This window comes from Melanostigma gelatinosum (genome assembly GCF_949748355.1).
Source record: "Melanostigma gelatinosum genome assembly, chromosome: 5".
Classification (NCBI taxonomy): domain Eukaryota; kingdom Metazoa; phylum Chordata; class Actinopteri; order Perciformes; family Zoarcidae; genus Melanostigma; species Melanostigma gelatinosum.
This window is the reverse complement of record NC_136638.1, coordinates 9,335,311-9,478,814: the sequence shown is the minus strand read 5'-3', so window position 1 is coordinate 9,478,814 and position 143,504 is coordinate 9,335,311. Positions and strand designations below refer to the sequence as shown.

At 44.0% G+C, this 143,504-nt stretch overlaps 10 protein-coding genes across 12 annotated transcripts in view; 6 read left to right on the top strand and 4 right to left on the bottom strand.

Moving 5' to 3' along the window:
* Positions 1–11,303, top strand: part of psd2 (pleckstrin and Sec7 domain containing 2) — a 35,307-nt gene extending 24,004 nt beyond the window's left edge. The window contains exons 5-15 of the mRNA XM_079268267.1: positions 88–168; positions 1,746–1,891; positions 2,255–2,313; positions 3,642–3,731; positions 3,851–3,894; positions 4,056–4,246; positions 4,366–4,436; positions 4,916–5,073; positions 5,488–5,632; positions 7,147–7,290; positions 8,296–11,303. Of these exons, the coding sequence (XP_079124393.1) occupies positions 88–168; positions 1,746–1,891; positions 2,255–2,313; positions 3,642–3,731; positions 3,851–3,894; positions 4,056–4,246; positions 4,366–4,436; positions 4,916–5,073; positions 5,488–5,632; positions 7,147–7,290; positions 8,296–8,514 (1,348 nt within the window). The 3' untranslated portion in view covers positions 8,515–11,303. The remainder of the gene's footprint in view (positions 1–87; positions 169–1,745; positions 1,892–2,254; positions 2,314–3,641; positions 3,732–3,850; positions 3,895–4,055; positions 4,247–4,365; positions 4,437–4,915; positions 5,074–5,487; positions 5,633–7,146; positions 7,291–8,295) is intronic.
* Positions 11,304–16,781: 5,478 nt separating this feature from the next.
* On the bottom strand, positions 16,782–22,495 carry purab (purine-rich element binding protein Ab). The gene has a single exon (XM_079269334.1). It carries the CDS (start codon positions 22,442–22,444, stop codon positions 21,599–21,601), a length of 846 nt encoding a protein of 281 aa, XP_079125460.1. The 5' UTR covers positions 22,445–22,495; the 3' UTR covers positions 16,782–21,598.
* Positions 22,496–27,268: 4,773 nt separating this feature from the next.
* Positions 27,269–70,254, top strand: nrg2b (neuregulin 2b; the record flags this gene model as incomplete). Its single annotated transcript, XM_079269287.1, has 13 exons — positions 27,269–27,677; positions 49,304–49,466; positions 49,951–50,069; positions 50,957–51,083; positions 58,721–58,779; positions 61,268–61,291; positions 61,646–61,669; positions 64,503–64,605; positions 65,698–65,821; positions 66,652–66,779; positions 67,560–67,775; positions 68,849–69,029; positions 69,775–70,254. The coding sequence occupies 13 exons, from the start codon at positions 27,269–27,271 to the stop codon at positions 70,252–70,254; spliced, it is 2,157 nt and encodes a 718-aa protein (XP_079125413.1).
* Positions 70,255–75,661: 5,407 nt separating this feature from the next.
* LOC306777588 (N-acetyllactosaminide beta-1,3-N-acetylglucosaminyltransferase 2) lies at positions 75,662–77,083 on the top strand (the record flags this gene model as incomplete). Its single annotated transcript, XM_079268751.1, has 1 exon — positions 75,662–77,083. One exon carries the CDS (start codon positions 75,662–75,664, stop codon positions 77,081–77,083), a length of 1,422 nt encoding a protein of 473 aa, XP_079124877.1.
* Positions 77,084–78,568: 1,485 nt separating this feature from the next.
* On the bottom strand, positions 78,569–81,212 carry eif1ad (eukaryotic translation initiation factor 1A domain containing). 2 transcript variants are annotated; one of them, XM_079268305.1, is made up of 5 exons: positions 81,078–81,212; positions 80,581–80,736; positions 80,362–80,470; positions 79,565–79,673; positions 78,569–79,474 (listed from the first exon to the last, which is right to left on the bottom strand). In XM_079268305.1, exons 2-5 carry the CDS (start codon positions 80,668–80,670, stop codon positions 79,258–79,260), a joined length of 525 nt encoding a protein of 174 aa, XP_079124431.1. In that variant the 5' UTR covers positions 80,671–80,736; positions 81,078–81,212; the 3' UTR covers positions 78,569–79,257. The 2 variants fall into 2 exon arrangements, with proteins under 2 accessions (XP_079124431.1, XP_079124432.1); XM_079268306.1 differs by having other exon boundaries at positions 80,581–80,699; positions 81,078–81,202.
* A 696-nt stretch (positions 81,213–81,908) lies between these two features.
* ctsf (cathepsin F) lies at positions 81,909–86,883 on the bottom strand. The gene is made up of 14 exons (XM_079268289.1): positions 86,508–86,883; positions 85,996–86,106; positions 85,421–85,502; positions 85,150–85,211; positions 84,907–84,979; positions 84,416–84,529; positions 84,071–84,219; positions 83,864–83,960; positions 83,633–83,713; positions 83,360–83,479; positions 83,034–83,098; positions 82,775–82,865; positions 82,644–82,702; positions 81,909–82,394 (listed from the first exon to the last, which is right to left on the bottom strand). The coding sequence occupies exons 1-14, from the start codon at positions 86,745–86,747 to the stop codon at positions 82,320–82,322; spliced, it is 1,419 nt and encodes a 472-aa protein (XP_079124415.1). The 5' UTR covers positions 86,748–86,883; the 3' UTR covers positions 81,909–82,319.
* Positions 86,884–88,283: 1,400 nt separating this feature from the next.
* Positions 88,284–97,161, top strand: aup1 (AUP1 lipid droplet regulating VLDL assembly factor). Its single transcript, XM_079268365.1, has 12 exons — positions 88,284–88,565; positions 89,879–90,016; positions 90,575–90,725; positions 91,375–91,562; positions 92,297–92,369; positions 92,951–93,024; positions 94,441–94,507; positions 94,729–94,831; positions 94,939–95,076; positions 95,184–95,323; positions 95,571–95,659; positions 96,649–97,161. Exons 1-12 carry the CDS (start codon positions 88,525–88,527, stop codon positions 96,692–96,694), a joined length of 1,248 nt encoding a protein of 415 aa, XP_079124491.1. The 5' UTR covers positions 88,284–88,524; the 3' UTR covers positions 96,695–97,161.
* Positions 97,162–99,729: 2,568 nt separating this feature from the next.
* On the top strand, positions 99,730–103,581 carry fnta (farnesyltransferase, CAAX box, subunit alpha). Of its 2 annotated transcripts, none has more exons than XM_079269056.1 (9): positions 99,730–99,873; positions 100,397–100,476; positions 100,622–100,736; positions 101,015–101,119; positions 101,368–101,494; positions 101,713–101,861; positions 102,037–102,099; positions 102,276–102,468; positions 102,698–103,581. In XM_079269056.1, the coding sequence occupies exons 1-9, from the start codon at positions 99,746–99,748 to the stop codon at positions 102,833–102,835; spliced, it is 1,098 nt and encodes a 365-aa protein (XP_079125182.1). In that variant the 5' UTR covers positions 99,730–99,745; the 3' UTR covers positions 102,836–103,581. The 2 variants fall into 2 exon arrangements, with proteins under 2 accessions (XP_079125182.1, XP_079125181.1); XM_079269055.1 differs by having other exon boundaries at positions 100,391–100,476.
* A 7,879-nt stretch (positions 103,582–111,460) lies between these two features.
* tmem271 (transmembrane protein 271) lies at positions 111,461–112,249 on the top strand (the record flags this gene model as incomplete). The annotated part of the gene is made up of 1 exon (XM_079268694.1): positions 111,461–112,249. One exon carries the CDS (start codon positions 111,461–111,463, stop codon positions 112,247–112,249), a length of 789 nt encoding a protein of 262 aa, XP_079124820.1.
* A 13,273-nt stretch (positions 112,250–125,522) lies between these two features.
* pigg (phosphatidylinositol glycan anchor biosynthesis class G (EMM blood group)) overlaps positions 125,523–143,504 on the bottom strand; it is a 47,483-nt gene continuing 29,501 nt past the window's right edge. Inside the window, exons 9-13 of the mRNA XM_079269333.1 lie at positions 142,269–142,672; positions 140,572–140,763; positions 133,101–133,410; positions 129,718–129,881; positions 125,523–126,487 (exon numbers count right to left, since the gene is read on the bottom strand). Coding sequence (XP_079125459.1) covers positions 126,265–126,487; positions 129,718–129,881; positions 133,101–133,410; positions 140,572–140,763; positions 142,269–142,672 — 1,293 coding nt within the window. The 3' untranslated portion in view covers positions 125,523–126,264. The remainder of the gene's footprint in view (positions 126,488–129,717; positions 129,882–133,100; positions 133,411–140,571; positions 140,764–142,268; positions 142,673–143,504) is intronic.

Genomic DNA, 143,504 nt, shown 5'->3' with positions numbered 1-143,504 from the left:
TTATATAACATTACTAGAGGAGCATTCTCCACATTCATGTTGATGTGTCGGTGCTTCTCTTTCTATCTCCCCCCCCCCCCCCCGCAGTAACGAGTTCAGCCAGCTGGTGGCGTCGGAGTACCTGAGCTTCTTCGATTTCTCCGGCCTGACGCTGGATCGAGCCCTGAGGTAACGCACCGTCAGCACTCGGGGGAGTGATGAGTGTGCGATGTAGACGTCCATACACACACGCGCGCCAGCCTGAGTGTGTGTTCTCTGCTGTCCCTCGTCAAAAGGCATTAGCTTTGTGCTTATCAAGCTGTCGTGTTCAGTGCAGTTGGCCGGTGTGGCTGACAGCGCTGGAGCTCATCACTGCTTTGCAGCTGACATGTTGCTGTCTCAAACTGCTGCCTTCAGTCAAGAGGGCTCGTGTGTGCACTTCAGACTGGCCCGGATTAGCAAACTGTAAAAAAAACACAGTAAAAGTCCTGCATTCACGCACAAGACGGGGTCTGAAAGAAAATGATGATCAGCTGTAAGATAACGTCAACTGGTGTTCAAATAACTTCAGAACAGAGCAATAACCTTCTACTACTGTGCATATATCACCAAGTACAATCTTAGTTTTCATAAAGTGTGTGTGAGTAAAATCGCTGCAGTGAACACGACTTTATTGATTGGTTTATGGTTTATTCCATAGGCACAGATTCAGCACACTGTACACAGGAAAACAGTAAACAGCTCTCTGATGTATCAGAGCTCACTGGAGCAGTGATGTCACTCACCTTCTCCATCACCTCAGCTGCAGATCTTCACCACCTTAGCAAAGTGTGGAAGTAAAGCCGGTGACAGCTCTCCTACAATCACTCCACATCCTCATCATCAGTCCTGATCATAATGCCATGATCAGTCAATGGTGTTCACCTATCAAAGCAAACCAGCTGCTCACATTTACAGCTTGAGTTGGGATTTATTTCATTATTATTCTGTTATTATTGTTAAACACTTAGTGAGGATCCTATGCACGGTTTTATAAATGAGATCCCAGGTCTTCACACTAAAGTCAGCTCGTGATAAATATAAATGGTTGAATGAAGGTTAATGTGGTTTTCTCCATTCATTTTGACTGCATAGAAATACTTTCAATCAATATTCTGTCGTACATTTTTAATGAGCAGAACAAAAACAGCTTACATTTGAGAAGCTGGAACCAGCGTTTTTGCTGAAAATAATGACTGATTATCAAAAAGCTAGCTGATTACTTTTCTGTCGATGGACCAGTTGATTAATATAGACCGTATATCTTTCAACTCTACGGTAATGTTTCACCTCAAAAGAGTCAAAGTGGGACTGCACCTGACATGGAACCTGTAGATTCTGTCAGTAAAAAAATCTACTCCATTTATTTACAGTTCAAAAGTACAGCTAGTCCTCAGCACAAGACCACACACACACACACACACACACACACACACACACACACACACACACACACACACACACACACACACACACACACACACACACACACAGACGTAAAGATGAAACAATCCATCTTTGTGACAAAATACTCCAGAGTGCATCACTACTAGTCTTAAAAAGCAGGTTTGACTCTTCCAGTTCTTCTCAAAGTCAAATGTTTGATAAGGTTTCCAGCGCAGCTGTCAGCTGCCTTCCTCCCCAAAGTCTAAGCGCTGCCGCAAGTGACGAAATCCTGCATTCATCTCACCTCCTGTTGACCTCGTGGTGTCGTTTGTGTGCGACAGGACCTTCTTGAAGGCCTTTCCGCTCATGGGAGAGACCCAGGAGAGAGAGAGGGTCCTCGTGCATTTCTCCAGACGCTTCTGCCACTGCAACCCACGGACGCTTACCCCCGAGGCTCAGAGCCACGAGGAGGACGAGGAGGACGACGGTATGAGCAGCGATACCAAGAGTAAAAGTCACAGCAGCTGTACACAATATCGCACCACAAGTAATACATAGACGCTGTTACGTCTCTCCGTATTGATCCCAGTTAAACAGACACTCGTTACTGCAGCATATTGACACTGCAGCATTGGCGTTAGCATTAAAGATAATGCTGAATCAACAGAGGCACAGCACTACTGGAATTATGTTCGCGTGCAGGGTATTTATGCAGCTCTGCTGACGTGTGTGTGATTTGTGTCTGCATGAACTATAAAGGAGTATATGGCGCTGCATTCACGGGCACTTGTGTGTTTGTAGAGTGAGTGGCATTTATCTGACCTGGACCTTGTGTGTCATCCTGTTGCAGATGGAGCCCACACATTAACCTGCGCCCTCATGCTGCTCAACACCGATCTACACGGACATGTAAGTACCGCGCTTCTCTACCGTACTGCAGGATGGCCTTTCCTCTGATCTTTCTTAAAAGTATGAAGACAGTCCTCTGTCAGCGTTGGCATGTCTCCCTTCACATCATCCTTTCTGTTTCCTGTTCGTTCCGCTCCCTCCTCCTCTCTCGTCCTCTTTCCGCTCTGCGGCGGCCTACATTCTGACCCGTTTCTGTCTCTCCTCTCCTCGAATAGCCTCATCTGTTCAGGTCTAAACTGGAGCACCGTGGTCGGGGCAGCGTAACACGATCAGTGTCATGGGTCCTGTGCCTCGCTTTTCCTTCGACCCCTCCTGCTCGACTGGAGTCCCTGCTAATAGTGCTTTCTGTGAATATCACTCCTCTTAAAGTGAACTAACTAGATTCTGTCCTTCTATCCCCTGCTAACCAAATCTGGCCCCCTGGTCTCTGTCCACCCCTGCAGGTGGTAAGTATATTCATAGTACTAACACCGGGCTCCTTTACATCTGCCTGTGCCTCCGCTAACAATAGAATTTAATACAGATGTCACATTAGGCTCATAATAAAGAATGCACACACGGCGGTATAATCATTTTGAATCAGAGCCGTTCAGTGACACAAATAAAAAATTGACATTTATTCTACATGTGATGAATGCATTATTGGTTTAAGCAATGAGAAATACCATTGATCTGCAGCGTTACAAATCACCTCTAAATTACAGCAGATTGCATTTTACAAAGGCTTTACATTTTATAATATAAGAGTTGAACTTAGCATTTGCACCTTTGCATTAGAATACAAGTTCACTTTCAAACTGAGGCGTTCATCCGGTTGGTTTGTGGCTCTGAAGTACACCATGTTACCTAGCTGCTGGATATTATGAATAAATGGAGCATAAAACATCTGGTGACGCATGTTACATCGATCGTCGCAGAGCGTTTCATCCTGGGTATTTTGAACATTTCCTAGAAAAGGGAGCCGGGTTGTCTTGTCTGTTACGTGGCGTCCTCAGAGGAAAGCCACAGACAATATCAGACGTTATCCAGGCAGAAAGGAGCAGTAATATACAAACACCTCCCTATGTTTCATCTTCTAATGATGCATCATAATTAGAGCTTAAGACATGAGGAAATGTATGGTAAACTGATGCTCCGATAGAGGTGGAACCTTCTCGTCACTAGTAGAACCGGCAGCATAACACTGCCACCCAGTGGAGAGTTGCACAACTGCATTCAGGTTTCAGCACATAAAACGTTCAAATTTGCCTCCACAAAAATGATAATGACATTGTAAACTGCTATGTTTCTGTCCGTCTGTGTCTGTCTGTTTGTTCGCCTCTCCTCAGAACATCGGGAAGAAGATGTCTTGCCAACAGTTCATCAGTAATCTAGATGGCCTCAACAGCGGCAAAGACTTCCCTAAAGACTTATTAAAGGTACGGATCGCCCCGTACGAAAGTACAGCCTCCACATAATCTTTCAGCTCGATCTTTGTTTTGTCTGAGCCTTCAGCGCGTCTTCACAGTTTCTCTCCTTTGTTGCTCGGTCCACGCAGGTCTTGTATAACTCGATCAGGAATGAGAAGCTGGAGTGGGCCGTGTGAGTACGCATGTTGTGTTCATCAAAGGGAAAAGTATTTGGGGCGTGCGGGTTGTGTAGAAGCAAGCACACTTTAATATGTGCTACTCAGGTTTGTCTGAATGGGCATTTGTGTGTGTGTGTGTGTGTGTGTATGTGTGTGTGTGTGTGTGTGTGTGCAGTGAGGAGGAGGAGCTGAGGAAGAGTCTGTCAGAGCTGGTGGAGGAGCAGTGCGAGGGCGGGAATAAGCGCGTTGCCAGGGTAACGGACGGCCATAACCCCTTCATCGCCATCCCCATCCTCCTCAACGCCGTCACCTACAAACACGGAGTGCTGACCCGCAAGAGTCACGCTGACATGGACGGCAAACGCAGTGAGTGATTGTACACACACACACACACACACACACACACACAATGAAACCCTAATAAGTTACCGTAAAACAACATGACAGAAACATTTTTTTTATTTCTTCCCTTTCCCCTCTTGCAGCCCCGAGGGGTCGGCGAGGGTGGAAGAAGTTCTATGCGGTGCTGAAGGGGATGATCTTGTATCTCCAGAAGGTACCGCATCTCGTCCTCTGCCCCGTTACCATAGAAACACACATCCACCTTTGCGGTGGCGGATGCTGCTTGCTGCTCGGCTCTCTCTGTGCGTGTGCGTGTGTGAGTGTGTGAGTGTGTGTGTGTGTGTGTGTGTGTGTGTGTGTGTGTGTGCGTGTGCGTGTAATGGAGAGGGAGTGAGATAGATGGAGCAGTGAGAGGAAATGAGGCATGGCTGCTCTACTGTGTGTTTGTCTCCCCCTGCTGGTAGGAAGGCTGTGCTAACCACATATGAGCTTGTTCAACCTAAATGATGGTTGGCAAATGTAGAAGAGTTGCTAGCTTTAGGCTTATTATGTAATTGAATGAAGACTATTCGTATAAGTATAAGCTACTGTTTTATTCTCTGCTGTGAGAGACAGAATGACTGAAACATAACAACATTTACGGGCTCCAAAACACAAGACCTGCAATAATATTTTCTCCCGTTACTTACTCAGGATGAGTACAAGCCTGACGCCGACATCTCAGAGGTGGACCTGAAGAACGCGGTGCGGATCCACCACGCTTTAGCCACTCGTGCCACCGACTACAGCAAGAGAGCCAACGTGCTGAAGCTGAAAACCTCAGACTGGAGAGTCTTTCTACTGCACGCCTCGTAAGTCACATTTCAGATGCTGTCTTTACACCGCAAATAACAAAACAGGAATATTCCATTTCATGCATGTATGTTTTGAGAGGTTTTCACATGTTTTCAATTCATGGTATCGTCCGAAGATCGTAAAACATTTTGAGTTGGACCAACTTATAACAATGTCCCGTACAGGATGAGCTGGTGCAGGAAAGGGATGGCTGGATGAATGGTGGTGACGATGAACTGTTTGTAGCCGTCTGTTTGTATTTGTCTCATTTTCTGTCATTTTCCGCAGCCAGTTGAGTTTTTCTTGCAGGAGAATCTGTGTTGATGCGGTGAGCTCAGAAACATCAGTCAAGCAATTTTTACTCGATGCACTCGCCTGCTCTCTCGCCCTTCAGCAACCCCTCACTCCCCTCTCTCTCTCTCTCATTCCAGTAGTGAAGAGGAGATGATGTCGTGGATGTTCCGGATAAACCTGGTGGCGGCGCTGTTCTCCGCTCCGGCCTTTCCTGCTGCCATCGGCTCCATGAAGAAATTCTGTCGTCCCATCTTGCCGTCTTCATCCACCAGACTGAAACAGGTACACACTCACTACACATCAGAGCAGCTGTCACGCTCTACAGCACATGTGTCAAACTCAAGGCCCGCGGGCCGAATCCGGCCCGCCACGTTATTTTATGTGGCCCGCGAATCCGCCAGCAAAAAAAAAAATGTAATAAAAAAAAGATTTCTTTTTTCTTTTTTTTTGGAAAAATAATTAAAAGTTAGACTTGATAATAAAAGTATCCCCATGGTCGAAATTATGAGATAGAAAGTTGAAATGATGAGATAGTTGTCTGTGTACCGACATTAAAACTATCACAACAGGTGGACAGGAGAGGCAACAGCCCGAAAAGAGGTTTTCCAACAATTGAAAAAGATCGACAAATAATCCCAAAATGTCCACGAAGAGAAAAATTGATGCAGAGGGAAGAAAATGTAATGAAAGATGTGAAAGCCAATACATGTTTGTGCTTCAAGGAGAACAGCGGGTCTGTCTTCTGTGTTATGAGGCGTGTCGGTGATGAAGGATACAATTTGCGTCGGCATTTTGACACCAAACACGGAGCTAAATTTAGCCTCCAAGAAAAACATCAAATTGTCCAAGAATTAAAAGGCAGACTGCAATGACAGCAGAATATATTCACACAGCTACAGCCCAGTGCATGCTGAAGGTATGTGAGCAGAGCTCCGACCAGATACTGACTTTTACAAATGTCAGTTTGTGAAGAAACACCATCGCAGACCGAGTTCATGAACTAGCAGCAATCTAACAACACAGCTAGCTAAGAGACGAGCAGGTACTCGTCTTCTTCATTAGCTGTTGATGAAAGCACAGACAACACGGATACATCATCTATCCATGTTCATCAGACCTGACTCTCAGTGAGCAGCTCTTGGATGTAGCTGCCATGCACAGGACGACGACAGGGAGGAACATTAGTGATGCAGAGAGGTGACACAAACAGCTTTGAACAAAGTTAATGTAATAACTTGTTTGATATTTGTCTTTGTTATTTTCTTTAATAGTTTGATCTTTGATAGAGTCATGTGGGTTTCTTAACCCTCAATTAAAATGATTTATGTTATAATAACAGAAATGTGTTTAAATATATGTTTACATTTATATAACTGCATGTACAATATTTTTACACTTGAATAAACAACAATCAAATGCAGAGAGAGTTATTTAACAATATGTTAGGAGAAGTTACAGTTATACAGTCTTACAGTTACAACCGGCCCTTTGAGGGCGAGCGTGATGCTGATGTGGCCCAGAGTGGAAATGAGTTTGACACCCCTGCTCTACAGGCTTATATCTTTCCACCAGATACATAATATATTATTGTCAAACACTAGGATAAATACCTGGTAGTGATTGATATTTTGCATGGTACATAATATACAGGTTGTCAAGCCTTCACGCACAATCATTCTGCATTAAAAGTCTCCACACAGGGTTGGGCATTTTTACATATTCTATTTGTGTCTGCTCGCATCTGATTGGCTGTGTTGGGGGTCTTCTGGTTGTTGTCCGGGCTGTGATTGGTGCAGGAGGAGCAGCTGCTGAGTCACGAGAACAAGCTGAAGCAGATGAGCCTGGAGCTGGAGGAGCACCGGAAAAACTCGCCCTCAGTCGACCCCAAGAGCCGCGAGTGGGAGGAGTACCGGCTCAAAGAGCATTACCTCACGTACGAGGTACGGGCTTCGGCTCATTTGTCTGCTGTTTTATGGGTTTTTATGGGCTTATTTTTCAAGTTGCAGCTAAAGAGACCAAACAGCACGACAGATGGCCAGTGTGGCTTCTTCTTTTTATATCCATTCTGATATTTAACATACATCATGATTATAATTTAGTTTTGTTATTTATTAGCAAGGAAGACATTTTGCTCGCACAACTCTTCATCAATGTTTGTGGAAAGAGATGGAGCTTCTCTCTGTCATTCCTCATGTTAAAGGGGTAGTTTGGGTATTTTGAAGTGGGGTTGTATGAGGTAACTCCATAGTCAGTGTAATATAAGAGGAGTTTAGAGTACTAACATGGGAGCAAAGCAAAGTACTGCTGTGGACGGGGACAGACTCAAAACTGTCTTTAGACACCTAAATCGATCCACATCACGTGTAAGTTATAGTTAGAGTATGTTCCAACAGAGAGCTGAACTGAAAGGGGAATTTATCGATCCTGTTTTTCTCTGGTGGCTTTGAAGAGAGCGCGGATAAGTTTCCCTTTCATTTCGGTTCCCCTTCGAAAAGGGCTCTCTGACGGCAAGATAAGGTGGTGACAATATTCTAAATGTAACGTACACTTTAAAAGACGTCGATTGCTTTAAGGTGCATCTTTCTTTGAGGTGTCTAACGTACGTTTTGCTGCTGCCCCCCCCCCCACTCCGGTCCACAGCAGTACATTGCTTTGCTCCTGTGATGGTACTCCTGTCTGTATCTCCAATCTCCATCTACTACCTCATACAACCCCACTTACAAAACCCCCAAACTGCCCCTTTAATGCCCCAATCAAGCTCAATATTACACTCAAATACAGACTATATCTTCATGCTAGCGTGAATAAAGCCAGTTGTGAGGTGAGTTTTAGGGCAATTGGTCTCATGTTTCATCCTCTTTTAATCTCACTTTCTCTCTCCTCCTCCTCCTCCTCCTCCTCCTCCTCCTCCTCCTCCTCTTCCTCCTCCTCCTCTCTCTGAGCAGAAGACTCGTTATGAGACGTACATCAGCCTCCTGCAGGCCAAAATCTGCACGGAAACGGACGACCTCGAGAAGATCGAGGCCAGCGTGATGGGGGGCCTGATCATGGAGGGGGGCCTGGCCGGCCGCGAGTGCCTCCTCCGCAAGACACAGTCCTCCCCGTCCATCAGTCAGGCTCACGGCGGGCTGAACGGGAGGGCCGCCCCGGGACAGAGGAGCTGAGGGGAGGAAGGGAGGACCAGTAGTGGGCTTTTCTGTTAGTATTTTGTGTTTTTGGACTCCTCCTGTTGTACGTACAGTAAGAAACAGGAGAAATGTCACTCTCCTTCCCAGAATGTATCCGCCCTGGTGATAGGTTTCTGTCCTTGAGCAATAGATGAAGAGGACCAAGAGCCCGTGCTTGATACCCAACAAGTGACCCTGCCAAACCTCAGTCCTTTGAACTTTGATTATTGCACATTCAAAATGATCATAACTGTGATCACTATTTATAACGTCATTCAGTATTATTTTAAAATGAAACTCAGAGCGATGCAGTTGTCTTTAGATGAGATGTGTTTTTAGTTATGAGCAGAGCGTCGAGTGATTTGTAATGTATTTGTTAAAGGCCAGACGGAGAACAAAGAAGGAGAGACGGACCGGTTTGGCTTTGTCCTCTCTGTCCTCGTCCTGCAGAAGGAGAAGGTACTACTGTAGCATTTTGGCCTTTTTTTTCCTCTTCTTTTTCCACCCATGTTTACGCACCCAGCCGCTCCACAGGCGTGTGTACGGACCTACGTTGTGGTGTGTGAAGATACGACATATCTGTCCCAGAGTTACAACAGAACTTCTCAGAAGGATCAAGTCCCTGCCATGTATAGCATATTTATTTATTTATTCAAGTCTCCAAACCTTTATTCACCCCGGGACGGGTTTACACTGAGCGTGCTCGCTCCTTTTTCTTTTTCAGCGATTTTCCGTCTCGACGTTCGTGCAGTTGCGTACATTTGTAAGCGTGAAGGAGCTGCCGAGTGGAACGAGCGGGGTTTTAACTGCGCACTAAGCTGCTCCACCAGAGGAGCTGGAGGTTGAGTGCCTTACTCAAGGGCACCTTGACTCTTGCTGTTGAGGGATTTAGAGAGCGTGAGTCGGTCAGAGAGAGATCACAAGTCTGTGTCTGTGATTTGTTTTTTTTAATCTGCCGCTACCCCAAATACTGACATGCATTCAGTCATGCCGTTCGTCTTTCTAACAAGTGAAAACGGGACTGAGGAGGATGATGGTGTGTGACTGAATGGAAGCACTGTGCCACGTTCATCCCACAACACCGCTCCTCTCGCCTCACGACAGAGCCGATGAGTAACGAGATATGGTTGGGTGTGAGGTTTCTGAAGAACCGGGTGAAGGGCAGAGCAGGAAAGTGTGGGTGGGAGGCGTACCGTACGAGTGGGTCAGCCACTGTCCCGTGTGTGTGTGTGTGTGTGTGTGTGTGTGTGTGTGTGCGTGTGTGTGTGTGTGTGTGTGCGTGTGTGTGTGTGTCTGTGTGTGTGTGTGTGTGTGTGTGTGTGTGCATCGGCATGCTGTTTTTAAGTGGCTCCAGTTTGAGCTGTCGAAGCTGTGGTTGAACAGGAAGAAGTGAATATAGCAGGGTCATGTTTTTCTATGAAGAATGTATTGAGCATGTTTGGTGAGAATCAATCCGATGGCCTTCAGCTGCATAAGACTGCCATCTCAATCAGACCGATCCGTGTCCTGGTGTATAACATGTTAACATGGACCGATCGTAGCTTGCTTGGCCTCGTATTGGGCATTTACTGCTGGTGAACTCCCTCCACTGCCATCCTTCAGTTGAAGATGTTTTTGGGGGAAAGTAGGCCTACGTTAGACAGAGCCTGGCTGATTGGAGAGTGTAGCAGCGGGACTGCTCCAGCTTAACGTGCTTAAGTCCAGAAACCCGTCAGCCTACTGGAATGGAGAGGGGAGCAGCAGCGAAAACAACTCCCAACAGCAGAGTAGCCATCAAAACATCCTCCACGTAGAGCAGGGCTCTCAAACTCATTTTCACTCCGGGCCACATCAGCATCATGGTCGCCCACAAAGGGCCGGTTGTAAATGTAACTACTCGTAACATATTGTTAAATAACTGTCTGCATTCACAGTTTAAAGTAGTCTTCAATGTACTCACAATACATTTCCATGTTAAATGTACAGTAACCAGTCAAAGAGCTGCTTCTAACTGTTTAAGTATCTCATAATTTTGACTTTCTGTTTCATAATTTTGACTGTCAATCTCATCTTTTTGACTTTCAATCTCATAAATTTGACTTTCTATCTCAGAATTATGACTTTCTATTATAGTTATGACTTTCTATCTAATAACTCCGACTTTCTATCTCATAATTTCGACTATGGGGATATTTTTATTATTATTAGTCTAACTTTAAAAAAAAATATATATATATATATATATATATAAAATGACGTGGCGGGCCGAATTCGGCCCGCGGGCCGGGAGTTTGAGACCCCTGATGTAGAGGGAGGAGGAGGAAGAGGAGAGAAAAAAACATGTTTTCTAAGAAGGGGAAGAGGCTGGTTTGGTTTTCTAAGTAAGACCGACTCGGCCAGCCAAGAACAGGCCAAACAGACGTCCAGCCACGTTTTTCCAAACAGAGGAACACACACGGAAGGAGGACTTGCGTAACGTTGCGAGGAAGTGGGGATGGGGTGGCGGTACCGCTGTTTGTGAACACCTTAATTGATCCCAACCTGCCCAAACACACACACACACACCTTTTCTCTTTCTTCGTAATTTGCTTAAATGACACAACTGTAGATCAGTGAGCTTAGCGGCCCCTCACTCAGCCTCGGTGTGGCACAGAAGCATGTCATATATATATATATATATATATATATATATATATATGACATGCTTAGGGACTCCAGAAACGAATACAAACATCAAACACCAACTTATATCTCTGAGAAAATTAGTTAAAGCTGCCTTCTTTCTCAAGTCACAAGGCATGGCGAAACCTGACGTACTACTTATATATATATATATAATATAATATATATATATATTAAAAAAAATATATATATATATATAATATATAATATATATATATATATATATATATATTATATATAATATATATATATTATATATATATATATTTTATATATATATATAATATATATATAATATATATATATATATATATATATATATATAATATATATATATATATATATATATATATAATATATATATATATATATATATAATATATAATATATATTATATATATATGTATATATATAATATATATGTATGTATATAATATATATATATATATATATATATTATATATATATATATATATATATATCTTTGGCTCTGGGCGCTGCGCCTCTGTTGCTCCGTATATCGTATTAATAGTGAACAACAGGATCTGAGATCCTTTTGGGGACTTGGCTGGAAACCTGAAGTCACAGCTGGAATCCTGGATCCTTGTACAGACCAAAATGCTGAAGTGGAGCTGACTTTTCAGAGAGGAACTACCGTTTTATAACGCCGTATTGTTAGGACGAATAACTGCTTTCTTACAGGGAGACTTCCCCTTATAGTCACTTTGGCTGTTGTGCTAACCATTGTTTCCCAATGTTCTAGGGTAGCCCTGTGCTGTACTATAGGATCGTGGCAAAAAAAAGTATTGTTGATTGTTATGTTTTATTTAAAAAAAATTACAACTTCGGCACCTTGATGTCAGCATTGGATCTGTCTTTTTGTCTGTTTTGTTTGTATATCGGAACTGTTTTTTGACAGGATGCTTATACTATGTAAAGGACATATTTACTGAATATTTAGTCTGTGCTTCATAAAGTAAGCTTTTATACAGAAGCTTGTGCTTGTGATTTATTAATATTGTCTACTCTGATAAAACAAAGAAGCTCCACAGCAGGTTAGCAAACTTGAGTGCCACTGACATCCATGATGTGGACGTTTATTATATTATAATATATTATGAAATATATAATAATGCAAACATATTTTGTTCAGCACTGTACAAAATTTCGAACATGTGAAAGCATTCTTTTGTGGGGAGTTCTCCCTGATATCTTTATCCTGCAGTTAAGAGCTACATTTGAAAGGTAGCACACTATTTAAGTAGAGTATGAAACAGCTGGCCACGAGACCAAAGCCACATGTGTTCACTTACATTAAAGCCACACACAATAAACTAAGTATGCCAGAGCATCTGGCATCCTTCATCCTTATAACAAGTAATTCACCTTCACAGTGCCTCCTGGCATTCATAATGTATCATACCATAAAACACAGACGATACATTAAGTCCACCAAAAAAAGCATTGGACAGTCTGCACCGTGACGCCTTTTAAAAGGATGGTGTAGCATAACACCAAACACCCTGTTAGCGGTATGAATTCATGTACATCATTCATACCTTTTGCAAAACAAGGCGTGGAGTAGCTTCCAGTAAAACATGGTGTAAACGCATCGCTGTATCATCTCCCCATTTTCTTTTAATGCATCAAATGTAAAACTTAAAAGGCAGCGCCCTCTCCCCCTCAGGTGTCTTGCAGTGTTTCTCCTGCATCAGCAGACATGTTGGAGAGGCTCAGCTACAGCAGCTGAGAGACGCTGATTACAGTTATACACTCATGCCATGATACTGACTGCTGATACTTCCCATCAGTGTCAAATACACATGGCTATTTGTGAGCTGCTTTGACCTGGAAGTGACAAATCTATAATTACATTTTAGCTACAAAAAAATGAATGATGTAATCTTTTCATAGTTATATTGAACGGACTGCTCTCAGCCGGCTCTTGTTTGGATTGGTTGAACAAGATAAACATTTTATTTGTAGCAGTCACTATGGTAACTTAGATAAGTACTTACTTTATTAAATGGATGTCCTGTTCAACTGTAAGCGCAGTGCTACTGTATGTCTCAGGCATTAATAGCACTCCGCTCTAGAGAAGAGAATCGCTATAATTTGTCCGCATAATAAAACATATTCTTCTTTGTCAATGATATGATTGTTACAAGCTTTTTGAGTGCACTGTCCGCCCTGATATTATTCACTCTGGACTTCTTTTCATTGGGATTTACGGTAGAAGAGATTCAATAATGAGCATTTTTTGGAACTAGCAGGGGTTCACATTCTACCCAAAATATGCTGTCATTTGTCTCGAGGACATGAAAAACTGCGAAGAAGTGGCCCAGTGAACGTAACATAACATGATACCTCACCATACTAAGAATAAGATAACAGCAATATTAATATGATATAGTTACTATATTATATTATATTAAATTATATTACATTATATTATATTATATTGAATTATATTGTATTGTATTGTATTATATTACATTATATTATATTATATTAAATTATATTACATTGTATTATATTATATTGAATTACATTGTATTGTATTGTATTATATTACATTACATTACATTACATTACATTATATTATATTATATTATATTATATTATATTATATTATATTATGTAGCTGTGAACCTGTCCAAACCAAGACTAGCACAATACCATGTTGGCATATTAATACTTTGTTTTCTGGTAATTATTTTCGGGGAAAAACAGACCAGGTATAATGTTTGATGATATAAGAAGATATATTATATTTATTTCCAGCAGATTCTCATAGTACACATAGTACACCTGTTACTTTAACAGATGTTAATGCTGCTAGGCTAGCTAGTTAGTTTCTGAGCCCCAAAAGTGTCTCGTGAGCTCACTTTAATCTGCAAAAGTTTGAGCAGACTGTGTGACTGAACAACAGAGAGAAGAAACTCCACACAAAAGTAAAATGTGTACTTTATCCTATTACATTGAAACAATTGGTTTAAGTGTTTAACTTTGTCCAAAAAAAAGACAGCCACTTTGAACCTTACACCCTGCCGTAGTAGGTGACGTAACAGTCAGGAACAGGGTTAGCCTCGAGACGTTGTTCTATTTTTTATTCTCCCGGAAAACATTTCGATTTTTCATCGTAGGAAAAAGCACACGTGTTACCATAGGGTGCTACTGGTAACGTGGCTCTCTTCTATTTAATGTTAATTGTCCCAAAGGGCCATTGTGACTAAATTAGTGGAAGCTAGTTTAATAGCGTAAGCTAGTTAAATGAAATGTAGTGCTAATTGATTAACGTTAATTAGTAACACCTGTGGTTCTCCTGCTGTAACATGGCTGTTTTTGTCTGCCAAGAAAAGATGCATTATGTGGTTAATGCGAGCTTTCTATTAAAGTGCTATTTTATTCAAAGCGTGTCTGATCCACAAAAAGTCTTTATCTAAATACATTTTTATTATTTTGGGTCTTTTCTTTCAATTACAGTAACTCTCTCTGAGACCTCTGGTACCAATACATTGTAAGCTAGTTTACCAGCTAGCTAGCTAACCAACATTAACCAACTTTGATTGCTTCGTATATTTTTTGCTGCTGTAGCGAACAAATTTCCCCTTGTGGGATGAACAAAGTATCTATCTATCTATCTACTGTGTGTTTAAAGGCGAGTGCAGTATGTTTGCTCCTTGAGCCCTTCAAAGCTTATAACAGAGCACAAACACTGAGCCAGTAGAAACGACCAGAATGTACTCGAGTCTTAATATTCCGTCATCCAGCTACCCTTCGGCTGTAATTGCATCAGTTTGATGCGGCACAGACAACTGCAAAAAGACCACACAGCTCAAAAAGGAAGGACTGTACTTCTCAAATGAAATAGATTCCTTCCACCACTATGCTAATACCTGTTATGTGTCAGACAAGTCACTGCTTGAAACTTTTTTATTTATTAAGCAGTGTCGACTTCATAACATGAATAATCTAATTATGTTGTGGTTACTATATCACAATCTTAGCCCCATTTGTTCTTACTGCGTCCACTGTTCTTCACATTGCACTCAGCTACGAAGTGAGCTCTTCACCCTAACCCTGACTGTAGCTGCTGGCCCTGCTACACGGGCCTCGGGTTTGCAGAGTTATCCCCTAAAAATCCACTAAACACAGTGCTTAAAGTTGCCAGTGTGAAGCGGGGCTTATTCAGTAAACTATGGATTTTTTACGTCACGTTTTTGTTGTCGAATCTATTAAAGAGCAGTCACGCCTCATTCTAGAAGAGAAACATTAGTCTGGGAGAAGTGCAGTGTGGATCACATCGTCCTGGGCTTAGCTTAAACCTGGGTTGAATGGGGCTAAGTCATGCCAGGGTCCACTCGCAGCAGCCCAGGATATGCTGTGTGAAAAGCCTCATTTAGTTTGGTTCACAAGTGACTGGAGAGCTGAGTTTAATGCGAGGTGCAATCTGTTTTACTGCTTTTGGTGCAACGACCCTCAGACCGAAAAAACTCCTCAGCTGGCAGATAAAAGATTCATCAGCAGAGACTTCATGTGGAGTGAAAGATAAATGTAATACACGGTGCACAATGGAGTGAAACGTGAAGTGCCTTTGGCGATGAAACCCCATCGTGATGTAGTGTATTCAAGTAGAGATGCCGTGGTCACGTCAGTACTTCCCCATATACTGCATGTATCAAAACAGTGTTAATTAGCATACAGATATGAATAACTATTTCAACATTTAATGGATATTTCCATATGTTTCTTTTCATTTTCTGTAGTGTTGAGACAGTTGTGCAGAGACAGGGACGTGTGGAATGACTTTATTGCGCGATTAGTCATTTTTCAGACAACAAGGCTCCCCAACATTAAAACAAACAGCAATGTACAAAACAGCACACCCGTTTTCTTCTTTTTTTTTGCCATCAACGGAAATTTAATAAGGTAGTGATAGTACATAACAGAAAGTAATGAAGTGTAAGGACGCGAGTTATGATGTTGAGATGTATAGGATGAGCTTGATGTCAAAGCCAAAGTAAGCACCATCGTCATGTCGTCAGGAAAGGCCATATTTCAGTAAGAAATATTCTAGACGGGGTGAGGAGAGGATAAACATGATACAAGAGGGTTGTTATCACAGTTTTCAGACACTTTTACCAACTAAAAAAAGAACAATATCGGTGTAGCACTACTTTATCATGCAATTTACTTTAGTAAACCTTCTGACACACAGACAAAATATACTTCGATAAGTAGAACTCAATACATCTCTGTCCAGCAATAGTCACAAAGCCTGTAATTTATACTCTTTGAATGTGAGATCCCTATCAAAAATAATATGCAGATTTTTTATTTTTCTTAATATATCTAAAGTGCAAGTATTTATCCATTTTTATTCAATGCTTTCTGTAAGTATAAAATACAAAGGAAAAAAACAGCAATATGTTTTTCCTGTTTACATGTTATATTTTTCTGAAAGGAGGAGCATCATATATAACAAACCATATATATATATATGTATATATATATATATATATATATATATATATATATATATATATATATATATATATATATATATATATATATATATATATATATATATACACACACGCCACAGATAAAATATTTTTGAAAGATACAACATATTATCTCATATGGGGATGGTAAAGGGATTTAGACCAAACGGTGACATGGGATATGTTCATTGTGCATTGACCCCACCCTTTAAAATCCAGGATCCATTTCCCAACATCTTCATAAAACCTTTTGAAAGCCTGTCTTTGTAACTTCAGTAACAACAGTAGCCTGTAACCGTCTGCAGACAGGATGGACCCCGCTACTCGGTGCAGTGAGCAAAAAAAAAAAGAAGACGCGCTGAATGAGCTCCTCTGTCAGCCGCTTTGTGATGAGTCATATCGGTGCCAGAGGCTGCGATTGGCTGCGTGATCAGCCGGGATCTCTTGAGCGGCCAATGAAAGACTACAACACTGAGGCCGGAAACAGAGCGGATTTGGTTGGTGTTGGAAGTTCGGTCTGTTTTCGGCCAGTAGTTGTGGACGTTTGCTGTACTTGTGGCTGTTTTGAATGTGTTCAAACACATGAAGAATGTCTTAAAGACGGGAGGAACAAGCGGCTGGAGCCATCATAGCAACCTGACTTTGAGGACATGCAACAAGTAGTTACGGCTGCACTTTTGAGTTACGTCCGCTGTTACATTTCTCTTCATTTCCATCAGTTGAAATGTGTAAAGAATGGTCTGGTCATTGTTTGAGCAACAAACAAAATAAAGAAGCTCTTTTGAATAAAATTGAACAAAACACTGCAGTAATAACACACAAAAGGCCGCATTACATCATGATTCAGGATTGCTACGATGGCTGCCGCTGTGTGATAAATCAGAACGCCATTCTTGTGGCTGCTAACAGCTTCGGTGCACCGTCACCAATGTTCACTGAACTTTGCCAGAGCCACTGAGGACAGCACACAGCTTGACCGCTGACCCTCGACGCGCAAAGCAAAACAAAAGAAAAATCTGCCGACCATTTTGCATTTGAGTCCCACGAATGGATGAATGTGTGAACGACACCGGGTGAGCGCTCGTAAACGCAGGAATCTGATTCGATCGCACTGTCTTCAGCAAAATCACAAGAGCGTCGTTGCTCTGTAATTTCGATAGAACGGAAAAAGCACAACTGACCCAGTAGCACCTGGCGATGACGCTCTGTAACACAACAACAACACGCCGTTTCATCTTTCAGGAAATGTGTGCGTTTCACAGAGTGAGGCACTCACAAAGTGAACTCCGTGAGCAGGTTCAGGCTCTCCTTATGTTCGGCCATTACGGAGAAAGAGAAAGAAAGTGTCGTATTTCTAATCGTCCGCTGAAGCACGAGCCTCCTGGAGGCCTGGATTCAATAACGCTAAAGCTGGAACACGTTGGGGAACAAGTGCTGTATCACAGCAGAGAGTCCAGACTCAAGACGAACTCAGGTTGACCTCAGATGTGCGTTGCCTGGACACAGTCACAGGTGGCTCGTATGTGTTTAATATAAATGGGCTTTTTATAATTCAAAGGGCAGTGTGAGGAAATGTAGTCGTCTCTGTAAGAGGGCACAGAGGCTCCCTGTTCTTCTCCAAAAACAGAGAGAAAAGGCCTAACTGGATGTGTCCGACAGCCGGGTCAGCAGTTCGTGGTGAGGCCGCTGCTGGTAAGCCCCGACAGTGCAGTGCCAGGCTTCATCAGGCCTTTCACCAACACTCGGAGACAAACCTGGGCCACGACGTCCTGTGTGGAACAGATGGGATTTTCTGGAACATTTTTCTTGGCTCTATTTGCCGCAGGCATGCACAATCGAACGCAGAGCAACTTTTAAGCAGCTGGGATTCAATAGGACTTCTGATAAGGGGGGATTCTGCTTCAGCTGTCACACAGGCCCAGGCTGTAACCACGTTAGCGTGCGTTTACCCAACTGAGGCCTCTGAAGCTGCAATCCACACAGCCTGTTTCCCCTTCATGCCACCCTGTCGTCACATCGAAGGCCACCCTGCTTTGAATAAAGCTGATAGGTGAACCAACCACTGAGAGCATATTGACAATCGTAAACTAGCACTTCAGTGTTACCTCATTACCGCAAGCACAATGAGCCAGGGCCTCCTCTTTGACACATTGAATCATGAGCTGGAAAAAGAGGAGCAGACCTGAGATCAGAGTCTGCCCACGTAAGAGGGAAGGATCGAGATCCTCATTGTAGAAACAACAACAGAACTCCGTGCTTCGGGCCCGCTTCAGGCCGATCACTATCGCCTATGCTCAAGTGAAACCGCAGACGAGCTAAAGTCAAATCGTAGTTCCAGTCGCACTCAGGCTGCAAACACACCGTTTCCTGGCTCCTCGTGACAGGAGGCCTTGTGCAGTTCTAGACACCATTCTAAATACTTCAGAGGCCTCCCAAACACCCAGATAGCGACAAGAGGCCTCAACGGGGAGACTATGACGGTGTGTGTGTGTGTGTGTCAGCCAGCCGTGGACCCAAGCCCCAAGATACTACTCAACTCCAGTGTGGGCCACTGCAGAGAGGCTGACATGGAGACAGTTAGAGGCTGTCTGTCTGTCTGTCTGTCTGTCTGTGTGTGTGTGTTGGAGAGGACCGAGGAGGGAAAGGGTTTTTCTCTGGGGGGACTCCGTAGGGGGACGTTAAACACCCTCACTAGTCTACGTGCACTAATAGGCGGTTTACAGAACAATGACAGGAAAAAGATCTCACTACGAGTCTGACGTTTTTATCACTTTGACCAAAGTGCATGAGAAGAAAGACTTCACATTTCGGAAACATAATGCAGATTCATCAACCTCATCGTCATGCTTTCAAATATCTACCCATCACATAGCCTATACATTTTTTTTCGTCTATTAATAGTCTATACACGTGATGCAATGCCGCGAACTGGCACGCACACAATATTGCACACTAACATGAGACGTCCTGCGCTAGTCGGTGGCTTCCTCTCTGCCCGGGAGGGAGAAACCCGACACGTCTTGGACAACATAACGTAGAGCAAAGAACTTCGAAGGAGAAAAAGAAGAAGAGCGTCAGAATAGAAATAATGCAAAAGTGACAGATTCTGAGTGGCGAGGGCCCCCAAGGAGCGATGGAGGGGCTGTAGCACCATAAAGAGATTGATACTGCCTCGGCCCCGCACTGATGGGCCTCCACATCCACTAAACTGCACTCAGACTTGACGGCACGGCCGGCTGGCCTGCCTGTCTGTTAAACAGCATTCATCTCTGCTCTGACAAATAGCCTCATCCAAGCTACTCCTCATTTTCTTCTTTTTTTGTTGTCGTCGTTGTTGCTGTTTTTGAATTTGTTTTTTAACATGGTGCATATGGTGTGCAAAACATCTCCCAATGAATCCCCATGCTGACACCAGGTGGTACGTCCTGGGTCACGCTCCTGTTCTAGGGAGAAACATCTCTACTCTACTGAGAGGCGACCAGGGCAGGGGTGCTGCTAGAGATTCTGGGCACAATACAATTAACCCCCCCCCCCCTAGTTTTTAAAGTGTACGTACAGCAGCACCTCATCTTTCTGAAGGGCCTGCTCTAGCTTGGAGCTCTGTTTCTGAGCACTATAATTGTTGGCCCCCAAGCTCCCGGCAGCCTTTCAGCTTTGGTGTTGCCACCCAATGCTCCATGCACCGCAGGAGGCGCGCGAGTTAACGCAGCCCCGGTGGGTGAATAATTCGGCCTACATAACAGCACTCGTCAATGAAAACGTACAACGGTCGAGGTCACAGACCATCCACGTGAGAAAACGTAAACGAGTGGAGTGTATATAAGGCACGGGTCGTAATGACGTCAGAGAGGATGCGGACGCGTCTCATTTTTTACTTTTTTTTTGTTTCCGCGCCTTTGCGCTCCCACAGGTGGACCTATATCCTTTTTGCATCCCCCACCCTCCCCCAGAGGGAAAAACAACAAAGTAACAAAGAAAAAACTTAACCCACAGAAAACGTGGGAATCTTAATTGATGAGGATTTTCTTTTTCTTTCTTTTTTTTTACAGCTGATTCACAAAATCATAATTAGTACATCTAAGTCAGCACTTTTTTTTCAATTCAGTTTATATGGACATGGTGCAAGAGGGTTGATATTCTAGTAGCTCAGAGATAGAGGTTTATCTCATTTGTTTGAGGCGTGCAAAACAGGCTTTTTTTATTTTGGATTCTTTCCATAACGGCATGATAGAAATGCTTTCATTAGCCTGCAGCCTTTAGGTCAGATTAAAGACGAGAGCCTATCTTTGCCAAACTTCTTTTCAAAACACGGGCCTACACACATACTGACAGGTGCGTACAGGCCTGTAGTGCCGCGTTCTGCAATTCATACACTTTTAGAGCGCTTTCATATTTATTCTACGTACCTTTATAATAAACTATACATCTGGTCTCAGATTTTGGTTTCATAAAGTCCATAATATATTCTCTTTGTGCTGATGTCAAATATTCGTCATTTTTATATAATAGACCTCTGGTTTCACTTGTGATTAAATCTTAGTATATTACCAGTTTGAAAACATTTAAACATGATTTTTCTTTTTTCTCGAAATAGCTTTGATGTGTGCAAAATCGGTGGTTTGATAGAGATATAAACACTCTGCTCATTGTCATTTAAATCAAGTAGGTAGGAAACAGTTCATATCTTACAGTTCGATCCTTGATAGCAGCGGCGTACTGTTACATGGGTGGTAAGTGGGGTGACATCCAGTAAAATGAGCGAGGAGGCAGCAGAGCTGCTGCCATGTCTGTGGAGGTTGTGTGGGGTGATTCCCTTGGAAATTCTCGTTCTATTTTACAGTTAAAAGTCTCGTTTTCTTTCAGAGTTCAGTTTAGTCTTTGTTGTTTCTCGTCTGCTCTCGTTAAGATCCGCGTCAGTCGTCGTCGCCGTCATCTCCTCCGTGCGGGCCCTCGGGTAGCAGTTCGGAGGCCCGTTTCTCTCTACTCCTCTCCTGGATCTTCCTCATCTCCTCCGCGTATTTACAGAAGGTGTTGCCGAATTTGGACCACACTTTGCACGGAACCGTGATGGAGTTCCGGTACGTGGGCTTCACCTCGCTGACCCGCATGAAGACCCCGTACTTGTTGGAGCCCACGTCGAAGAAGAAGCGCTTGTTGTCGACCGTGAGCGAGGTGCCCTCCGGGAGCTCCGCCGGCTCCTCGTCCACGCCGTAGTCGTCGATGAGTTTGGCCAGAGCGTCGCGGAACTCGATGAGACCCTGCGCCGGCAGAGCGATGGTCTGGCCTTGAGCGCTTCCCAATCCGGGCCCCCGATTAACGGTCTGACGGATCCTTAGGAACCGCCCCCTCTGGTTCTCTTTCAGATCCATGTAATATTTCCGATTCTCCCGCACCAGGAATTCGCTCTTGAGCGCCCGCCGGGGCTCATCTTGCACTATGTCCGGGTTGGTCGGGCCTAGCTGGGCGTAATGTTCGATAAAGTCCCCGAGATAATCGCGGAACTCCACGGCAACCGACATAGAGAGAGTGAGGCGGCTCTTATTTCCCCCAGCCCCGACCTCGGCTATCTTTAGGAAGCGGCCTTTAACATTCTGCTTCACGTCAAGGTAGAAGCGCTTGTTTTGGATGTCGACGCGCTTCGAGGCGAGCTCCTCGGTGTCGTGCTGCAGCCGGGACATGGCGCCCATCGCACCCGGAGGCAGCGAGCCGGGGCCTGCGGCCGGCCCTCCGTGGTCACTGCCACTGTCTCTGTCCGCCATGATGCTGCCTCCCTGCTTTACCTTCCACCGTCTCCCTCTGCCTGCTGCAACCTCGACTGCCCGTCAAACCGCTCCGCCGCTCTATCGCGAGACGAGAGAAGAGAAGAGGGTGAAAAAAATGAAAGCAACTGTAGTCGGTGTTACTGTAGTACTGCGAGCGGGCTGCGTTCAAGACACTCGCGCTGTTTCACAGGATTTTCACTTCAGCCAGTCAGTGTAGCCTCATATTGCAACTGAAAGTGAACCCCCACCCACGTGAGCCTAAAACACTGCAGTACTAACATCAACATAGATAGATAGAAAGACATATAGATGGATGGATGGATGGATGGATGGATGGATGGATGGATGGATGGATGGATGGATGGATGGATGGATGGATGGATGGATGGATGGATGGATGGATGGATGGATGGATGGATGGATGGATGGATGGATGGATGGATGGATGGATGGATGGATGGATGGATGGATGGATGGATGGATGGATGGATGGATGGATGGATGGATGGATGGATGGATGGATGGATGGATGGATGGATGGATGGATGGATGGATGGATGGATGGATGGATGGATGGATGGATAGATAGATAGATAGATAGATAGATAGATAGATAGATAGATAGATAGATAGATAGATAGATAGATAGATAGATAGATAGATAGATAGATAGATAGATAGATAGATAGATAGATAGATAGATAGATAGATAGATAGATATAAATGAAAGTATGTAAAGGTCACACCTGTCTGCATCCTGTCTAAAGTTAAAAAAGGACATGAACAAGAGTCATACCTGATGATTATTGCTGTGGGTGTTTCAGCACCACGGACAGCGAACCCGAACAGTATCTGTGGTCGGGGACAGAGAGAGGGAGAGAGAGGGAGAGAGAGGGAGAGCAAGGTGAAAGACAAATTTCTGAATGAACAGATGATAGCTGTGTGGGAGTGTGAAGGAGGGGGCTGATACACTGTGAAGCATCATGAATCATTACCCTGTGATTGGACTTGCTTGCCTGCCACTGTTTCTCAATGGCCTTGAAAGGGTTCGTGTGGAAAGTAGCAAAAAAGTTTGATACAAAACTAATATTTTGGACAATCAACATGTCTGAAATATTTTTTAAAACTGCTTGAATTCACAAATATGAAATGAACAAACAACATAGAAAACCATCTGGACAGGTTTTTGATTTTGGAATGAAACTGTCATTCATTTAAAGTGTATTATACAGTTTATTATTCCTGCGATACAGCTATGTACCCATATTTCAGTTAAGATTGTTATGTTTCAGCACTTGTTGATGTTTTTGTAGGCGTTTATTCAAGTTTGACTGAACCTCGCTGTTAAAGGTCATATAAGGTACAACATTAGTAAACACCAAACATTAGGTGTATGAGGTCTTCAGCCTTCATGGGGGCGCTAGAGGTGAAATTCTTGGACCGGCGCAAGACGGACGAAAGCGAAAGCATTTGCCAAGAATGTTTTCATTAATTAAGAACGAGGGGCGGAGCAGACCTCAAGTTAGACGAATGATGTGGGTGACTTGATGGATGTTGATAGGATAACAGCTTAATAGGATAAAGGCTGTGGAATATTGTTAATATCAACAGACACAATCTGGAAAGGGAACACAACACCATGTGCTTTAAATTGTTTGCATATTTTCTGTGGATCAGCCTTTTCTTTAGGAGATGTTTGAAATGGAAAGAAGTTGATATATATTTCAATCAGGAGAGACAAATCAGATGAAGAAAAGATAATTGTTTATTATTGACAGACGATTCGTGATGATAAAGTCTCCAGTCTTTGGCGCTTGGACTCTACAGGGAGATTTGTAATGGAGGGGCGTCTGCCCTGAGCAGCAGCAAGATATATATATGTATATATATATATATATACATATATATGTGTGTGTGTGTTTGTGTGTGTATTTATTCACACTGTAGGCCAAATGATAATGACAATAATGATGATAACAAAAGCCACAGAAATCTGAATTATTTTAAAAGCATTACGTACTGCTATAATTAAATGTCCGAACATCCATTTTATGCCAAACATACGTTTGATCTGACTGATGAACTGATGATGTGTTAACCTGGAATGTAATTGGCCTTATAATCTTTAGCATATGTCCAGTCATTTCCACAAGTCGCTTGTGTTTGTTTTCAGAACCATGGACAGCGGATGGTGGGCTTTAAAAACAGTTGGTATTTGAGTTTGCTCATGAGTATCTCTTGTGATTTAGAAAATGAGGGAAAGAGGACTACAAAGAGGAAATCTGGGACAAGTGTGCCAAGACATATTCTACATAATAACTGTTACAATAAAGGACGTGGTGTCACTGTGACAAGTATTTGTTAGCATCAGAGACAGAGAGCATTAGCCTGACAGTGAAGCAGTTTGGACAGCAATTGTGTCATGAGAGGCCAACCCAAGCTTCTGCGTTACCAAAAACAGCCCCTCTGATCAGTCCCACGCGGCTCAGTACGAGTGTCGGGGAATCGTGGAGGCAATTGGTGGCAGTCCTCCCCGGGTTAGTCAGTGGAAACGTTTGTTACTCCCCTTCGCTTTGTCAATGATTTGCTTTCAAGGCTAATTTAGAAATTCTTAAATTGTGTGTGTGTGTGTGTGAGGTCTCTGAATGGGGTCTCTAATGAATGCATGGCTGGTTGAATGACTGAAGGGGAGATCGGTGAATGAATGGGTGGGCAGTGGGCGGTGAGGGTAAGAGGTGGGGGTGGGGGTGGGTCAGTACGGGACGGATCACAGACTCTGAAGGGCTCCCTCTTGAAATAATGTTCTGATCCCTGGACTGGAGAAGCAATCCCAGTAATGTGGAACCATCAACATTTGACAAAAAAGAAAAAACTCTTAGGTACAGTGAACACGGTGACAAACCTTCAGTGCAACAATCTGGCTGTGGCCTTCAGTCTGTATGAGGTAATGTGTGATTGGCCTGTTGGGACTGAGCACTAAGCCTGTCAAGCCTTTCAGCACCATGGACAGAGACCGGTCCATAATGGCACCCTGCTGATGGTGAAACGGTCGGATGGGGCCCATCCGACCATGTAGGTGCATACTGTGATGAAATGGCCTCTCGTACATTTTCTTTATCATCCCAGCCATCTATAGTAAGAAAAACCTGTCCACATGTCTCCTATATATGACATTATATTTCATCCATTTCTCAGCACGGAAGGCTTTCTGACCTCTAGCGAAGGGCGCACATGCATCGGACAGGGAGGGAAAGACGAATCTTATGAATGGTTCGATTGATGGATACAGAGATGGAGGCAGGGGAGTGATTTGCTGTGGAGGGAGGGGGATCCTTGTGGTCATCATAAAAAAGCCTGAGCATATTGTGTAAAGCTCTCTTTTCATTGGTGGAGATGCGTTCAATAAAAGCTGTAGCTGAGCAGGATTGGCAAACATATTTGGGTAGAACGTCTCTCCAGCACAATACCCACAGGTTGGGGTAACTGCTGCCCCCACTTGTTGCCTCATATAGTCGTAAAACTGCACAGTGTCCCACAGAAATATGAATGAACTGCAATGACTCGCATAATAGTGTGGAACATGTCAGGTTTGGGGTGTGCTCTCCTGCGGCGCGCAGCGAGCGCATAGCGGACATAGAGGACATTTAACGCTAAAAGTCTGGGAACTCTGAGCTCGCCTCGCCATGCCGACAAATCCATTGAGAGAATTTCGCAGCGTTAGTCATCGCAACTATCCGCAGTGTGGGTATTAGTCGCCTATAGCCTCTCTTGCACCTCTCGCACCGGAGATCCACAGTGGGCGCCGTGCAGGGGCTTGGCTACAGACGCACTCCGTGTCTGTGCACTGCGTGTGCGATTTTCTCTCTCGCACCCACACCCGCAGAGGTTTAACACAGTCGACCAGCATGGTCACATGCCGTTTGGGTCGGTGGCGGTGTGCGCTGGGTGCCCGGGTCATTAGGGTGTTTGCGCAGGACGTGGCGAGCCGACGACAGTGACCGGGCAGGTGATGTTTGCTCACGTAAGCCTCTCGCGTTTGATGAGGGGCGCAGGGGACGCGGCTGGAGGGTGCGCGCTACTGTTGCATCGCCTCACCGGATAACCGCTGCTATCTCATCCTGTCAGTCTGTTCCACCCCGGTTTTTTTTTTTTTTGTAATTTTCTTTTTGTATTTTTTTTCCTACCGACTGATGGGGTTTACTGGAGTCGATCGAAATAAGTGGATAAAGGACCTGACCTTGCGTGTGCGTGGAGTGCGTATCGTTTCTTGTGATTCCCCTGTACGCGCAAGCTGCTTTTTCATTCCAGAGGCAATGCGCCCACCCATGCGATGCTAGCCTATTAGCTGGAGAGAGAGAGAGAGAGAGAGAGAGAGAGAGAGAGAGAGAGAGAGAGAGAGAGAGAGAGAGAGAGAGAGAGAGAGAGAGAGAGAGAGAGAGAGAGAGAGAGAGAGAGAGAGAGAGAGAGAGAGAGAGAGAGGTTTCAGCCCTGGATTCGAGAGGAGGCTAATTTACGAGTCTTGTTTTGCCTTTCAGGAAAAGGGGAGATAAGAGGGGGAGGGTGGTTGGTTGGAGGAGAATGCAGCAATCACATTTTTAAGCATGCAGAAGCGGGCCGTTTCCGGTTCCTAGGCTGGTGTGTCCCCCCATCCGAGGCCAGCAGCCGTATGGGGAAAGCAGCGGCAGACACAGATGGCATGGACACTTCCACAAGGTCTGCCGCTCTGCCCTGCCTGCTCTGCCGGAGCCCGTTCGCCGCCGTCTCTCTCCTCCAGCTCGCTCCGCCGCCCAGCAGCACTGCAGCACAGCACAGGCTGACGGCATGAGGCTTGATCCAGTGCATTTCTCCATGCTGGTCATCGGGGTCTCCTTCGCCTGTTACGCCCCGAGTCTCAACTCCCTCCAGGACCAGGCGTACCGATCCGCCGTGGTCATCGAGGGCGAGGTGCGCTCCTCCCCGGAGAACGTCTCCTCCCGCGAGCCCTACAGTGTGAATGTCAAAGTGCTGGACGTGTGGCCCGTCAACAGCGGCGGCCTCGAGAGGGAGCAGCTCGTGACCGTCGGGGACTTCGGTTCCGAGGCCCCGTGCACCACGGTGGAGAAGGACCACAGATATATCTTTTTCATGGACCCCACCGCGGAGCCCTTGGTATTCAAGGCATCGTACGCCCCTGTGGACGCCAGCGAGCCGGAGCTGAAGGATGTGGAGAGAGTGTTGTGCGAGGACTGCGGTAAGTTTAAGGCTTTTCCGTTACACCTGCCATGCACTCACACCGCACCGTAACAGCAACTGAGGCTGCCATGGCGATGCAAGGAGACGGTCGCCGCTCTCTGGCGGCGCGTGCACGTGTGTAGTCTACATAGTGTGTCAGCGTGCTCACATATGCATGCGCGCGAGCCGATTGGCACTTCGGTACTCCATCACCCGGTCACCCATCATGAAATGAGAAGCGTGAGAGGGAACGCGTGTGTGCACGTCGGTGTGTGTGAGAGAGACAGAGTTAAGCCTCTTCGTGAACCCTACGTTAGAGTTAAACCCCAAACAGCAGGTTCCTTAGACGAGATCAGTGGATACTGAAACTTCCGTGTAGCCTGGGTTCCAGTAAGATCAGCATCATCACATCATTACAGTGAAGTAGTCTGCAGAGTAGTGTGTGTCACAGAGAGGGGTCGTTAGGCAGAACATGTGATGAGAATCAGGCACATGAACCTCATCGAGAGGTAACCTTTTCAAAACTTTGAATAGTTGCCTACAGTCAGTATTCTATGTCAAATCCGTAGCTTCTTAATATCAGTTATGACCGTGTTGACTGCAGTGACAGTCTGTTGGTGGTGGTAACTGTTCAACTTGTTTCAAGTTTCCATCACATCTGCCATTGTGGGTTTTTCTTATCTTGCAGGGCAACCAAAAACAGAAACTTCTTTACCACTTCCTGGTTTTTAAATGACTCTTTTCTGTGAGTGGTGGCTAAAACTCTGTGCAGCGGCTGGCCAGGCTGGTGAGAAACTGTTTAAGTTATTGTCATCAGAATGGCTTTAATAAATGAACAATCTGAACCTGACACAAGAAGAAAAAAAGAGACTGTGATAAAGATTGTGCTCTTTTTCTCTTTTCTTTCTCACATTTCCCCCGTATATTTCTCTCTAACATGGAGAAAAAATTGTCTTGAATTGACCCTTTTTCATAGCAAAGGTATAAAAAAGAAAAGGTTTAAAATCAGGGTCCGCTCCTCAGCTCAAATAATAAACTGAGCAGTGTGAGTTCTGTCTCTTGTATATCATCCAATCTGCTAGTTACAAAGGCTGAGGTCTCTTACTTTTTTCTCTCTCTTACGAATTCCTTGTAAGGACAATGCTGACTTTATGGCAAATCATCTCATTGATCCATTTCATTTGTGTTTTCAATATTTAAAATAAACTGCTTTTGATACGATGTAATTACGATGTTAAAGCATCTGCTTGTCCCGTGTCAAACGTGGTAGAAGTACAAAGCCAGGAAGTGAACCACTGCTTCACAAAAGAGAAGGGAATAAGATCTCAACACATTTCTCCAATACAAGCTTTAATATCACCACTGTAAACATTTTGGGGTTGATCGTCTCTGTTATATGAATGTGAGGACAAAACCTTTTCAACAATGTAATCATACGAAGGCTCTTTTTCCATTTTACTATCCGGAATCAACATCATTTCCATGCAAACCACCAGTGTGTGTACAGAGTTGAATCCTAAAAGGGAAGTAACTCAGAAGTCTTCACAAAGGCTTCATCCGGCATTTGAGCTAACAACGTGATGTTCTATTTTTACCTCCGTGACATCCTAAAATGATCAAGTCATTGATTTATGACTGTGCTGTTGCAATCAGGCTTCCGTCTAAAACACATTTTCTAGCCAGGGATAAGCTCAGGAGAGGAGATACCCACTTATGAGCTGAATCACCCCGTACACACACACACACACACACACACACACACACACCAGCAGCAGCCAGAGATAGAGAGAGAAACACAACCTAATTAGACCCTGCACAGTGTGTGGTGACACAGTAGACCCGCACTGTGGCAACCAGAAGCCTCTGAATGTCCACAGCATCACAAGAACACAAATGTGGCTGTCCATCGTCGCCTCTGCTAATTTCCCAAGATTGATTTGGATTCATCTGCCAAAACTAATCACAGAAGTACAAAATCCACGGCCAGAACGAGGTTAAAGCAACGCTAATCACAAACGTATCACTTTTCAACATGATTTTACTCATGTTTAACAACAGGAAACCAACATTCAGACATTATGACTTGTTGGAGCAGAAATGCAGCTTCAAGTGTCTGCTTGTATGCGTAGTACATCTCAAAGCCATCAACTGTCAGTGAACTATTTCAAAATGTTCTCCCTCTGCAAACTCCCCCTCCCCTCCCTCAGTTGGAGCTCACTCACTGGCTGCTCTGACACTTTTCATTGGGTGGATGCAGTGATGTCAGGGTGGATGTTTAATGAGCTACGACCGAGCGGGACTCCTGGCCAGGGATCCGACTGGAGATGTGCAGGAGAGGAGACTGTAGGAGAATTTCCCTTGAGACAGAAGTTACTGCAGCTTAAAGATGGGTTGGGGTAAGGGGCGTGTCAGCAGACACACACCCTGAGCTTAACCAATCCCAAACCTATTCCAAACCAGCCAGCCAATCACAGCCCCGCTGCTGGAACACCCACTTCTGTACACACTCCTATCAAATAATGCCAACATTCTTATATAATAGTGGTGCATTTTTCATTTTTTTTCACGATTATACTGTAAAACCTGTGTTTGGGTTGTATGGAGCAAGTTCTTATGATTCGTTTTTTACAGACAGTTTTGTACGGTTCTGTGTGAAAATGTTATCTGATATTTAGGAAACGGTTATTTTAATGTTTGAATGGTGTGAACCAGCCAGGTGGAGGTACACCTTTTAAAGCACTGCATGGAGTGCAGGTTAAATCTCTAAACTGCTCATCCCCCTACTCCGCCTCCCTCTCAGATCTGCTGACCAATCACTGCTCTCCATTCCAAGCACCCAGTTAAAAACGAAAGGTCAAGCATTTTTAGCTGTCCCTAAATTGCGGAATATTTACTAATATACTGTGGGCCCTTGCGTCCCTTCTCATGACTAATCTCAGGTCTCAGGTCAATCTCTTAATTGACCCTTGGCTAAGACCCGCCCCCGCTGCCACTCCATCAAGCTGTCAGAGCTACCATGGAGCCCACACTGTCACTAACCACATCACATGGCGTTCCAGACAGAAGACAATGAATTCAAAGAACAACACTGTTCCTTTAAAGCCATGTAGGTCTTTATTTACTGTTACAATCATGAAAATTGACATGCTAATTCTAGTTAATGATGCGCTAACATGTCCTGTTATAGAAACGTGGATCTCCTTTTAACCTCTCTGGGTAACTAGTGTCACTATTACACTATTACACAACGTTTAGCTCCAAATCCACTCAACCAGCCTGAAAATGAGGAGAGACGATCGCATGAGAGTCTAGGGAGCAGAGCATGAGTTGGTGGACCCTGGTCAGTGCTGGCTGATATACGCTACGATTGGCCAGTCTGCGTTCAAGTGCCAAACACAAAGAGGATAATACATAACAGTAGGCTACAATACCATTACCATTTACCGTGTGCCGGGGAAAACCACAGTGCTGCTGTTTCCGTTTGTCAGTTTTATGTGTGGCAAAAGTACAATCATGTAAAACAACAAAAGAGTGGCCTTCTAGCTACTTTGTTCAGCTTACTTGCTATGTTTGTAGACTAGCAGCACCTGTCTGATTTGTTGAAATGTAGAGACCTGCTCTAGATATTTCTGCGCGACATGATTAGGTAAAAGCCACGTTATGTCAGTTTTGACATCATGACAGTGGTATAAATTGCTAATATCTCTTTTACAGCAAGCTACGGTTGTGCAACGTTAGGAGCACAGACCCCTCGCTGTGAGAGAAATGATGAGACAGTAGGTGTTATTTATTTATTTCGCACTGTAAAAGATAGCAGAGCCATCTTCCCAAAACAGCCAATGTTGTGGCGAGAGCAGTGAGGTTTCTCACGACTGTTAATGTTGTTGAGCATAGCTAACACAGAATACAGCTTGATGAGGCAAAATTGCGAATCAGACTCGACTGTCTGATGTGAAAGAATGGAGTACAAGCTAATGTAGAATTCCAGGCTATACAGGAGTTGAGCAATTGATAGGGAATCTGAAACCACATGTAAGGCCTTCACCGCCTTTCTCTCACTACTCTCTCCCCGTTTCACTCAGAGAAAGCAACTGAGTTGTGTGTGTGTGTGTGGACGGCTCGCACTCTCTCTCTCTTTTAAAAGTACAAAAGCATTCCTGTCTAAGATCCAGGATCAAGCGTGATGCAGGTCTCCTCTGATCATTGCTGCTGGCGTGCCTTTTGAGATACATTGACAGTTTTCTTCCTGAAATAGCTTTGTCTGATGCCCAAACATGCACCTGTCACTGATGCTGTATCTAGTGCTGCATACCTCAACTCCCATGCTCTCACCCCCCCCCCCATGCTGTAGCTGACTGTAGCTGAAGTGTGTGGTTGAGCTTAAGCCTGCCATCCTGTCAGTCAGCCACACAAAGAGAGACAGGGGGGGGGGGGGAGAGATCTTCAGCTTTGATATTACAAATAGATGCCGCAATATTGCACATGTAAAACTTCCGATAATAGCGAGGGCCTCGTTCCACCCCATTGAGAGTGAGGACACTTCAGTTCATGGATTGTTTGATCGTATCTGGAATGTCTAAAAACAAAGTCACCGCCACTCTGTAAACCTTACCTTCGTCTAGATCCTCACGCTTTTAGTGTGACTAAAAATTCCACATGTTGGGAAATATGCTAAGATTTTAAGTTAAGATCTATCATATGTGCATCAGAGTCAGCTGAACCACGTCGGACAGTTAAAAAAATATGCCCACCAACTCCTATAAAGCTCACCAATCTCCTTTCGTGTAACCTAAACAAAAACCTGCGTTCACCGACTGTATCTGCCAGCATGTGCTACAGCGGCAGACAGGGCTGGGAATCGGTACTCGATATGAAATCAGCCAGTAACAAGTAGTTTCAAAACTTCTCAGTCACGCGATACCTGCATTTGATCTTTTTTTTGACCCCAGATCTAGAAAAAAAATGACTGTTTCAATTAATGAATTTGTTTACGTTTTGCTCACAGCCAATCACCACAAGTGTTCTTTGATTGAACAAAGATTCAACACACAAGTCATTTTGTGTTCGTTGTTGGCTTTAGAGGTGTGTGTTGGTGCATTTCTGCTCCGTCTAGTCTTTATCCTAAGCTAGCCTAACTGACCTCAGCTCCGTACTTACTTTAACACTGGCGGTGGTGTCAAGCTTCTCATCGCACTCTCAGAAACACAGTGAATGAGCACATTCACCTTCAGAATGATTATTGTGACCAAGCCTATGATATAGATCTCAAAACACTCAAAACTCTCATAGGATCAACCAAATTGACGGTTATGATTCTTGCTAAATTGGAATGTATGTTCATGTAGTTGTGTGTGTGTGTGTGTGTGTGTGTGTGCGTGCATTCAAAATATTCGGGGTGTAACGGTTCACAAAATTCACGGTTGGGTTGGGTACGATACAGTGGAGCCACGGTTTGAAAACTATAAATGCAGAGAAATGTACTTGATTTTAAAATATATTTATTCATTACAACTAACATCATGAAGTTATTCTCTGACTTTGAACAATGATGGAACTATACCTGAGTGACTCATCTTCTGGGGTGTCTTCTTAGCAACACATAAGCATAAAAAACAAAAGCTGCTCCTTAATGTTATGTAGTATTGTTACTTACATCTTGCAAGAGAGATTTTTAATCTCAATGGGACTACCTGCTTAAATAAAGGTTTTAACATTTTTTTTTTCAATATTTTCAATATTTTCATTCAAACGTATTGTTCGGTTCGTCATGCGTACCGAACCGTGAGCCTCGTACCGAAAGGTTCAATACGAATATGCATATTGTTACACCCCTAATAATTATGTATGAGTGGTATCGAATGCGTAGTGTAATTGCAGATTAGAGAGCATGCATATGAGACTATGTTGACTGCCTGACCCATGCATAGCAGACTGTGTTTGCATGTGTGTAACTCCGGCACCCTATCAGCAGCAGTATCATTTTTCCGGGCTAGCTTGCAGCGCTGTCTCTCCGCTCAGACTCGCGTCAGTGTGTACTGCAGCTGGAGGGCAGAACCGCTGGGGCATTGATCGCCAAATCCCAGAATTAGGAGATTTTTGCTCTGGCGCAGCATATCAAAAACAACCCTTGCAACAGGAAACACATCCGAGGCCGCACCCTCGAACAAGTCATTAAACCGTCATCGGTGAATTTAAGCTTTCATCGTGGCTTTCTTTGGTGCGAACACCTTTAGCTCTGCAGTGAACGATTGTCTCCATTAGCCGAGGGATGACAGAGAAGTGTTTGTGGAGCTGGACCTGTACATTTACAGGCCGCTCTGTGCATCAATCACACCGTTGTGTGTACTGGGAACAATACTTGGTGAATTCTTTAATTAAGAGGCATTCCACCTTAAGCCAGAGAAAAGGTGGCACTCCGACGAACATACATACGGAACGTTGATATGAATGCACATGCAAGGAGATGCACTGGTTGAATCAGTGACTTTACAAAACTGTGTGACTGTGTGTGTGTGTGTGTGTGTGTGTGTGAGGTCTCTCACTTGTCTGTCTCATCCTTTTCCCCTCTTTGTTGCGTTATCTGTGTCTATTTCAGACACCCTCTGTGTGTCTCTCTCTCCTCCTTTCTCTCTCTCTCTCCTTCTGTCTCTCTCACTGTCCTTGTCTCAACAGAGCATTATACCTCTATACACACACACACACACACACACACACACACACACACACACACACACACACACACACACAGCCATGCCAGATAGCTGTTACTGTTGCTGCTGCGCTGCAGATGCCCCAGTGTGCTGTCATTAGCAGGGAGATCTGGGGCTGCTATAAATTATGCACACTGAATGACAGAAGGCTGAGGATTCCTCCGCTCTCCTGCATGTGCGTGTATATATATGTATATGTGTGTTGTGTGTGTGTGTGTGTGTGTAGAGAGAGAGAGAGAGAGAAAGGATGTATATACCACGTTTTTGCTCATTTATGTACGACTGACATTACACTGATCAACTTTTAATGCCGACGTGTGTGTATTAGCACGCTTTTCTGCACACTCACGACTGCCTAACTCATGTACATGTCCTTCGGATATGTAGCATATATGAGTGTGTGTGTGCGTGTGTTCTTTCTTGTGAATAATGTATCAACACTCGCCTTTTTTTCCAGCAGTCAGCCTTAGTATAAAACTCTGACACATGCCTCTTAAAGGGACCAGCCCCAGTGCCACATGGCTGTTTGTGAATGAGATAGGTTGTTGTGTAACCCCACTTACACACACACACACACACACACACGCACACACACGCATGCAGATGCACTGCACACACCACCCACACACTAATGCGGCTGCCGCTGCACACGCCCTCCACACTGCATCAGCAAAGTGTCTGTTTCATGGATTTGGCCGCTGCCCGCTCTGTTTCTCTGTTCGGATTATTTCACAGCAGAATTAGATGAGACATCAAATTCAGAATTGAATAATTGGAAACGTTCGAGCCAAGAACCTGTCAGTTGACATTCCAGATGAAGCATTTAAAAAAAGTTTGCTTCTGTTTTGATGAATCTGAGTCGCCCGACTGTTGTCTTGGAAAGCCATTATCATCTTTGGCATTCTTCTCCACAAGTAGCTGTGCCCGACTGAATGCCTGGTATTCATGAAGTTGTAAAAAAGTTTTCAACTGTCACGCCGGTTCAGGCTTCATCTGCTCTGTGTCACATCCAATGTGTTTTTAAGCAAGGAATTCAACTAATCGTCCCTCTGAACCTCCATGTAAACACGAGGAATGGTGGGGAATGAGTGCTCCGCAAATATTTTTTGGGCAAGAAAAGGGTTAAAACATCCCTTTGGTTCGATATCGCGCTGTCTTGGCCTCAGAAAGGCGTGGGCTATCTTTATCTCTCTCTGTTGTGGCGATCTTTGATGGTGACAGGTGGAATATCTTCATCTGTCTTCCAGATGTCCTCAGCCTCTCTAGATGGTATCTCTGATCTATTATAGGCTTGTAGTAGATACTGTGTGCACTATGTGTTTGTTTTTGCATTGTTGTACGCTTCTGGGTGAGCAACATAGCTTTTGAGAAGTAGTGGATCTGCATTTGATTTGGAGGGATTGAGAAGATGTTGGCACTACATTTCATATCTTATGAAATAATATTTTGGCTTCTTTTTTTCAGTTGCTTTGGAGATACTGAGATTTCTTTTTTTGGCAATTATGCTGCAAATCCAACAACTTCCATTTTTTTATACCCATTGGCAGAAAATAAGGAGCTTGTTCCTCCAAGCATGGCTATGAGCGGATCTGGCTCCAAATTCTTCCCAAAAGCCTCTGACAAACAATGAAAAATGCTTTTCCAATGTGTGTAAAGTTTACTACATGACCAGAATGAATGTAAGTACTGATCACAGACTTTGATGTTGGGGTCTGACTATATGGCTTCAACATGTGCTGTAGAACAAAGAGTCAGGTCTTCCCTTTTGCAAGCAAATGTTTCATCCTGATTGTGGTTTGATGAGCACCAAACCTCCTCTGAAGGAATTTCACATTAGGGTGTGAATTTCCTCCCCCCCAAAAAACTATGGGCTCCTGAAGTCACCTGAATGCACCGCTGCAATCTCATTGTCCGAGAGCCAAGAGACCCCAGGACCCCTGTGGTTCAGCCACTGTTCGACAAAAACTACCTGCAGCCCCCACCTCAATGCTTTTTCCACCAATCCCTCCGGGGTAGAAGGAGGCACGCAGCAATGTTGTTCCTCCTTTTAACCAAAATCCTAGGTTTCACAGTTATATTCACTGGCCGAATTCACCAAACTGTCTATTTTATCTTTGTTCGCATCCACGAAGCGAACCCGTTTAATCCTGCAGAAGTGAAGAAGCAGACTTCTTCAGAACGAGAGACAGAGAATTTCCACTCTTCACTCTCCACCAAACGCCTCGTCTGCTCCGGCCATGAGGACGCGAAACTCCCTTATCCAGACGACAGCGATCCTCTCTCACCGAGAACATCCCTCCCTCGGCCGTGCTGCCCGAGCCCACGGAAGCCCAGAAGACTCCCCTCGCTCACCACGATTGCATCGTATCGTTAGGCAAAATAGAGTCTGGGCAGAGTTAGAGAGAGTTCATTTGTTTATTTTGTCTTGTTTACGTGCTTAAAATACTGTTCATTTTTATAACGAGGTGTATGCTTAATAATCGCCGACACTAACGATCGCTGAGATCGTAGGGGTCGTGTAGAAGTAGCGTGTATTCCATGTTACTGTGATCTGTGTTGAAACAGCCGCCTAGTGAGATCGAAGCTGCTTCTCATCAGTTCAGGAGGTCAGAACCGCCGGCTGAGACAAAGAGTCGCTGTTCTCTCCCCGGGCTGAGAGAGCAACCTTCAGTACTCCTGCGCGGCGCAGAGGATCGTAATCGCTTGTTTTATTTCATTTTGTTTTGTTCCTTTCCCTTTTACTAACTCACACACACATATAGCTTTGAGCTAATCTAGCTACGTGCTGAACAGCTACTAGCGCATGTAGACACCGGGTCTCCTGTTGGCTCTCCGCCATTTTGGGTCCCGCGCATGAGAGACGTCACCACGTCACACGTCACTGAGCTGTTCCCTCGCTCCCCCCCCTTTGCTCTCACACACACACACACCCCTCTTTTCAATAGTCTGTTGATTTTAGATAGCGTGCTCATGAATGTATAGTTGTTGTTAGTTTAGATATTAGTTGACTAGATCATTAGTATTAGAACTTAATAAACTCTGTTATATTTTAAAGAGCAGCTGTCTGTGATTACTTTGTGCATGCGTATTGTGATAATAACTGTATATGTGGTCTGTGCTCGAACTTAAACCTTCACTTGCACTCTGAATGTGTAATAGTACTCAGACTACTGACATTGTGAGTGAACACTAATTATGAGACTTAGTTTTATCGTTTGGTTATTGGTCCTTGTTCGCAGGGTGGTGCCCCGTTATTATTAATAATCATTAATAATTGTTGCTGACATTAATAATTCTATTGATGTCAAGAATTTAGTTTCTTCGATGCTGATAACCCAAACACGCTCCTTTAAATTCCCAACATTGACATACAAAGACATTGATTATAAACAGGTCAGACCTCCTTCTGGGCCATTCATTTACAGCCAGTGAAGTTATGTTTATCCGTCAAATTCACAATATATGGAATAATGCATCCGCAAGCAATTGAACAGATAGTGTTAAAATATTTTTACGGTAATTAAAGGTAAACGGTAAAATGATATTTCCACTGTGTTTCACTATGGCCAGTAAAAAAACTCTCACTGCTATTTGATGCTGCCAACATGCAAAGTTGCCAAGTGCAGATTTAATCCTCAATAAACATTTGTCAGTGCAGCGCGTTCATTTTAGTGGATGTGGGAATGCCGATGGGGATTCAATGTGCAGCAGTGCCAGTCAAACAAAAGGCCAAGAGGCTATAGTGAGACTTCGAAAGTCTCTATAGCCTCGCAATTTCGTATCATACTTACTTACATGATGGAGACATTTCTGCCTCCGAAAAATGTAAAGAAAAATGGAAGTCAAACTTAAATACGCACAAAGCTTTTGCCTTCCGGTGAGCCTCATGAACAGCGTTTTTCTCTCCTTACTATTTGTTATGTCCATGCAGTCTGCGAAACAACCCAGACATGCATAGAACAAAGTCAAAGAAGGTTCAAATGTCTTGTGCCATAACACTTGATATAGAAGCAAAGCCGGCACACATGGACTTATGTACACGTCATTTTTTAAATTACATTTTAGTAATTTCCTGCTAGCGTGTCTTCCTCAGCAATTCATGGTCTCAAACACTTGATTTTCTGATGTAAAATGTATTCATCAACCTCAACCCATCAGTTTTTACAATGAGTTTCATATGAATACGTTTATATCAGAGAATATCTCACAACTGTACGCACCTACACGTTAGGCGAACGCAGTCTCCCCCTTCTACAAAGACACCACAATAAGCTGATTCAGATCTGACTTTCTTAACTTGTGTCCATCTAGAAAGACATGACTAAAATTATTTAGTAGGCTGTCACTTTCTGTCACTCAGGTTGTTATTCAAGGGTCTCTAGCTACTGTACATTTCAACCTTCAACTCAAAGTTGTAAGAAAAGTGCACACCCTCATTTCTACGCCGACGTTGTTCCAGGGTCAGGCCGAGTGTGGACCAAAGTTAAGTCCTGAGCTGTGAGGCTGAACAGCACCTGACTACAGTTTATTACAAAGTAGTGCTGAGATCTCAGAAGGCATATTACACCTCGAGAGAAGTGCATTCAGTAGAGTGCAGACCTCCGCTGGCTTTGTCTGCAGCGACCACTATTGTAATGTTTGATTGAATGAATACAAACCACAATTGCTCCCCGTCTAGACCACAAGCTTATCAGACGCATTGTTCATGTCTCATTCAACAGATGCGCTCTCATTTTAATCTATGCAGCTCTCTGCACCAGTTCAGCAGTTCGCTGTGTAGCGCTTCCTGTTGACTGTTGAACGCTTCCTCTGAACAGCAACTGTCAGCCCTGCTGTGTGTTTGGTTCCATTAACTGTTAGCTCTGTTAGCTGTTAGCTCTGTTAGCTGTATGGGCCCCGTTAGCTGTTAGCTCTGTTAGCCGTATTGGCCCAGTTAGCTGTTAGCTCTGTTAACTCTGTTAGCCATATTGGCCCCGTTAGCTGTTAGCTCTGTTAGCGCTGTTAGCCGTATTGGCCCAGTTAGCTGTTAGCTCTGTTAACTCGGTTAGCCGTATTGGCCCCGTTAGCTGTTAGCTCTAGTAGCTATTAGCTCTGTTAGCTGTATGCGCCCCGTTAGCTGTTAGCTCTGTTAGCCGTATTGGCCCAGTTAGCTGTTAGCTCTGTTAACTCTGTTAGCCGTATTGGCCCCGTTAGCTGTTAGCTCTGTTAGCTCTGTTAGCCGTATTGGCCCAGTTAGCTGTTAGCTCTGTTAACTCGGTTAGCCGTATTGGCCCCGTTAGCTGTTAGCTCTAGTAGCTATTAGCTCTGTTAGCTGTATGGGTCCTGTTAGCTGTTAGCTCTGTTAACTGTTAGCTCTGTTAGCTCTGTTAGCCGTATTGGCCCCATTAGCTGTTAGCTCTAGTAGCTGTTAGCTTGATATCAGAAATGCAAATATACATCTGATATTTAGGTGTAGCACAAACGTTGAGCTGTGTGTGATCTGAGTAACAGTGGAAACCTGGGGTACACCACAAGAATGACATCTCAACATCTTTGTCTTTCAAAGCTGCAGTAGGGCACCTTCTTCTTTGTCGGTTTCTCGAAGGGGCAGTGTGACATCATTCTTCTGTAGAATCTGCAGCCCCTCATGGAGGACAGATGTGATCGATGCTTCAATCCTCTTATCAGGAGAATTGTGTCTGTTAGTCTGCTTTACAAGCCTGCAGTTAATGGTGTGTCTGCCTGTTGAGGGCGGGAGGTTGATGGGAGAGGTGGGAAATGTTGGGGTGAGGCGTGGAGGATAAGATATGAAGGGAGAGGTGAGAGAGCAGGATGGATGAAAACAGGAAGGAGGCAGAGGTGTGAGAGAGAGAGCAGAGGGAAGATGAATGGGTGAGAGGTGAGAGAGAAGAGAAATAATAGAAAGTGTTGTGGGGGGAAGATATAAATGGAGGACAGGTGGGGCACCGAATGACTTGCACACGACTCCCAGAAAAAGAGGAGAAGGAGAAAGGAGAGACAGAGAATAGCTTTTCCCCTCTGCCCGCAAGCCCTTCATTAACTATTCATTACCAACTCTGCACATTCTATCTATCTATCTATCTATCTATCTATCTATCTATCTATCTATCTATCTATCTATCTATCTATCTATCTATCTATCTATCTATCTATCTATCTATCTATCTATCTATCTATCTATCTATCTATCTATCTATCTATCTATCTATCTATCTATCTATCTATCTATCTATCTATATATCTATCTATCTATCTATCTATCCATCTCAACATCCTCCTTCTCCCTATTTCCCCATATCATACTCTTCTCCAGACCCACAACTATCATACACACACACACACACACACACACACACACACACACACACACACACACACACATCTCTACGTGTGTGTACGTAAGTTGTGTGTCTGTCTTTGAAAATAACCTGATTTCTGTAGAAATCTGAGGGGTGTATTTATACTTAAATAGATCTCCCTGCAGCCAATATAACAATGCACAACACCAGCGATGAGAGACAAGGTCAAGTCAGTGTGTGTGTGTGTGTGTGTGTGTGTGTGTGTGTGTGTGTCAGTGTATGTGTTTGTGTGACTACAAAAAAACAAAGGGGAGGATTGGAATGATTTATTGACAGTCACTCTTGCAACCACGCACACACATCCACACAGAATGATTTTCTTCATCAAATGTGGATGTGGCAAGCACACACACATACACACACACACACACACACACACACACACACACACACACACACAGTCAAACACACAATGCCAAGTACTCTTTGTTTGCAACACACACACACTTACATGAAGGGTTGCCCTGCACTTGCTATTGCTGCTGTGCAGAGGTTAGCTGGGTGATACTGCATGAGGCCCTGCTGTGACTGCTATCATTCAACAGCTAATGCCCATCTCTCTCTCTCTCTCTCTCTCTCTCTCTCTCTCTCTCTCTCTCTCTCGCTCTCTTTCTTCCTTTCACCCTTTCCCTTTCTCTCTCTCTCACACACACACACACACGCACACACACTCTCTCATGCTCACTCCTACTCTTTCTTAATCTTTTTTTCCCTTTCTTTCTGCTTTACATCCTCTCTCTCTCCCTCTCTCTCTCTCTCACTCTCTCTCTCTCTCTCTTGCGCTCTCTCTCTCTCTCTCTCTCACTCTCTATCTCCTGCTCCCTCCCTGGTTTCCATGGTGACAGCTGTGCGCTGCAGAAATCACACTGATCGGAGAATGAGATAGAAGGAGCTTTTCTCTTTTATACATGAACACACAAACACAGTCGACACATACAGCAAACGCAATGTGCAGATCCCGCCGTTAGGACACACATCGGGTTGCTCTTACATTTTATGAATGTGCTTCTTCTCAGACTTTCTCACGAGTCTGTCAGCTGACTCACATGCACGTTCAGCCCGTTGACCACGCCTTCTGAGGGTGCCATATACCTGTCTTCGAACACACCTAATTGGTTTCGCTGTCATATGACTCTCTGTTATTGGATCATGCTTACCAAGAAATCTGATCAGTTTTGTTGATGCCTGCTTTGCTGGACAGATAGAGAGAGAGATAGAGAGAGAGAGAGCGAGAGAGAGGGAGGGGGCATCAGCTGACCTTGAAAAGAAGGACCTCTTGATGGACGGCTGATGGGAGCGCTGGTCACGTGTGATTGGCTTGGGGAGCAAGCTAGTGACAGGCTATTGGTCAGACAACACTGTCCATTCGTGGCTCCCCTACCACACCCCTTTGTGCTCTCACTGAGGACTTCTCTCATCATTCAGTGATACAGAACGCTTGGATCAGCAACTTACAGTGCACACACACACACACATTCAATACACATTTACACACACAGATGATTACACGTATATCCATCGGTGCAGACAATACAATGCTCACGAGCACATCTGTGTGTCACACATGTTCTCATGCGCATACACACATTCATGCACATTCACAGTGCTGTGGAAAATCTGTGTGTAAATTGCAGCTGCAGAATAAGACTTGTTATGGCTTGCTTGGTGCCTGTGGTGTGTGGGATGTGTGAATCCACTCTAATTGTGTTGGTGCACATGTATTTCACAGTCTCTCTCTCTCTCTCTCTCTTTTTATGCATAACATAAATTGTTGTGCAGGCTTTGTTTTTTTTTACATCTGCAGCAGTACGAATGTTTCCTTATCAAACTAAACCTCAACCTCAAACACAACATTTCCAAATTAAGAGAATTTAATTTGTGTTTTCATCCTCAGTATCTTTTATGTGCTTGTTAGCCAGCAGTGCCGCCAAAATTAGGCGTTTTTGCGAGGTTTTGAAGGGGCCCGCGGGATTTGTAAGCCCACTTGAATGTTCTCCAGTCTATTTACTAATAATTTTACAGGTAAGTAATAAAGAGGATGGATTTTACAACGATTCAAAGGTCGACATCAGATAGTAACATAAAACACCATTATTGTAGCAGTACCGGGCAATATGGAGTTTTGGCAGTCTATTAGTGGGCTGAGCTGACTCTAATGTATTTGTGTTGAAGTTGCTGGCTGCTGATGTCTCAAAAATGAGAAGTCTACCCTATGAATCCCTAACATTTTTAAATAGGGACTTTAGTTATGAGAGCAGAAGAGTCTCATGTGTTAAAGATGTCATGTTCTATCCACACTCGGAGTCACCTTTTTTCGCCCTGTAGCGCGATCCTTGTGCTGTCTTACATGTGTTTCTAATTAATGCAGAGAAAATGAAGGTCTGAGCAATGAGGCAAGATGGAAATATCAATTAGATTACTTATTTAAAACATCATCTGTCCAACATCCTAATGCACCATAGGTGCTAATGTGTTTCTGGCATAGAGAGAGTGGTTTTTAAGACTTAATGGAGAACCCTGCACAGTGGATTCCTCCTCCTCAGCATTTGTGATCTGGTTTTGGAACATCGTGGGCAGCAACAGTAGAGTGTGCAGCGACGTTGTTTATATGTTTTACAGCTTTTTAAACCTATGAGTAAACGTAAGATCCAGCCGTTAGTTGATTAGTTGATGTTTATTACGGAAAAAATCTTCTATCACGATAAAGCTTATTTCGTATCTCAAAAAACATATATATCTCAATATAGGATGTTTTTTGGTAATTAATTAAATGAATAGATGATATGAAATAACCACATGGTTGTGTATCCTCTTGTGTGAGTATTTCTATCATTTAATTAAGAAATTTGGTGGAAATTAATCTGATTTTCGGAGAAATTTGAGTTAGCATGTGCTTGTTATTAACAATTTAGACGACGTAATAGTGTATCACCATATCTCGTTGTATGGTTTCATCACAATATGATTCCATTGAAAGACGATAAATTACCATATATAAGCCCTGCTTCCTATACTCCACTGCTCATTTGGTCTTTAATGCCATGTCATTTTGATGTCTGATTAAAATAACTATACAATACACACACATGCACATCCAGGAACATGCAGTATTGGCAAGATTCATTTCAATTGTTTACTTATTTTGAAAGGACAAATTCATAAGGATGTTTTAATACCTAAAGCGACTTGAGGCGTGATGTCAGCTGAGCTCAAATTGGAGTGGGAATTTGTAGCGATTCAATCAATCCGACACGTCACACCCATGAAATATGCACGTCCCATCCGTGACGGGTAATTTCCTTCGGGTTTTTCCCAGGCCGACAAAACGTCCACGTTGCCCGAGGAGAGCGTCCCAGGGAGGGATGCGCTCATTGGCTCACCACTCACAGCTGCTTCAGGCTGACTTTCACCACTCATTTCACCTCACACTGACTCACTCGACGATGAGTCTCATCTGGATGGTTGTTAAGTGGAGCTGTGGCGGTAATATCTTGCAAATATAGTTTAGAAGTGTTCTTTTTTTTTTTAAACAATTATAAAGTATGTGCCAGTGGGGTAAACTAAGTTCATGTATTCTAATGCTAATTATCTATTTCCAAAATGATTTGCCTTATTGAGCAAGTTTCTTTTTTTAGAAAGTGATTTTGCGTCGGAGACAAATTGGATCATCACTTCCAACTGGCAAAGTGTTTTACAGCTGCAACGATTCATTGATTAGTTGACAGCTTCTATGACAGTAAACTGAATATCTGATAACAACACAAGACATTTGAGGACATTTTGTAGACCGAACTGCTAATCCATTAATCGAGAAAACGATAGACAGATTATTAATCAACAAAGAAAATAAACGGTAGTTGCTGCCCTAATTTTATTCTAAGAAAAAGTATATATTTCAACTCTTATATCAAGACCTAATTAGTTTGAAGAAGAAATCCCTTCAAACCCACTTTGGTTGATTTAATTAGCGTAATGTTGAAATGTAGGGTACATGCAACATGTCAGGGTATCCATGTCAGGCAAGTAGAGTTTAATTTCATAAGATGATTATGATGTCACTGCTCATTTTGCTATATCTCTCATTTCCTTCCTGTTGGTATTTGCCAGAGGAAGACCTGTTGGTCATAATGTCAGAATTACAATGAAAGGGAGCCGTGATTCCAGTGTGCATGTACTCCTGGTAATACAATAGAGTTTAATACTGGAGCAGGAGATATTTTTAGCTATAACATAAACAGTAAACGTCAGGTTTCCTCTCTAGACTAACCATGATGGACTTAGAAAATTCATAGTGGATGGATCAAGAGATCTATGAAGAATGTCTTGTTGATGTAAACAATTTAGTCACAAACACATTGGTTGATATAGATATGATGGTGATGACATCACACTCACAAAGCACGGTAAACGAGACGGGGGTCGGTTGTCACCAGTCCACCTTGGTTGACATTTATTTTCTGTAGCAAGGGAGAGAGGGCACAGCACTGAGCGCCGTAGGGGCCACCTTCACCAGGGGCCACCTTCACCAGGGGCCACCTTCACCAGGGGCCTTCTCAAGATGACCTAGATCCGGTCACCGTGCACCACCACGGAGGAAATACGCCCAGCGAGGGTCAGCCAGCTCCTCCCACACAGAGCGACCGTCCCTGACCCGCCAAGCGGGGCGAAAGCTGAAAGCAAAACTAGAGCATCATTGCAAAACGTAGTGAGGCACAATAATCACTTCATGTCGATTATCTACTTATCATAAGTGCTGGAAGTCAAACTCGTAATTGAAATTTGATTGATTGCACAGCACTAACACGTCCTGTCCTGGACAATCACACAAGAATGAATATATAACAAAGACACAACCTGAAGGAATGTCTCTCGCTTTCTCTTCTTTCATGTATCAGCAGCACAGTACAACGTGTTTGGCCATTTGTTGTATCCTCCCATATGAGTATCAACACACATTTCAACACTTAATCACAGAATGTGCGGAGGAACACAGACTAATGTTGAGCACGTTTAGTCCTTTAAAGTGGGCATCTAGCAGAGCTCTGGCCACACACTGGGAACAGCACTGAGAGAGACAAGCTGTGCGCTGCAAATGTGATTGAGTTGACCACGTGAAGTAGTTTGCAGGGATTGATTCGTAGATCGGCACAAGGATTGGCTGTTATTTAACATTGGACGTATGGACAAAGTGTCTGTCCTCTCCTTCTCCTCCTGTGTGTCCTAACCTACTCATGTGTGTGTGTGTGTGTTTTGCCAAGCTTTAGAAAAAAGATTCCAATCTGTGGAGACCCAAATTTCATTTTAACACCTCACTCCTTTCTCCCACACATATTTTTAGATGAACTCACTGGTTTGGGAGAAGCCACAACTACCACTTCTGTCTGGTTTTTATCATCGGTTGTGCTTCATGTAGCGTGTGCTGCCCTGCCGTAGTGAAATGAGCATGTTAACTGTAGTTTGTGTAGTGCAACACCTGGACTCATTCATACTTAAATCATTGGTTTTTTTCTCATGTTGTTGAAGTGTTTTCTGAAAGGAAAGCTATGTGCGTCCCCTTGCTATTTTTTCTTTCTTTTGTTTGCTGGCATTTCTAGTTAATTTACTGTTGATTATTTCTAATGCATTTACTGACTGTGACGCACTTTGTAACTTGCTTTTGAAAAGTGCAATACAAACAAAGATTATTACTCTCAGAGGGGTTTTGTCATCGTGAGTCTAAATTTCGAATCTGTTCTGCTGGAATTGGCCTAAAGTCGCCCCTCCCACAATGAAACCTCATCTCTTTTCCACATATGGTGCCTCGTTATTAGATCACAATACCCATGATTCCCTCGTTGTCTCCTGCAAAAATATCCACAGCAAAATGCTGGACAAAAACAGCAAGGAGGCTGCTCATTTTCTCATGAAAAAACGGTTTGTCTTGACAAGAGTAAAGAAAGTTTAGGTCGGACTCGATGCGTTTTTGCAATAACAACAAAGGTTCTAACTCATCCTCGGCCCGGACTATCATATTGATTTAAAGGAGCAGGAAGTTTGTATGTGTGTCTCCTAAATATAAGTTCTCATGGCGGGATGTCCGACCACATCGGAGGTCAATGTGGGTTTCAATGTTGAATCGTCAACATTCAACTTTAAAATGGGCCGTTATGGCGAGCATGTCCAATATTTACTGTCCTTTTGGCTCTTCTTTTGTCTCCACCAACCCTCTGACAAAGCACTGCTCTCTACTACTGTTTGCTGTTCGGTATGCGCTGCAGGGGCTTCATCACAGCCTGCTGCGTCTCATCTGTCACACTTTTCCTCGTTTGGTTTCATCAGTCAACAGCAGCGTGAGCCAACACCAAGTCGAGTTGAGTCGAGTCAAGATTCGACTGTGGATCTTGAAGGTATAAATAGCAGAATTATTATGCCAAAAAATATACAATGACAGTGACAGTTATTCTTCAGCATAACTCAATACAAGCCAGGAGAGAGAGAGAGAGAGAGAGAGAGGGAGAGAGAGAGAGAGGATGTTGAGATGATTTACTTTGGTGTGACGTGGAATTATACATCAAGAGTGTGTGTCGAGTCTGTGGCGAGACTAAATCCCACAAAATGTGAGAACTGGATTTAAAGATGTGCTGCTTGTTCTGTTGTGAGTCTAGAAATCCTACTTACATAACTGCAAGCTGTTTGGATGCTACTTCATAGAGGTTCTCTGTTTTACTCCCATTCTGAGTTTGTGTTTTCTTTCCTCCCATTCACGTCCCACTTGGGTAATTTAAGGATAATGCTGCCATTGATGTATATTTTCTTACTCTGGAAAAATAATGCCGTGAAAAAACAGAACCAGCAATGCGATAGTCCGTGTGTAAAAGCGGGTCAATTGGCTACATTGTTTTAAAAGGATCAGTGATTTGAATAGCTGGGCGCTGTTGTTTTCAAAACTTCTTCGGTGAGGACTATTTTTAGTGGTGGATTAATATCAGACATATCAAGCTTTGGGTGCAATACTTGTCGGTCTTGGACTTTCCATTGAATTTGTTGTTATTGTGTTCATTTTATCTGCTTTGTTTTCAGTAAGGGGCTCATATGTTTCTAACAGTAGTGACCGACGTGTCTGGCCTGTCGACATAGAGGGGAATCGATCATGTTTTTTAGTGCAAAGAGCAGTTCATTTCATGTTTTATTATGTTTATTAAGCTGATTAAAACCAAATGCCAACGAGAGTTGCTTCTTTCAAAAGTGGACTTACAGCCACACGTTTGGTTGCTCATGTATCTCATTTGTACACATTCTACTGTCGCCACTTTTCTGGCTCTTGAACAGGAATAAATTCCATCCGTCAAGGTCTGATTGGTTGTTTGTGTTTCCCACCAGCAAAACAGCCATCAATGACCACAACACCACACCTATTTCAATCACTGAAACAAATTCATAGTGATAGTTATGCAGTAGATATGGGCTGTAATTCAGAGGTCTAGACCCAGGGTAGTGGCCCAGCGGACAAAAGGCATTTTTCCGGAGCTTCCGCACAGCGAATAAAGGCATCACCCTATCACGTCGTTGTGCGGAACAATCATGGATGTATAACCAAAGTTCCCTGTCAAAACTATCCAACAGACATCAGACAGAAGACATAAACACCACTCTTTCTCAGGATCTGCAGCATGTAATATTCGCTATGTCGTTTAAAATGTACACGATTTACGAGACTTACACAGACACATCGACCTACAGTGTCTGTCGGAGGCTCAGCGTCCACATCCAGCGTCTATCAGTGTATGTGAGGAGTAGATGGAAGGATGCAGAGCTGTGAGGAGCTGTGGCTCTGTACAACAGTTGTTGAGCAGTGTGTGTGTTAGGCCCACGTTTGTGCACACACGTGTGTAAAATATACCGGGTGCTTCCTTGGCTCTGTGTGTCTGTCTGTGTGTGTGTGTGTGTGTGTGTGTGTGTGCGTCTATAAATGGTACTATATGGTGCTGACTTGACTCTTTGCTTTAGCTTCTGTGTGCTTGTGCTGCCAGTGCTGGTGTCAGTGATGCAGTCTGTTGTAGTTTTTAAGGAGAAGAGAGAGAGTGGAACTCTCTGGAGACTGATGAAGCACATGCACACACACACACACACACACACACACAAGCCCATATTGCTCAATAGTGAAAATCTACTGCAGAGTTTCTGAGGGAAGATTTTTTGTTTGTGTGTGTGTGTTGTGTGTGTGTTGTGTCATTGATTTTCCTCTATTCTTCAGCCATCTCTCCTGTGAACTCTGACCTTTTGTCTCGTGTTTTGATCCCGACATCTGAACCCTCACTAACAGATTTCCACATCAGCCTCACACACACACACACACAAAAGTCACACTCGCACACAAATACGCGCACAATAGATGAATTGAATGTCCGTATTTAATTATTAATTTAATTTCAATCATGCAAGCTTTAATTTTCTTTCTCCGCTCCATTCCTCTCTCTCTCTCTCTCTCTCTCTCTCTCTCTCTCTCTCTCTCTCTCTCTCTCTCTCTCTCTCTCTCTCTCTCTCTCTCTCTCTCTCTCTCTCTCTCTCTCTCTCTCTCTCTCTCTCTCTCTGTCCAGCCTCTGCTCCTAAGCTTCGGCTGATGCGAGGCCAGTCTCTGGTGGAAGGGGACAAGCTAAACTTGAAATGCGAGGCGTCGGTGAATCCCAGCCCTTCCTTCCGCTGGTACAAAGATGGACACGAGCTTCAGAAAGGCAGAGACCTCAAAATAAAGACCAACAAGTGAGTCTGCCAGCTATATCATTCACACTCTACACACAATATTCACACCAAGTGGTTTGAAAATGCCCAAAATCCAGACAGATGACCGCTTCCTCAAACACATGCTGTACAGTCTGCGATGGCTGCTGGCGTGCAGCTGTTTTGCTAACTTCAAACTGTAGAAAGTTGGACTTTTACTCACTTCTTTTTCTGATTCATTCTTTTGTTGTAATCAGTTCCTGTAAAGATGAAGTGAACCCTGTTTCTGGTTTGAATTTAGTAATTGTCCATTTACCTTCATGGCCAGTCGCAACGAACACTTGTATGTAGTTATGAGTCCTTTATTGCTTCTCTGGGCTGGAAACTAGAGAATTAAATTTCTCATTCAGTCAACGATGACTCTGCTGCTTTTCAGAAACAACAATAACCGACTCTCTCTCTCTCTTTGTCTGCTCTGTATCGCTCTCTCTTTCCCTCCTCCGCCCCTCGGTCCTCTTCACTGAAGAAAAAACTCAAAGGTGCAGATCAGTCGTGTCCGTGTGGAAGACTCTGGCAACTACACCTGTGTGGCTGAAAACTCACTCGGACAAGAAAACGTCACGAGTATAATCAGCGTGCAGATCTGTGAGCAACGACGCATCAGTCTCTATATCTGTCTGTCTGTCTACACAATCTGATCAATGAGGCTAACTTTGAACTATCATACACCAATGCAAATGTCCTTCTTGTATGCTTTGTTCTTCAAGCCTCCGTTCCTCAATATATTTGTTTCATAGTGAGTTCCTTTCATCTGTCTTTCTGAGAACTAAAAATAATACTGTGGGTACATCTACTCTTGTAATGGCCTGTAGTTTAACACAAATATGAGAGCTATTATTCTGTTAACAGTCAGCAACTCTGCCTTTCCACAACGATTTCCTTAAAAGGGTTAGAAGAGAATAGAATTACTTGTGTTTATTATAGAATCTATTAACATCAAAGATGCAGGAATCTGATCAAAGTTAATTCATCGACTGCGGTCAGAGTGTGTTACATGATTCATCGTACAGCATCTGTCAAGATCTGTCAGTGTAGTCTCGGTGTATCATTGTTGTGCAGCTCTTGTGTCAGATTATTCGACATGCTGTGTAAATAGGGAGATTACAACAGTCATGAAACAGAAGTGAGGGAAAACAGAACAACGGATAACTTGTAAACTTATCCGAAAGTGTCAAGTTTGAAAAGAAGAAGGCAGAAGTGTGTTTGGGGGTGGGGGGGTATCCGACTGAGCCTGGCTCTTTCCACCAGCAGCTGTGAGCTCCAGAGCTGCAGCGAGCACAGAGAGGTGACTGATGCCTGCCCAAAAACGTAGATAGAGTTGTTACACTAAGCTCTTTGGAACTCACTTAAGAGGTCTGAGCGGTATGTGGCACAGTGTGGTATGATAGCTAGTCCTGTGGCTGCCATAACGTTTGAGCACCGTGTGACGACAGCATTCTTTGCATCTGTTTTCTGTCTGATTGTCCTCCTAGTAGTGACCACCACCACCCCGTCTCCAGGTGTGAGTCACGCCAGGCGCTGCAACGAATCCGAGAAGGCCCACTGCGTCAACGGAGGAGACTGTTACTTCATACATGGTATTAACCAGCTGTCCTGCAAGTAAGTCGGTTGCTCGGTTGGCCCCCCCCCGTCCCCTCAGTCATCGATGTGTCGTCGCTCCCCCGTCTCTCCTGCCTCCCTCTCTCTGTCTCCGTCTCTCTGGTCTCAGACACTGTGTCGCTGGTCACTGCACCGCCTTGTCTTCTGCTCCGTGGTTGTACCCTCCCCACATACACGCAGCTACTCACTACGCATTGTGTCCTTCAAAGACTTGGACATTATGTCCGCATGCATTCAAACTGGTTGTGTCTTGCTCCCAAGCGGATCACTTGAGTTTACAGTGAGTGAAGTTTGCTTGTGACTGCTCACCTCAGAAAATGCTTCCGGTTCCTGAAAGTCAGGAAAATAATGGGAAGAAAGACACTCAAACACATCGAGTGATTTGGATTGTCCTGAAGTTTATTACTAGTGCAGTGTCATTGGAACCCCATCAATGCACCCACCAAGTGTGAAAGAGATCTGAAGGACTGGAGGTATGTGAGGGACAGACAGACAGACAGACAGACAGACAGACAGACAGACAGACAGACAGACAGACAGACAGACAGACAGACAGACAGACAGACAGACAGACAGACAGACAGACAGACAGACAGACAGACAGACAGACAGAGAGACAGACAGACAGACAGACAGACAGACAGACAGACAGACAGACAGACAGGTTTACTTGTTTTATAGTTAGATTCAGCTTTCAGTGAGGCTGCACACTCAAATCTTTTTTTTTTTTTACTTATTCATTGTCACTCACAACCATCTGTTATTAGCCACTGTTAGCAGCTATAATAGTTACATAGCAACCATAATCACAGTATTGCATATTCGTAATAGCTTGCAGAAAATATTGACTAGTAATAAGTCTGACAGTATTGCCTGTTGGGATCTGGCAGGAGCGTGTTATTAGCAAGTATGACAATTAAATGTAATAAAGATTATCAACATATATCACCAATAACGGGTCAATACCCTCATAGGATCAGGGACCAAGAACCAAACTGTGGACAAAGTCTTACAATTGGTGTTCACTCAAAGTGTCAACAGTCAAAGTACTAGTCCACACTCACAGAACACTGCTCTTTAAAATATAACAGAGTTTATTTGTCTCGAACAATAATATTATAAACCAACAAACTATAAAATGACAAGCATACTTCCTGTTATTTAACAGCGCAATAGGACACACAATGGAGGCCGCGCTTACACGCCAAGTGTGTATGAAAGTATGTGTACGTGTGTGTGGGTTAGTTTAAAGAAGAACAAGGAGAAGGAAACACTCAAAACAAGGCAGAACCTCAACTTGAACCAAACCTCACACATGGGTGAGATTGTAACGTCTGATGGGGTTGGTATGGTTTAAACCAGTTTAGGCCTCTTTCTGTGTTTTTGAACCACATGGTGAAGTCCCGACATACCATAATAAAGTTAGTCCCAAGTGAAGTATCAGCATCAACTCAACTGAAAGGTATCGTCTGTTGGTACAAACGATCTTGGGTATTAACTGTGAAAAGTCCAAACAGCATCGCGATGTCGCAGCATGTTTTCTACTGTCTTATCATCGCTCATTTTAGCATTTGCGTACAATAATAACTACAACCTATCTCTCAACAACAGTTAGAGCCTATTATATAATTACACTGGGTTTTCCAACGAATGACATCTTATAATCTACCTCGTATGAACACATCCGTCTAGCCTCTAAAACCCAGTGTAGGGGAAGCCTAATCATCCTGCAACATTGCGTGATCCACAGTTAATCTGTAGCCTCCCTGTTGACCGCCGCTAATAATTAACACGGCCTTTCTTTTGGTTTGAAGTCAGCCAGCTGATGGTGGCTGCAAGACGTGGATGATGAGGTTACCAGACCGTTGTTATAGTCATGGCAAAGCCAGCACTCTGTGCCAACAAGTGTGGCAAAACAAACAAACATCTTTTTCTTTAAAAATAACAACAATTGTTCCAAAATCTCAAGTTTTGTATGTCTTGAGCTCACACACACATGTATGAAAACATCAAGCAGACAGAGAGCAGCCTGCGTGATCCTATTTGAATACTCTGAACACATTTAACCGGTGCTTGGCTTCTGTAGACGGATAATGTGAGTAAGACACACACACACACACACACACACACACACACACACACACAACTCAGGTCTGATGAACATTAGTCTTCTCAATATTTCCTCCTTTTCTCTGTGACGTTCCGTCACCATGTTTTGTGGCGTCCCAGTAGGGAGGAAACAGGACGAGACGCTTCGCAAGCTGATGGTCACGTTCATGGCAAGCTGGATCTGAAATGTAGCAATAAAACAACTGCGTTGACGCAGACTAGGAGCGGTGAACACGGTTCACTGCGTGCTAAGTATCGACTGTCGTCCTCCTTCTTCTCCTGTTATGAAATAAACTGTTATCATAAAATGCATCACTTCCTGTGAGTGGGAGGATTCTGTTTTTCAGGAAAGAGCTACCAGACTAGTAGGTGTTTAGAACAGCAAGTGCAAAAAACTGGATTTCAGATGAATCACTGCTGTGAAATTGCATCAAATTAGCAATTATCTGGTAACATTGCTCATCTTTGGTGCACATTAAATGGCACAATATGCCAATGACTGCACACTCAATGCAGTGTTTCTTTAAATACAAACTGTATTTGCAACCAAAGCGTTGTATGAAGCTAAGCTAAGAAAAAAGCCTTTGTTTTTTTCACAGAAATGTATATTTTCTGAACTGCAGGTTGTCAACTTTCAGTTCCAACTTGCCATACATACAGGATCATTTTGTAGATGTGTATCAAAAGGCTTCCCCCTGATGTTGGATAACAGATGGCGTGTATAGGCGTGCGTAATCAAGAGCTTTGCTGTGTGATGCTTCATGTACAATTGAATGTATCTGCTAGAAATCCATCCTCAGATCCTTTCGCTGCCTGTTCCAGATCTACACTCTTTGTTTCTTCATTTCCATTTCTCTCTCTTTATATATATATATCGATAAATATATATATATATATATCCATCCCTTGCTTCCCCTCCTCACTCTCTCTCCCCCGGCCTTTCTCCCTATCTCTCATCTGATATACCTTCCTGTCAGCGCTGAAGGACAAATCATTTTTTTCATGATGCTGACAAGCAGAAAACTTAGTTCGAGAGGGTGCATATAGACATTATGAGATGCGTATATATAGCAATTTAGCAGTACAAAATGGTAGAATTTTCCAACCTCCATCTGTGTGATTGTTCTAAATACAAAAACGCTGCATTTTCAAGAAGCTACAGCCGGCTAGCAAGGTAGCAGCGGACCAGCCAGCAGCTCCCAGAGAGTTACTGTTGCTTCTCAGCTTTGTCATCCTTTGTTGGCCTGTCTGTTTGGGCCAGTGGATAACAGGATGTAAATAAGACCGCTGTCTGTAGTCTGTCTGCCCGGCTTGTTCACTTCAGAGATATGTAGACCCCCACTCACACTCACACGCCAAGCCACTCACCGTTCTGCACAACAGCTGAGAATCAGTGCACTGCAACAGCACTGGCAGGCGGCAAAAAACTGTTAATATCCCAGAAATCTGAGGTGGTATTTGCAAGCTCTTTTGTGGCGACCATGGAAACGTATAATCTCCTCTTCCCTCAAGGGGAAAGTAATGCTGTACTGCAAAATGGAGTCTGTAGGTTAAAGTGGAGGACGGCACATATACAGAAAGGCACCCTGGCTGAAACAGAGAGTGGAGGTTAAAGTGGAGATCAGTACACACCGACATGCCCCCCGGCGAGCTGCTCGGTATGTCTCGCTTTACTCAATCTTCCTTTCAACCTGCGTTAAAGCTTTCTGTGGAGAGTGGCAGAGGTCTGATTCTGATTGATCTAAACTTTGTTGCTAAGCTCTAGTCTGGCAGCCAGCCGTAAACATTAGCCCATGTATTCCCAGCTATAGGTTGAAAATGGCAAATTCCCCATTTGAATCAATAAAGTTAATTGAATCTCGCCTTATCTGCAAATGCCATGTGTTCAGGCTGGTATTGATGCCTGGACATAATGTCATCATGTTCACGGCTGTGTGTGTGTGTGTGTGTGTGTGTGTGTGTGTGTGTGTGTGTGTGTGTGTGTGTGTGTGTGTGTGTGTGTGTGTGTGCGCGAGTGTGTGTGTGTTTGGGGGGCTCTTAAATTCGATCTGCGTATGTTGAATGTAACAAAAGGAATCACAGGCTTTGCTTTCATTCAGATGGTTGGAACAAAAGGTGTGCTGGCTTTTCTCGCTGCTCGTTCTCAGGGCTGAAAGAACAGTACAGTGCAGTCGGGGGGGGGGGGGGGGGAGGGGAGCATGGGCAGGTAAAAAAAAAGGTGGAGGAAAGAAGGGAAATGAATGAGAGGCAGAGAGAGAGAGAAAGAAAACAGGCGCAGGAGAAAAAAGAAATGACATACAGTAAAAAACTCTGCCGGCATAGGGCTGCCTCTGCTCCGAGTGTCTCCCGCCTCTCTCTCTCTCTCTCTCTGCTCTATTTATAACTCTATGGGAAATTGCTGAGTGGGCTCTTCCGAGGGTTTTTGCTGTAATTGATTCAAAATGCAAGTTGTCTCTTTAGTGGTGAGAACGAGGAGAAAGGGATCCCCAGTCAGTTATACGGACAGCATACACACGGGGTAGACGGGGTTCGTTGCTTTATAAACCGGATGAATTTGGTGACCTGCTACTGAATCACTGTAATAAATACAACATGGCTGTTCGAGGCAGAGAGCCTCTGCTATCCTATAACGACTGTAACGGGGCCACACCCATGATATCATAGCACTGTGGGTCGTCAATTGCTGTGATTCATCTTCAGTATGATGTGCGCTGCAGTTGGACCACGTTTTCTTTAACATGCCTGACTGCAGTCAACGCTGATCTACTATCACTTATGGCAAGAACCAGATTCAATCAATTATGCCTGGCTGGGTAAAAGCCACGACACTCATCATTACACATAATTCAAGACATTTGAGAATTTGGAGCACTCTCTCAAAAAGATTTTTCTCAAGGACATCAATTGAAATGACTTCCTGTAGATTTCCATTCCACAGAGCTGATAAGAAAGTCGTACTAAGCATCAAAAGTAACACAAATAACAATCATTCGGACCATGTATGTGTATCAATTCACCAGTGACTGATGCAGCGAGGAGCCTCCTTGCTGGTTTCAGTGTTGTGAGTGTGATGGCTGTAGCCTGAATATGAATCATATTCAGCCCGTGGTGTCGCTGACAGCTCGCCACCCATCCAGAAACAAAAACACCACATTCTGCAGCTAGCTGCATGTAAACTGTTGCTGTTATTCATGCCCAAGAAATACCCAAAACCTATTCCAACCATTTTCACGCTCACACACTGTGGAGGGCTCGGTGTGTGTGTGTGTGTGTGTGTGTGTGTGTGTGTCACTCTTAGACTTCTACTCTTGTGAAAACCAGTTATTAAATGACACACAATTGTTGCATTTGTCGGCAGGTCATTTTGACAAATCCTCATCCTGTGAGGCTGAGCCTACAGGGTTCATTTCGGGATGTGTTGTCGTGACGAGTTTGTGATGGGTTACCAGGCTACACAAAGCAACGATCGTTGTTTTTCATTTCGGCTGCGCTCTCCCGAACCACTGCATGTGCATGATGTAACAGGGCACACCGCGTTGATTTCCTGCTGGGTGTTTGCACCGCAAGCTTCATTAAACCTTGACCTGAAAATACGCTGAGCTCTAAAAGGCACATTCAGCACTCTGACTGCTTCTCAGAGCTCGAACCACAGCTGTGGTGTGATGTGTGATGAAGTGAGAATAGCAGAACATATCAGGAGGTCAGTGACGCAGTACGTCTGTTTACATATCCCTCATCCCGTCCACATTCTGTGCGTTAATACGTCGTTGATTTTGCACATTTTCCATGTCCAATATCATGTATTTAAAGCTGCTTTGACGCTGCACCGATTTTTATCGTGACAGTGGATGAAATGAGTACAGGTTTGTATGTGTAACGGGGTTTGCTCTCAGTCAATGCTTCAGCCCCGATATGGGAGGATCAGACAGTGATATTCAGCTCTGTTCTGGTCCAGTCTGAGTGTAGATTGACCATCATGCAGATCCCGGCCGCCTGAGTGATCAATGTGTGTGCGTGTGTGTGTGTGTGTGTGACTATATAGTTTGTAATGGTCATTTGACCATGCCTGACAAAGTGAAATGTCGAAATGTTGCTCAATTAAATATAAGTGCAGGGAGTGCGCAGATCTGTTTTGTTTGGTTTTGTATTGTTTTCTGATCCAGCACTTGTGACGAAGCCACAGAACAATGTCAGAGTGCAGTTTCCCTCAGCTCGACAGAACTTTACAATTTCTTCAGGCTCTTTGTTTGGGTTTCATGGCTCTCACAGCTCTCGTCGGCCTTTTTTTCCCAGCAAAAGCAAAGAAGCTGTTTTCAGTGATAAAGCCCTCCTGTGCGCCTCCTGCTGCCAAACAGCAGACAGACAAAGTTAAAGATGAAGAAAGGTGTACAAGAATCCGGCCGTACCATGTGTATCATGATGCAGGGATTACGATTCAACATACTGCGATACTGTCAGCAAGAGGATATAATGTGATATTTAAAATCAAATTATTAGACAACTATCTTAGTATAAAGAACACATGCGCATGTCATCTGTTTTTATGCAGTCAGAACAGTGGGATCTGCATTGGCATTTATCACAGTCCCTGTAACATCCAACATCACAGCACTACCTTTTGTGCTTCTTTGCATGTAAACTATTGATTCAAACTCGATACAGTTTCTTTTAAAGAATCAATAACAGTATTACAAAACACAGCGATTCTCATGTGCATTGATATTTTCTCACACCTCTACCCCACACTCCATAACGTCGGACTCTCGTCTTAAATTAAAGACGTCATGAGAGCGTGCATGTGTTGAGGAGAATTGAATAGGGTGTGAAGAACCCATTCATTCATTTGAACATATCCTCCTCGCCCAACATACAGATCTTCTCTCCTCTTACTTTGCTTCTGCTTTGTGAGACTCACAGCATCGCGTCCCTCTCCCGCTCCCTGATCGCTCATACGTTAGACTTTACGTGGAGATGACATCATGTGTTTTTGTTTTACAAATATTAAACGTATAAACTGAGCTTGTCTGACATATTACAGTTTTTACAGACATGATTTATGCTTTATTGAAATGGTTTCAGTCAGGGGTTAAGAAACGGATGCAACGAATGAGAGTCCAGAATTGGGCAGTCGTGAGTGTGTTTCCATGTGCTTGCGTGCATCAGTGTTTGTGCGTGAAGGGGGGGGTCCGTACAATTGACCCCTCCTACTTCCTGCGCCACCATCACATGACCCTCGTGACTGTGATGATGTCTTAACTGTAGCAGTGATGTCATATTGATGGCGGTGATGTCACGGTATGCAGGTCATCTCTCTCTCTGTAGTTGGTGGATTGTGCTGTTTCTAATCCCTCATCTCTCTGCTCTCTTATGTCTCCCTCCTCCCCCTCCTCTCTCTCTCCCCCCCCCTTCTCACAATCTGTCTTCGTGTACTTCTCCTCCTCTCTTTCCTCCTGTTTGACCCCCTCTCTTCCCTCTGTATCTTTAACCCCCCTCCCCCTCCCCCCTGTGTCTTGTTTTCCCTCCATCAGGTGTCCCAATGACTATACGGGGGACCGCTGTCAAAACTCCGTCATGGCAGATTTCTACAGTATGTCCATTTGCTCTTGTCTGTCTCCTTCTCACTGAGATGCTGCATGCTACACCAGAGGGGTTGGATGGAGGGAGCGCTCTGTGTGTATGTTTGTGTCTGTGTGTGTTTGAAAACCTGCTCTTGTTTTTCATGTACGTTAACGTGTGTGTGTGTGTGTGTGTGTGTGTGATTTGCATGCCTCTGTGTCCACCCCTTCCTCTCCCTGTCTTCCCTGGTTCTTCCGTGTTGCTCCTCGGGTCATCAGAGACAAACAGTCGAGATATTTTATCAGCACGTTACGTGTTTACGTTGTGCCTACTCCTACATTTTAAAAGTTCTGTATTGCTGTGGAATTGCACACACAATACTTCTGCTGCAGCTTGATCCAGAGAGCTGCACAAAGAGAAGCGGAGGAGACAGAGAATTAACACGACAGTAAATGCAGGAGCTTGTTTGATTTCATTGGAACACGTTGTCCCTTTTCTTTGTACATGGTCCATCGGTGCTGTTTAGAGCTTCAGCAGTAAAAAAAAGAAACCATCAAGGCTGAACTATGTGGACGTAAACTATGAATACACCGCTGACAGCTCTCACTCTATGCTGTGCCTCTCTTTCAAACAAAGTGAAATCTTTCATTGATTTTACCTTTTGGAGTAGGAGCACGACTGATTTTCATATAAGCGGAATATAATCAGTGGAATCTGAAATGAATGAGGATAAATCATACAGTCATGAATGTGATATCCTGTCGTTTTCTCTCTGAGCATCCATGGATCATCTGATGAAATCTTGCATTATGGCATGTGGCTAAATGTCGCCTGAACTGTCTGAGGGTTGACTTCTAATATGTTCAAAATGGTGTCACACGTTTTGCGTCACATCACAGAGTAATTGAATTAAAAGAGCAGTTTGACATTTTTATTTGTCTAATTACTAAACACTTAATATAAGACACAATCCCCTCAAAGCATTACTGTGAGATATAGAGACTTGTTTTTAGGCAAGGCATCTTGAATATCTTATTAAATGAAGAAATACTTATTTTGAGTGTTACAGGCTTATCATGACACACAACACTTCCTGATACTAGAGAAATATAGCTCGACCAGCTAACTTTGAGATCTCTTTTTATGTTTAAAGGACGAAACATTGTATCTTATTTTCAAGAAATCGTACGAATTTTCACTTGTTCCATAGGCAGATTTGATTTTTTTTACTTACTACAAGCAAAAACACCTTGTAGTCAGTGTTTTCAACTTATTTATGAAGTGGTCTTTTTTTAATGTTTGGCTTAGCTTAGCATTAAGACTGAAAACCGGGGGAGAAGGCTAGCCTGGCTCTGTCCAACGGTAACAAAATCCACCAACTAGCACCTCTAAGGAGCAGTGACTTTGTGTATCGTTGATGTCCTGAGGTTACCTCAGGACAGAGCCAGGCCAGTTGTGTCCCCCTGCTTCCAGTCTTTATGCTAAGCTAACCTAACGGTATCCTGGCTCTAGCTTCATATTTACCGTACAAACACGAGAGTGATGTCGATTCTCTGTCAGCAAAGAAAGCACATACACAGCTTCTCAAATGTCTCGCTAGTCCTTTAAATGATCGGTGTGACAATGGCAGCGTGTTTTGTCACTCTCCTGTGATTGCATGGACAGTCACACTCAAACACATATCTCAGTGTTGGTAGGCAACCAGAGATCCCAGGACATAAAAAAACAAGTTTCAATGATTCCTGTAGGTTTGGCCTTGCTACTTTCATACTGAAAGAAAAGTGCTCCTCCCTCCATCGACTGTGTCATGCTGCTGTTACTGGCCCAGCAATCACAGGGAGATCAAACAGAGGGATGCAAATGACCCTCTCCGTCTTCTCTCCAGCGTTTACAATGTTGCTCCATGCCACATCATAAGAAATCACACTGTATGTAATGTCTGCTTATTTTGACCCCATCACCCAAGCCTTGTCTACATGCTGAAATCTGTCTGTGTGCTTTTATGTTTGCATTGCGGCGCTCTCTCAGTCAGTTGAAGCGACGCTCTCTTCTGTTTTGGATCCATGTTGTTTTTGTCGTCTGCCTGCTTTTGCAGTGGCACAATCATCACACGCTGTCAAAATGTAGAGTTACGGTCAGGGTGCACACAAGATTGGCTGGCTTTTGGTACGGGCGTCTCTCTTTACAGCCCGTAATGCATGCAACGCCACGGAAATTGGGAATGTTGAGAAGACTTCTCTGTAAATCATAAATCCTATGAAAGGTTATATTGGCTGTATGCGCAGCAGTAGCGGGACAAAGTGCTTTACAAGAGGTATGCTGGAATCAATACAAAGGCACACAATTGCCATTAGTCAAACGAGTTACAGCGCCCGCCCCCATTTGCCGTGCCAGCCTCATCGACTGTACTGTGTTTTTATGTTGCAGAGTAACTCACTGCTTTTTTAATCTTTTTTATTTATTTTTCCTTTTGTCTTGTTTTGTTTCCCTTTTTTCTTTCTGTCTGTTGTTTACTCCAGAAATAAGGTCTAGTAAATATAGCAGTAAGTGATGTGGCTTCTTGCTGTCTTTGTCCGTCTGTCTCTGCATGCCTTTCCCTGCCTGTTGGCTTCTCTTTCCCTCTGCCTTTGCTTCATTTTCTCCCTCCGCTTTTCATTTTGTTTGGTTCAGTTTGTTTTCTTTTTTTTTCCGATCATTTCTGGGGGCCACAGAGCTGAGGCTGTCTGAGTTGTCTGTCTGTTACTGGACGGTACACACGTCAATCACTAGGATTGACTGCACTAATTAACATATCCTGGTTCAGCGTATACATGAAAATAATATGCTCCAAAGTGGACTTTACACCTGACCCTATCTGTCTCTTTCCTTTTTACCACGACAACTTTCTGCGCTGGCAGAGCTTCTCAGAATTGAATTTATGGGTATGGAACATTATTATTCATTTTGCTGTGCTTAAAGGGTTTGCCAAGATCCTATCACAGTCACACATTACTGTGCCATCTTCTTTCCAAAACCAACAACTGGGTCTCCCTCAACCTGTCCCTCTTTTTCTCCTGCCCACTAACCTGCTTTTAAGACACGTAACCTCCCTTCTCTGCATGCACTCCTCCTCCAGTCTGACACATTTAGACATTTGAGAAAGACAAATTAACTGGGAAGGATACATTAATGAATGAAAGTACGAGAGCGTATTGGGCCTGTTACAAATCAAAGCTGTGTTTATCTGGACGCCGTGTCAGAGCAAAAGCTACCCCCTTTGTCCAGAAACCAGAGAATGTTTCACCTCTTCCATAAATACAAGTGTCTGGCTCGTCCTCTGGGCTTTGGCAATGTGCACATTGGCTTCAGCGGCCTGTCGAATAAAAACATGCAAGCTGCGAGGATTTTTGCAAAGCGTTGCCAAAAGTGAGCAAAAGGCCTGACCACATAGTCTGTCCTTGTTCTTATTATTCTGCCCCTGATTGACTCGGTGTCAGAGTCGAGCGCTCGCCTGTCCTAAATCACGATTGCCATCGGCTCCACTGTGCCAGCGAGCGCGCCTTCCCATTTCCTTTTGCCTCTCTGTATCAGTACCCGGTGACACACACACAATGCCGGGCCAAGGCTCTCGTAGGCTTGTCAATCCCTACAGAGGCCTTTTATTTAGAACCCCCCCCCCCCCCCTCCTTCCCTATCCCCCTTTGCTTCCTCTTCAGTGGCGTGTCTAGAGCTTTTTGAGGGGGGGGGGGGAATAGTGACATGATGAATTAGGTAAAGGGGACATTCTGCGATTCAGCTTTCTGATGTATTTTACCGTATTTACAACCAACTTTCTTCTCTACGAACCACAGCTTGATGAATAGACAGACGGCTAAACATAGATGTCCCTGTGCCGAGCAGACAGTTTCAGTTTTAGTCCAACGTGAGAAGAATCATTGAAAGTAACAACAGAAGGTTTGTGACATTGAAAAACAAGAATTGAGCTTCAGGGGTTTTAATTTGGCCGTAACTAACAGTCCAAGGGCCTCTATAATCCAGTTTTAGTTGATAAGGGGACAAAGTCAGACCAGTTCCTCCGTGGGCCTTTCTCCTGGCCACGCCCCTGCTCCCCTCTCAGCCCCCGTTCTCTCCCTCTGTCTACATGTTTCCTCCTGCTCCTTCTTCCTCACCACCTACCCTTCTCTTCTTCAATACCCTCCCTCTTCTCCCCATGTTCCGTTCCCTTTGTTGCTCCTTCTGTCATGGTGTCGCTGCTCTTTCTGTTCTGAGTGTTACACCACGGCAGGCCCAGAAATCTGAATCAACACGAAGACACTGAGATAGCGACGTGTTCACACAGCATCGCCACAAACCTGTTAGAATGTAATGAGTGCATGTGATGTCGTTCAGTGTAATGCGATCCAAAATCGAGATGTTCCAAAGGGCAAGTTATTTACTATGACATAAAAGTGGAAAAAACTTAAAATTGGGGTTAGGTTTAGATACAGTACAGTTAATAAAATAACTTAACACATCCTAAAAATCCTTTTTTGCTGACCTCTTCTCGCCTTGCAGCAGTGATGTAGAAGAGTACTCCAGCACCTTGTGACATCACTGTTTGGGTGGTTCCTGGTGCAACAAAGCACACTCCTGACCCCACCCAACCCAACACGATCTCACTCCTAAGCCAACAATTACTGCAGCTTGTTCTGTAGACCTACGGTTTAAGTCACACTGATCATTATGTGCAAACAGTCTCTTTCCAAAATGAACAATTAAAGTTAACCTCGGCTGTATTTCCCTCTCTTTATAGCATGTCAGTTGCTCTGACTGTCTCATAACTACGCAGAAGATTTAAACTGGAGTTAGTTGACAGCCCGCTGTGTCCCATACAGACACTAAAGGGTGCCGTGGTGCGACGCTACAGACGCCGAAGGGCACTGACCAAGCGGCCTGCCTGCTGTTACTATTTAATGTTTCTTTTTAAAACAAGGGTTAGAGATCAATGATGTTTGCTGTGACAAAAAATGGAAACCCCGCTCACAGTGGGAGGAAACCACTCAGTTTGCCTCACTGTCTTTGTTACCTTCAGTATGAGCGCCTCAGGGTCACCTGACACACTACAGGCTTCAGTGAAACGATAGCGTACAAAACATCACCGGTTCAAGCACAGGAACATATAAAAATATAAAATGATCATTAATACATATTCACTATATCTTAAACATAGAAACGAATGAACGAATGTTAAAGTAACATACAAATTGTTACAGTTATAGTTATGGTGAGCTTTGTGAATACTAAAATGTTACACTCTCAGGCCATTGCGGTGTCAACACTTTGAACAAAAAAATGCTTTCCTTCTTTTTTGATCCCATCCATCCAGGCATGCATTCAGATCCCCACCAGTGCCATCTGTCGCATTACATCCCCATGGCCATTGTAAAGTCACTTGTGTAGGGACAGCAGGAAGTCTGTGTCAGGATGCAGCTTCACAGCTCAGCCTTTCATCCCAGTATTTGTGAGCTTGTATGATTACTCCTGCGTTGTAGCAGTAGCACTGTTTGACTGTAGATCAGTTAAAACTAAAAGGCATGTGACATTGTAGAGCAAGAGTTGTTTCATAGGCAGCACAGGGTGGCAGCAGATAATAGGGAGAAAACTGTTTCTGTAGCTACCATCAATGGAGTATCGCTCATGCTGTTTCGTGTGTGTGTGTGTGTGTCTGTGTGCGCGTGTATTCTTGTCTGTCTGCAATGCATGGATGTCTGCGTGTGCGTGTGTTTCCGTCCACAGAGGCCGAGGAGCTCTATCAGAGGCGGGTGCTGACGATCACAGGCATCTGCGTGGCGCTGCTGGTGGTTGGCATCGTTTGTGTGGTGGCCTACTGCAAAACCAAGTATGTGTCTTTGAAGGGAACATAAATCACTCCCTATTTATGAGAGGCTCCAAACCTTCAAAAAGAAATGTTTTTTTTCTCCTGTGAGTGATATATTATGATATACTGTATTATTACATGGTTACTGGTGCACCACTGTGTCACGGTGAAGCTCCACCAGCTTATATACAGTTAGCCTTAAGTCAAGTGCTCCAAAGGGTCACAAGACAAATCTGAGGGGCCGTGAGGTCATAAATGGGGCAGTAAAGAAGGAAAAAAATGATTCTACACACACACACAAGACTTTTTGTGTCTTTGGACTTTGTTATTTAAAGGAAATGATCTGAGATGTTTAGAGGGGGAATCACTCTTTGATGGAGCTGCTATGAACTCATAGAAATGTGACGGGAGGCCCCGACTACACACAGAGTGTTTTGCAAGAGGTCCCAAGCCCAAAATGCTTGGAACTACTGACTTAATGTTTCATAAAGCATTGTGTTTTATAGATTTTCATGGCATTTTTTTAAACCAGCTGCCAAGTCGCATTACATTGAAATATTCAAGTAGAGTACCTCAAAATTGAACCTAAGGAAAGTGCTTGAGTGAGTGTACTGAGCTACTTTCTACCACTACTGTGCAGTGAATAATTATCCATGGCATATTCTATTAGCAAAAGGCAAATTATTTGTTTGTTTGCTCGTTTATTTGTCGGTGGGTTTGTCATGTTGACAGCATGATATAAACCACCTAATACCCAATCACATCAAGGGGATCAAGAGCCTTCACTTGTGAATTAATCCGAGCTGCTCTTTACGGTCGATTTTCTGTATCGTCTGGATTGTTCCCGGCCTTCCAGTCCTGAGCATTTTACAGTCACTACAACAGAAGAATAAGCTTTAATTCACAGGTGTGCAATAGAGTCATTGCTGCTGTACCGTGATGATATTAACGATCATGTGATAAGTGCCATGATGTAGTGAGAGCTAAGACGAGAGTAAGATGGAAGGGATTCTTAACGAGCAATTAAAGTAACAGCAAACCGATATCAGTCACTGTCTCTAGTTTAGCACCTTTGCCAGATCGCTGATTGTCCCTTCATCACCACCCCTCCAGGAAGCAGAGGAAGAAGATGCACAGTCACCTACACCAGAACCAGAATCAGTGTGTGGAGCAACCCAACCGCATGCTGGCCAACGGACCCAAACACCCCGGGCCCGGTCCAGAGGAGATCCCCATGGTTGATGTGAGTTCAGTTCAAGCAGTGCCGACACCCAGCAGAGGCAGGCACAGGTGATCCTGAGGTCAGGCTGGAAGTAAAGTCACCTCCTGCCAACCCTGCAGTTCCTGCTGAGAGGAAACCCACAACAGGTCACTCCTGACAGGGTCAAGATATCCTCAGAGGCAGAGCTGCTCTCAGGGCAGAAATAAATAAGGAACAATGTTCACTGATTAGATAGGCTTCTGGTAGCCAGCAATAACAGTAATACAGTAAAACAAAGCAATACATTTGCAATGATCTATTAGCTCCTAATCAGGATGCATAGAAGTCACATTTTGTAATCTCCAGATTGACTTTGCTTTCTTATCTTAAGTGCTGCTGAAATAAAGCCAGATATGTCAGTGCTTTTAATTTGATATAACTGTCTATGAATAGGATTTTTAGAAGATATTACTTCATGCGGCGGTACAGAAGAAGAAGAAGACACTAGAACTGGATGTCAGCTTCGCCTGAGCAAACTGCAGAGGAAGCCCACAGAGCTTCAGCCCAGAAGCCATCAGAAAACTCTTTGTGTCAATAAAGCAAAACAGGGCAGGAACACCTCCCATTCTCCTGGAGACTAAATGTGCATGAGTCAGCATAATGGCAACAATGAACGAGAACTGATGATGAGTTCCAAAAGATCTGTGCAGGACAGTCTTCTCATCATTAGAGATCATTTTATATTTATGTATACTCAACCATTGTGTGACATGTTTGTTCTTTGGAAAATGAAAACAGTAGTATGAAGTATTCAAATCATTTTGTGTGTGCGCGTGTGCGTGTGTGTGTGTGTGTGTGTGTTGCAGTATATCTCCAAGAGCGTCCCAACGACAGAGTGTGTGATCAGCCACGGAGCTGAGGGTGCGGGCAACTACGCAGGCAGTCGAATGTCTACCCGCTCCCACCACTCCACCACTGCCTCACATGCTTCCAGGTAGACCTGCCCACACACACACATCCAGATGGGCCACATACACAGGCGAAGATGGAGATATTTCTTCTTCAACTTTCAGTTATTAAAGGGAAAATGTGCTGTCTTTTTATGTAGATGTCCAATCAGTGTTGATGGTGAATGCTGTCAGTTGAATATCAGAGCAGAGGAGAGTTTCATTTAGCAGTGAGGATATCACGTCAATGTACAGTAGGTGGGGGGGGGGGGGCATAGAGATGAGGCAATGCATCCTGGTACATGGAGAATGGAATGTATTGCTACAAATGACTACATTTCTTATCGACACTGATTGAACATCCATATCAAATATCAGTTTTCATAGGGACTATTTCATTTGCAGAAAGTAGCTCCAGTGAGAACTGTTGGCAGTGAGTGCTTTGGATCATCCAGAGCATCAGGAACATTGTTTTTTGTTTGCTGGCAAAAAATAATAATTATGCACTTCACTTATTGTATTGTATTGATTCTTGTATTGTTGCAGCAGAAATCTCAGAGACGGCTATCTCAAAACGTGTCCAGTTAAAAGCAAGCCTACCTGCATGGGTAGAAAACACAAGGGGCTAAGTCAGAAAAGGTGAACCAAACCTTTAACAACTTGGTAGCGTAGGTAGACTCGTTTTGAAAATGATGGCCGTTTATTCCTCAAGTTTGCTCCTGCAGGATAGTCTCTTTACCCAGCATTCCGCCCTGTATCGTATCCTCCTGCCTCCTCAGTGCTGCTGTAACCTTTTCAACTTGTTCTGCTGACACCCACACCTGCAGACACGAGGAGCAGACGTGGAGCATGGAGCGAACAGAGAGCATGAACTCAGACTGCCAGTCAGGTGGGCTGTCCAGCTCTGTGGGAACCAGTAAGTGCAGCAGCCCGGCATGCATGGCGAGGAGGGCTGCCCACTGGGGCTGCACGGACATGTCCGGACCGGGAATGCAGTACGGGGACTCCTACGACTCTCTACGAGACTCGCCTCACAGTGACAGGTAGGGAAGGTGTGTGTGTGTGTGTGTGTGTGTGTGTGGTGTTTGTATTTAACAATGTCTCTGTTCATGACGATCCAAAACTTTTACTTTATTTAGTTTTTTATCACACCTTCCCTTCTTTAGCGACACCAAGTGGCAGTTATTGGTTATGAATTAGTCAAAGACTACATCACCCAGATACTGTACAGTATATTGTAATGTGAATTTATAAACCAGTGCTGTGGTGGTAGTGAAGGTAATTAAATAACTAAACCACTCTAATTTGAACAATTACCACCTTAATGGTTTCCTACATGTCCCAGAATGCCCAGTGCCTAATAAACAAACTTGACATGTATTTAGCTGTGTTTGTATTACCTGTGTGCAATACCAGAATACAGATTCTTGATATTGAACAAGATTATTCTCTTAACTTTTTCATGTTCAATAACTTCCAAAGGAGTATGTGTGTACATGGTTTTATTTTGTCTGTTCAACATAAGAACTAGTGGTGATGTGCTTTGTGTCCTGCTGTTGTGCTTCTTATATCACTTCATACAAACTCAGAGTTCCAATACATGTTGATGGGACAAATATGTAATTCTTGATAAGCGTAAATCAATGTGGTGCTATATTGACTCGTTTCTCTGGCAAAATGGTGCATTAACAACTAAGCTCAATGAGGTGCAGCAGTCATATGCGAAGGCACATGTTCAGTAATGTTGTAAATATTCTTGGGATGGACTGAGTGGGTGGCGAGGCAGCGAGGCAGTTAACGCTGTCGTTTCACGGCAAAAAGGTCACTGCGTGCGAGCGGAGCCAGCTGGCTGCAGTGTGTCTGTGTGGAGTCTGTAGATTTCCAACCACAGTCCAAAGTCTTGCAGGTCAGGTGGACTGGAAACAAAGCGTGAATCTTGTTAGTCTGTGTGTGTCAGCCCTGTGATTGCCTGGCGACCTGTCCAGGGTGTGCCCCTCTTCTTGCCCAGTGCATGCTGGGTAGGCTCCAGCCCCTACAACAAGTGTTTTGTTTTTGTATCCCGCTTCAAGATGCCATTCAGACTCCTCAATAACCTGCCGCTGTCTTTCCCGTCCAGGTATGTGTCGGCGCTGACCACGCCAGCGCGGCTGTCTCCGGTGGAGTTCCACTATCCCCTGTTGCCGCCCCAGGTGCCCACCTTCCAGATCACCTCGCCCAACACAAGCCAAGCCCTCTCCCTGCCCCCCGCCGCCACCGCCTATAGAGAGGACGACCAGCCGCTGCTACGATGCCCCGATGTGCGTAGGCAAATACAGTACACACATACCAGTGACGGTGATGATGACAAAATGCCATCATGGAGCCCTATCTCCATGGGACTACAGAGTCTATGTCTCTTTCTTTTAAAAAGAAATGGCTCACAAACGTTTTTATTGTTTTTAAAGACAAAATCATTTCCCAAAAGCTGGACAGTGTATTTTTTAGTTCATATTAGTCAAACAGGATTAAACAGTCTGCCTTTGCTGGGGACTATTTTCAGCCGCTGAATAATAGATTTCGTGCTCTGGTGAGTACTCACGGCAGCAGGATGGTGTATGTGGGATCAACTCAGCCCGACAGTGTGGCTCACTGATGTGTTTGTTGTCGTTTTTACAAACACTGGCGCTCTGTGGCACCAGAGGACGAGGCCACGTTTACGCGCGCAATCATAATGATGTATTTTGGTGAGCTTAAGTGGTGGCAGAATATTTATCTGAACACATTAGCCAACGCTGGGTAGCAGGTTTTGTTGACTTGTTTGTTTTCATAACGGCTGGTGGAAAATACAAGTTTCCTTGAATATGTAAAGTCGCTCACTCTCCGGCAGCGCGGCTGTTATTTGAGGATAAAGAACCTACTCGCTGACTCCATGGCCAGACATTTACACACATAGTATACGTTTTTGCATGCCTATAACTGTCCAGCATTGGCAACAGGCTCCTAAAGAGAGTCCTGCAGCATATACAGTTTCCATCAAGTCCTCCTCTCTATTTTACCTTTCAGGATGGGAGTTTGTACAGGCAGCCCCGGCGTCCGCGGCGACCCTACCTGACGGAGAGCACGGGAAGTCTACCGTCCAGCCCCTACCGCCTCCCTGACGACGAGGCCTACGAGACCACGCAGGAGTACGCCTCTTCGCGGGAACCCATCCGGAGCCGGCGCCGCCCGCGACGCCACCGCCTCAATGGACACATCTCCCAGCGTTCAACGGGCCTACGGGACTACAGCTCGCAGAGCTTGAGCCAGTCAGAGGAGGAGGAGGAGGAAGAGGAGGAGGAAGAGGATGGTCACGGGGAGAGCACGCCTTTCCTTAGTATGCAGAACATGAACATGGACCCGCCCCAAACCGCCCCAGGTTACCGTGCGTCATCTGGTGCGGACACACGGACTCACCGCGGGCTGAGTCGGCCGGAGACACGCAGCAACGGGCAGAGCCGCGGCTCCCAGTCGCATCGCTCCAAGGCCGACAACATGCCCCTTTAAGACTCAACCCCCCCCCCTCTCCCGACACCACCCACCCCTCCACCTCACACACTCCCCTTCCTCCTACTGTACACACAACCAGTGGACTAGAGACCTGCACCTAGGAGAAATATTTTTATTTTGTATAACAGACAGATATTCTAAACAAATGAAATATTTATTTTCATTTCAGCAAAAATTGTCTACTAGCTAACAGCAAAGACTTTTTTTATAACGGGGGGAAATATTTATATGTAAAGTTTTTTGATTTACAGCATTACGAGAGATGAAAAAATAAGAGAAATACATGCCAATTTTTTCACAAGTTAGATAAATAGAATAATATTGTGGTGCCTTTTGCTGTATGCTGAAGTCGGAGGTCCCATTGAGTTTTTGTAGCCTTTCTTATAAAGACTCCTCGTTTTTTATAGAGACCAACCCTCTTCCTTCCTTTTGCTTTGGTTTTTTCTCTGATTTGGGATCTTCCTCTTTTTGAACTGTGATCTGATTATGTCATCATGCAATATTGATTCCTCCTGTGTAAAAGGTGTCTGTTTACATGAGTATGATCCACGCGACGCGCTCGATTCACAGGGACATTCGTCACTGACGCAACCGGAAGTGTAGGGTAGTTTTTCTCGGATGAATCACATCGGCCATGTATGTCCTCGTTCGCTGCCTGTCAGTCATTTGTTGTTATTCCTGTGAAAACAAGAGTGTGAGGGAGTTGTTGAGGGGAAGTAAATCCAGATTCCTGTGTAGGTGTTCAGGGTGCTGCCATGACATTGGTGGTGGTTGCAGTGTGTGTGTTTCTGTATGTGTGTGTGTGTGTGTGTGTGTTTGTGTGCCTATATGTACACCCCATAAAGCCTCATTCGGTTGGCGCCTCCGTTCACCTTGAAAAGTGTGGTCTCTTGTTTGACTGACATGCTCCTCTCACCAATCCTCACGCTGCCAGAAGCTCCATTGCACTGTAAGAACCTCCCTCCGTGAGCAGTCATTGGCCAGGGAGCTGCCGATCCAAACCCAACCCAACCAATCCAGTTGTAATCCAGCCTGACTGGCCTCCCGTGGACTGCCCAGCCCGCCCGTTTCCTATGCCAGCAGCTTAGAGCCGCACTGTGTCTCAGGACTTCCCCATCACATCACAGCCAAAAGACTCAAAGCAGTGAGCGCACGTCATTTCAGTCACAGTTCAGTCCGCAGGCCAGATCCACATCCCCTCACTCTCCCTCCTGTCTGTCTGTCAGGTTTGTTGCGTTCACTCCTGGCCATGATTAAGGAAGCGTGGGTAAAAACTGTTAGAATCAGAAGGGAGATTCAGTTGCTTTTCCTTTTCTTTTTGCTTTAAAAGGTTGTGTGTATGTGTGTAAGTGGGCATGTGTGTCGCGGCGTGTGGGTCACGATGATGATGAGAAAATGATGCAGAGACCACATCTGTTCACTATGTTGCAGGGGTGTAGCTAGGACGTCTGTGCCCCCTGAGAGGAGGATACTGCTCTGGGTTCCCTCCCTCTTCTTCTTGTACTAATATAAACCTGCTACTTTACGGGCCCTCTCCAACTGCGGGCCCCTGGAATCGCCACCACCTTTCACCACCTGTAGCGATGGCGCTGCTCCGATGGGTCAAAACCGCTCGCGGGTCGCTGCGTGCAGGTTCACACTGCTAGAGAGCGAGTTTCTGAGTCCGATTCTACTTTTTCTTAAGCTCACAGCCAAACGACGGTATATGATAATACTGATTACTGCATCCTTGATTTGCATTCCTATACCTTTATGGATTGAACTTCCTTTGCTTGGTCATATTGACTGAATGATCTGTTATCTGTCTGTCTCCGTCCGCCCCCTCCACCTCACACCGCCCCTCACCTTCATGTCTTTCTCGCCCCCGTAACCGACCTACAGAAGCAACAGATGAATTTAGGCCTCATCTCCAGACGAGTGTGCTGAACAGCACACTAACGGTAGGCTGACCGTGTCCGAAACTCTTGCGACGTACATCGGGTTTAGAGACCCTTTGGAGCTCAATACGTGTCCTTATTAGAGTTCATTTCCAACAAGTAGAGTTGTTTTTCTTTGTTTCTTTTGTTTCCACACAGGAGATGCATGGATCACAGATTTAGAAAGTATCTTAAAAATGCCGACGGACCCCTTCAGATTTAGGGGAATCATGCTAGAAATATATGAAAACATTATTTGGGTTCATGACCCAAAGGTGTGGCTAGTTTTGTCTTACTATCACTGTAATCAATCTGGGATTTGCAACGTGGAAATACTGCAAGTGAGGGTAGTGTGCTTCTAGAGCTAGTTGAATTGTTAACACCCCCCCCCGCCCTCTTTTTCCTCACCCTGCACTCCCCCCTTTTCTTTACATACACACACACACATTTCACACATCATGCACTCCTCACACACAACGAAGCACACACTGAGACATGTACACACACTCAAGCACACACAAAGCCCTGCCATGTTTGTGTTTGTCAAGCAGTTTGCCTTTATCTTTTTTACCTCCCAACTCCCTCTCTCTCCGCCCCTCCTCTCCCCCCTCCCCTCCCTTCTCCTCTCCTCTCACCCCCAACCCCTCTGCATGTCCTAGTGGTACTGGTAGTTGGGTGCATGGAAAAAGCAGCAAGCAAATCGTTTTTCCACTCGGTGAAAAAATAAAAAAAACGTGTCTTCATTTTAACATTCAGCAATAAATCCCCTTTCTCTTCATGTCCATCAATCTTGGAATATGCTAGATGATTTTTTGCAAGTTTTATCAAAAGCATACTACTTGTAAAAGAAGACAAATCCAAAACCACCCCTTCATATGAAAAATAAAACTTTATTCCTACCATTTTGAAACGGTCCTGTCATCTTTGTCACACACAAAAAACAACGATAGTTTTTTATTTGCAGTTGCCCAGAATCTGTTGTTTCTTCTGTATTTCTATAAAGAGGTGGTAAAGTGCACCAAAGGTACAGTAAGAACGGAGTTGAAGAGATGTGGCCAGTAGATGGCAGCAATCTCCTTGTCGGTAATATGTGCCATGAACTGGACGATGGTGCCTTCTGCATGTAAATTGATAAAAAACGGTCATTTTATTCATCGATTATTTGCAATATGTCGTGCTACTCCAGAATGTTTTTTAGAGAAAACATTCATTTGGATCGTGAAATTTTACATTTTACAAAAATGTCAAATAACAGCTTATTGTAGCGTGTGATGACTTTCATTTTCATTCACAGCAGACATTTTGACTGATATGACAAACCAGGAAAACCACAGGTGGGATTGATAATAATATTTAATTTGGTCGGTGTTCCTTTTTAGTTTTGCCACATGGGTCCTGTTACTGTGTCCATGCTAGAGTTCAATTGAATAGGGTCATCGTTAATCAGCGACATCAGCAACACCTGTGCTTTTCATCATTCATGAACTAAGAACAATGGGGCAGAGTGTAGACATGTACCGTCAACGGGTTTAGTAACAATTAGAGCAGTGGTGTACAATCAACAAGTGAGCAGCCTTTTGCTGCTGTATGCTGGACGAAGCCTGATAATGTGACATGGCTAAATAATGCTTCTTTTTTTTTAAATAACGTTTTTATGAAGAAAAACGATGAGATTAGATTCGTAAATCCTGCATGCACATTTTGACTTTGAGTGAAACAAAGTCATTTTCAACACAATGTACTGTGTACGGTGGAGCTTCCGAACGTGACGCTGGCTAGTGTGAATAACGATGCATTGATGGGGAGATGGGGAGGTGGAGGGGCGCGTAACAGCAGCATGAACGCCCTGAAGGTGAAGAAACAATCGTATTTAAAAAGAAACAGCAGCTCGATGACAGGCTGATGATCAAACGGTTTTGTTGTTGTGGTGGAAAAAAATTATTTTAATGCTGAAATAATCATTCTATTTATTCTCTGCGCAGAGAAGGTTCAATCATCACAACAGTACAGTCTCAGTGAGGAAGAACCAAGACAAAAGTGAACGCACTTTCTTTACACAGAAGGAGCAAAGATGGGGGCCGATGGCCAATGTTCCAGACATTTCGGTCTCAGATTGATAGAAACAACAATGAAAAACAAACAGCAAGCAACCAAAAGGCCCGAAGGCTTTGGCATGGAACATTCTCATACAACACAGTTGTCTTTGTGAACGGGGAAGGGAGAGCTCTTCCTTTGCACAACAGACACGGTGAACTTATGCATGAGTACAATACACTGAGCAGAAATAGATACTCCGTAAAAAAATGACCATTCCATTGTGCTATTGGATAGAAGACACCAGCTGATCCAAACAGCTGATATCATGATGGACAGCCTCGAGCAATGGAATTATGAGTGAGCATTCCTGAGGAGTGAACGTCAGATGTATGAGGAAAGACACCATGCAAGAGCATCGTCTTCCTGACTGAACTTGGGCTCGAGCTTCATTTCTCTGTCAGTGTGGAGTGGTTCTCCAGAGACACCAGGACAAGCATTTGGCCCGTTCTGGACAGGAGGCTTTTTCAACGGGTGCTTTGGGTGTTTCCCAAACCCACTGCGGGTTTCATTGTTACCAGAAGTGATGAAACACAACATTTTCAGGATTCCAGAGGCAGCCCAGGTACTTGAGTCTCCCCCTCACACGCCCTGTTTTACCTGATGAGTTGGGGGCAGCGACCCTATGGGGGGTTGTATTGGGAGGATTCTTCTTCGGTGCTCCCACACCTATTATCCGGCCGATAGACCTGTTCTATACAGGTTTCACTCAGCCAGTGGAGGGATATATAGGTTGTTGTGTTAGTGTTGTTGTCAGAGGGTGTTTCTTTTGTGATCTTTGCTCACACCAATGTGGTTGTACCACAGCTCATCAGAGTTTAGGACAGAAAGGAGAAAGAACCTTGACTCACTGTATCTGGATTTCATCTTGTTCGAGGGGCAATTTTTTGTTAATTTTCTTTTTCCTGTGAAATGCTCGGATAACGAGGCGATCGGATTACTAGCGTGCACAACCAGCTTTGCTTACCAAATCAGACACGTGTTCAATGAATGTGGGAGTCTTCACTCGAAACAGGTAAGCAAAGAAAGCTGTTGACTCTTCATTTATTTCAGCACCCTGAGAGAAGATGATCTCATCTTTCCAAATGACTTAGTTTGACTAAACTGTAGGCCAACATATCGGTAACAACTTTAATTCGGATTTGAGGTCCATTTGGCAGCTGATCTGGCTCAGTTTGTAATTGAATTGTAGATACACAAGTCTCGAGAGAAATTTCAACATTTAAAAATGTACATTCCAACAGGGAAAAATTCATCTGATGACTATGTCTTACACTCTGTCCATGCATACACTAACTCATGGCACATTTATTGTGTTGTGATACTCAAAAACATCTCTTTTTACACAGATTCACGATTTGTCCAAACTAACATACTATTATATTTGCAGTTGAATGGCACGCTTCTACTGTCGCTGGGGCACAGTGTTGGTGTGCGTGTGCACGCCATGCATCTCCCTGGTCCTGCTGTTCGCCTACGTTACTGTCATGTTGTGTTTGGCCATGAGTGACATCACTGCAGCGCCAGAACTTATTCACTTTGTGGCCCCTGGAACTTTTAGCAACCAGAGCATTGGCCCACTCCCTAAAACGTTCTGGGACCTCCGCCAGCACAGAGACCCCGTTTGGAACCGTCTCCAGCTGACCATCGACCGCCATTTCAACCTCATCCTGCGCCCCAACAACATCCAGAGGGGATCTGACAACGACACCTCATATGAGTCCCTACGGACGCAAGGTTTCTCTGAAGTTACCAACTTGGACAGCATGAGGAAAACTTTTGATCAGCTACCACAGCAGTTACAAGAGTTTGTGAGCCACATGCAAAGGAGAGACTACCCAACCCTCATCCAGCCAGATGGAGTATGTGGAGCCGGGGCGAAGGATGAGAGGGAGGCCCCTCTCCTTCTCCTGGCCATCAAGTCAACAGAGCGGAATTTTAAGAACCGGCAGGCCATTCGACAGACCTGGGGCCAGGCGGGATGGGTAGCAGGACAGTGGAGGAAAGGTAAAGGAGGAGAAGGTGGAGGATACGTCCGCAGGGTGTTCCTGCTCGGGAATGGAAGAGAGGAAAGTTTGGGTGTTAGCTCATCTGAGCTACTGCAGATGGAGAGCGAACGTTATGGAGACATTCTGCAGTGGGACTTCAGGGACACGTTTTTCAATCTCACCTTGAAAGACGTGCTCCTCTGGAGCTGGTTCTCCCACTCTTGCAACCGGACTCTCTTCGTCTTTAAGGGGGACGACGACGTCTTCGTCAACACCCCGAGGATGATGACGTACCTCCAGGACCAGCTAGAGAAGCCACAAGCACACAAGACCATTGAAGACTTCATGATTGGGGATGTGATAGTTGCAGCCTTACCCAACCGAGTCAACAAGTCCAAGTACTTTATCCCGGACAGCTTCTACAAGGGCCTCTATCCTCAGTATGCGGGCGGTGGAGGGGTGGTGTACTCAGGCCTGTTGACCAAACGCCTACACAACATGTCTAAAAGGGTTCACCTGTTCCCAATCGACGACGTTTATGTGGGGATGTGTATGGTTCGGCTTAACGCTGGGCTGGAGCACCACCCCGCCTTCCTCACGTTTGACTTTCCGAACAGGGAAGAGGAGGAGGAGCTGTGTTCGTATCACACAATTCTATTGGTACACAAACGAAGCCCCACCCAGGTAGTTAAACTGTGGGACGACATGAAAATGACACGGTCACTGTGTTGGGACGCGCCCCTGAGAGAGGCAAACTTGAAGGAAAACACAACAAAAGTGTCGGACCAGCCAAAGTTTCTCAAACGAACAATTTTGCCACAACAGTAGTGAACTGCTGTGATAATATACACAGGACTTATTGAGGCATCTGAGGCATCCATGTTCTGGGGTTATATTGAATTATACTTAACAATGTGGTCCATTGATATGACAATAGATTGATCAATAGTTGGTCATATTTTTTAAACCAGTATTTTTACAAACTTTAGTTTATTTATGACAATTACTATATTGTTTTTGTACTTTTATAAATGAATAATTGATCTGAAAGGCCATTGATTGCCATGCCTTATATCACATAACAAAATAACATTTAACGACTTGGGACTGTAAATCATCACTGTGACCATCATGTCTATTTCCATTTTGACCGATGTATATCACTGCTTTTGAAAACTTCATATCAATCTACACATACCACACAATGGTAACTTAGCTATGACATGCAGACATGAAGTTGGCTACAATGTATTCCCTAACCCCTCAAGTCTGCAAGTTTATTGTTCTATTGGACTGAAATAAATGGGAGAACAGTGTGTAGAGTGCTGGAGAGCGGCACAAATGTAGAAGAGACAACGTTTGTGAACTGACTCAGTAATGTTTAGCTGAAGTGTGCTGACGTTAGCCACCGTGAGCTAGTGGTCATATAACAGGTAAGGCTGTGGCAGCAAAAACCCTCAGTGTACTAAATTAAACATGAAGTGTTTTATTGCTTATGAATTCCATTTTCTCTTTGTAAGAGGAACATTGAGTTCTTCATTCCTTCAAAAAGACGTAGAGCTTTATCGCTTTAAAGGCTAGTAGAATCTGAAGTGACCTGATGATGAAAGCTGCTGTGTTAATGCAGCAAATGTTCAAGATGAGTTTACAGCCGTTGAAAACGTTTTGCAGCGCTGAAACTGGAGAGGTCTCTTGGTTCCCCTCCAGTTATGCTATAGAGAACCGACTAGCTATGATGACAAATGAGTCAGATACATTCTTGTACTTCACACACAAAGACCCAACGGACTTATTTATAATCTGCTTTGCTAAATAAACTAGGACAGACAAACTCTTTGGGCCAAATAAAACATTTTTCAAATAATTGTTTGATCACCAACCAGTATTATGATGCAAGCACAATAATCCATTTGGTCAGGTCTTATTTGCTCGATTAAAATAAATGTATTGATGCAGGTAATAGCCATGTATTTACAGGGGTGGTGGAAGAACCCTGACGTCAATGCCTTCACAAACAAAACACGACGATAATCCCTGCAGAACGGGTTCCACTGGCGGTACAGATGTACTACTCGCTCTGTGCCATATCGTATATTATGAGGTCATCGTTTGTGAATGTATACGCGGCAGATCTGGGAACAACGTGTTTACCGTCATCGCCTTCTGCACAACACAGTTTCTGGAAGAAATGGTTCTTTGAATGTGAAATAAAAAGCAAGCTATTCTTTTAGAAGATGTGGAATTCTTGAAGTGGAAGTCGGAGAGGACGATGTCGAAGTCCAAGTGATGAAAAAAAAACATCTTAAGAATGAATCTATTTCCAAAACTTTTATCATTACACAAACCAGAATCAGTAAGGAATGTCAGAAAAAGATGAGGCACAAATCAGTCACAATGACCAACGATTAGAACAACGGATACAATTGGAACCAGAGCATTGTGATCTTTAAAATCACAGAGGCTATCGGCTGCATTCATTTGAAAATCAAATAATCTGTATGAACGGTAACAGTCCAGCTTGTTAGAGCAATATTCTCTAGAGGACCAGTAACATGGAGAGATGTTTATCACGCTAAACTAAAAACTCAAATTAAACATTAAAAAAAATGAAATGTGGTCCGTCAACGGTGGATTTAACAGTTTACATTAACATCCTGCAAATGTACAGTATGACCTGGGTATACTGGACACCCTGTAGTGTACTAGCAATACAGCAACCACTGGACTGAAGTTCAGACTGTAAACATGCTTGAGTTTGACACATTTTTAGTAAGACAGTGAAACTATGGAATAAGTTCAAACTGTTAAGTTAACGTTTGACATCACTGATTATTTTTAAATCAATTTAACAAGCAAGACGTATTCTGTTCCATTACGTTAAAGTCCATTCAATGAGCCACGTGACGGCTACATCAGGCAGTCCAGACGGAGCTGTGGCACGAGGACCATCTCCTGATTTTCACGACTCTCACTCTCGATCGTCCGTGTCCTCGGTGCTGCCACTATGAACCATTTTCTGTCCTTTCCTCTTTGTTTTCCTCTTCGTCGCTGTCCTCCTCCTCACTCTCACTGTACTGGTAGTTACAGCGGTTGGTGTTTACAAAGAGGTCACTCTCATCATCCTCAGAGCTACTGAAGGCCTCGTCTTTCTCCTCCGTCTCCTCCCGCTTCTTCGGCTCTTTGCTCGTCTTGTCCGGCTCCTTCGTAAACCCCTCTGGCCTGGAGGAAGACGAGGAGAAAAACAAAACGCTCAGTTACACTTGACCAAATGATGCTAGTTGTGTCGTGTGTGTGTGTGTGCCCACTCACCAGAGCTGCTGTTTTTGCAGGTACTGAATGTGATCTTTGTAGAGAATGAAGCTGATCTCTGCCTTCACCTTCTCTCCTTCCTCAATGGGATCCACAATCACATAGTGACCTAGACATGTTTGAAACAAGAACCAAAGAATAAAGGGAGATGAAGAGAAATAACGATTTGTCTTTCAGCCAGTACTTACTGTTACGTCCTCACACCAGTGACTGATATGGGCGCATTCTATTGATATCATATCAATATCTAGTCTCTTTGAAAAAGCACCAAATACCAATATAATTAATTTTCTAACGCTGCACAGCGGCTTAACATCGAGTCAAAAGTCCCACATGTAAATCCTTGTGGTAGAATATGCAAGCACTATTATTTTGGGAAAATATATTGTGGGAGATGAGAAAATATGCAAAAATAAATAATAATCAGACGGATAATATATTCAGTGTTCATTTAGAGCCGATATGAAATTACAGAGAATATGTTAGCGTCCCACATCTGCAAGAAATCAAGTGTGCAAAACTACACCGTCTGATAGTCACAGTTTAAGATAAATAAACAAACAAATATTGCATTGGCATAGCTCTGTGAAGGGGTAACACTTTATTTATTGTGACTCCTGGGCGCAAATTAAAAAGGTATATATATATATATATATATATATATAAATATACACCCTGTGGAGCTCTCTGGTAGCTCTATGAAGCAGGTTGTTTTTATAGTGCGTACTTGATTGATACCGAATGATCTCTGTGATCATCCAGACTATTTAATCTAAGCATCCCACTCAATCCCTTACCTCTCTTGATCCAAAGGTTCTTGCGGAACTTGGGGGGCATGCTCACCAGGAAGGTCACACCCTGGTCTGTGATGGCTTCATGGAGGTTGTTGCCACGGCTACCAGTGACCTACAAGTGCAGAGGGCGGAGATGAGTCAGGAGAACGTCCAGCTGTTCGCTGTGATGCCAGGGGTTGTTTACAGTCAATATGTGCATACACTGAAGTCTACACAGCCCACCTTCACGATCTGCTGGTTTTCTGTGGGCGTGACGAAGTCCCCAAAAGCCTCCCTGACCACGTGTTTGCGTTTGGTGGCCTGTGACATCATAAACTGTGAGCTTCAGGTTCCGTCGCCAGCTGGGTAGAGTTAACGTTAGGTTAACAGTAATGCACTCTGCTGGGATAAATAACGATTCATTAAGGAGAAACTAACGAACACAGGATGTTTGACAAACCATAAAACAAAACTGACAGGTTGTATTGAAAACTAGCTAAACTCATACAATTTAGTGATAAGTTAACGTTCGCTTAGCAAATTTTATAAATGTTTGGATATCGAGATTGATTTCAACGAATGACGACACTTAACGTGGCCTTAACGTGCTGTGCCAAATGTCTGCTTTTAGCTAACGCTATAACATGAACATTACTGGTGCTTTAGCTGAGTAAGCTAACGTCAGAGGTAACTAGCTAACTCAGAACCAGCTCAACCACGTTAGCAGGTCACATAATTACCTTGAACGGAGGAGAAGAGTAACGTGAACTGTGTTTCTGGGCAGCGTGACAGCAGCGAAAAATCACTTTGAAGAAAAGACACGTTGAAATGTTTTGTCAGTAAAGCCAAACTACATGTGTTCCTGTTTTCTGACGGTACCAAAGGTTTCACTTCCGGCGTCAAGTGGTCCACACTTTTCAAAATAAAAGTCGCTTTCTAATTTTCTTTTATCTGTAGGCTAAATAGACGTTCAGTGAGGGCTTAGAATGACACGTAACATAACGTTGTCACTTCAGCATCAATTGATATTAATTGTCTGACTATAATAGTTTCTAACAAGAACAGATTTTGTTCCAACTTGTGGGAGATGAGAAAATATGAGAAACCCTAACCTTCTGCTCCACAGCGCCCCACACAGGCTTAGTTATTCCGCGGTAGTGCCTTTGCATTGTGGGTAATAGAGTTTTGTATTCTCTCAATTTGAGCAACGTTCAAGATCACTATATCATTTGCTGTTGCCAACCAGTTCTTACACAATACACAAGGTAACGTGGGTAAAAAAGATTTTCTCCTTTATTCAGCTTTTTGTTTTTTACTGATGGCCAATTAATTGTTGAATACTTAATTAATTCACCCTAATAGCAGTGCATGTTTATGAAGTAAAATATTGTCTACCCTTACTTTTAACATCAGTCACTTAGACATCTAAGCAATTTGATGTTCATTGTGGTTTATTGACAGTGTAATCTATTCACAATAAAAAATGTTATGCTGTCATTTTCAATTGATTACGTTTCATTCTGTTGTTCCAGTGCATGTAAGAAAAGAACACCACACACAAGGATTAGGATTTCACACTTTTATTTATTCACCCGTCACTTATTTCTCACTGTTTTACAGCAGTTTTTATAATTATATTGCAGTTATGTACGGACCATATGTGCAGACCAATACAGGTAGGTAAAATCACGTCTAATCAGTCTAACTTCAATCAGTGCATGCTCTGTATCAAACGCGGGCTCTGTTACTTTGAGGAAAGAGGAGTTAAAACCCAAACACAGCAATACTTATGACCTGCAGGACTAACGGAATGAAATGGGCACATACAATCTCCTTTAAAATAAATATAAAATTCATCAGTGAAGCTAGCTTCGTCAAAGCTGGTATGTTTTTAGTAACACGAGGTGTGAGGTATGAAGGTGAGGTCAGCTGGCAACTGTAGTACATGTACGATGATGGTGTGGGTATGAGGTGTTAGTTCTTCAGTTGACCACAGCAGATGAGCACATCTTGTTGATCCCACAGGCATTGGACCCCCTGTACAGGTAGTAGTAACCCTGTATGAGAGACGGAGGGAAAAAAACACACAAACAAGACAGGAGTTAGCTTTGTACAGTATAGTGCAACAGAACACAACAACACCAGGCTGTGGTTGTGGTCTTGCAGTGTCAAATTCAAGAGTGCACATTGACTAATTTGTACTTATCGTCTTGCCAAGTCAGGAAATTCTGGTAAGTATTATCTTTTAGAACTCTTTACACCTTTCTCTAACCCACAAAGACTGTTAGTAGGTGGGGTTGTCTTACCTCATCTCCATAATCCTCTCCCCAGCTGTTTTTGATGGCCCAGAATGGGACACCTTTACCTGAAAGCACGGAAACATTAATACAAGAAGCAGGAATGAAGCCAGGATAAAAAAAAACAAAAAAACACTTACGTTCTCCGTATCCCACCATCAGCACAGCGTGGTCGATCATCCAGGGGTTGCAGAAGATCTTCAGAGGGTGAGACACGCCCTTCCTGTAGAACTACGGACATTTCAAAAGAAAAGATCAATTGAATATGGTTGTACACTGATGATCACGTTTTAGTGACAATTGAATGCGTTATGTCATGATGTTATCTCTTTACGTATAACTCAAATGGAGGTGGTGTCACATTATAGTGATGCAGTCATTGCTGTGGGGACACTTTACCTGCATGGCAAAGGCGTTCAGTGCAACAGAGATCGGTCCGTTCTCAGCCAGCCAAGCTGCAATTTCTGAGGAGAAGAAAGCAGCTCTTTGATTCCATCTGCCACACGGCTGAATTTTCTAGTTACAATTGATCAAAATCAACACCCATTAATCTTCATAATTATTATTTTTCTTTGAGACAGTAATCAACAAATCATTGTTTGTGTCTTTACTGTTTGTTCATCAAATCGAATTACTGTCACTTTCAGTAATATCAATTGTATTTTCCGTCTGTGCTTTGTCCTCACTTCCTTCTCATGCCCTCTCTGCTCGCTCTGCCCACTCACCCTTCTCGTCTTTGGACAGCTCCACAGAGCTGTTGATGTAGGCGGCCACCTTTACGGTGGTGAAGTTGCACCTCTGCTTGTGCCCGGTGTAGGAGTAGTCAGTCTCTGTCTCCAGACCACCTAAACAGCAGCAAGGATGAAGATTAACGGCTGAGCGTACATCACATGAAGGCTTTTGCAGGCGGCTCAGAGACAACAAACGGCTGCATTGAACGCTAAAATGCTTCGGAATGGTTGCACACGTCACTCGTCCTCCACCCGTGTCATACTTACCCAGCATCTCAATGGCTTCATAAGCGTTTGTGGGCAGCCCTCCTTTGCACGCCTGGTCCAGCCCATCACAGTCAACCAGCTCTGTGAAGGACAAATCAGTGAACCAATCAAATCATGGCTTTCATCTGTAAATACAAACTGTTTCTTTTTTTCTTGCAGGAGAACTTCACTGAATTATTGTATCATCTGTGTTTGTTTGCGTCTGTGCACGTGTGTGTGTGTGTGTGTTACCTTGTTCAGAGAGGGACAGCAGCGTCCCATTTTTCAGGAACCACTGGCCTTCAATGTTGCCTGTCACAGAAAATGCCCAGCAGGATCCACACATACCCTGCAAGAAACACACCTCAATCAGCACGGAGTAGGCAGGAGGTATCACTCCTTCACTAGTAGCATGCTACTGAGGGTGAATGCCCTTTAATTAAATCTGTTTGTTGGTACCTGGCTCTTGACAGAACCGACAGCTCCATGATCCCGCCAATCCCAGCTGGCAGGGGCGGGGCCTCGGGCAGCATAGGCCGGTTTCATCGGCCGATGAAGAGTCCATTGACTCAGCAGCGGGTTCATGTAAGTAGAGCGGAACTCTTCCTCTGGAGGAAAACAGAGGGAGAGCAGTTCAAACTTTTGTCTGACTTCAGAGGATTTTTGAAGAACTGCTGATGCAACACGTAAAAAGCAGAAGGTGTGTTTCCTAATTGGAAACTGTGTGGAAATACGAGCAGATACACACACACACACACACACACACACACACACACACACACACACACGTGTACAGACACGCACCAGTTAGGTCGCTGAACTTGGTGACTCCATACTCTGCTGACCCTTGATCCAAAGACTGCAGCTTCTCAGCAGTCTTCAGGTTCTCATGGAAGATGCGCAGACGATGATCTGCCTCTGCAGGATCAAAGGTCAAATCAACATTTTTTGTTTCATGATTTGGCACTTGAAAGTGAAGGACTGCCCTGTTTATCAATCTTTTACATTTCGTGTGACGTGATGTGACGTGATGGGCAGATGTTGTTCTGTAGATGTGCTGATCTGGGTTGTTTTCACAGGACACACGATTCTAAATGCAACACGTCACCTTTCACTTCCTGTAGCGATTGCAGAATATGTTGGACTATGTGTTCATTAATGTTCATTCACTGTTGATGAGACACTTATAACCCCATGTGAGTACATTAAGGGGTCACGGTGTTAAAACAGGAAAGCGACACATTATGCACCGTGCTATGTTTTGTATGAAGAATGCATTAGTGTCAGTCACTCACCCTCCTGGCTGCTGTACACCTTATTGTATGTCACCATGAAGTTTTTGAACTGGCCCAACAGCTCCACGGACTCCTGCCAGACAATGAGCAGACAATCACATGCAGGTTTATCTTTCATCTCAATTCCAAGCTGATGATGGCAGTTTACACAACGAATGGACTCGAGGGTTATCTAAGAGGCAGATAACACGGTGGAATGTGTTGTCAGTGCTGTTATTGGTCTGAATAGGACATCATTGTCACCTCCAGAGGCTGGCTGGTGGACGCAACCACCACCGTGTTGGTTTCTTCTAGTTGTGATTCAACTGGTGGGAAAGACAAACAGGACAAAATGTTATGTGTCAGTGTACAGACCACGTATATTTATGTCTAATGTCGCAAAAAATACTGTGACTCTGTGGATTTTAAATGAGTAATTCAAACAAATGAAAGTACAGTCACTTCGTGTGAACCACAGGTGTGTTCTTCAGCCAGAGCTGTGACCAAAGCACGATGTGTGAGGCTGCTGACTGACCTTTAGGCTGGCACTTCTGTTTGAGCAGAGTTGAAGCACCCTGCCAGGGAACGTCCCACACTTCGAACACACACACCTCCGTCTGACAACAAAAACATACGCAGGACAGAGGTCTGTTGAAAAGCCATTGACAAGCGGAATAACACGCTGGACAATCACTGCAGCCCAATCGAACGACATCAAAGAGAGCAAGCCGTGTCTCTTGTCCGTCTTTATACTTTCAAACGTGAAGCGTCTCAACTTAGACCGTCTGGGTCTCCATTGTGAAAAATAGAGGAATGAAGAAACAAAGAAAAAAAGGAGTGAATGTGTCAGGTTGTGTTTGCATGCATGAGGTCATGAGGCATGAGCATGCTTGGGGCTACTTCAAGTGAAACTCAGGTCACAAGATCTGGTGAATCTCAGCTGAATCTCAGTATTTTTTCGACATAACTACACTGCTGCAACGATAACTCGGCACACGATAGCGATTTTGGAATATTTCATATTCCTTGGAGAAATCTGCTATTCTTAAACCGAGGGAATGACCTACTTCACCCGAATCCCTCTCATGCACACCAACACTCACAGCCTACCTTGAGTTTGTGCAACTCGGGATAGAAGTCACATGTCCTGAGCATGGTGGACTTCTTACATTGAGTGTTACTCAGCTCCACTGTTATTGTGTAGCGGATACCCTTCACCAGCTGGAAAACAAAGACAAACACACACAGTGGTCACGTTAGAGTCACAAACAAGAAATATTGCTCTTAATAAAGCATTCATTCAGACATGACTCAAAAGGTGTAGTGGAGTAATAACAACAAACATGTATACCGCAGTTTATACTGTTATTTTGAAGATATGTCCCCTCTTTCCGGCCTTTGTTGCGCTAACTCTTGCTGACATGACGCAGCTTTGAATAGTCCGCAGTGGTACCTTTGTTTACAATGAATTGAACGCAGCTCTTACTGCAATGTCGCAAATCGTCATACAGCCGACATTCACCATTCACACTCGTGTTGAATAAATAAGATGCCACAATGCTGTGAATAAATCACATTTAAAATAAAGGGAGAACACACAGTCTGTGTTGATGTTAAATGACCTGTTTGGTAGCCGAGAGGAGTCGGCTGATTTTGCGGAGGTGCATGGTGTTGGAGCCCCGGTTGTAGCGCTCCTCGGCGAACTCCAGAGCCTTCTTCAGGCCGGGATCGGACTCTTGCAGCCGGATAGGAGAGCCTGGAGGCCCGATCAGAGGCCGGTCGAGGTCCTCACCAAGCCCGAGTACTGAGCCCAGCACGGCGGCCAGGGCCAGCCACAGGATTACCGGAGCGCGGAAACCCATCTCTGTCAGTGCCAGAAAGAAAAGGCGCAGCTGTCCAGTGTTTGCTCACTTAAAAAGAGAGGTTTTCTGTTTCCCTTGAAATAAACAACGATATGAAGTTACCAGCAGTGGTTACACAAGAGGTATCGTTAGCGTGTTGTTGCCAAACAAAGCTGGGATGAGGTTGTGGGAGGAGACAACGGTATTAGTGGGCGGGGTGTGTTCAAGAAACATACTGTATAATTCAACGCACACAAGCATGTTGTTGGCTCTTATAAAGCCGTAATAAATGTTCAACAGCACACATAAATGAGACGAAAAACACATCACCTGGTTGTCATTATTGTATATACATTATATTTATAATATATATCAGTATTTTTCATTTGTCCAGCGAGATTCTAAATTACATATTTGTTGGTATTTGGAGAATGGGGAAATAAATAACAACTTGATCTGCCCCAGTACTAGAGCGACACTTTACAGTGTCTTCTACTTTACTTATCAACTTATCACTTTAGATTAATGTTTGGTAACTTGTTATTTATGGGACGCACACAAAATGTCACATTTGTATTTCTTTCATTAATATTTGACAGAACGAATTTCTGTGATTTTGGTAATCATAATAAAACTTCCCCAGAAGTGTATTTCTATCTATGCCCAGTAGGTGGCAGTGCAGCGCTGTGCTGTGGTTTAGCCTCGCGACCCTGGACTGACATATGCGCGTGCAGCGTCTTGTCATAGCTCGAGAAGACGTTAAATGAGAGTAACATGTACCTGTGACATTTAACATTCGTGTGCTGAGGTCTGTCAAATAGTATGAGTATAAACAGCATTGGTTCAGAAAAACAATGGATATATTCTACACGATATACCTTTCATTGTCAGTCACGTAGTAAATCAATAAACCCTGTGACTCATTAAAGACTGGGGGGTATATATATTTATGGGATGGGAATGAGATCAAGTAAAGATCAAGTTACCAAACGTTAATCTAGTGTTAAGGTGATAAGTAAAGTAGAAGACACAAAGTGTTGCTCTAGTATTGGGGCAGATTCAGTTGTAATTAATTTCCCCATTCTCCAAATACCAAATACTTTTGGAATTTAGAATATCGCTTGACGAATTTAAAATACTTACTATTATTCTTGATTAGCATATACATCTAAAAATATTGTTACATCAAATTTTCCTCTAAACATAATGCCTGTAATTACAGCCATTGACAAGTAATATTCAAATTCAGACACTAGAGGGAGACAAAGTACTGTCAATTTTAGACGCTTTTCCTGAAAGTGGAATTAAATATTGGGAGGAAATGACCCAACGAAACACATTTAAACTAGGCTGGCTTTGAGGATCTGCAGTTGTTTTTTTCACAGCTATAGATTATATGATAGCATACGAATAACGTAAATGTTATGAGTATTAAATTGCATTTCTGTCCAAAACGCAGCTAAACTTTTAAGTCAGGTCACATTTATGGACATAGCACTTTTATTCTGGAGGATTCTGTCCGGAAGTGTGGTTGTTTGTTGCTGCTGGCGCACAGGGGCTAGCGCTGCTAGCACCGCGGGCACAAGCACCTTTGGACAATTGCTAAGCTAACATTTTAAACTTGCTGAAACCATTTGGCGTTACGTTAAAGTCAGGTTCACGTGGGAACAATCATCGTTAGTTGTCACGTTATACCCATGCGACAAAGTTGTTGTCGTGAACGGTATGACAAATTTATATTTAGGGATCAGGTTGTATTCTTAGCAGTAGCCTCCGAGCAAAGGTCTGACTGGCAGACATGGAGAATCGGGGTATTGAAGACATGTTTGACTTTCGTCGGTAAGTCGGCTAACGGCAGCTAGCTAATGCTGGCGTTAACTTTCAGCTAACGCTAATTAGCAACATTTGTTATCTTGTTTGTTCATGATATGTTACAGTAAAATGCTATCGATGACGTGTACCGTGTGCTAGCTATCACTGTAGGCTTCCAAACGAAGGGATACCAAACCTTTCATAAACATGCAGCTAACGTTAGCTGGCTAACCTAGCTGGTAGGCGGTGACGTTACAATTGATAGCTATCGTTTGTTATGCTACATTGTGCAACGCTAATTTCTGTGTACACCTCCAACTGCCATCAGTTGTAGCATTACATGCGCTAACTAGCTACGTTAGCTCGATTATCCCTACGTGGTCGTTGATCTTAACATCTGAACATTAACGTAACGTTGCTCTCTTCGGATAACTGACAGTGAATTTTGTAAAAGACACAACTTCTTATAAACGGGCACATTGCCACAGCTAACGTTAGTATTGTACGATTAACGTGTTTACTCCACATACACAGAAGTGGAGTGAACACATTTGCCATTAACGTCCTCTCAGATATGAAAGTTAAAAGTCGCATCGGCCTAACGTTAAAATAAACGGGCAATATTTCACAGGTGGGACAGAAGGCCTGAAAATGCAGCAGCGCCGATTTTGGTGTCGGATGTCAGGCCAGAGTAGGACCATGTTAATGTCGGGCATGATCGCAGATGTTCTCCGGCACTCAACCGACAGGACAATCACGTAACGTTTGACACGTGTAATAAGCTCGTGGAGAATGAAACTCTCGGACTTTGGTTTAATGCGGAGCAGAAACTCTCATGAATGCAACAGTGAAGCAGCCAGGCGATGCTTATTATTCAGCAGTGAATATTTAACAAACTATTAAAGAGAGAAATGCTCAAAATTAAAATGTCCCGTTAAACTGCACTTGTTCGAGTAGTAATGGTAGTTTACCCGCAGACTTGTGTCAGTGGAAACAGATGTTTAACTGCGCTGCAGTTTCTCAACAGAACTATATTCAACACAAAGGGGCAACACTAGTTTCTGTTATTGCGTGATACTATCGTGATATTTTGAAGTTAACCTTGGTGTGGGTGTTTATAATGGTTTCGTGCTAGTACGTACATAAAGCACTGAAATAAATCCACACATTTGTGTGTGTTTGCTTCCTATTAAAGTTTGTTCATTCTTTACGTTCCTGTCAGTGAGATTCAGATAGTCTGTCAAGATCTCACCAGCAGTTACGTTTCACCCTTTTCAGATGTCGTCCACTGCGTTTAAACACGTTTTTATGAAACAGATTTTGTTGTTTTCTATGTGCAGGGTTCCCAAAGATGCAGTCCTTCTCCTGCTGTTGCTGATTTACTCTCCAGTTGGCATCTGTTTGATGTTGATACGGATCTTTCTCGGTGTTCACGTGTTCTTGGTCAGCTGTGCGCTTCCAGAGAGTTTTGTTCGAAGGCAAGTATTTTAAAGTATAACATTTTCTCAGAACATATTTCACTCTCTACTTGTAGTTGTGACTAGTAGTAGCTGTTGTAGTAAACACGTGTGTCATTAATAATACGCATATTCTAAGTAATGTAAAATTGTGTAATAATAATAATTGAGGTACAAGTCGTAGAAATTTAAAGGAAAAACAGGGACAGTTAATGCTGTGAACATGTGCTATATATTGCATACTGTGCAGTTCATTAAGAATAATTGCTGCATGGCTGCCTCTCACAGCTCTGAGTAATGACTGCATTAAACACAGACACCCCATAAAATACTGTTAGGGCTAGTGGCTGCTCAATACATTTGATATGGTATGTGTCTGTTGCACAATAACTTCTTCTAGATGAGTTATTTCCATGTTTAATTAAAGTTGATGACTGTAGAATTGAAGAATCGTGACGTATAAGTAAACAACACGTGTAAATGATCTGGATGTTGCCGTAGGAGCAGTGATGAACCTTGCATGGTGTTTTGTTTTGTGACTGTAAGATTACATCCACCTTCGTTTTGCCGTTCTCTTAGATTTATTGTCCGGGTCATGTGCTCAGTCCTGGGGATGCATGTGAGACAGAACAACCCTCGCTCTAGAGACAGGAACACCAAGCTGTACATATGCAACCACGTGACGGAGTTCGACCACAACATCATCAACCTTCTGACCCCCTGCCAGACTGTGAGTGTTTGCCTTTTAAATGTGCAAAACCGCGTTACGCAGGATGTTTAAAACATTTTAGCCACCTCGTTCGTAAGAATGCGACGTGTCTCCTGTACCACTTTGTTTCAACGCGTATGCTGAAAGCTGCAGTGTTTACATCAAAGCTGTATATCACACTGGTGGTAGTCTTAGATTAGCCCTGTGAAGTGACTGTGCTAATGTCTGTAGTTTTTGTGCTTCTATTTGTGTTAATAACTGGTGCAGCCACAAACCTTTTATTGTTTTTCTGTTAAATCCACCGTACATTTGTTTGCAGCATATATTGGATATTATAATGTATACAAACATGGGACTGCGGCATCCTTCAAATTCTAACAGTTGTGAACGGTACAAACTTCTTTAGATCATCTACATGTCTGTTACATTTGAAGCACTGTGAAAGTCCATGATGTTGTGTATGTGAAAGTCAATGGCTGCAGATGAAACCGAGGAGACAGTGTTCCCACTGGTCCGTGAAGCATGTGAACGTCTTACACGCATAGTGACCCGGCCATCTTTCTATCTCATCGTTGACTTTTTTTTTTGTTCAACCGGTGCAACGAATGGTATTTCCCTGTTAAACACAGTAATTGCAGTGTAAGGTGAGCTTTCTCTTTCTGCTCCTTAGCCCCAGTTGGAGGGCTCCACAGGCTTTGTGTGTTGGGCCAGAGGCTTCATGGAAATCCATTCAGCATCTGGCCAAGAAGCAATCGGAGAGTCTCTTCAGAGGTACTGCTCCACTGAAGGCACCCCTCCTTTGCTTCTGTTCCCTGAAGAGGACACCACAAACGGCCGTGCCGGCCTGCTGAAGTTCAGGTTCGAGCTAACATTTCTGTTGCAGGATCCATCTACTCAGTGTTTGATTCATGTCACCAAGGAAGACACCGTTAAATATTCGTGAGTGGGAATTGGTTGATGCAATGCTAATAGAGAAAATGTAACATTTTCCCAACGAACTCTACTTCAGCTCGCTTGTTTATGGCTGTTTGTAGTTGTCCTACAGCACAACAGTGAAGCAGTAACTGGGATCTATCAGTATTTGCAAACGGAGACAGTGTTTTGGCCTCATACTCATGACTTTGGATGTAGAAAGTGATTTAAATTATCATCCCTCTTCCGTGGCACTTAGAGATAGAGATTAATTACTTTGGCGGTTGTTTCCTTTCACACATTTCCCTCTAGAGTTCGATGGGCAGATCAGTGTAAAGAAGTAAAAACAGCTGCAGAATCGGTTCATTTCTGGCTTTCATTTGAGCAGCTCAGAATCAAGCGTACTATATCTTCAGAGATGCACTGAACCCCAATACAACTGGGAGGAGCACTTCATAATAGCATTAAAAATCATATTGTAATGCTTCAGTTTACTTAGTTTTCTCTACAAACTTAAATCACTAAATCTGATTAAAATCCTTTGTGCCAAGTACAAGACACACCAACAGTTAACTGTCTGTTTCCCTTCATGATTATCAATGTGACTAGAAATTCTGCTCATGTTCACAGCATTCAGCCTAAACTAACATACCGTACTAAATCTATGTTTTCCCTCTCAGTTCCTGGCCTTTCTCACTGACTGATTCCATCCAACCTGTGGCCTTACGGGTGACCAGACCATTGATTGCTTTGGTAATGTCCTATGAACTTGCATTTTCAACACAGAGTTTAGGGATAAGATACCAGAATGAGAGGGATGCCTTTAACAGCAATGTTTTTTTGTGTATTTACAGCATTCTCTGTTTGAGTCTTGAATGCTGTCTAGAATATCTGAGTGTAAGAGATGTCTTAATGTGGTTGGTAATGACGTATAAACCATGTTAACATGCCTGAAACATTACAGAGGAAGGAAGGAAATCAATGGGGTAAAATAATGCATTCGTATACACCAATCCCAGCTGTAGAAAATCATTGCAAAATGAGTGCACTTTTCTGGAAGTAACAGCGAGCTGGTTAGTGTAGGCTGCTTAAATCGAATCCAGCCATCTCGGTACCGAGAACATTTTAGCGTGCGTTGCTGTGTGCAGCCGTGGCAACAGTTGGGCTTTAACAACCAGTGAAGATCATTTGCAATAGTTGCAGGATTGTTTGGGTCACCGGGACGTTTACCATGTTCTCCCGGTGACTGCGTGCATCGTTTAAACGTAGGGCATGTCGTACTACGCTGTAATATACCGGTGTGATTGATCGGGCTGTACTTTGTCTGTCCACAGAGCACCCCGGAGTCAAGCTGGCTAATGGAGCTCTTATGGACATTCTTTGTTCCATGTACAGTGTATCATGTAAGGTACTAAATAATTTGTATCAATTTTTCTATCAGCAATTTCTTTTTCAAAGTGGAATCCTGATATTGTGCAGCTGAATGATCGTTGACAATCCAATAGTTTAGTTTATGTCCCATGTAACTGAGGTTGTTTTGTAAAACTAAATTACTTTTGTGAGTAATTGTTTAGTGCTCGGAGTTCCGAATTCAGTTTTTAAATAGATTTTGAACATTTCTGTCGGCATAATTATTTTTTTACTTCATGTTGCGTTCTATGCCTCCGCGACAGCTCTTCAAATTTGGCACAAACGGTCACTTGGACTCGAAGAGAAACCGATTCAAAATTTGGTGGTCAAATGTCACTGTGACCCAGTGGTGGGCTGTCAGAGCCTACAAGGCCTTCTCTGCTGGCCTAAACAGAATCACAAAGCTATATCTATTTTATAATTTAATAATTTTTCATAAATACACTACATGTATTATAATTTATAAAAATATTTTCCCCATTATCTTATTTTCTCATTGCACAGCTACTGTCTTCCTCAGTTGCTCTGCTTCCAGTGCAGCTTGTTTTAAGTAGAGCTTTTATCCAATCAGATCTCACCTCTGTGTCTCTAGGTAAGAACAGAGGCCCGCGGCCTGCAGACTCCCAAGTGCACTTGAAGTGAATGGGGACGATATTGTTGATTGTCATAGTGTTCAACCAATCAGATCTTTAGTTTGACATGTTGGGCGTATTCTTTGACGTGTCAGCGCCTGCTAGCCGGCCTACAGCTACGTCAGCATTACGTGCAGATCAGTGTCCATGTGCAGCTGTGCAGAGTGTGCTGTGATTGGTCAGTGGGCGAGCACGTGACTATCGTGAAACGTAACGGCAGAGGCTTAGTCGGGGAGTGAATCGCATCACGTGATGCAGCTCAGCCAATCAAATATGAGCATTCTGACTGAGTGAGATGTAACACACACAATGACACAGGGAACTGAGACGAGGAAAGACACTGCAGAGCAGTACGTACAATGCTCAAGTTGTGAATGTAAAATCATAAGACGATCTCTTTTGGCCGCGACTTGTCATTAAGGAATGACGGTGGATCCCACAGCCAGACCAGCTGAGAACCACTGTCCTCCATGAGCGCAGAAAACATTATATTCTCCTGAATATAAGCTTCTGCATTTTCCAGATGCTCTAGTACTATTCAAACGTATTGCAAGTCTCGTACCGAACGTTACGTACATTTAATACGTACGTAGTTACAGCCTTAGAAACTGATAACTGTGGTGCCATCATGTGGTTATACGGTGGTATTTCAGCTGCAGGACAGCAGTGAAGGCCCAGGTATAAAATGCATGGCCCGCCACTGCTGTGACCTCACAAAACATTTTGGGCAGACATGGATGCAAAGGCAGTAACTCTAGTTTGTTTTTTCATTTCCATCCCAGTTGGCTCCCACCAGTATCCAGACAAGATGGCGAGTCCATGCAGGAGTTCGCCAACAAGGTCCAGGAGGTAAAAGCACCGTTTGCCAGTCGAGTGGATTCGTAAAGGGTTCGATTCGTAACAGCAAGAACAAATAAGTTATACAATTTTAGGAAATGTATCCAATTTCCTGACCCCAGCAAATAGTTCCCTAATAGCCCGTAGGTTTTGTCTCACCAAATATCGCTTTCTTGCCTTTGTGCTGCAGGTGTATGCTAAAGGTGTGTCTTATGTGTGTGTCTTAATTTCAGCTGTTGGCGGGTGAACTTGGCTTGGTCTCCACCAAGATCACTAAAGCCGATAAAGCCGAGCACATCAAACGTAAAAGGCACATCGTACCACAAACATCCACAAGTAAGTCAATTACGTAACCGCACAGAACACCGGATTCTCTACGGATCCGGCTGGTTGTTTTGGGGGTTTTGGTGTCTGGTGACAGCTGGTCTTTCCCTTTGCCCCAGGTGTCAGACCTGGCTCCATTGGCCTCGGTTTCATGGTCCAGAGTTTGGGCACCGATGACCACAGGATTGCTAAGATGGCCCAACAGGTGAAGGACGTGCTGCCTCATGTCCCGCTGAATGTCATCGCCAAGGACTTAGGTAGAGCCACTATTTCAGTGCAAGTCATTCTCGTTAACAGATCCTTCAAAAACTTGAAGATGGTTTGAATTGCCAGGTCTTTATGGTTGTCTCTTGATTGTGTACAGCAAAAACCAACTGTGTTGACACCACCATAACCAATCTGCTGGAGAACAAGGAGGAAAGTCCGATGGAAGCAACTGGAACGTCGACTTTTGGATCTTCTATGAACAGCTCCTATTCCTCTGGTCCGGCTCCCACCATAACGGTTCGACAACTCCCCACGCTGCTAACTCAGCAATTTATCATTTAGGATCCATTTTATTCATATGTAAAAGTATGAAGTTCATATTCACTACAATAGTACTAGGGAAGTTGCATAGAAACACTTAATACTGGATCTTTTATTTCAGCTACTTCATCTTTTGCAAGATCGATTGATTTGTCCTCAAATGAAATCCACTGAACTCGTTGTTTCTTCTTCAGTGAAATAATAATTCCATTTTCATCCACAGCCTGCTGCCAAATCTTTTGGGAGGTCACCAGTTGACAGACATTTGTCTCTGCAAGAGAGAAAAGAAGCGCTCTATAATTTTGCAAGAAGGTGAGGTTTTTCTGCCATTGGCAATGTTCAGTCATACAACAGATTGGTGTATTATTTGCTAGAAGAGCATCATTTTTGTCACTATTGCAGCAGATCTGGCAAACCGGCCAGCCTTACATGGTGGAATGAAATCTTACAATAATCCCTCGACTATTGTTTCAATCAAATATTTCTGGATTCACTGAAAGTACTTCATGTCCGCTCAGGTCACGTTAATAAGACACCTCAGAGAAAAGCCAAAGCTGCTTCATTATGCACAACATCGTGCAGTTGTGCAATATTCATTTCTAGGGTCATGTCTGTCGCTCAGTTCTGATTCTGAGCAGCGTCGAAGCTGCTGGAGACAGAAATCTTATGTAAAAATACTCCTGTCTTCACTAAATGAGACCCAACAGACTCTCTGAAACAGCAATGAAGCAGAAAATCATTGAAGGGGGTCAATCATAGTGACAAACCCTCAGAGAGTCCTCAGTTAGCTCTGCAGCTCTCCTCAGCTCAAAAGAGCGTTTTAGCATCTTTCAGCTCGTTGTTTTGGTTTTTGTGGCCCTCAACTTAACTGTTTAGGTTCTCTCACCACCCTGAGAGAACTGTTTGGAAAAGTTAAGATCATTGAAATATATATTCCCAGTGGGCCTCAGTGTTGGTGCTTCATTGCTGCTCACAGTATTCATGTTCAAATATTGGACGAACGTAACTCTAGGACAAACATAATTTGGATGTATTTTATATTTCAGCTAAAAAAACGTCCTTTAAGATTTGGCTAAACTCTACCGTAGAGTTTGACCATAAGGCACGGCATTCATTTATATTTGGTCCAGAAAGACCCGACAGGAGGACCCGACAGGACCACATTGATTAAAGCGGTTAGAAAAATGGTGTGCGTGCGTGCGTGCGTGCGTGCGTGCGTGCGTGTGTTAAATTATTGACGGATTAAACAACTCTTATGAGGCAAAGTAAAAGGTGACTATTATCTGTTTTTCCTCTTCTAGACGCTACATTGAAAAACACGGACTGGATGAAGAAGACAGTCACTGAACACACTTTGGGTCAAGCTATCACTGAAAACATCCGAGAGAAGCTTACTCTACCTGCATAGCGGTCTAATTCGACTGGTGATTTTCTATACCGTCAACTGGTTCTGTTGCAAAACAGATTTAGTTAATTGCAGATAAGAGGGGAGTATTCCGAACATGTACATGTCGATGGAATGGTGATTATGCATGTTTAATTCTTCATTCTGGCTGATACATCATTTTGATAACAATTTGTATTACGATCCACTGACTGAATCATCTATTTATTTTTATAATGTCCAGAGTCGTTGATGAAAATAAAGTTCAGCTTGGCCGTAACAAATTTGTCACCGATGTTTCAGTTGAGTGGATTCTTCATCTATAGATTTCCCTCTTCAGGACGTTAGGACTGTTGGAGATGTATTAAAAGTAAAATGTTAACCCGACTAAACAATTACAATATGTATCCTACAGTGATGTCATATGAATGTATTAATAGTTTTACCGCTATAAATACAACAGAAAAACAAAAATGGAAACTGAATCTCATATTTATTCAAATTACACATAACACAATAGTGTACAAGACTTCAAATACAATAGTTTATGCAACACAGATCAAAATCTCCACATTACAGACGCCAAATGTGTAAGAACCAACTTAACTATATTATCGTCCAATGTTTATTCCAGTCGGGATATGTTATATCGATATAATCTACTTGTTTCGGTTGCTGCCAAAACAGCGCAGGTCTACATGACACTAGGATGGGGTGAATGTCGAGTTATGCCGTTGTGTGGCAAAGGTGCAGGCAGTCTCAGACTATAGCCCACCCCCACCAAAAAGTATCAGCTGAAGAGCTTCTTACTACAGTGGGCTTGTACGGGGTTTCCCCTGCACTGCTGCACCCCTCTTTCAGCTGCTACAGAAGCACAGAGACTCTGTGTGGACTATGCAATGCCAGACGATGTTCAGAAGCCTTTGGAGAGCCCCGAGTGGGGCGCCAGTGCTTGCTCCAGCTGACCCCACCTTGCTGTTCCTCCTTGACACATATGCTAGCGGTGTGGGGGTGAGAGCAGTACTTCCCCAGGTGGGACCTGAGGGGGGCCAGAGGCCTTCAACAAGGCTTAGCTACTACGTCATCCGCAGGGAGCTCTTGGCAGTGGTGCTGTCAATCAGGCACTTTAATTGCTCCCTCGTTGGCTCGCCCTTCACTGTGAGGACTGACCACTCTACCCTTCAGTGGCTCATAACGGTCAAGGAGCCAGATGGGCAGGTTGCCAGGCGGTTAGAGAAGCACAACGCTTTCAACTTCAACATGGAGCACGGGGCTGGGGCGGGCCACACCAATGCAGACACCTGCTCTCGCCAGCCCGTGTGCCGCAGATGGCTGCCACTACTGTGAGCGGAGAGCGAGGCTCGGGAGGGAGTGTGTGCTGCAGTTGGAGGAGTTTATAAGCTGGGGCATGCAGAGTGGAAACAGCAGCTGGAGCAGGATGTGGACTCACAGCTGCCATTGGGGGAAGAGGTGGCAGAGTCTTCCAAAGCACCCAAGGGCCCTGATGGAAAGAGTGACAGTGGATGTAGAAAGTTCCATGTTTCCATTCCAGACGTAACTGCTACGTCCTCTCCAGCATATTTCACAAAATGACCAGAGGCTTCCGCCCTCCCAGACCAGGAGGCAGAGACAATCAAAGCTGCCTGTCAGTAATGGAGTCGCCCCCCTCCTCATCCCCTGCACCCCTACCAGTGGCTGACTCCTCATCCCCTGTTACTCGGTCCCTGAGAGGTAAAGAATGCACCCAGGTCACCCACAGTCACTCAGCTCTTCTTATCGTTAAAACAAAACAAAAAACGACTGCTTTGAGACAATGAGCTGTGGACTTCGGTTCTATGAAAATAAATAATAACGGGAGTCATCTGTTGTTAAAACAAAAGAAGAAAGGAATGTTGCCATAGGCTCGTTTGAGATTAGCCAAGTCTCATGTTGTGCAATAAAATCTTACAGGATGTAAATATTGCTGCTGTAAACTCTCCGACTTGACCAAAGTTCTTCCTCAACCACAGTTATATCTGTAGGTTTTCACAGATTCATCAAAGAATTTAGGGAACAAGGTAGGAGTGGCATTTATTTTTCCAGAATTTTATATTAAAATAGGTAAAATGATCACTGAGGCAGTATCAGTGTACACAGGGGAAATGCATTCGTTCAGATTCAAGTTCGTCATTAGCCAGCTTACAGAACAGCCATTCAGACAGTAGACCAGACATCCTTATTGAAATACAACAAAGATTATACAGAATTCAAATGATGGGTCTGACAGTCATATTCCTATGGGTACCAGCACATGTTGGGGTCATAGGAAATGAGATGGCAGATAAAGCTGCAGAAGAGGCCACAAAAAAGAGCTGCACTAATGTTACAGTCAGCTTCAGTAAATCAGAAACTAAAAGTATCATTAAAGAGGTTGAAGGAAAGGTGGCAGAAGCAATGTGAAGAAGACAGGAAAGGACGATGGTTTTACCGAGTTCAGAGGAAAGTGGGAGAAATGAGATGTGCAGGAGGAAGGTAGGTAAACACGAAACAGGAAAATGCGACTATTGTGGGCAAGAGGAAACAATAGAACATGTTATTGTGCAATGTCAGAAATATGAGCAGGAAAGAGGGCAGCTGATTGGAGACCTCGGCAAGATGAAGGTACGGTTGGATATAGTGGATATTCTGCAAAATAACTCAAAAAGTGAGTGTTAAGTATTATTTCAATATCTCAGATTGATAGTATTAAGAAAATATGAGCCCGTTGTTTTGTTTTGTTTCTTTTCTTTTTGAATTTTAATGTGAGGAGACATCCTGATCCACACTCCATCATGCCAACCGCCAATAAACTTCAAGAAGAAGAAGAAGTTCTTCTGTTGTTGCTTCCGCCTGATCTCGTCCATTTCCAGGTGAGGCGCAATTCATCTCCAACGAGCCTCATATTTCCCACAGTACGTAAAGGCAGCTTTCCGCTACACCGGATGTTACGTTTTCCTCCTTCCTCGGCTACTACCGATTAAGTTACCAAATTAGCAATGTCAGGTGTCGAGGAAATTTCAAATGAGTCTTTAGAAGTGAAAGAAGACAAGGAGTTTGATATAGAGTCTGAGGACCACAGCGAGGATGATTACTTTCTTGACCCGACTCGATATATATTTTTCAGGTAACGTTTGGTGATCATTTTTCATAAATGTTCGAGTGGCTAGCTTGCTAGCTGCTCTAACGGCAAACACGTCTTCCATTAGTTTTAGTGTGTAATAAATGACACGATAATGTTTGATAACTTCTAGTTTAACGTCAGTTCTGTCAGTACGTTTCGTTAATATTTGCTAGTATAACATTACCAGGAGTGTCATTGGATTCAACTGCAAACACAAATCAATTAGCTATTTACTGGAGCAGTGTTGTGCTGAGTTAACTGTTAACGTGAGTTGTTTCTGTAACTTCACGTCGGTCTGTTGTGCCAAATAGAAGAATTCAAGAAACTGACAAAGGCACAAATAAACTGCCCCAGCAACGATATCGATATATTGTCTTTTCACTATGAATTTACATTTGTATTGTATTTGTATAACAAAGTACTCAGTGTAAGAAGTGCTATCGTCATATGCTAACTGTTACCTTCTGACGAAATCTGAGATAAGCAGCCAGGAAATCAACCCCCGTGTTGTTTGTTGCAGAGACAGAAAGGAGTGGGCTGATCTGGAGCCTGTTGCTCAGGACGATGGACCAAATCCTGTAGTGAAGATCGCCTACTCTGAAAAGTGTAAGATTGATGGGATCATTCGTGGCATAGGACACCATAGATGTGAAAGCATCGAGTCAATAGTAGTTGTAATCAGAACTTTGTGGCTATTTCCAACATACGTGTATAACATACATTTAACGTTTACATATATTTCTTCCAACAGTCTCAGATGTGTACGACTATTTCCGTGCACTCCTGAAGAATGATGAAAGAAGCGATCGGGCTTTCGCCTTGACAGCAGATGCCATTGAGCTAAATGCTGCTAATTACACAGTGTGGTGAGCATGGTGCATGTTTGGAATATGGAAAACTCATGTTTACTGTGTAGTAGTGTCTCATTTCCCCATCGCGGGGAAACAAACACAATAGAGATATTTTCTTGGGGGGTATAAAAGCTGCACCTCCTCAGTACCACATTTTCTCTTTGGATCTGAAGTTCTGTTTGGATAGAGCTGTCCCTTAATGAGCAAAGAGGTCCCACTCTCACAAGTATTTACACTTGTTGTTTACCTTTTCAGTTCATCTGTTTGATGACACTTCTTTTGGGTATGTGCAGGCACTACAGGCGAGTATTGCTGCAGGCGCTATCAAAGGACCTGAGGGAGGAGATGAGGTACATCACTGCCATCATCGAGGAGCAACCCAAAAACTATCAAGTCTGGTGAGTGCTGGCAAATTCATTTCAGGGAACATGTTTGTGTAGCAGTTGTTAAATGCTGTGGTATTGCTTAAGAAGCTATTCACTATCAGGGTCATTTATTTAATTATTTGATTGAAAGTTAGTTTTTTTTGAAGACAGGATTTGCAGGCAGGGAGTGAAGCCAGGCTTTTTTTTATTATTTTTTTTTTACAAATGATTAGGTTTAATGAAAGCATTGGACAACAAGACTTTCTAAACTCTCCTCCCAGGCATCACAGACGTATGGTGGTAGAGTGGTTGAATGACCCCGCGGAGGAATTGGAGTTCATTGCGGACATTCTCAGCCAAGATGCAAAGAACTACCACGCCTGGCAGCACAGACAGTGGGTCATCCAGGTAGGTGTTTGAGCTCTCAGCAGAGTTTGGCTTCAAAAATTAGAGCTGAGATCCGGTTGTGTGCCCACAGTGAGCCACTCTGCCAGAACCAATCCTTTACTCATTGAATTTGGTTGTTAGTTGATGCGTCGTCTTGAGTCCCTCCGTGGTCAGTGTTTGTGTCATGCATGATTACATAAACGGGCACGTTGCCAACATTTGTCTTATTCGGTCTGCAGGAGTACAAACTGTGGGACAACGAGCTGGAGTTTGTGGAGAGTCTTCTGGAAGAAGATGTGAGGAATAACTCTGCATGGAACCAGAGGCATTTTGTAATTTCTCACACTACAGGCTTCTCTGATCCAGCCATAGTGGAGAGAGAGATTCAGTGAGTACTGTTCCTAAAAGTCTAAACGATTTAGACACAAATGAGATGTCCGATGAACAAGCTGTACAAATAACAAGTTTCTTTTTATAATCCAGGCATTGTTCCTGCTTCAGTCTGTGCAACATTAAGTTTTCTGTAGCACGCGTTAGACTGATGCTCCTCTCCTCTGTGTAAGGTATTGTCTGATCCAAATCAAGAAGGCTCCCCACAATGAGAGTGCATGGAACTATTTGAAAGGGTAAGATGTCACAGATCAAATAAGTATTTCTAATCCCAGTAAGTCTTCAAGGAGCAAAAATGTTTGCATTTGTTCATAAGGTTCAGTCTGCCTGTGTGCCATCGCCAATGTATGACGGAAGGAAAAAAAGCACGAGGAGACTCAGTATCACCTCTTTTTTTTTTTTTTTTCTCAAGGATGCTGCAAGACCAAGGTCTGTCATCTCCGCCAGGCCTGCTGGAGAGGATCCTTGAGCTGAAGGAGACTCACTGTTCATCTTATCTTCTGGCATTTCTGTTTGATTGCTACGAGGACGTCTTGGAGAACAGCAACAAAAAAGAAAATATGTCGGAAGGGGACCGAAAGGAACCGTTAAGAAAGGCTCTAGAAGTAAGCGCTGTTGTTAAAGGAAAGTGCAACCTCAGGAATAGTTACGACTTTGATAATGACTGATAGTTAAGGATGTGTTTTAATGGTTGTTGGTGCGAAATGTGTTTCTCACCAATACATCTGTGAGAGATCAGGATTATCTTAAATGAACTACATATTGTGCCACTATTTGTGTTTTCTGACCCTTCTTGTGCCCCCCCCCCCCCCCCCCTTCCCTCCCTCCTTGTAGATTTGCCAACTGTTGGCTCAGGAGAAGGACACTATCCGTAAGGAGTACTGGCTGTTTTTGGGACGTTCTTTAAAGAACAAATGCTGTGGCCCCTCTGAGCCCTCGGATGAACCATCCGGGCAGCAGGAGCTGAGTTAGACCAGCAGGAGGCTCACAACACTTCCCACTCCGATCCTGCTTCCTCAGTACTGTCAGCAGCCCCCCCCCCCCCATATCCCATGCAGTTTGATAAAACTGAAAAATGCTGTTCTGTATTTTGCTGAGGGAGTTTCTTAAAATGACCACTAACATGAGATCGCTTCAGGAAAAAGGTTTCGGTGACGTTAAACAGACATTTTACTTCATAGTGGATTATGTGTCAATTATCTCTCACCTTTTTCTTCAAGAAGAAGTCGGACTAAATAACTACATAATTAAACTGTGGTTGGTTTTAGAAATCATTTAACGAGTTTACCGTCACCTTTTAGATTATTTTGTTTTATTCTGAACTTATAAATCTGTGTTTGACAGCAGGCCCCGTACTGATGAACCCCCTGGTTTTTTTTTCAAGCACACTTAAGTCAATGCAATGTCTGATTGATGGTAGGTACACAGCTTGTGTTTCTGCTTCGAGAAAGACGATCCATATGAATAGTTTTCCGACATGTTATCGTATTCCGGTTGATTATATTCGGTGGTTTTGTGATAACTCTTACGTTTTCCAAATAACAGTTTTGAATGGAAACTCATTTGGGGACTGAAGTCAAAATACGACTTCAAGCGGAGCATAGTGTGCATGTAAAACCACTGCTCACGGGACCTGTTTGGTGGTTATGGAATATGCATCGTTAATGTGTAATGGAAGGCAGCAGAAAGCATCCTGAAGCATACAAATAAAACTTGCTTGTAATACTAAGAGTGGTTTGTAAAGTGGCTGCTTTATTATCGGCAATAACAAAGCAGATGACAGATGAACTGCAGTGGTATGCATGCATTCCGATCAATGAGTCGCACAACATCACAGCGTTCTCCTGGATCTACATCAGTTGCTCTGAGTGAGCCACTTTCTTGCTGTTGGGCCGAGTTTGTTCCGTTTGGTCCTCTGGGCTGCGCTGCCAGGAGAAAACTGAAATGCTTGTGCGCATAAAGCACACGCATTGACACTCGTGTCCTGGACTCCCTTGGAGCTAGGAAGTGGGTTTACTCCACTAGATGCAGCTGTTTCTACTTCTGCTGACACTACACAATCCGTCCCTGCAGTTTCTAACCAAGCAGTGGGTTTGCCAGCAGTGTGTAATTACAGCTTCTCTTCATACTGGGTACTAGAGGACGGCGTGCTTTTCTCTGCTTTTCCTCCTCAGCGGGGAGGACGCTGATTGGCAAGATCACGTCAGCAGCAGTGATGTCATGACGCTGATGTTACGAGGCCAAAAGGCAAATGAGAGGATGAGTTCAGTCTAATAAACGGGTCCTTTAACTAAAATGTTGTAGTTTGTCTCTCGAGATAAATGAGTGTGAAGGAGCTACTTACACTGAAATAACAAATCAGGCAACATGACACACACACACACACACAGCAGGCTGCTGAGAGAATAAGAATGCTGGCCTCACTGTTTCAACTTATTAAAGAAAACAGATCAGCTGCTGCATCACTTCAAGCAACGTTTGGAGGACAGGGCTCCCCGGTGGGTAAACCCAGATCGAAAAACAAAGAGAGTCCCAGACACTTTGTAATTAAAATAGTAATTAAAGCCGGCACAAGACCAAACAAATCACCCAGGTTCCCTTGCAATCTGCAGGCTATGGGAAGTGATTAAATACAGGCGCAGAAGACAAGACGGCAGCCAATGATCTGTCTTCTGTTCTGCTGTCCATATGTGATCTGTGAGAGTTATCATTTTAAGATGCATGCGCAGACACGGCTGATTAACAGGAGACCAGCGTATCAGTGTAGAGTCCTGGACGAGACCCAGCTTGGTTCTGAGACATCTGTCTCTTCTAAATGGTGAAAAAAAGGGAAGCTAATCCTGTGTGGGACTCTGCAGCCTCTCCGTTTATCATAGAAGCAGCCGCACATGTGGTTTATGACACCGAGACACATTGATACGTGAACCAAACAGCACATGTACGGCTTTTGAGGGGGAATATTCTTTGCATAAATACTGACAGACAGGATCTCAGATGAGAGGACCCTTTAAATTTGGCAAAGACATGAAAGAATACAACGCACCTCCAGAAATAATGTCCTATGTAAGGCTAAAGTTGTTTTTTATTGTTACCAAAAATATCCAGAGTAGACTGGAGCCGAAGACTACTAAAACATGTATAAACAAATAACATTTTATTTACAATTAATTTCACTGGAAACGAATGCATACCTTTGACACAGAAAAAAGCCCCACAAGTGAATTATAACACAAAAAGTGTTGCTTACAATTTAATTACAGGCTCACCAAATGAAATGCTCAGTAATAGAAAAACCGTGTTGAGCCTTTATAGAAGTTTGGCCCTTGTTTGTTTGAACACCGCATTGAAATACTTAAAGGAACTTCAAACCGCGTGTGCTTATTAATAAAGGATAAGTCTGTTGCTATTCATTGGTGTTCTTCATTTCAACAAAACCCCTAAAAAGCCAACAATGAATTGATTGTACAAACAAGATCTGTGTGCGCGTGTGTGTGTGTGTGTGTGTGTGTGTGTGTGTGTGTGCATCTTAAGCCTGATATTCCTCTGCACCATGCAGCTCCATTGTTGTCTACATAAAACACATCAATGTGTGGCACTGTTACCCTGGCGGACATGTTGCTTCATCACAATGAAGATGGCCGCTGTAGTTTACTTTGAGTCGATCCCACATCCACCCTTCTGGTGCCTCAAATCGTCACAAGCGCACAGAAAGAGTATGAACCTGTGGCTGACAATAGTCCACAGGAAATGCACTTTTGCATAATTTATATAATATAAATATATAATTTCATAAGGAATACATGTATATCAAAAACACAAATAGCACTATTCATCTTCTTCAAGGCGTAGCAGAACAATCACAATGATGCTGAATGTGGAAGAAATGTCGTTAAAGCCTGAAGGATGATTTATTACGGCGTTTATTACGGAGTTTTGGTTAAAAATAAGATGAGCTGAGTGGGATGTTGGATGAACGGACCTCGCTCTCACGTCTACTGTTGTTCGTCTGTGATTTATTGATATTTCCTGGATTTAGCTCTTTGTGCCCTTTACTCTTTAAAACATATGGTTGACCTGAAGTTCTTTGATTCAAAGACTGGTTATGTGGAAACCAATTGAAAATATTTATAGTTGAGCGATTAAGTCCAGTGTTACATATAGTGCAAATAGAGAAGATCAAAGAAAGAGTTTAAAGTTAAATTGACTTTTGATTGAGATCATGAGGAGAAATTGTATTCATTTGCGTTGAATTTATTTTTGCCGGTGTCTGATAGTGTTGATGGTAACCCTGGTGACAGCATCACTAGTTGGGTAATGGTGCTGGTTAGTTTCAGATAAAGTACTCTGAGGTCTAATATTGTGTTTTTGTATAAAAAAGCTACAAACATTGAGTGTTTCCAACTGTTATTCCTTCATTGTTCAAAGAGCAATTCACTTTTTTTCAGAATTTTTCAAAAAGTAGCTGTGAAACCTGCATATATATGAAGAAGTGTATTTATGTCGGCCAACCCCGGAAGTTAGCGTCACACTGGTTCCCTCGACAGAAAGCCAATGGGATTTGTCAGTTGGATTTTGGATTATTGCAGAAACTTGACGCTTTAAAGGAACTACACCACAATCGCAGGAGCACGAGTACCCAACAAGTCGGCGTGATGACGCTTGTCTCATTTAACCACTTGTTAGCAACGGTCTTAAAAAAAGACTCCTAAATGCTTCAAAATTCACGAGAGGGGAATTTACTGACATATTAAAATGTTCAAATCTCTCAGGCTTGTGTTAACCACGCGTGACTGCATTCTCTGCTCAGGAAGACATTACTCCACTGTATCTTTACACAGGACATAGTTATTATTTTTGCTGCCATATTAATGCTCTGAATTTTGTATTCAACTCCCATGAAGCCACTTGGGGGAGCAGAGTGAGCTCAAAACACAACAAAACATCAAATAAAATGATTGCTAGCAATATTAACAAACTGCTAAAGAACAGTTGCTCAAATTTAGAGAAGCATTCACACTGAGTCGTGTTTCTGGCACAACTCACGGATCGAAGTCCAATTCGTGCTCCTAGTTCTGGCTTGGTCTCCTACTCTTTAGAAAGAAAAATCACCAACTCACCAACTCACATCAATGGCTATTGTTTCTGTTTGGACTTGGGCAGATGGGGTACAGTTGGTTAATCAGAGCGTTTTGGCTGAAAGCAGCAACCTGAACAGGCTGAACAGGAGGCCGATGAGAAGAGATGTTGTGGGCCAGAAAAGCAAAAGTATTCGCTGAAAGAGGCTTTTGTGGGTTTGTCACAACAAGCAACGCCTTTTAAAATGACACATTGTCATTTGATCCATTGTTAATGTCAAAATATTGACGAGTGCAGTTTTAAATAGTGCTCTTTTGCCCTTTTACCGCTTTGCCTCTCGGTTTGTTTTCCTCACAGTCCATCCCATCCGACAGGCCCGTCCCTCGTCTCATGAATGAATGAATGAATTTTATTGATATAGCGCTTTTCACAGACAGTGGTATCACAAAGTGCTTAACAGAGCAGACATTTAAAAGCATAAAAACAGTGGAGTCTAGGACATGGGTTTACTTTTACTCAAACGCAAGCTTAAACAGGTGGGTTTTTAGCTGGCTTTTAAAAGTATCCACAGTATCTGCGAGGCGCAGAGTTGCAGGCAGAGCATTCCAGAGCCTCGGGGCCACTGCCTCAAAGGCTCGGTCACCACGGGGCCACTGCCTCAAAGGCTCGGTCACCACGGCTCTTAAATCGTGTGCGTGGGACTGACAGAAGACCTCGAGCGTTTGACCTGAGAGTGCGGGCGGGTGAATAGGGGCGAAGTAGATCAGCTACATAAGCCGGAGCCTGACCGTGAAGTGCTCTGTAAGTGATGGTGAGAATTTTAAAGTGGAGAGATCGGAGTACGGGGGTGATGCGAGACCGTCGATTTGTCCTGGTGAGTAATCTGGCGGCAGCGTTTTGGATGACCTGCAGACGGTTAAGAGCAGATACACTGAGTGATGTGAAAAGTGAGTTGCAGTAGTCAATGCGAGAGGAGATAAATGTGTGTATGATCATTTCTAATTCAGGCGTCGATAATACAGATCTCAGTTTACTGATATTTCTTAGATGGAAGAAACATGACCTGGACAGCTGCTTAACATGAGGGTCAAACGACATGGATCGATCAAAGAAAATCCCAAGATTGCGCAGGTTGCAATGGGAAGCAGAGGAGAGTGGACTAATAATCTGCCTGATCATGGGGACAAACTCCTCTGGAGCAATAACTAGGACCTCCGTCTTAGAGTCGTTGAGTTGCAGGCAGTTTTCTGCCGTCCAGTCTCTGATGGCATTGACACAGTCCAGGAGCCGAGTTCATGTGAATGTCTCGCTGGGTTTGAATGACTGATACTCATCCTCCGCCTCTCTATTGATTCTATGCAGTTCAGAGTCCATTCCTCTTTGAGATAAACATAGTTTGAGTCCCTCCCAGTTCCAGCCGACAACAGTGGCGACTGCTTTAGATTCATTCATATTTATAGGTCAACACTATTTTACAGGCCGACCCGTCACCGCTGCTGTAACTGCTGCCGTAAAACTGCATCTCAGATGCCGAAGCAGTCCCTTCACAGCCGACTCTTGGCACATCAGCTGAAGCAGTGGGCCCGAAGCGCGCACGCACGCACGCACGCACGCACACACGTGATGATTTAAGTTTTTAAAAAACTGCTCTTGAAGGGGAAAGGGTGATTTTACCACAACGTGAGAACTCTGAATAGGTTATCATTCAGAGCAGAGAACACCGTGTGTGTGTGTGTGTGTGTGTGCGTGTGTTCTTACCTATTAGGATGGGAATTACTTTCCTCTTCAGCTGCAGCATCTGCCAGGTTTGTGACCATGACAGGTAAATTGTCTGTGTTATGGAGGTGTGTGCCCTGAAGGAAGGCAGAGGCTGTTAACAACTTCTGCTTCATCAAATTTGCCGGACAATTGAATTCAGCAGTTTTCCCTCAGATTAAAATGCGTGCCTGTGACTGCTCCTACTGTGAGTTAACTGAAGCCATTTCCTGAGCTGGCCTGGTGGTTTATTTGTATAGCTCTTAATCACAGTTACAGTCTCAAAAGGCTTCACAACGCCCACATTGTGGAACAACAAATGTGAAGATTGGTTTGAATCTGCTGATCAGCAAAGAGTGGACATTATACAACACTGTAACACAAGGCTGGACTAGGAGCCGTGTTGTTTGTCGTGCTGAAGCCTGGTGTGTCTGGATCAAAAGACGTGAGGCGACGGGTCCAGTCCCTCTCCCTGTCGCTGTTTGATCGTGTTGACATCCTCAGGGCTGCCAACGGAGCGACCCACTGCAGCAAGCAGGACTGCCAATCAACCACTCAGCAGATCATCAGCACATCGGCCACAGCACATTCTCTTAACTGCAACCATATGCAAAGTAGCAATGACCTAATTAGAGTCCCTCTCTCTCTCTCTCTCGCTCACACACACACACTCTTACTGGCACAGTCAATGAGGTAGCTCATTGTGATACATGACTGGGCGAGGGCTTTCCCTGGTGTTATTCTGCGACCGTCAAACGTTTGGATCATTAAGTCAAAAAGTCGTGCTTGTCCTCTGGAAGTTTTCACATCCAGAGTAAATTAATTGGAAACAAATCAAATCCAACAAGCTGCAACGATTCGGTCACACCAATGCGACCATTTCACATGCCCTTGAATATCGCTCATGTGGCTGCTCGCCTTCGGAGGCTTCTCATTTCAGAAACTCATTTTGTAATTTGTCTAATGTTTTCAGCCCGCTTGGGTTTATGACACTTACTTTCTGTCCCTGTTGGGTTGAAATGTCTCAATAAACTATTAAACATTTTACATTTCAATGCTTTGGTTTATGTCCAAATACCTGCAACACTAATGATCAGTCTCTTGTGTTTAGTGCTAATAAGCAAACAAGCTAAACTAACTTTGCGCATTAACTTAGCACTTTGAGTCAGCACATGCTGCTTTTAGTTGATATGCACTTTTTCCTTTTAGCAATTCAACATTTCATCATTGTGTTATATGTTTTATTGAGATACGTGTGTCTGACCACGTTAACCATTATACCTGCTTAAGCCTGCTGATGTAGCATTTAACTCAAAGCACCGCTGTGGTTACTGTCGTCTCACTTTAACTTTACCTGACCCGGTCTGATCTGCGTGCTCCTCTATCCAGCATGAAGTCAATCTAAATATGAACTTCAGGACAAAATAAACATGCACTTCCTACTCACAGGCTAGCCCACTTCTGTCAGACATACTGCATCGACTGGATGACTCACAGGGTATATGTGTCCTTCTACATTTGTTTAGGGATTGAAGAGATTTCCCGGTAATCTACCCTGGAACACCTCTGCTGCTTTCTAAGTTTCTCTCTGATTGTCTGTGGCACGTGCTCACCAACGCCAAGGCCATTTGGGCACTCTAGCAAACGACAAAAACAGCCCGCAGTTATATCCCCACCTACACAAATGCTAATTCAATCGGTGCTAAATGAAACGTGAGATGTCTCCTCCATACGTTCAACAAAACGCCCGGTGTGTTTTCTGAGAGGAAAAGATGTAGAGGAGTCCAGTCAGCTGCCATCTGGCCCCGGCTCTGTTTCAGCACCACGGACAGCGCGCAGAGCAGCGCTGCTCTATTATTAATGCGTTTGTTTCTGATTCCCACAGATCCACCTGACAAACAATCCATGAGACCATTACGCTGAGGATGACGTCGACACATCACAGTATTTATTTCGCATTTAATGACAATTGGAATGAGTTTTTAAAAAAGAAGAAAAAAACCCAGTATATCACCTTTTGTTGTTGTTGCAGGAATACAGTTTAGCACTAATGAAGTTCATTGACTCACAGCTACTGCTACCAAACCGATTTTACGACAAGGCTCGGGGCTTTAACGGAGTTGTGAGGAAATTAATGTTCCTGAAAGCCAATGATTTCTGTTCCTGCTGGTGTTTGTTTTCTCGATCACCGACCAAAAGTCGTTTACCCACCTTTTCATTTAACACCCACTCCCGCTATATAAAGTCACCACGGGGCACCTGGGACGCACTGGGGGAGTGTTGAGGTGATTTGAGGGCCTGTGGGTCATCGGTCATTGGTCCACGGGACCCTGAAGCATCTCCGGCTCAAGCAGCCGCCTCATTCTCTGCCACAAAAACGCCACACACCATTCATTCCGACGACTTGGCGGACTGCGGATGAGACTCTCTCTCTCTTCGGGAGGAGGAGGAGGAGGAGGAGGAGGGGGGAAAAAAGGAAAAACTTTTGGTCAGGGGAGTGCCTTGAGAATATGATGAGAATTATCTGGGGTAAAGTGATCAGTGCCCGCGTATGGATTACCGATAAGTGCAAAAAGGAGCGGCGGTCGTGGCATTAGTTATTTATATATTCCCGTAAAGCGGCGGGGATGAGAGAGAGACGCCACAGCGGCGAGGATCGCCCGCTCTGAACCGGAGGAGTCACCGGCAGATGAGAGTGCTTCCAGAGGAGACGAAGGAGGATGAAGCAGGGGGGAGAAGGATCGAGAGCGGCAGAGGTGGAATATAATGAAGTTGAGTGGGAAAGGACTGTGCGCAGTCTTCTCCAGCACCCTCCTCTTCGTGTGCGCCCTGAGCGAAGTTGTCGTTGGATTAAGATGCGTCTCGTTGGGATCTACGGTGAGAGCGCATTTCCACCTCGGCGCCGCGGCCGGGGCTTTCTACTCCGGGCTACTTCTGGGAATCGGGCAGGCGCTGCTGGGCTCCGCGCTGCTCTTTTGCGTGGAGAAGCCCGGCTGCAGGAATTTCTTTCTCCTCGGTGTTGTGGTGTTCTTGTTGGGAGTCCTCACCGCCTTCTCCGGCGCGGTGGTGGACGGGGACACGGCTTCCCTGGTGGAGAGGAAGTACACCCATTACTGCTTCCACCCGGTGGTTGCGAACCCTGCCTGCGAGCATCTGAGGGAGTACCAGCGGAGTCTGGTCGTCTCCACTGTTCTCAGCACCTTGGAGTGCCTCCTCGGGCTCATCAACCTGGTGGTCATCAAAAGGTACAAAACAGCGCAGTTTTCTAGGAACCGAGAGTCCCAGAGGCAGCGCGCCGGTGCGATCATCTTCAGCGAGGAGCGGGACTGCTCGGGGGATTTCCAGCCGGTGTCTTACATCAACCTGGGTGTTTTTAATGTGTTTGACGAGACAGGTGCAGAAGTGCAGTGCGGGGGACACCCGTCCATCGAGCTGCCGGGATACTCGCCCACGGACCCGGAGCTCAATCATTGCTTCCCTTTCTCCTACCCGCTCCCCAGCGAGCTGCCCCCCGCATACGAAGACATTTTCCCCGCAGAGGCATGCAACACATAGCCGCTCTGAAGCAGCCTCTCCGCTGTGACAATCAATGACTCTGTGCTTAAACAATGCCCCTCTCCTCCTCCTCCTCCTCTTCTTCCAACAACAGCAGTAAGTTACACAGTAGGGCAGCAGCAGTGGATTTTAATTCACCTGATTTTCTTCTCATTCTGATATTTCCTTACATCTGCCTGGCAGTGTGTCGGCTCCATCACCAGTCACACTGGCGAGATGAACAGATAAGTGATCTGGCCCAGACAGTGCAGGCAAATCAAGGCCCATAAACGCAACAGCTTGCTAGTATAACAAGAGCAGAGTTTATGTTTTGAATGTTTGCTGTTGACATTTCTACTTGTGAATAAAAAGTGTATTTAACCTCATCTGACGTCATGAAGCTGCTGCAATAGCTTTTGGAAATCCTGTCGATGAAACTTGATTTTCAAGGTTTCAACCGACTTCCTCTGATTGTTATTGTGGAGTTAATTAATTGAACCTTTCTATTTGATCATCATCAGGAGCCATGTTGTCTACAATATAAGCAATTGAGCAATTAAGAGAGAAAAAAGACCCAAACTTTAAAACCCACTTTAAAGGAGCACTGCAGCGGCTTATTATTTTGTTTTCATAACGTTGGGGAACTCAAAACATTCATTAAAAAAGAGCATTCAAAACTGAATCAGCAGATTGCCAAAACACTTTTAGGCCCACGTGTGGGTAAAGCATACATTTCCCATAATGCAACAGGTTAACAGGTTTCACAAAGCTATCCTTGTCTGGCAGGGAGACACACCCTCAGTTTGTAACACAGGCTTTCTGTTACAACTTTAAAGTCTCCCCAAAACTGAGATAACCCTAATGACATCCCTATGACATCATCGTTTTTAAAATACTTTGCAGCGCTCCTTCCAGAGCCGTCAGAGGACATTATACAGGCCTAACTGTTTTCCCAGGATGAGTAGGCAATTAGCACTTCTCATGACAAGTAAAGACAACTTTAAGGAGTCTAACAGTGTTACTTACAGGTCCAGGATTGTGGTAATTATTCAACAGACCAAAGAGGCACATAGAGAGGAATAAAGTAGGAGCAGATCGGACATTCCCATTGAAATCAATGACTGGATGGTCAGAGTGGCGGCTATCTGTATGTGTGTCTTTGCCATTGCGACCGTATAAACTAAGCCGACTTACAGCAACAGGAGGAAGGGGCACACTCACCGGGGTGAGGTTCAGAAGTAACCACTAATCTCAGCAGTGGAGTAGGAGCTTTACGAAGCATAGAGAGCAAGAGTAACAACTTAGTGCTTCATCCACACACTCTTGCCATAGCATAGGAAAGCACATTGCTATCGCCAGATAAGTCACAACTTTGTTCAGTTTATTTTCTGTAGCCGGTGTAGCATTAAAGCATGCTAACTAGCGGACAGCTGGTTTAATGCTACACCGGCGACAGAAAATGAGGCAAACAGCGGGCTGGTGGTCAGAGGCCCGCCTCACTCCTCACCGCTCGAGGAAGGACAAGCTACCTAACTAGCCCGTCATCTGTCTCTGGAGCTGCAGCTGCTCTCTTCCCCCGGTGAGAAACAATTACTCTTTAAGGCCCCACTGACGTGTGTTCTCACCATGACAACTAACAACAATCTCCATTGTCTTTTGTGCTCATCAAATGACCATGAACACAGTTAAATGTCTATTCTAATGCTATGCTGTTTCTCTGAGCTATAACTGGTAAGATTGATAAGACTGCCATCAATGACAATGAGTATGTGGGAGGAACCAGAGGGACAGGGTGAGCCTGAATGCACCACAGCTCATTTGTTTTAAAGTAGCAGAAGAGTGATTGTAGAAGAAACCTTATTTGGGTTGTTTTTTTAATGCACCCTCAGATAGCAGGGTGTCCGGTTATGATGACACAGACTGAAGGTGGGCCTGCATCGTTTCCAATTTAAAAATTGTAAACTGCGCAACACTGCCTCCCATATTGTTCCATTTGATGCGACTTTAAATCATTTATTAATTCCACCGCACACAAATAACCACATGAGCTCACGGCAAGGATCCTTCAAAAACATCCTCAACCTCATTGTTTCTAATGTCACTTGAAAGCTCGAACAGTGACAGAAGAAAAGGGAGATGTGTCCGTCAGGATTATGTGCCCGCCTTCAGACAACACCGCTCAGTGGTAAATCAAACTGAAATGGTCCATTTTCAGTCAAATTAAAGCTCTCAAACGAGGATCCATGGCCAAATGTCTGTTCACGGGCACTCAGAGAGACACTTAAAGACGTACGGTGCTGCCTCAGAGTAATACTCCTCCTCTTGTCCTTTTCATACCGCGAGATGATGCTTTCCTCTCTCTCATGCTACTTAAGTTGGGCTTTGAGTGCCAGAGATGAATACAGGACAGAGAAAAAACAATAACTTGCTCTTCTCTTTTATCTAAAATGTCATGTGAGTACAAAATAGAGCTATAACCTACGATTAAGCCAGATTGTCGGTACAAGAGAACAAAAGAGGTCTTCAGGGAGCTGGTGTCCTAAAAGTCTCAAGGAGGGGGTGTCCAAAGAAAGATGCAAACAAGAACAGGAAACAAGAGTTTAAGTTCAGACCCTTGCAAACTAATGAGGTGTGTGCCTCTGCCAGCCGCCGCGCTTCAACCTGCAGCACAGCAGGTCAGCAGTATCACACCGAGCTTAATGAGTGAGCTGCGCCGGATATGTTCCTTTTTAATCTTCTTGAAAAACTACATTTGTCAGTGGGGGAGACACACATTCGCCTTAACCTTTAGAGAAAGCATCTGAGAATGTTTTCTGCCTTCGTTCTTAACACCTTGAAATAAAGTAAAATGTCAGGCTGTCTAAAGATCACCTTCCAGGGAGCCGGTGCAATGAAGCAGTTCTGCTTCTTACATATTCATTTTAACCACGCATGGTGCTTGTTGCTCACCAATATTGGGCTGACATTTAATAACTAAAGTCAAAAAAGGATTGCGAACAGCTAAGGTGTAATGTGGCATCAATAAACCTATAATTGACATAGTGGTACAAACTATATGAAAGGTATGTCTGAATGGTACTGTGATCCCCTATAATGAGTCACTGGAACTTTAGTGCTGGCTTTGTTTGCACTGGGAGTTATTGGACTGTCTGACATTTTCCATTTCCCAGTTGGTTGTCTGGTTATTCTACGCATAGCCAGAGATTTCATATACTTCTTTTCGGATGCACAAGGTCTGTTTACATATGGAATAATTGGAAAGATGTCCGGAACATGTAGAAGACAAACGGTGCACAAACATCATCACAAGATGTGGATAAATTGCTGATTATGTCTTCAAGAGATTCATGCAGATGCCCTGACTAACATTCTGTGACATTTGCTGCTAACATCTGTAGCATTGACAACACGGGGAGGTTCTTTGGAAGCGTTTACTCCACAGAAATGGAACGCTTTAGTGAAGACGAGCATTGTTCACGCTCCTATTACAGCGCTGTAACATTTCATTTCACAGCACTATGTTGTTTAATTATGCCAATTATGGCACTTTTAACATCAGACAGACAGGCATTTCGATTATTTTTGAGAACTAGTTGAAGGTTGTTTGCGAGATCATAAATCATATATTGTAGAAAAATCCTTAGTAGTTCAACAAACAATAACGATCTGTATTCAATAATCAGATGTGATTTCGTTGGTACAGAGTGTGCTACATCTCATTTCAGGAGAACGATTGCTTAACTTGTAAGTCACACTGGAGAAGTGCATTTACTGAAGTACTTAACTTGAGAATGTCCATTTCATGCCACTTCATACTTATATTCTACTACAATTCAGAAGGCAACGTTTTTTATTTCACTACATATATTTTAGTTATTTGACAAATTTAGATTTACATCTTTCAAAGCATGATGAGCTCATACAATATGATGCAATGTGTCTAGATTAAACTACTCAATTTTATATAAAACACTTACAATTAGCTTCACCTTGACAAACTATTTCAGTAAAATTACATTTCTGTACGAACGATCCAGTAACAATAATCCAACGATATGATGTACAACAGAGCAGCACTCACACGGTCATTTTCCTGGTGCTTTTTAAATTGATGCTTTAAATTAGTTTTTACGAATAATACTTATGTATTTCTTTTGTAACAGAGTATTGTACATTGTGGCGTTGCTATTTTACTTGAAGTAAAGGTCCAGTGGTAATGTTAATAGGTCTGTAGCTACACTCGCCTGTAACTCAGCTATTGTAACATTCGACTCAACTTAGGGCTCTACACTTTTTGTTGGGCACTACTGCTACAAAACAACAACAAAAATAATCTGTTTTCATGAATAATCACAATGAGTAGCTAGCAATGTTCCTGTTAGCCAACTAGCTTAGTTAGCTAACTTGCTGCGTATTTAGCAGGGAGCTAGCTAGCTAGCTATCCATGTCCCCATGTTTCTATGTCAGTCAGCTCAATAACCTCTTAATGAGACACATTAAGGAAACCTCTCTAATGGTTTTACGTTCTCAGTAATGCTTTTATTTAGACATTGAAATCTCCACAATGGCTGAACTGATGTTTACCATTCAAACTGCATTTGAAGAGTCAATCTGCCTTCATTCTTAAACAATGTCAACTGTGAAAATAGACTTTATTAATCTCTTACAATGAGGACCCTGGGAACAGGGATGACGTGGGACACCACGAGCTAAGGTTGCAATAAAGTACAAATTCTATTAAAAACTGAGTTTTATAAATGTCCATACACTTTGTAACCAAAATTGTTAAAAAAAAAAACAATTCCTTCCCTACTTCCCTAGAAAACTGATAATCCCACTAGCAGATTGAGAAAAAAACAAAAACAGAAAACGAATCACCTACTTTTTTTATTCATTATTTTAAATTGTGGCACTTTAAACTGTTCTTCATATCATGGATATTTCTGAACAAAATATCATTTCTGTGCTTTTTTTAAGTGCTCAAAATGTCCCATTGCTCACTCAGTAATGAGGCACAAATCTAATTGTTTTCACCTCGCACCAAAACCCAAAGAATATATCTAACTGAAGAACTCTCGTGTCCAGGTTCCACTGTGTCGCTGTGTTTAAATATCAGCTCCGTCAGACTCATTATGAAATGACAAAGTGCATTCAGTCTTACAAGAAAAAAGCGAGAGATTAACTGTCTAAACGTCACCGCCGTGGGAGCAGTTTACAGCCTGCTGTCTGTCATGGTTCCACACAATAAATCTCATTTATCCGGGGGAGTTGACTGAGACCGATTCGAGTTCACACAGCAGCACAGACAGTCTTCTTCTGATGGCCATCGGGATGCTACGTAAGGGGAGGAGATATCGGGGTTGAGTGCATTGCTTCGTGGCACCTTTTCACGGGGGTCAACCTGGCGACCTTACGGGTCACATGCCGGATTCTACTCTTCTCAAAACCGATGTACGCCTATGTGAATACCTCCACTGGTGTATCAACTGTGCCTTTGACCACAGCTCACGACATGCTTTATATAATTAATATATATATAATTAATATATATATATATATATATATATATATATATATATATATATATATATATATATATATATATATATATAAGCAAATACATGTGATGTTGTTGTGTAGGGCAGTCTATTATCGTAAGAGCTGTGTGTCTGCGGTTCTTTTTCCCGGTGGCTGGTCCTTTGTTGGGGTTAGCAGTGCTGCATTAGTGTAATGACAACCTCCAGCTCTGGTCACACAAAGTAAAAATAAAAAACGCTGACTTGCATCTTTAAGATCCTCACTCTGCGGAATATAAGGGCGGGATTCTGCACAAGTGATTACACTGCAGATATCTGGATGAATGATGTACGTGGACAGGAGCGTACAGCCGGGGATGAGCCGACGGAGCGCCGAGGCGAGGAAGCGAGCTCAAAAATGTCTTTGCCGCAACTTGAGATGAGAGACAATTGACGCATTAGGAAGCATAATACCTTTTATATGCTGTCGCTCTGGCTTTGCAGCCGCTCCCACAGAGAGATATAGTTGTGCTTGCTGAGAGAAACACAGACGCACATCTTGTATTACACTGTTTTTCTCCATCTGCATACGGTACTTGTCCGAATGTATGTCAAGGACGAAATTGCCGGGCCGAACTTATAGAGGAATAAAAAAATCAATACCCCCTAAAAGCCTTTCATCAGACACATTTCCATTTGTCTGTGTGCAGCTGCCAGGGAAAGTTGTGTCTGGAATAGCTCCAGTGGCTTTTAAGAGCCAACACGGGGCCTCTCCTGACACAACTGTGGTTCATTACCTATGTGTGAGCTTCCAAGCCATTAGACTCGCTTGTGCCAATTTCTGAAAAGCTTGATTCTCTCCTTTGTACCCTCTTTGGAGAGCTTTAACGTTTCTGATTTTCATTTTCTGCTCTGCAGGAGCAACAGCGTTAGAGCTCTCGTTGTGACCGAATGCACAATGAGCAGCTACTAAAGGCAGCATTGGAGAGGCAGAACTATGTGCGTACTGTGTTTTCACATTATTTGCAGATGATTTATGAATTTTTAGCTTGTAGCTTGATGTGCTGGAAACCCAATCAACAGCCATTGATCCCACTGGTACTGTATCCCAGCGTGCACTATGTGGTGGCTGTCATACAGCTCAGTGTGAACTGGTGTTACCGGGACGATCATAACTCAAAGTCCACTCACAAGCTTTTTGTCAGGACTTTCAAAAACTTCACACGGTGCTCGTCAGAAGATGGAATTTGTTCCGTTTTCATGGAGATGTTGATCGATTTTTAAAAAGAACGATAGATCTGAGGATTACTTTCACAATTAATCAATGAATCATTTTGTCTATAAAATGTTAGAAAACATTGAAAAATAGAGAGATCACAACTTCTTAAAGCCAAAGGTGACGTCTTCAAATGTGATGTTCCAAACCCAAAGACAGTCAATGTGCAAAGATATAGAACATAGAAAAACAACAAATCACCACTCGGGAGAAGCCTAAACCAGAGAATATTTGGCCTTTTTGGATTAAAAGATGAATAGACTTTCCCAGTCCCAACTCCAAGTCCACTTACCTGCTTCCTCCGGAGCACATGCACCTCACGACTGAGGACGACTGTGAGAGAGGATTAACGAAACGGACGAGAGGTCCTAAAAGTTGCAACAGCTACAGATCCATCTCCATGACAACTGAGAAAACTCCATCCCCGATGAAGAACACATGATAGTTTGGCCAAACTACTACTATCTGAAATCAAAGACGGTTCACTAGATCTGGACTAATAACAGGAAAAAGTACAGTTTTTCAACTTGAGTGCACAAGTTGATAAACTGCAGGAGGTCGATCAGAAGTCATTTATTGATTACAGCCAGATGCTGAAATATCTGGGTATTTTCCATGAAGTAGTTTGTATTGGAAAGAAAGCTACCTCCAGAAATATCCTGTATTAAAAACGTGCCTTAGTACCAGTTACAGGCTGCTGGATGAAATACGTTGCGTAGAAGGAGAAACAGTTCTCTTGACTTCCTGCTGGGTCACGGACGACCTAACAGTCCTTTAATGACCGACCGACTCCACCGTGACCGACCTCCAACTGGATTTGTGGATTACAATCGACTCATCTCACATGGCAACCTGCCGAAGCAATAAGTGACCAACGCTTTAACTATCTGCTGTACTCGGTGTGAACCAAACTCTCTGCAGCAGATGTCTGTCAGTCTGCCAGCAAATGAGCACAGAAAGGTATTCTCTATAACTTCTGGCAAGTTTGTTCATCCACTTCTTAAAGGAGCGGTGAGTGAACCCTGGCAGCATCTGCAGCCGCAGAGTGAGCCGTGTGTCGATCAATAGCTCCTGCAGTGGCTGTGTTTTCAGAGGCAGCCAGCTCTAAATTGCAGTAACCTCTTTGGGCTCGCTGCCATCTGCCACTTAGCAGACGACTCATGGAGCATGGAAAGAGTGGAGCGGTGCAGCCGAGGTAAGGTCGCTGTCACAGGGAGAGCTCCGACTCTGAGGCGCACACTTAGTTCTCCAGCTGCTGCAGTCCTGTAATTAGTTCTGTTTTCTGCTGGACGGACAGCAGTTAGTCCTCACTTCACATGAAAGGGAAACGAGGAGCACATACAAATCAACATGCATCGGATGTGTATTATATGTGATACGCACAGAACGTTGTCCAGCGTGTACTAGCATCTGCATCTTGTTTTCTCCACGAGAAGGGCACCCTAGACTAGGGTCCTTTATCATGTTTTGTCTTCTGTAAGGGCATCCAAGAAAAGGAGCTAAAGATGCTTCAGGAATGGGGGGGGGGGGGGGCATGGTATCATGTATTATTTACAGCGGGGGCATCTAAGAGGGCTGTTTATGTTTTCTCCACTAGAAGGGCACCTTAGAGGGCATCTTATCATGTTTTATCTACAATGGGGGCGTCTAAAAGGGCTCTTCATACATGTTTTCATCATGCCCCCCCCCCATAAAACCAAACAGAGTTAAAAGACTGTTAAGAACTGGGGGGGGGGGGGGCTGCCATGTCGAGTGTGAAACAGTGGAGCTTTGAAAAAGATTTGCAATTCAGTCGGGCAGTCTTTCACAAACAAATCACCAACGACCAAATTATCCGCCTGAATCTCATGTCATTTTAATTGGACATGTGATGTCATGACATGTCGTATGTAAAATGAATTTGTTAATCAAGGGGGTCATCACATATTCAAAACTATTATTCAGAAGCCCAAATGCGTAAGAGAGGCCATTGAGTGACCGATTCGGAGATGTCGGGGTCATTTTCCCATATCCTTCCTACTCCTCTGTTCCGCTTGACAACAGCGTTCGTCCCACCGAGGGCTCCGATTGGCTAATTGTTAGTTCCCCCGCTACGCTTATTCGTCGATAACTTTTTCATCGAGAAACCGCCGTTTCATGTCACGATGCCAGATGTGGGGGATTCTCATGAGACCCTGGCTGTTGGAGTTCATCCAGAAAACAAAGTCATCAAAATGTGACTGCAGGTCTCCAAGAGGGCTCTGACTGGTCTGTGCCTTCATGTACGCACCCCCTAAAGGCCAATTCACGCTCTCTGCACCCATGAGCCCGTGAGTCTCCGCTTTGGCCTGCATGACGTAGAAGTCGGGTCCTTCAATGGGCTCTGCCCCGAGGACTTTACACTGTTGGGGGACTTAAGTGGTCACTTGGGCAACAACCCTGAGATCTAGGTCTGCTTATAACAACCACCATGTTTGAACATAAACTGATTTACAGGTGTACCCGAGAGCAGAAAACCTACAGCAAGGCCAAAAAGAGTCAGAGTGGGTCGTGTTTAAAGCCTCCATTGCTGAGGCAGCTACTGGGTGCGTTGGCCAAAAGGTCATCTGTGCCAGGTGTGATGGACACTCAAAAACCCCTCTGGTGGACGGGCCTTTTGGGCTCAGTTAGCCCAATAAACTCTTGGATCTGCTGAGTGGTATTGGCAAGCAGTTCCGGCAAACCGTCAAGACCCCTCAGGAGGAAGTGTTTCGCCCGGACTTGTCTGTGGAGAGTCAGCGTGTCCTGACTGGTGACACGTGGCTGCACCTTTGCAGTGACGAGCACCAGTGGTTTGGGCACCTGATCAGGGCACCTCCTGGACACGTCACACTGTGAGGGATTACACATCCTTTTTTTTTTTTGTAGCTTCGGGATCTCCTAGAGGAGCTAGAGGAAATGGGAAGAGGGTAGCCGTCATGACCCCGGCCTCATGTAGCCTCTAACACTATAACACATACATGTTATAGGAGAATAAAACACCACAAGTGGAAATAACCGAACAAAGAGCAAATTCACTTCTGTTCAGAATTTGTGCAGAAAATGAAATGCCCTGATCGGCCATCAGGCAGTTGCTTTTGTAAGATCTACATCATAATAACAAAAAGGATGTTATGTATGAAACATTTAAAGAGTGCAACATTTTGTTTTTCGGGGCAATAATAGATCAATAATAGATCTTAAGCACATCCTCACTTTGGAGGTTTTAAGAGAGACTCTCACTGCACAGCATGAAATGTGCGGTTCCTTTAACGATGGCATTGAAGTCCAGCTCCTGAAGGCATGAGGTTATTAGTTAGTGGGTGGATAGCAGACAGAGGGAAGATGCTAAATTATCATCCTCCTCCTACTACACCGCACGCTAAGCTACCCTATAGCACTTCCACAGATGGTTCGGTGGGAAACTTTGACAGCAGGAACTCCAGTGAAAAGTGCCTCATATGTCAGTCGGCCTCCGCCAAGGCCGCATGCAGCAGAAAGACTATAACGGACGGATGATCACGTAGATATCAGGAATGTGTTCACGAGCAAATGTCTGCTTAAAGAAGGCGAACGTTCAACCTGAATCAGGCTCTGGACCTTTCTTCTCGTAGTTGTTGCAGTTCACAAAATCACACTGAAATGAAAACAGTAGTGTTGCAAATCATTGAATTCATTATTAAGGACATAAATAATGGAAGAACAAGTCTTTCTAAAAAAATGATTAACACTCATCTGTCACTTTTCATAGTTTATATTTGTTGCACAACTCTGCAACAAACAAACAAAAAGGTCAGTTAGGAGATACAGAAATCAGAAGAAGGTTAAAAAAAGGGACACAATTCAGAGGAGACAAACAGAGTGGTAGAAATAAACACACAGATGCCGGACGAACAGGATGGATTTCACAGTTCCCATGAACTCCATTAAAACAAGTGGGATGTTACCAGAATAAAAGTTCGAAAAGAATCCTGTGAAACAGAGAAACTGTTGTGAACTGAACTCATTTCTACAAAGATGGACTTTCAAAAAAACAATACACAAAAAAATATAAAATCCCCACAGCATTGCTAGCTCACGTTAAAACGCTTCCAACCATGCGGACGCTGTAATTACTCCGATCCATTTCATGGGCCGCTAGCTATTTGGATACAGAGGAGTGACTTCACGTCGTCCCATCAGATTTGATGAGACGCTGCTTTGAGGCTTCTTCTTGCACTGGTGCAGCCATGTCTCTCTCTCACACACACACACACACACACACACACACACACACACACACACACACACACACACACACACACACACACACACACACACACACACACACACACACACACACACACACACACACACACACACACACACACACACACACACACACACACACACACACACACACACACACACACACACACACACACACACACACACACACACACACAGTCTCTGTGAGATGAGCATCTTCGTTGGAGCTCGTCACAGTGACTTTGACCCAGACACCACTTCCTGTCTAGCCTTCATGTTTTTAAGTGATATTAAGTTGTTGTTTGAATAAAAACAACTATTTCGTTTTTTTTAATACTGCCAATAGCCGTCCAATGAACGGTTGTGTGTGAAGGTATTTCAAGAAGTTTCTGGTTGTTTAGAATGAATAGACGACTACGAATGGACAAAGAAAAATAACTCCCCTTATAGACACGTACCTCATCAGCAGAAAGCCCCAAAAACAAAAACAAATTACGTCTCTGGCTGCTGTCGGCCAGCCTGCTGCCAGCGCCGCGACGAATGATCCCTGTAATGATATGATCAATGCAGAGTCCCAAAGGACTTCACGAGCTCCTCAAACTCCACACAACCAAAGTGATGTCACAGGTTTTCACTTTGGTGCAAAGTAGCTGATGAGATGCAGTGTCCAACACTTCATCTAAAGCCCGGAGTACTCCGTAACACCGACATCATTCATGTCGACCTCTCAGAACGGAACACAGATCTCCATCTGAGAGGACGTGCGCACTACATTTTAGATTGCCTTTCAACGTTACTGTTACAGGAGCGTGAAAGAAAGCATAACGCGTGTTCTGTGTCGTACGTCATCACAGCCACACGTGGGCTTCCATGACGCCATTGTGCTGGTTAAAGATGTGCGGAGACATTATGATGTGAAGCATCGTAAACCTCAAACTATTTCCATCACACTGCGTGTACGACTCCTCACTCAACTGGAGCGAGGAGAAGGCACGTGCCAGCGCCATGCTGTCAATTTAGAAAAGGGTCATGTTCATGTTCACAGTGCTGCTTCTGGTGCAGACCAGCTCACCTGCCAGGGATCCTGATGCAGCGTGCGCCCGTCAGTGACCCTGCGTATTCAAATGGGAATCCTTCAATGACGTTCGGGACATTTAAATTCTGTTTCCTGTAGGTATCCAGCCAGCGTCGAGGCGAGTGGCAGCAAAACAAAGCGTGAAGCTCGTCTTGCATCAGACGGAATCTATTCAGAAACACCCTGAACACCAGCATTGCTTATTCTTTAAAAAAAACCTTTTGCTTCCTCGGTTTGGCATCTGCTTCTCTGACGCCCGGGGCCCGTCAGTGATCTGGGCCCCGAGCGAGACGCTGTTTCAAGGTAGACAGCTCATCAAGGTGAGTGACAAGTGTGGGGGCGGGATCTTACAATTCCCTTTTTTTTGTGCCGTGAGGTGAAAAGTTGCACACTGTGTGTGTTTTAACACTCACTGAATCTTCCAACTGGTTTATGTTGGGTAATGATGTAGATGACTGAAAATGTATTTATGGTGGTGATTTAAACACTGGCTAGTTACTTGGCATTCAACGGTGTTTCCTACATGCGCCCTTACACCAACATTACTACGGCTAAACTCTTATTGAGAGATATCGAGATCAAAGTGTTGAATGTGAAGAGAACGGTGCGTCTGGTGTTCCTGACGGGCTGCAGACCTCTAGAGGACGTTACACTGCATTAGAGATGCTTGCACAGACACTGGAATTGCTACTGAATAAATAAAATGTCAGTTGGAGCTGGAGAAAATGACCCAGAGAACATCAAGCGATGGGACCGCGACGCCAAACCCGACTTGAGACTTGACCGTCACTTTCATTTGATCTCAACGACGCACACCTGTAAACGTTTGTGACCATCTTGCACGTTAGCGATGCTGTCATGTCGACCGGCAGACAGACGGACATGAAAAGAAACAAATGACTCCAAACCTCTTCTGTTTCCGGCTACAGTCGGTGTCTCCAGGACCACATTGAATCATGACGACACACACGGTGAAAACAACACCAGACACATGCTGCTGTGGCTGGTAAGGAAAATAAACATTTAGGAAAAAGTCAAAAGAATAAAAAAAAGACAATTAAAATGTACTGACGAGAAACAAAACCCCCGTATCAAACCCCCCTCCACCTCCACGTTACACCCACACAGTGCTTTCCCTCGCGTGGCCTGCTTAGCCCTCTCAGGACCGTGTGGGCCGGGACACACTCTGCTTGATTGGGATCCGTTAGCTTTGTGGTACCTGGACAACTTTGTAATTAGTCCACAGACCTGATGTCACAGCAGACATTTTGCACAGTCCGAGTGTTACAAATAACCAGTACGTCATGACGGAGTGGCACAGTGCCGGGACTGAGCCCTGATTTGTTGTATTATTAACATCTGTGCTCTTGCTTATTTGAGTCAAAATGTGACAAAAGCCGCCTTCCAATGGAGTCGAGTCGACCTCGTACACGGCTTCCCGGTTTCTAATCAGCCGGAACAATTGAAAACACCTGTGAGGATGCAGGTCTTCACTGAGCCGTGAACGAGCACCACGTGTTCACACTCAACGTGAACACACGGTGTTCTCCCACTACTCAATTATACATGGAGCCAAAACATCTGCACAGCAGTCCCTGAGGCAATACGCTGCATGTATATGTAAAATAAAGGTTTCTCTCTTTCAAAAAGCTGCTTTATGTCTTCACTTTTATTCATCCAAAAACTTCCTTGTAAAGAATGAAATATTTAAATAGACTGCTGAAAAAATACATTGTAAGTGTAACTCAAAGTATTTTCTGCAAACCTACAGAGAGCAAAGGAGGGGAGCCTTGTGAAGCAGCACACTACGGAACGAGGGGAAGCGTATCGCAGTGTGCATCAGTCTTAGAGTCTTACACACACAGTACTAAGACACAAGGCCAGACCCTCCCCCTCGGGGAGGAGCTGCGTCTCCGTGGCCCCCCTAAGACTTACTGGAGCTGTGGCTTTGCTCCATGGTGTTGAAGAAGAGACAGACTCCCGCGGTCAGCAGCAGGTGCATGGACTCGTACAGCAACTTGGGCGAAAAGACGCTCCATATGAAGAGATGGTACCGCAGAGCTGTCACCAGCACAATGTAGGCGGCGGCTGGCACCGACCGCAGCAGGGCCAGACAGTAGCAGCCGTGGCCGACTGCAACCGGGCTCCTGCGGAGAGGGAAAGGATTCGTCAGAGGGGGAGTCGAGCGCCGCAGGGGCAGCAAAGCAGGCGAGCAGCTTCCTGTCGAGCGCCGCGGGGGGAAAAGCTTCGACGTGAGCCGAGGTCATCCTGAGCCGCGGAACGTTTTCTAAACGGCGATCAGTGAAGCTGCAGATCGCTTGATGACTCACACCAGCGAAAGGCCACATTTTGACTCTTCCTGAGCTTTTACCTTTACGCAGGAGAAGAGTCTGATCCAATTATCTTCTCACAATAATACGGATTGCTGCCAAGTTCTGATAAAGAAGTTAATGACTTTAAAAAACCTGCATGAAGGGAGGAAGGGAGGAGAGCAGTGAGGAGATTAGGAGAGGATGATGTCAAAGCAACACGGATACACAAAGGCTTCTTTTGTGACGCGCTGAAACACAAGCGGAGATGAGCACAGTAAGAAAGCAGGCAGAGGACCAGCTGAGGGGGAGCAACTCCAAGACGCTTCCCAGGACAAGAGAAGTAGGAGACAAGGGAAGATGTCCAGTTTAACACACACACACACACACACACACACACACACACACACACACACACACACACACACACACACACACACACACACACACACACACACACACACACACACACACACACACACACACACACACACACACACACACACACACACAGTTTTTGCAGAGTTGGATCATCGTTTAGTTGGGATCAAACTTCAGACATCATTTGCTGATCATCAGACAGATTTAAAGGGACACGCAGTGATTACATTTGTTGGGGGATTAATAATAAGAAGAACTTTTCTTTTTCTAAATATCCTAATAAAAAGGCAGAGGACTTGTCTGATGCCTTGTGTTGCCCTTACGGTCCCGTTTGTAAGTCTGTGCTCAGACGAAGAGAGATGAAGTTGGTGAGGATGAAATAGTTTGAGCTCAATAATGAAAACAACCGGTTCATAATCCCACCACGCTGCAACCGTGAATCAGCGGATAAGCTCTTCAACTAGTGGCGAGTTCCACAGAGCGGCTGTTTTGAAGACAGCTTGAGTTGATTTCTGCGCCGCACCTCAAAGACAACACCTCAACATTCACACGCAATCTCTGAGGAGATAATGCTCTCAGAGGAGCAGACGAGCGACGTCTCTGACATCTTCTGTAACTCACGGTTCTATAAATGAAGGAGGCGACAAAGACGCTCAACAAGCTCAACTTCAGCCTGATGTCGTTTATCCACGGGGTAGAATAGAGGAAAGTCCTGGAACCAAATGACCAAGCTGGAGAAAGGCCTGTGCAGAACCAAAACTCGATTTGGTCTGAATAAATCCTTTCTTTCTGCTGTCATAACCGAGCAACAGAACACGGTGTAAAATGAGCAGAATGAAGCACTGATGGAGGAAGAAGACCCTCCACACACAAACACAGAAGTACAAGTTTGATGGAGAGCTACGTCACCCTTCACTGCATTGTATTTCATTTGTTCATGTCAGGATCTCTCTTTCACAGACACTTAATGATATTAATGAAGTAGAGTGGTGTTGATTGGCCAGTTTTGAAGATTTACAGTTATTCGCTGCAGCGAAACAATGAAAACATTCTCCTGGCCTTAATGAGAGTTGGACTGTGTCGAGGGAGGCCCGCTGAAAAGCCATTGATCAAAGTCCATTCTCCAGGAGCTGATGGTGCAGAGTGAATTCTTTAATGAGCGACTGTGCACGAGACTATTGTGGAGTTTCATTTGTCACAGCGTCTCAGAGTGCATATTACAGGTGGGGGCAAGCACCACGCGATGAATAACAACAGCAGAGGAAGAAGGGGACGTAATGCTTACGAGCAGCGACTTCATGCGGCATCAGCTGCTGCAGCGGCCTCTAGAGGCCGCAGTGTTCACTGCAGCACACGCTGCGAGAGCGAGGGGCAGTACAGGCAACGTACCAACATCCCGGGTAGCAGATTGAACTTGTATTAAAGCTCAACACGTCTCAGGGGTTTTTGTTGGTGACCGTAACGTGATTTTGCTGCTGGATGCGCCCCCACGCTTCAAGTGGAAAACAAATGCCACAGCTTTGCCGCGCAGTCGCTTCAATCTCAGCTTACGTTTAACTCGTAGTGTGGTGCTGCGGGGACGATGGTGGGAGTCAGTATGTTCAGCTCGGAGGCACGAGCGTCGAGGTTTTGACGACGGCTCGTCGTGGATCAAACCGTTTGGTCGCTAAATGAAAGGTTGAGAGGTCACCGACGGCACATCTAATGTGGAGCCAGCCAGGAGCTGTTCTGCTCAAAACCATCTTTGTCGTCTTCAGGCTCTGCTGCTGGCAGCGCGGAACGTTTGAAGATGAATAGAGAGTTATTTTAATCAGAGACCGGCTGAACTACTGAAATGTTAAACACTTCATATTCAAACGTGTGATCAAAGATTATTAAGAATACAAATCATGCTTGGTTATATACATACACCTCTCCTCTCAGTTCTCATTTGAACTAACAAAGCTCTCTTTTGCATGAAGTAGAGACTCTTTCTGCAGCTTCAGATGTATCCATGCATTTATGTTACTTCAAATTAAAGCAACACACCTTTTATACAAACACCATCTTTTTGTCGAAATGGCGCGTTCTGCTGTTGGCTCCATCAGCAGGGCAGCTGCTGCCCGGACACAGGCCTCATCACTCAGCTCAGTGCTGGGGGGCCTCATCGAGGGGAAGCTGCAGTTGTTGGCTGCATTCGCACACACACAGCGACCCGGCTACTGGCCTCTCTCCAGTGGAGGTCTTGTGCGGGTTAAGAGGTTTACATGCATCTTTGGATACCCTCGCAAGCGGGTCTCCCTGTTGCCCCGAGTATACCGATTAACAGAGTATTCCTATGCACCTACGCTGTCCCAGACACAGAGGATTCAGAGGGGAAAGTATGGACGAAAGAGAGAGAGAGAGAGCGAACACGTCGTAGGACCAGTGATGCTGTAGATGGCAGAGAGGCGCATGTTTAAAGGAGATCACAGTGGAGCAGTGGTTCCCAACATTTTGCTAGATGATCTCAAGCGATTGCACCACCTGCATCCCCCCCTCCCATTGGCCGTTGCTCTTTCAAAATGAATTGGTGCAAACTGTCCTCACAGCTTTGTTAATGCGTGTCTTATATCATCATATACATCATCTTTTTATAAGCCTTCCACGTACACACACACTCCTGGATGGATATCACCGACAGGGTGACTTTTTAAACTGGCACTCACCGGTCTCTCTGTGAGCTTAGGTAGCAGACGAGGTGACAGGCCCAGAGCAGGGGCCCCGCGTAAGTGCTGAGGGCCGTTAAGACGACGGCAGGTGCCTCCACGTAACTCTCCAGTCCGACGAAGCCGACGGAAATGTCGACGGTGGCGATGTTGTTGGAATTGCCCTGCGGGAGCACAAAATAAATCTTATTTTTTAGCATCGCAGAGGGCACGGGAATAACGCACTCCGTACACAGACAACAAAGAACGAGAACACAAAGATGTGTGGGGGCGAAGCTTTGTAAGCGTTTCGGAGCTCTGAAGAACCGGCCCTTTGCTTTATCATCATTACTCAGAGCTTTCCGGCGACTTCCCAGCGGCCCAGTTGTTGTTTGTGTGTTTTCCAGTCCCTGACCAGAGCAGCACACGCGGCGAACCGTCTGCAGGTGGACTCTTGTTCGAGAGACTCTGTGCCAGCACCAACGCTTGGGTTTTTCCCCGGATTATTCCGCTTTTGAACCAGTTTCCAGTTTGTAACGAGCAGTAAAGTGAAAACATGAAACCTTCCTAACCTGGTTTTATTTTCTCTCTTCATCTCCAGCTCTAGAAGACCTTTTCACTGCGATGCAATCAGGATTGATGGAGACAATATAAAGGGCGTTTCTTTAGTGCTGTGAAAATATGCCTTTGTTGAAAAGCAGCAATACAGCGCAACAGTAAAAAGATGTGAAGAAACATTCCATAGCCTTAAAATGTAGTTTAAGGATTTTCTTATAAGCTTGTTTCATCACAAGCTCCACCGGCCTCTGAGAGAATCATAAAGTTGGCACGTTGGTGTTATTGAAATCACCTCCCGCGAGTCCCGTTCACGCCTCGGAGCCTTCAGAGGAATCAATCGACCCCGAGGCGTTGATCAGCACCTCTGAGAAACCGTTTGCGTTCAATCGCATCTTTTCCTACAAAATCCAAACGGGCTCATTTAGAATTTTGCGTTGTATAATTAGCAAATTCCACGGGCGTAACAAGTGATAATTAAATTCAACATTCACTGTGATGGAGGTCTGCTGTGGCCTGCTCCACCCTGAACATGCACAAGGAGGAGAAAACCATCAGGGAGATGAGCAGAGATCAAGGATGTCTTTCCGGTTTCATTTTGAAAGCAACGATGAGCCACGAGCAGCAGCACATCAAGCCGTCTGGGCACACATCCCTGATCACAGAGGGAGAGAGCATTAACAGCTGCCTCCGTCTCAAACAAACACGCAGTGAATATCAGTGAGCAGGTTGGAGGCTGCATATGGAGATGTTAGACTCGCTGTGATCTTTCAAACGTGCGGCGCGTCGGTCTGCACCGCGCCAATAACTTGAGAAAAGAAAACAGAAGCGCAACAAATGTTTTAGAGTTAAAGTTCAGACTAAACTGTCTGTCTCACCGAACACAACGATCTGTTGTGACTTTGTGTTTGCTGGAAGTTCGGGTCACTTCTGAGCTGTAGAAACACCCTCGTGGTGATTCATATTTCTATACAGACGGTCGCATCTGAATTCACACCAGCGGGGCGACTCGTCCCGACTCGCGTGGCCACACAAACTGGCTCACTTGTGAAGCGTAGCCACCTCCTCCTTTCTGCTTGTGACCGACCATCTGGCTTTGGGACGGCGACAAATCCACAGAGTCTGACTCGTCCATCGCTTCAAAATGATCAGACAGCCAAGACTTCCACCGCGAGACAGTTCATTCATCACGTGATGCGGTTCATGCGACGCTAGCAATGTCTGCGTCTGAGGTTACCTGAAAGATTTCCCATAATCCTCTTGTGTTTTTTGCGTGTTTATCGGCTGCCAAACCACAAGGAGACTTTGAAAACAACAGCTTTTACAGTAAAGCCTGTGAAAAGAGCAAGTCTCACAACTCTGATCAATTTGCAGCCCGGAGCTCTCTGATCCGCTCGCTGATTCGATTCTAATTCAACATAGTTGTCATTGTTGTGCACGACATGCGTGTTTTGTTTGTTTCGGAGCAAGCAAATTGAAATCACACATCTCCGCTTTACGGATCCATCGTGGCTACAGCTTCGTCGAGAACGTTATTACTCAAAGGTCTGCAATTACAAGCCTGGGCGACCGAGGCTGAAAAGTGTCTGGTGGTGGTCTAATCCCGAGCCCATCATGCTGTTAATGACCCGAGGAGTGACGAGGCTTATTGAATTGTCAGCGATGCATAAGTTCGGCGTTGACAGAAGCGAACCTCTGCTAACCAGATATCGGTCCTGGGTGGAGGCTCAATCAAAAGGCAGGTATCACCTTTGAGGAGCTCTGAATGGAAGCAACTAGTCCAGCTGGCCTTCATGCCAGGAAGTAATATCATTTACACACAAACACACCCTCTGCTCAGAAGTGCTCCTATTGCAGTAGCAAACACTTCATCAGTGGCGATCGCTTTCCTAAATGTTGCTACACTCGGTTGTCAGGGCGTTAAATTAGATGTCTCTTCCAATCAGACGAGGAAAACTTGCTTACTGATTTGCTGTTCCCTGAACTTTTCGTAGGTATGGGAAGAGGCGGTTTTGACTCTTCACACCTCTGTTCTTTTGGCGTCAGCACCAACAGATCTGTGAAATGGTTGTAATTTGTACACTGCTTTGATTGTTTTTTTTAATGGCAAGACTTATTTCTGGCTTTGCCACAGGGTGGATTCAGTCGGTAAAGGTAATTTGGAGAGGTTGGTAGGGGGGCTCAAACAAGCTCGTCTGGATTTAACAACTAACATTTACTGTTATTACTCTCAAGTTAAAACAGTTGGTGATATATATGAAGAACACTGTAGGGAACATGTAACTTTGAGATGTTGGTGTCTGGCCAACCTGGAACCCAAAAAAAGTTGTAAATGATCTCACGTGACGCTACTCGGCCAATCGAATACGTGTATTCCAAAATGCATCGTGAGTCGAGTGACATTTGCACACAGACAGGAGAGCGAGAGCGAGCAGTCTAAAAAGAGAAGAGTGGACCACGAAAACAGAGCTTTTAACAAAGAATGGACGGACTCTTATTTGTTCATTCTTCCTGCTGGCGCTACTAAACCACTCTGCCTCATGTGTTCAGATACCGTGGCCATTATTAGAAGCACTGATGTGAAACGCCACCACGAGACCAAACGTACATCCAGTCTGAACTGAGGGCAAGATGTTGAGATGTGTGGAGATAGTTTATTATGAAGTTGACTGAGGCCGTTATGATGTGAAATGGATTGAACAAAAGAGAAGAAAAAAAGTTCACTCCAGTCAAACTTTCATTTTTCTAATTCTACATTACTTCTAACACCTTTCACTGCTCAACTGGCAGTAACACTCAACAAAAAGAAGCTGCAGTTACACCTCGCCGACATCCTTACGGGGGATTACCTGAAAGTAAAAGAAGGCCTGACCAAACCAGTAGTGCATGATGGTGGTTTGGGCTGCGTCGTAGTGGAGCTTCTTCCAGATGAACTGAGCCATGAGCGTCTGGATCAACAGGCAGCAGCACAGGACCGGCAGGTTGTGAGGGCGAAACAGCAGCGAAACCAGCAAGACCAAGCCGCTGTAAATCTCCCACAAGCCCCTGCTCTTCAGCGTGCCATCGGCTGTGACGATCTGGGATCGCAACAGGTCTTTGGTGCCGGTGAAGAAGATGCCCAAAATGAAGACGTAGACAAAGCGGGCCTCCACTGTTCCCCTAAAAGGAGAACGATTACAGGCTGGGTGTCATTTTTTATTTTTTCTTGCATTCGCAAGTAAGCAAGCATTGATTTTCCTCCACAAAACTCCTCGTCCAATATTCAAGTAAGTGTGGTAAGTGACTCTGGGAGGTGGATTCTGGCAGTCCTGCTGTAGCTAGCAATGCATTCAGCAACTACATATCCACAGGCTGTGGTTTGGAGGTGTGAGGAAAATAATTGAATTCAGACTTTATATACTGAATGATGAAAGAAAAATGCTTCTTATCAAATGAAGGTGACATAAAGCTGTACAAGCTGTACATCAGCATCAGTAACAGCAGATATGGGAAACGGAGTGTAAAAGCTCAAAACAATACGTTTCATTTGTTAACCTTAATTTGTAGAAACAAGTTTGGGACTTTGAACATTTGAACAGTCATACCTGCATATTTCAGTCAGACCCTTTGTTGTAATACTTTTTCAAAGTTCACTCCTCCAATTCATTTCCTAACGCCGTCTCTTGTTCGACGGGTTTCTTTATATTCCTGGAACTCATAACCCTTCTGTCATTCAGTCTGCAGTGTGTCAATGTAACATTGATAATTTAAGGTGTGAGACTGGAAGACAGAACGAATCGCTGGAGGAAAACAGACTTTCACGCCCATCACTCTGTCGGTTGTACTTTCTGCATCACTATCATTTGAGGAACCAGTTAACAAATTCTTTCAGCTGATACCGATATCACAACTCTCCTTTCTCACAAGGTATAAATAGTAACAACAACCACAACATGCTTTCATTGGTATTCCAGAGACTAATTTGTCTGTTTTCACAGGAAGCACACACTGCAGGTGCCATCGTTGGGAACATGTCAGCAGGATAAACAGAGTACAGAAATTTTCATTAACATTCAGTTGCTAGGGCAACAGCTTCGGTCCAAGATCACTTCCTGTGATGCTGCTGCAGTCACAAACATTGCAACAGGAAACACAAAGGGCCCCATTTGAAATGTTGGAGTGTGCACTGTTGAAGCAAAGGTAACATTAAATACTATTTCTTAAAATAAAAAACGCCAAGCCAAATGTAAGCAACCTAACCAAAGCATTTCAGCCCGTTACCGGTTATATGTGTGAACACTGGAGTCAGATAAGACGGCATTTTGAGTTATGAGTTGAGAAACATACAAAACTCTAAATCACCATGAATAATTATTTAGTTTTGGCTGGTTAGACCCAAACTTTTTTCTAATTTCTAGGATGTGAGCTCTGTAAGATCTGAATTCATGGCAGCAAGATTTACCACAGATTTAAGGTTGGGTAAGGCTCATAATGCATGCCCTGTAACTCTGGGTCTTAAGTCTTAAGCTGCTACAAGGTTAACAAAAAAAAGAAGTTTCTCTAAGGCTCGTCTCCTTCTAAAAGGCTTACTCCACAAAAATCACTTCCCAACTATCAATAATTTATATGCTCAAAAAGTCCCAAATTGAAGCTTTAAAGCAAAAGTGCTTTCGATATTGAAGGCAATTACATTTAGTCTAATTTCCATTTCAGGCATTCAGCATATGCTCTTATCCACAGAAACCTAAATGGAGAGAGTTTCTTCTCCTAAAATCTGCCCTTTAATTACATTTACCAATATAGTAAATTAGCCCTGAAGAAAAAAGAAAGCAGACAACAAAAGAGCCGTGAGAGCTCTGGTGGTGATAAGTTGTTTTATTCTATTTCAGCATGGATGGAGGGGAAATGAAGAGCTAATGAAGTCTAGGGAGTCACTGAGTTTGAGGAGTTACAGCCGGAGGACACTGAAGCTTTTAATTGTATTCTCTGCAAACATGAAGCGATTAACCCAGTCATTAATACAATGTATTGTTTTACAAGTTCACCTATTGGCCACACAGTACCCCATATAATAACTAACATTAATATGAAGTAGCTTCTGGTCATTTCTCAAAACGCGAATTGCTAAAAAGCTATTTACACATTTTGGAAAGCTAGCGTTGGCAAGCATGACATCACGAATGTCAAGAGAAGGCTTACGCAGAGCAAAGGGACATTTCTTCTGCAGCAGGATGCAGTCAGAGCTGAGGAAGTGTTACGGGATAATAGCCGACCCTGAAGGAGTTGAGCAAGTATTGGACATGTATTATTAATCCGTGTGTTTTGTGGAAACCTGTTCCAACGGAGGGAAGGAGCAGAGTAATATGCTCCGCAGCACTATTCTTCATGATTCACTACTCCTCTCACAATGTGGCAGGGATTGTATTCGTCATTATTTCATGGGAAAGGAAACGTGGAAAAAACCCTGGCGTGGATTTGATTTTATGCGAGGACAGCGATGGATTTAAGCTGCCGGGATGACTTGTTAACTCGCTCGCTGGGTGGAAAAATTGAGAGTACAACAAACTAATCTTTGTCACGTTTGTGCTTTACAAAAAGTATTGTGCCACATGAGATTTACATGTGAAACGTTGAACGATGCCTCCTGTGGTGAAACCTGTATATTTAACTCAGACTGCAGTGATGAGACACATCCCTCTGAGGCAATAAGCCCCGAGACAAGGCTGAAAGGAAGCTTGTTTGCTTTGACATTTTCGATGCAAAAAAAAAAAAGAAGAAGCACAAGCACAATAACAGCAGCAGCAGCCCCCCCCCCCCACACACACACAAAGTGTCTGCAGTCACTTCAAGTGTCTCCTGATTACAGTACATCACACAGCACAGCTTTGCACCAATCAGAGTCCTCAACTTTTCCAGCATTTACTTAATCATTTAGCTAACGGGGGAGGATTACGCAATCTGTTTCCATCAGACTCTACAGACAAACAGCAGGGACTGCAACAACACTAAACAAGACTCCTGCAACACCCTGGTGTCATCCTGTCCCCTTGAAGGACGGATTAACAATAAAGTCATGAGAGACGTAAGCAAGCTAATCGCAGCAGTTAGAGGAGCAGCGTGGAACGACGGGTTAATAATGCTGCCTTCTGATTTGTGTGTGCTCGGTGGCAATATGCAAAGCATCTTGGAACTTCGGTCCAAAGGGAGGCTTTGTGCCAGACTACGCAGAGTTTAATTGTTGAGTCATTAGTATTGAACAACAATCCCAGCAGCCCTCCTCGGATACGTTGTCATTTTGTATCGAGGAGTTTGTAAAAGTCCTCCAACTGCCCTTTAGTGTGCTGCCGTTCAGACCACCGAACTCTCTCTCACACACACACACACACACACACACACACACACACACACACACACACACACACACACACACACACACACACACACACACACACACACACACACACACACACACACACACACACACACACACACACACACACACACACACAGTAAATGCTTGTTGCAGCATCACGTTTGGTAGACAATGTGGCGGAGACGGAAAGAAACTCTTTGGCTGTGCTGAACTGAGGCTTAGACAGGCTTGGCCCTCAGCCGGCTGCTTTGACGTTCAGCTACTTCCTATTAAAACGTTAAAAATATAATTTGCTTCATCATAACCTTCACTTCACCTTTCTCTGTAGATAACTTTTTATCATTGTGCTCGGGTTGAAATCAGTCAATCTCCATATACAAGTAACCTTAAAAAAATAATGCAGAGTACATTTGCTCGGTCAGTTGTCTATTTTTAGGTTCACGTTTGATTATGCCAGAAGGAAGGGCGCGTGTGTGAGAAACACAGAACGACAGAGACAAACTGTATCCACAGTGAGATCAATCCAAGTAACTCTGAACCGTTTAAAGTGAGCAGCGTTGGCGGTTCTCAACCCCATTAGCCATTTTGAAAGATGCAACAGTGCAATTAGGCAGTTGGCACAAAGGGAAGGCGAGGAGGGAACCGGGGAGTAGCCGGGGGGGCTGTACTCTGATAAAACACACAGAAAGAGTCACCCAGGAGGACCAGCCTTAAAGAAGGGTCACTGCACAAAGCCGTCCCTTTTTACATTTAACTTTACGGTGTGTAGGGGAAAAAAAATACAGCATTGAAATCAATTTTTTCATTCCACAGAACAAATGACTGATATTCTATCTAAAACAACCATGAGTTCAACAATGTTGTTTGACAATACCAAACCAAAAGAAACTGACCCGTGGGAAATTTACAACATTGATTCCAACAACTCAGCAGATGGAAATAAATTCGACTATAATTACACAAACATAACTTCTCCTTGCCAAGCAATCAAAATGCAGCACTGAGATCTCAAGAAGCCAAGGGACTACAGCTCGTCTTAGCTCCATATAAAGCCAGCGATTCCCACTGTGGACTCGGTCTAAAATACATTCTTGAGGCGGATCAACACCTTGAGGTCTGAAGAGAAAAAGCTGAAGGACGTCAACCATGTCAATCACGCAGCTCATCAAAAGGAGCCGGGGTCCCTGCATGGCTTTGGTCAGGTGTCTTTGTGTGGGTGAGAGGTGGAGTTTTTAATTAGGCGAGCAAGTAGGAGAGACTGCCAAGGAGAACAGGAAAGGTTAGGGAAGGCCAGGTACTGTTGGTAGATGAAGGGAGGTCAGGAAAACTAGACAGGAGAACCGTGTGCAAGCCTGCACACTCATTATTTTCTGACGGGGGTTAGTAGGAGATAACTCTGTGCCAAGCTACAGTCTGCAGAATGAAAAATGACCACACTTAGCAGCTGCAAGATGGTCGATCGCCTCTCTTTCTGGACAATGCTAACAGCAGCTATTACATATAGATTGTGCTAAAGGATCCAGTGTTTACAGTGTAAAGAAGCACACATTAAACATGGTTTTTCATTACTTCAGGTTGAGTTCAAGGACACACAGATTGTCTAAGGTGCACATGAACTGTTTTATCATACACTGTGTGAAGAGCAAATTCCTCTCCAAAAAAGCTGGAAAAGCACCCTCCTTATCATTAAGCAGTGCAGTAGCCAGTAAAACTTCTCAAAGTTTAATTTTTTTTGCTTTTTGCAAATCATCAGTAAAATGTCCTACGGCCAATTCTGGTCCCCAAATCTGTCAAAGAACTGCTTGATTTAATATGACTTTTATTACATAAAGAAGATGCTAGTGGCTCTGTGAGGCTGTATTCAGGCACAGCGGTGCTGGATCCTAATGCTGGGTACTAATATGACAATGGTATACAGCTGATGGGAATGACATTAGTTTTGCAGATAATTGTACATAAACTTGGGTATTGGATAAATTAAGATGCTGAAAAGATTATAATAAAAAAAGAAATCATCAAATTACTATAATTCATCCAGTGTTAAACATGAATGTGTGCGCACATGTCATGGCTGACCCATGGAATTATTGTAGAAACAGATCCAAAAACCACAAATATGAACCTTCTGCTGACTTACAAGCCAAGCGATCACCAACGTCACTCAACATTTAGGGATCATAAATGTCAACGGAATTTTGTGCCAATCCGTCCAAGAAATACTATTTCAGATAAGTGCAAACTTTGACCTGCTGTGTGCACTAAAAGAAAAGTCAGGGGACCAGCAAAGCAGATCGAACCCATCCTCTGGGGATCATGAATGTCTGTATAAAATGGCAATCTGTCTAATAGTTGTCGGACCGACCAACATTGTCAACTCTAAAGCCGCTGACTGAAAACACATGGTTTCTAAAAGACCTCCAATAGTCATGTCTGGGGTTGCTGTTCGGTGCTAACAGGCGCTAAGATTACAGCCTGCACTGCATTTTGCACATCTTGAGGCTCCGCAAGGAGCTCCGACATATTTCCAAACCCAACGATGAGCAGCGCATGGTTTTGTATTTCAGTCATGGACGCTAAAAGAAATAATAATTTTCAAGCCAAATGAAAAGCAAATTTACGAAACTACTTTTCCAATATTCTGCATGTTGATGTATTGCCTCCTCACTATCCCTGTTCAATCTGAACTCTAATGATCTGGCTTACTCCTCTGTGTTTTGTGAGAACGTGACTTTGTTTCCATCAGTTAGGAGGACAGGAGGTGTGTGTGTGGGGGGGGGGGGGGTCTGTGGCTGTGCCAGAGGAGAAAAGAATAGTCGATACTGCTGTCAATTAAAATCAACAGTCATAGATTGTGCGACTTGCTTCTCAGTGTAATTAAATTAATTTGAGATGCTGTCAGACCTTTTTTTTAGGACTTGAGGGTACACTGGGTCGGGGACATTTAATGCAGGTAGATGTAAAGAAAATAAAAAACAACTGCACAGCAGTTCGTCACCACAGACCCAACCATAGACCCATTTTGTCTTCTTTGTAGGGGGGGGGGGGCTAGGGGATCTTTAGGGGCAGATAGCAGGTCAACAGGATGTACCACATAATTATGTACAAAGTATAAATCATCTGGAACCTGAAGATAAATTGTGCTGCAGCACAGCGATACATCTGTAACAAACATTGTGTTTCGGTCCGGCGCCTATTCAAACGTTGAAAGTTTGAAGTGTACAAGGGCTTAGAACATTAAGATGGAAACATACGATAGCCAATCCCATGCTCACTTTATGTCTCGTAAATTATTGCAGCAATTTTTTGAGGGATGTTCAAATTTGCGACACAGATTTGGTGCAACATTTAACCACCGTTGACCACAATCGGGCTCAATGGATCCACAAGAATCTCAACTTTCCAGTCAAATGCAATTCATGCAACACCGAGACTGTTTAGATTAAAACGCATTTACTCTGCATGCAAAGAACTGTATGGATGTTGCCCCATACTGCATGGGATTAGCATAAAGTGAGCATGTCTGTAAAGGGGAGACTCGTGGGTTCCCACAGAACCCATTTTCATTCTGATAACTTTCGGTGAGAGGTCAAGGGAGCTCTTTGAAAATGGCCATGCCAGTTCTTCCCTCACCAAACTTTTGCCTGACTTTGGTTGTTAATCCTCCCTCCTGACATGCATGACATGGTTGGCACCAATGGATATCTTAGGCTATCTACTTTCATGTATGACCAGTATCTTCACTAGCTTTAAAACAGAGCCAGCTTCCGCCTCTGAAAGACAATAATAGCGTCTGAGGGGGGAGTTTCAGAGGTTATGCGGTTATGTGAGTGTTTGTCCTAAGCCTGCACGCTCAAACAGAGCAACTCAGCACTCCTGCACCGTTAACCAACTCACGAACAGGGGACAGCAATTAGCTAAGTCTTCATGGTGAATGAACTTAATAAATCAAAGAGTTCACAAGAACTTACTTGGACGTAGTTCGACCAGAGTGTTGCCAGGGAAACAACACATTGCCGACAGCTGCCCGGTAGCTGTAGACACCCAGAAGTCCGAGGGCGAGGGCGACCTTAGAGACCCACGAACAGCGTCTTTGAACCAGGAGGTAGATGAGAAGCAGGCAGAAAGCAGCCAGCAGGGAGAGCACCGTCCTGTGCTCGGAGCTAGAACAGAGCGACAAGCGGTCCTGGGGTTAAGAAAACGCTGGAGTTCTCAGAGTTTTATGACCGAATTCAATTTAAGAACTCAATTACAGGACACATCGTATGCATTTCAACATTTCCCTGTAGAATATAATGAGCAAAAAGGAATCCGCCCAATCAGAAAAAGTAAGCTCAAACCTTGAAGTAGACTATTTACTGAGCAGCAGAGATGAAACACGGTCAGTCATATCCGCCAGCAGTAGTTTAAACTTTAAAGAGGCACGTCTCTTCAATTGTTCACTGGAGTTAAAGCCGTAGAGTTTGAAATTACACCGCCGCCGAGCACAGACGAGAGTAATAAGCCCTCAAAGGACGCATCAAAGTGGAATAGAAGCTGTGTTTTTCAGCCGTTTTGCTGGAACAGACAGCGGTGAGTACTTTTGAGACGAGATGAGGCGTAACACTACCTAGATCTCATTATCCAAGCAACGGGCAGCGCAGGTAGCAAGACAGGGCAGCGCCGGACAGGGAAAGGGTCAGAACCCACATCTCTATTCCACGATGTGATGCATGTTAAAGAACAAACCATTATCCCCTGCCGTTGACAGAATGTTAATGGCTCAGACTGAGCAATCACAGAACCCATTTTCCCATCTTGAATCTTTAAGAAAAGAAAAATAAATAAGTGGAGGGTCCTGTCGGCTTTTCAGCCAGAAAAACACCCTTAATAAATGCTTCGGTGTCAGGTGAAAAGACGTGTATAGCTCTCCTTAAATGCATGCGATGACCAAATCATTCAGGGACTCACTTTGTTATTAAGTGTAATTTCCTTGTATATTTCACTCAAACCAGCCTCATCTATGTCCTAGATTTCACATAATGGCCGGCCTGTATATTCCCCCGAGAACAGGATTGAGCTGCTGACATTGATCTGTTACTCTCACGGGTCGGTGGGGAGACAAATGGAGATTGTCGCTGAGTTGCGTTCTAGACTACTGAGGCTGTTGTCTTTGGACAATTTGGTATCACTGCCTTTTTATTGACAATGAATCTCTCCCCGTGTGACTGCTGAACGTCGGGACTGAAACGGAGAATGAAGCCGTTTCACTTTACTGCATTTACCAGACTCTGTGTCCAGCAAACTTCCAGATAAACTTCAGTAAGTATAACACACTTTTGTGAACGGCCGAAGACTTCAGAGAAGCCAAAGAGAAAGCCGGACCACTCCGTCTCTTTGCTATTCATAGAGTGGTGCGTCTTCTCCCAGAGGAACCTCTTAGGAATCATAATGCTGCCAAGAGTAATTATGCATCAGCCAGGTAGCTGCTGCATGTTAACACTCTGCTTCGCAAAAATGACAAGTGTCATAACTAGTGAGATGATGAGTCACCTGCGAAAATGCTGGAGTGAAATAAAAAAAACAGCATTTGAAAACGAGAATAGCCATTATTAAATGTAGGAAATTATATTTTTTGTTGTAGTTTGTTTGTAGTTTGTTTGCATTTTAGACGAATGGTAAACCCAACCTGTTAAGCCAGTGTCCCATGTCGGGACGATGAGCCCACTGCACCCCGGTCTGGTTGAGGGAGCGCAGCAGTCGGCAGCAGAGCAGAGTGAAGGGCGGCGTGGCTAACGCTAGCCACCTCTCGGAGCAAACCTCTGCCCTGGGGCGAGCAGAGGGATGGCAGTCTTTGGAAGGGAGGATGGGCTCCTCCTCATATCCAGGGCCCCTCTGCTCTCTGAAGTACTTGCGGCACACGTCTTGGAAGACGGCGAGGCAGAGGGTGCTGAGCAGGAAGTACCAGGTTTGGTGCTCCTCCTCTACGAAGCTGCTCGCCGCCAAGCTGAGGGTGTGGCCGACCGTGCCGGCCAGAAGCAACACGTCCAGCTCCGACAGGGACCACTCACTGCCGCCGCTCCTCGATGGAGACTATGAAAGAAAACAAAAAGAGCATTAAGAGCATCAATCCTGTGGTTACAGCCCCAGAGACCGGGTCGGGCCACAGGTGGGTTAGAGGAGACTTTATGGGGGTTGCCAAACACAACTGCAGGAGTTATTCCATCGTCGTTCATTTAATGTTTATTACTGCAGTACATCTTTAAGCTTAATGAGGGAGCCAGAATGTTGGTGTTGTTCTAATCATTGTAGGCTGCTTACATAATGAATGTGATATGAAAGCCGAGCGTACATTCTGTTAGCTTTACTGAAGAGAGGAAATGAAAAGAAAGAGATGTAAAGTATACACATGTTAAAGTGTTTAACATGTGTACATGTTAACATTTTTTGATTTATTGAACATATATGTCTTCAGCTGAGATAGCATTAGGTGATGGGGAAACTGCAGTAACTTATTTGTTTCTATTTTAAAGAAGGAGCTTCCAGAATAAGAGTGAGAGAAACAGTGACAGAGGTTTCTTGCAGCAGACAGACCGTGAGCTGTCATTCATAAATTGTGGTCGGTCATCACATGTCTACAATTGCCGTTCGTCCAATCGCATACTTAAATGCAAATAATTTGGTCCAGTAGGGACGGCTCATTGCCATGTAAAGCAAGTTCAAATCAAGTTCAGCAGCGACGTCTCAGCCCAACTCACAACCATCGAACACAGCCGTGCATTTCTTAGCCTGGGCTCACCTGAGGCTGAGCTCTCTGTCTGCAGGCTACAGCACCACTTCACTGTGGGACCGGAGCTTTCACACACATATGCCTGTTTGCTTTACACTACATGCTGTGACATTAAATATTTAGTTCTGGTAGTTG

Coding starts and splice junctions, on each gene's coding strand:
- purab (XM_079269334.1), bottom strand. CDS start 22,444: ATGGCGGACAGAGACAGTGGCAGTGACCACGGAGGGCCGGCCGCAGGC.
- fnta (XM_079269055.1), top strand. CDS start 99,746: ATGTCAGGTGTCGAGGAAATTTCAAATGAGTCTTTAGAAGTGAAAGAA. Junction 100,477..100,621: donor GATCGCCTACTCTGAAAAGT/GTAAGATTGATG, acceptor TTCTTCCAACAG/TCTCAGATGTGTACGACTAT. Junction 101,862..102,036: donor ATAGTGGAGAGAGAGATTCA/GTGAGTACTGTT, acceptor CCTCTGTGTAAG/GTATTGTCTGATCCAAATCA.
- ctsf (XM_079268289.1), bottom strand. CDS start 86,747: ATGGGTTTCCGCGCTCCGGTAATCCTGTGGCTGGCCCTGGCCGCCGTG. Junction 85,212..85,420: donor ACAGAAGTGCCAGCCTAAAG/GTCAGTCAGCAG, acceptor CTTTCCCACCAG/TTGAATCACAACTAGAAGAA. Junction 83,480..83,632: donor TGAAGCCATTGAGATGCTGG/GTAAGTATGACA, acceptor GCTGCTGTTTAG/GTGGTCTGGAGACAGAGACT.
- aup1 (XM_079268365.1), top strand. CDS start 88,525: ATGGAGAATCGGGGTATTGAAGACATGTTTGACTTTCGTCG. Junction 95,077..95,183: donor TGTCATCGCCAAGGACTTAG/GTAGAGCCACTA, acceptor GATTGTGTACAG/CAAAAACCAACTGTGTTGAC. Junction 95,660..96,648: donor CTCTATAATTTTGCAAGAAG/GTGAGGTTTTTC, acceptor TTCCTCTTCTAG/ACGCTACATTGAAAAACACG.
- eif1ad (XM_079268305.1), bottom strand. CDS start 80,670: ATGATGTCACAGGCCACCAAACGCAAACACGTGGTCAGGGAGGCTTTT. Junction 79,674..80,361: donor GAACCTTTGGATCAAGAGAG/GTAAGGGATTGA, acceptor AAACATGTCTAG/GTCACTATGTGATTGTGGAT. Junction 79,475..79,564: donor CTGCAAAAACAGCAGCTCTG/GTGAGTGGGCAC, acceptor GTCTTCCTCCAG/GCCAGAGGGGTTTACGAAGG.